The 144,179-nt window shown below is 38.6% G+C and overlaps 6 protein-coding genes across 13 annotated transcripts; 4 read left to right on the plus strand and 2 right to left on the minus strand.

Annotated features, from left to right (window-relative positions):
* The first annotated feature begins 13,305 nt into the window (after positions 1-13,305).
* LOC127365867 (C-X-C chemokine receptor type 4) lies at positions 13,306-15,452 on the plus strand. Its single transcript, XM_051404406.1, has 2 exons — positions 13,306-13,471; positions 13,783-15,452. The coding sequence occupies exons 1-2, from the start codon at positions 13,460-13,462 to the stop codon at positions 14,899-14,901; spliced, it is 1,131 nt and encodes a 376-aa protein (XP_051260366.1). The 5' UTR covers positions 13,306-13,459; the 3' UTR covers positions 14,902-15,452.
* A 2,938-nt stretch (positions 15,453-18,390) lies between these two features.
* On the plus strand, positions 18,391-46,468 carry dars1 (aspartyl-tRNA synthetase 1). 2 transcript variants are annotated; one of them, XM_051403878.1, is made up of 18 exons: positions 18,391-18,550; positions 21,681-21,783; positions 24,097-24,126; positions 24,465-24,522; positions 26,665-26,757; positions 27,980-28,082; positions 32,544-32,646; positions 33,380-33,460; positions 36,132-36,191; positions 38,879-38,990; positions 40,506-40,640; positions 42,129-42,276; positions 43,736-43,882; positions 44,221-44,263; positions 44,685-44,765; positions 45,263-45,374; positions 45,589-45,660; positions 45,859-46,468. In XM_051403878.1, the coding sequence occupies exons 1-18, from the start codon at positions 18,528-18,530 to the stop codon at positions 45,948-45,950; spliced, it is 1,596 nt and encodes a 531-aa protein (XP_051259838.1). In that variant the 5' UTR covers positions 18,391-18,527; the 3' UTR covers positions 45,951-46,468. The 2 variants fall into 2 exon arrangements, 1 of the variants encoding a protein (XP_051259838.1); XR_007885235.1 differs by lacking the exons at positions 45,263-45,374; positions 45,589-45,660; positions 45,859-46,468 and adding an exon at positions 44,448-44,589.
* Positions 45,546-51,958, minus strand: LOC127365614 (protein lifeguard 3-like). Of its 2 annotated transcripts, none has more exons than XM_051403880.1 (13): positions 51,020-51,958; positions 49,901-50,190; positions 49,721-49,788; positions 49,504-49,568; positions 49,335-49,388; positions 49,151-49,201; positions 48,975-49,014; positions 48,768-48,805; positions 48,562-48,649; positions 48,106-48,201; positions 47,910-47,963; positions 46,964-47,120; positions 45,546-45,686 (listed from the first exon to the last, which is right to left on the minus strand). In XM_051403880.1, exons 2-12 carry the CDS (start codon positions 50,172-50,174, stop codon positions 46,971-46,973), a joined length of 978 nt encoding a protein of 325 aa, XP_051259840.1. In that variant the 5' UTR covers positions 50,175-50,190; positions 51,020-51,958; the 3' UTR covers positions 45,546-45,686; positions 46,964-46,970. The 2 variants fall into 2 exon arrangements, with proteins under 2 accessions (XP_051259840.1, XP_051259839.1); XM_051403879.1 differs by having other exon boundaries at positions 49,871-50,190.
* A 252-nt stretch (positions 51,959-52,210) lies between these two features.
* On the plus strand, positions 52,211-59,067 carry pnkd (PNKD metallo-beta-lactamase domain containing). The gene is made up of 9 exons (XM_051404129.1): positions 52,211-52,377; positions 52,924-53,039; positions 53,193-53,305; positions 53,636-53,694; positions 53,993-54,085; positions 54,704-54,867; positions 56,099-56,185; positions 56,401-56,516; positions 57,406-59,067. Exons 1-9 carry the CDS (start codon positions 52,211-52,213, stop codon positions 57,577-57,579), a joined length of 1,089 nt encoding a protein of 362 aa, XP_051260089.1. The 3' UTR covers positions 57,580-59,067.
* Positions 59,068-61,620: 2,553 nt separating this feature from the next.
* Positions 61,621-69,245, plus strand: gmppaa (GDP-mannose pyrophosphorylase Aa). 2 transcript variants are annotated; one of them, XM_051404127.1, is made up of 13 exons: positions 61,621-61,757; positions 62,510-62,607; positions 62,802-62,905; positions 63,273-63,465; positions 63,608-63,667; positions 63,757-63,887; positions 64,086-64,100; positions 66,260-66,394; positions 66,722-66,819; positions 66,904-66,950; positions 67,100-67,192; positions 67,929-68,097; positions 68,688-69,245. In XM_051404127.1, exons 1-13 carry the CDS (start codon positions 61,652-61,654, stop codon positions 68,786-68,788), a joined length of 1,350 nt encoding a protein of 449 aa, XP_051260087.1. In that variant the 5' UTR covers positions 61,621-61,651; the 3' UTR covers positions 68,789-69,245. The 2 variants fall into 2 exon arrangements, with proteins under 2 accessions (XP_051260087.1, XP_051260088.1); XM_051404128.1 differs by lacking the exon at positions 64,086-64,100 and having other exon boundaries at positions 61,622-61,757.
* A 22,193-nt stretch (positions 69,246-91,438) lies between these two features.
* On the minus strand, positions 91,439-99,912 carry LOC127366072 (uncharacterized). 5 transcript variants are annotated; one of them, XM_051404779.1, is made up of 9 exons: positions 99,889-99,904; positions 99,322-99,425; positions 98,439-98,504; positions 98,269-98,317; positions 95,621-95,793; positions 94,154-95,173; positions 93,401-93,556; positions 93,133-93,225; positions 91,439-92,744 (listed from the first exon to the last, which is right to left on the minus strand). In XM_051404779.1, exons 6-9 carry the CDS (start codon positions 95,153-95,155, stop codon positions 92,424-92,426), a joined length of 1,572 nt encoding a protein of 523 aa, XP_051260739.1. In that variant the 5' UTR covers positions 95,156-95,173; positions 95,621-95,793; positions 98,269-98,317; positions 98,439-98,504; positions 99,322-99,425; positions 99,889-99,904; the 3' UTR covers positions 91,439-92,423. The 5 variants fall into 5 exon arrangements, with proteins under 5 accessions (XP_051260739.1, XP_051260738.1, XP_051260743.1 ...); XM_051404778.1 differs by lacking the exon at positions 95,621-95,793 and having other exon boundaries at positions 99,322-99,912; XM_051404783.1 differs by lacking the exons at positions 95,621-95,793; positions 98,269-98,317 and having other exon boundaries at positions 94,154-95,159; positions 99,322-99,912.
* Between the last annotated feature and the right edge of the window lie 44,267 nt (positions 99,913-144,179).

The following is a 144,179-nucleotide window of genomic DNA, read 5'->3' on the forward strand; positions in this document are numbered from 1 at the left end:
CCATTCTCACCTGTTTTGATAAGCAAAGAGGATGTTAAGATAATTATTGCGCAAATGACAAACACAGACACACACAATGAGAATTTATTGAGACATACACACAAAGCATACAATCATGAACACACAATATACACACAGACATGACACACCCAAGGACACACAAAGATACAGACACACAAAGACACACATAAATACTGACACACATACCCTCCCCCATTAGTGAGGGAGGGGCGACCATCTGCCCTCAGCAGCAGCAACACAATGACCAGATCAGAGGAATCCATTAATGAGCTAGACTTTTCTGCTGTTAAAAATTCATTTGCTGCCTCTGCAACCAACACACATTACATTCCACATTCTTGCTGAGGATGCTGCTGTGTTTGTCTCCTAAGCACTGGCTCAACTGCTGGTGGTGATGACTTAATCACCTGAGGTTTTTTTAAGCAACACATCATAGGTCAACTCAGTGCTGGATAAGACTTGAAAGAGTTCATTGCGTAAGACTCCATGACTAAACACTCTGTAGCCGTGTCGACAAAAAAAAGCTGGTGTTTTGACACAGTCTGACGCCAGCATGGCAGCAAGGAGAGACAAAAACAAGCCTCTCTGCAGCAGTCGATAGTTCATCTTTTCAAACCTCTCACGCAATCCGAGATGAGGGAAGTGCGACTCGGGCAAACGGCGGCTGTAGTGTCTCGTGATCCGTGGCAGAGTGGGGGTGTGGGTGTGGGAGGTTATTGATCTCACTGTGGACATCTGTGGCATCTATCAGGAGGGCTGTCAGTCATCAGCGTGGGGGAAGTGAGGGCAGAGTGAAGTGGTTTTATGTGCGTACGTGTGATGAACCTGGCAGACAACAAGAGCAAGACAAACAGGTTCACTAAAAGTTCACCCTGTACCAGTCCGACATAGGCAACTTGTTTTTGTTTCTCTCTCTGTCCTATATCTGTTTAATTTGCTTCCTCTCTCCCTCTCTCCACCACCCGGTCTCCATTCTGAACACCAAATCTCTCTGTGAGAGAGTTTAAGTGTTTACTTGCACACAAGAAGTTACCAAGCTGTGTTGTGTTGGAGTTGTATTAAAAAAGGCAGCAGTTAAAGAGATAGGCAGTTTATCTGCAGCTTTCATTTAATTATCAGTGGAAAATGGGCTAGCTTGGGCCAAAAATCATGGTTGCTGCCAACAAATGTTCACATTCTTGATGCAGAGATGCAGCCAAGCCGCTGGCTCCATATGTGCTTATTTGTAAAAAGACTTTGTCAGGACGTTCGCCTGAAGTTAAACAGATTATTTGATTATCTGAAAAGGAAAATGTTGTAACATCAATAAACAGTGATACTGACACTCACAGAATATGGATCCAATAATTCTCCTCTTTGCTGTGCACAAGTTTGGTTTAGGTTTAGAGATGTTTTGAGAGTTTAGAATGAAAGCATCTTATATGAAACCACATCACATTATTAAAGGACAGAATCGAGACAGTTTGGAGATGGATTGAAGCACTTGTCGGAGATATGCATTATAAAAACTTGATTTATGACATCTTGCTGCCTGAGTGTTACAAAGCCGGTGCGCTATCATTATCTATGTTGGAGAAATAGAAAAGCCTGCAGATAATTTAGAAACTTGATGATGGAAGAAACTATCTTTCTCAACCTATTATGATGGCAGCCAGCCGCTGGGCATTCATACACAGTAAATCTAATGAATCATGGGGGATGAGAAAAGGAGAGCCTATAAGTAAAAGTAGATGTGCATGATGCTGGGAAGAGAAAAAGGTAAAATGCAGTGGGTGTTGCATGAGTCATCATTACCGGAGCCCTGTCAGAAACTACAGACAATGCTAGGTGAGTAAGACTAATAATAGGTCTGAAACACAGAAAGGTGAGTGAGATCAGGTTACAGGTGCAGGGGAACGTCTGTTGCTTTAAGTTTACCTTTAAAATTCATGCCAGCAGTGCCTGTGAATACATGCATGAAGTAAGATCATGTTTAAGCTGAGCTGTTTACGTGATAACGCGTGATTACATTTCCATGTTAACACGAATGAAAGCTGTTAATATCCCTTTCTGCTGGCCCAGACATAACAAAGAAACCAACACCTTGTCTCGGTTAATAATAATGAGGTGAAAAAAACAGCGCTGTTTTCCTCATGGAATACGGTAGTTCAGTGTTATGGAGCTGGAGCCAGGAAGCAATTAGCTTAGCATAAAGACTGAATTCAAGGAGAAACAGCTACACTGGCTCTGCTCACGTTTAAAAAAAAAAAGCCAGCCTCACAGTACCTTGTATTTCCCAAAACTATTCCTTTAAGGATTAAAACCTGCATTAAAGGTCCTGTGTGTAACATTCAGGAGGAACTACTGGCAGGAATAGAATATAATATTCAGAGGTGTGTTTTTATTAGTGTATAATCACCTAAAAATAGGAATTGTTGTGTTTTCGTTGCCTTAGAATGATGTTTATATCTATTAGGAGCAGGTCCTCTTCCATGGAGTCCGCCATGTTGAACCGCCATGTTACTACAGTAGCCTCGAACAGATAAAACAAACACTGGCTGTCGATAGGGCCTTTTGCAGTTTGCCAAGTCTCATAGCCACCATAGTTTTTTAAATGAGTAGTTTACTTCACAGCCCAGGTAGTGTGAAGTGGGTTTTCAGAGCTGACTCCTATCATATTGTCAATTTATTTATTTTTAGTATAAAATATTTTCTTATAGCTGCTTTAAGTATCTAAATAGAAATATACAAACATATAGGGGAAGCAAAAGTGTTTTCTGATTGAATGTTTCTCAACTGAGCGAGCTGTCATGAAGAAATGCCAAAGAAAGGAGCTTCAGGGCTTCCTTTTCTATCTCCTTTAGCCCAGGACACATAAAACCCTCCTTTATGATTAGGGAAAGGAGGTTTTGCCAGAATGATTTGCTTCACCAACAAACCCCATAAAGTATGTGTTCGTGACTGATTGATTTATTCTGTGAATTTGGGTTTTGACAATAATACAGTATGTGTTATTCGTGTGTGAAACATTGGATGGAATTCCCCACATTTATTAAAAGTAAACACATAACTTAACTCTATGTTCTTATAAACCCTGAGCATAGTGATTTAATGGGATTTCACTTTGTTATATTGTTTTACAAAATAACTTTGTTCATAGTTTTCTTGGGTTCTATTTTTGTGTTCAGTAGATTTATGGCTAAAGGCAGTATATTTATGATTCTGTGTAAAACTGATATATTTTATATGCCTTGATATATAAATATATATATGTTTGAATAAATAAAAAAATCTAACTGATGTCACATGTCATCTTATCTTATGACATTTTCTATTGAAGACATGGAAAAGTGGTTTAAAAAGGAAACAGGAACTAATGTTTTTTGTTTATTTGGATGAAATGTTTCACAGTTGGGTGTGACCGAATTGCCATGTCTACAGTTTTTCCAGTAGCCACAAATGGCAGCAGAAGACCCAAAGTCACAGGACACAAGGGGTGTTCCAAAAACGGCATTATCATCTCTAATGTTCAGCTAAGAAGTGACTTCTCTCAGTGCTCAAGACAATTCTCTAGACATTTATTTCTTTTAAGATTATTGGAATATTAAAAGCAGCCTCATCCCCAGACCATCCTGTCTCAACATCTGCTAATATATATGTCAAAGTCTCCTAATTTTGTCAGATAACATATAAAACCAGATGGAAAGCTCCCAAGGGGAACAGGGGCGCTCTTTAATTCTATTATTCTGTGTGCACACACACACACACACACTCACACACACACAAACACACACAGATCAGTCCAAGACATATGCAGCAAGTGGATACCACAGAGAGTAGTTCTTCCAGATTCAAAGCTGCCCTGAAGGCAAGAGGCCCATGATGGATCAGACATTGATTTGATTTGAAGTGAGTGTGAAAGCCACCGTCCGTGCCCTCTGCCAGAGAGGTGAACCGTGATTGAGCAATGGCTGTCTGGAGGGTTCACTCAAGAAACTGTAAGTGGACAGGCCGGACCTGCTGCTAACAATCACCTTTTGTACAAATCGGCTGGAAATGAATTGTTGATTCACAGAGTGGAGACAAAAATTGAGTCCCAGCTGCCAACTATTCCAACACACTATCTCTGAGCTGTTGATGTGGTGTGCACATATATATATATGTATATATATATATATATATATATATATATATATATACGTATATGCCATATAAACAATAGTTTCACTATTTCCGCATGGCAGTCATTAAAGCCATATTAAACAGGAGATTCATTTTTTAATAAACCATCTTTTTACAGCTGGTTCGCATGAGATTCTCCTGTTTACACATAATAAAATCCTAGGGTTGGCTGGGTCACTCGTCTGAAGTCTTCTCCACCTACACAAAGTGATGAATCACAACTTCAGAGTCAAATCCGAATCTGTCTTCTGAACAACAGTGAGCAAGAACTGTACTCATCACAGTGAAGCTGTTGCCTCATTTGCTGTGGTGGTATTATCAGCAAAAATTCTCTTAAAATATCAAAAGTTAAAGCACTGATGCCGAATGGCTTTGACTTTTAAGTTAGTTTAGTTGGTGGGATTTGAGCTAATTTGAACATCTTTACATACTGTAGGGTTGTTTAATCTACAAATGCTACATATTTCATAAGAAGATCTGATGTTTTATGTAAAAAATCTTGATCTGAAAAGTAACTGGTCAAAAATAATGTACCACATTTGCATTACCACATCTAACACATTTAGAGACTGGGTTGTGAGTCTTACTGGCAAGTAGCAGTAAAATGAAAATACTACAGAATCTAAAAGAAATTCTACCTAACTACATTAGTTGAGTAAATGTACATGGTTACATTCAACCACTGACTGTATATAGTTTACTGACATCATGTAACTCCCTTTATTGTGGGTTCACTTTCTGATTAGTCCAGTTGCTCTGAGTTAAGTACTCCTTTGTCTATAAATGAATCAGTTTCTTGTTTTTCTCAGTTGCCACAACAATGATTCAAACTAGAACCACTGCTTACAAAGGCATTTGCATTTTATGCTTGTATCACAGGGGTTTTCCTGAGGTACTTCAAATGAAGTTGTGTGTTTTGCACCTGCAATTTGTTTGAAATAAACAGATGAGAACAGAAACTAAAACTGAAGCTGCGTCAGAAGAAAATCCAAAGAAATATCCTGGCACTGCCCACGTGGTTTGACTGACAGGTGTTCTCTGGGACCGAGCAGAAACACAACAGCGGGGAGCACTTAGCAACAAAGAGACAAAACTAAAAACAAGTGAAGATTTCAAGGACTAGCACATGGAGGAAGTAGAGGATGGAGGTTACCAGTTGGTGTGCAATAAACACTTGAAAATACGCACGGTTTATCTAAGGTACATGACAAAAGTAAACAGTGAAACACGGCAGGGCATGGAGTTAACTGACACACAAACACTCTTCTCGCTGTCATACAGATGTTATTGATGATAACCCAGAAGCTTTGTTGACACTCCTGATAATGACACATTCTGCCAGCTGCCTCGGGGCTGTCCTCTCTGGCCACTACAGCTCAAAGCAAATATCCAAGTGTCTCGCTGCTTGACGGATAATCATCAGTCTAAACAATATGAGTTCATAGGAGCTTGCTCCCTCCTGAGGCCTGAGAAGACTCTGTCTGTACCCAGAAAGGCAACACTTTATCACATACTGCTCATCAAGCTCACAGTGCTGATAAGTCATGTGCACTTGCCGCTGATAATTAATTAATGGATATTTACTGTCTTATTGTTCATCAGAAGAGGGTGTGTTTTGACACAGCTGAGTAGAGACCCCGATATAATTTCCTGACGTATAATGAGAATAAACAGTGTACAGTTTGAGCTGAACGACTCAAAACAAACACAGAAACTAACAGCACCTGTCATCCTGATCAATAGCCTTCCTGTGGGAATACAGTGCTATCGGTATGCTGACAGAGTGACCAGCACCCGTCCTATTTCCTGTCACAAACAACTCTAAAGCATGGGCCTGCTAAATAATCAAAAAGTCAGAAGACCGGATGCTGGTCTAGGCACAGCAAATCCAGATGTATTATTTACTCCACATCTTTGTTTACACAAAAACACAATAATCCTCACAGATTTGGGGCAGTGGGGGGTAGGAAATGCAACACTCTGTATCAGCGGAGGGATCTACAGTCTTTGCAGTCAGAATTCAATTGTGCCGAGAAAATAAACCCAAAGGCAGTCGAGTACAAAGGGCCGCGAGTCCCTAGCGAACGCCTTTAGGATTCGACTGAAGAGTTGGCTCGAGCAGGAAACTCTATCATAGGGCTGAGGGAGCACAGAGGGTTGGTTTGTTTAGCAATAGATTTGGGGGTTTTTTATTCACAAGGGGCAATCCCTGTCTGCCTCGATACAAACATGAGAAGAAACAATCCAAGACGGCTTTCATTGGCAATATGTCATTCTTCTTTTTGAAATAATACACAATTTAAACTAAGAATTTCCTTTGTTTCTACGTTCTCAATATGAATTGAAAACCGCCAACATCATTGGTAATCGAGAAAACATTCAGCAAAACAATGAGTGTACCTGCATCACTCCAGGTAAACTAGAAAGTTGGCACATCATTTGAATTGTTTCACAATAGGCTCCAGATTGATGAGCAGACCATGATTAATTCATGTGACTCATCAAGTGCAAACAAGCAAAAAAAACAATTTTTTTTAGCATTAATAGACGGTGACTGTTTTTACAACCTGGTCTTTCCTGTAGGAAGAGGAAAATAAAACAACTATTTGTTTTCTGTTAGCTTCAGGCAGTCAATGTAGACGGTGTCATCTTTCAGACAACGAGGCACCACAGGGGCAGTGAAGCGTCCCTCTGGCCAGGACTGATAGATGTTCCTTTACTGGTGCTTTGTCCTGGTCTGGTGCTGGACACTTGCCCGCCTCACTCCAGACCAGAGCCTTATGTCACTCGTCACAGGAAGCTCTGTCCATCGACAAGGATGCTCGTATACAAAAATCCAGCTCGTCGCTTTTCCATCGCAGTGTTTGAATAATGAACGAGGCCTGTTTTCTTGTGCTGAGTGGTGCTATAAATCAGCACTAAAAGCAAAGGGCCAAAGGCGACACACAGAGCCCCTCTGGAAAAGTTAAAGTGTTTGGTTTGCTTGAATAATTTGACACTGAGAGGTAATACCTAAGTGTTGCTGTGTTTACTCTGATGCTTCTCAGAAAAGGATGCTGAGAGACTTTTTTTACTCTGCCAAAGTATCCAATGAAACAGTCTCTGATATTATCCACTAATCGCAAAATATATCCAAAATAAAACTAAACACACCCCAGACACATATCTAAATGTATACTTTGCAGAATATGCAGATGCAATTATACATGTGCCTGATTTAAAATAATGTTTATGATGACCAATAAAAGTGTGAGCTAAAAAAAAAACTGGTGCTGGCCAGTGTTTGTGAGTTAAACTGCTGCTGACGTGTAATTTAAAAAGATTCTCCTGCCAGACTCTTGGCGGTAGCAGTAATGAGGTGGTCCGGTCTGGCAGCAGGTTTATTCCTTCAGTCCCTCCTCCGGTCACTCGACTCTTGAAAAGCTTATCTGCTGTCATCTGGTCTATTGTCCTCTTTATCTGAGGTGATCAGGGCTGAACTGAGCCTCTGTTTCGCATTTGAGTCGCCTCCACTGTCCACGCAGGCCAGATGGAGGACCTCCACCTGCAGAGAGCCTGAAAGAACACTCGCTGTGATCTTCTGTCGTACACAAATGCAGCAGAGGGGTCTCCCAAGCAGTGTCTGGAGAAAATAGTAACTGGAGGACCTAATTCAGAAGCAGATTTAAATTCTTATTACTCCAGGTCTCTGATCTGCTGAGGCGGTGACAGTTATATAATCCTGTTCTGTGACTTCTTCACAGAGAACCTGAAAACAACAGGTTCTTAATTCAATATCAAAACTCTTATGCAAATAAATACATTCAAATAGTCTAATCGTGACAGTTTGCATTGCATTTGTATGTCATCATTTATATTCATGACAGATAAACCTCCATGAGGTTCTGCAGGCCGTTTTATATCAGTGTTTAATACTGTTGCAAGGCAAAACCACAATGGAGACGTTGGTGAAAAAGGAAAGGGAACCCCGGTTGCATTTATAACACCCTTCCTATGCAACAACAAGCCATATTTCTCAACTGGTCTGGTGACTGGATCTGTGCCACATGTGGATATATATTTCTCCTCTAACTGCTTGAGGGCAGTGTCACCCATTTCAGTTTTTATTGGTTCATGGCTTGTTGTCTAATTCTGCAGGGACTCCGTGTCAGGACAGGCAGCAACAGGAGTCAGGCTAATCGGCGTGAAAATGTTCTTGAGTAAAAAAAATTGACTCCTTCCAGTTGCCGCCCACCAACGTTGTCAGACTAGTGACTGAGAAGAAAGCATGCTAGTATCCCAGTAAGAAGAAAAAATAAATGTTTGCTGTCCTGCTGTGACCCCAAACTAACTTAAGCACCACCGTAAGTCAGAATGATGAATATATTTTAACCTGAACCCTCAGAAACATATATTTCCCCCAATTTTTACCAATCCATTAACATTACCTAGGTTTATGTGTCATTCCTTAGTAGACACAACAATTGAAAAGACTTTGTTCAATGTAGCAAGGCAGGTTATGACTCAGGAAGAAATCACTGAAAAGGTGCAAAAGGTGATTATTGCTTCAGACTATAATGTAATGTAATTTCAGTTGAACACAAAGTATGTTCCTGCATTTCATACTAAATTCACTGGGGTTTTGTGACCTTGATTTAGGTCAAGGAAAGGGTTTTTAAAAGGGCCAACAGCACATGCAGCACCACAGCCAAGTAGGAAGTTTAAGAGGGTGCCTTCCAAAGATAAGGGGCAAGCTTTGTCCTTAAAGTGGGTCTATTGTTCAAATTCAACCTCTCTCTTCAAACACAAACATTTAAGCAAGCTGGATGCTTTTACAAATATTTTATTTTTTTCTGTGTGCAAATATAATCATTAATATTTGTCTGGGCCAACTTGTTGAAAAAAAAGTTTCCACTTGCACTGTCACTCAAATCAAACAAAGACTCTTTGTGACATTATGGTCACTTCTTCAAAACAGCTTTCTCAATTTGAGTCTTGTGATAAATTACGTATTAGAGCAAAATTTCTCCTGTGTCATGTTTAACTCACAGAGGCTTGATGCATCTCGTCTCGAAAGAAGACGAAACCCAAACAAAGGAACAGAGAGAATGAAGGATGAATCCCCCCACCGACCTTCTTCCCTGAACAGACTTCACACACCAACCATGGAGAGATGGAAAAACAAAAAAACACCCTGATGGAGCCTTGACTGCTTGATAGATAAAGAAGTTATGCATTCCAGTGTGAATAATGAACATAACTCTATGCACAAACATGCAGGGACATTCAGATCATCTCAAGTAATTTAAAAACAACAAAATCCACACTTCAGCCCCCCCCCCCAACATCGCAGAGGTCATTAAGAAGCAAAAATTCACAATATATGCAACAAGATAAATTCAATACTTACTACAGATTCTTCATATTACTCTGACTCTGTGTGAATAATAGTGTATGGATTGCAATATGAGATGGAACAGTACTTTAATAAGTAGAGGATGTTTTTGGTGCACTAAATCAAACTGCCAGTATAAAGGAGCACTACAAATATTGCAAACAACACAAAAAAACCTCTTCTCTCACTGTTACACTCCCACAAATATGTGAGTCTACATGCATTGGCAAGCATGCACAGTTCTTCTGTGCATGTGTTGAGCTGAAATACCCTAACCACTTTTCAGAGCTCAGACAAGAGATTAAAGGTATTTGAGTTACCCAAAAACCTTTTGTGCATTTCTGGGCGACACCCAAAGTCAGCTTCAACAACAAAGGCTGGATGTTACTTTTTATGTGGTGATTTAAAAAAAAAAGTGAAGGTGATATTTGAACACAGGTATCATTATGAAAAATGGTCCCGTGCCAACTTGCTGAGGGGGCCGGGATGAGTTGGAACTGGAGGGCTGGTGTTGACTGAACAGCGCTGCTCATTCTTCTCTTTATCTCACTGGCATTCTTCTGCCTCATTTCAATAGCCATTCTTCACTGAAGTGCCCCCTTCGCTGCCGTTCACACTTCTTGTGATTTGTATTCTAAGTAGCTCACAGATCTTTTGTATTCCTGGCCGATAACAATCTGAATCCTCATGCTGACAGTGGAGGCTGCAGATATCCTGCTGAAGCCCCGAAAAAAAAGGTATCATTTATTATGAGGAGTGAAATCTCTTTTGTTGAAATCTTACAAAACGATAAGCTCCATGTACACATAGACTCCACTGATGACGAAAGGTACATTGCAAAAACAGATTGATTGCAACGCACTCATTATAAGCTACAAGACAAGGCACGAATGTTGCACAGAACGTTTTGGGGGGGAAATTGTGCTCTTTTTTGCTCTTTTTTAAATGTATGAAATTAAGTACTAACTACTACTACTAACTATCAGAAATCACCTACATGTGCATCAAAGTTATAGTATTTTGATGAACCTGGGCTTTATGTTGAAATTCCACTTAAATGCATCCTCACTACAGCATTTCAGCATTTTCCTAAAATCTTCAAACATTTACTGAGATTGGATTAATGTAATCATATATCATATGAATAGGAATGTACAACTCTGAAGTGATAGTAATATTTTCTTCTTTAAGAACAAATGAATCGTTGTTTCGTGGTAATTCTGTTAAGTTGCGTTGGATTCTGTTGTAAATATGTGAAGCAATTTGCTCACAGAATGTGTGGACTAATACCATGCAAACAGATCCTTTCAAAGACACATAACAATTTAAAATCAGCCTTGGGAAATTCAAGCAAAACTTGTGGAAAACATATGAACGCTTCAGAAGAAATACATCAAAAAAACAACTTCAAAAAGTGAGTCAGTGGAACTTCCCTCTGTAGTGAAAGTGGGGATGTAAAATAAAATGAAGTACTGTATGTAATCTGGCATGTAGATGAACTCCAGGATTTCTGCTTGCTGACAGTTGAAGGAGCAACTGTCTGCGTCTGAATGACGTTGATAAGAGCATCATACCAATACAGTGGCCTTTCTCTGAGCTGCAGATTCCCCCTGTTCCTCTCCTCAGGAGTCCAACCACAGGCAACCACTCTATAACCACTGTAATAATCCCCAACACATGCGTATTACTTCCATTTAAATCCAGTGACTTGATTCTAATAAGTCTTTGAATGTAGAATTATTGCTGATTATTAGATTATTAATTCATTAATGTTTTGTTATCCTATTTTAGCAATGATCACTGAGCTCCTAATTGTTTTTTGTCTGCACTTTGCCTTATAGCTGGGGTGTTTCAGCACTGCATTTTCAACAGATTACTTAAGTCAAACTGTGTGTTTCCTTAGTTTTCCGCTGATGTTTCACATGCTAACTATTCTAAAATAAACTGGAAAACACATAGTTTCCTTCACATCAGGGGATTTTAGTCATACCAAAATCCATCATGAAGTGGCTACAGATTGAATCACTTTTGTCAATATGATGGAGAACTCTTTCACAATTTTCAGCTCAGTGTCAAAAACATTGTAATCATTTCAAACTGTTCTGTGTTGCGGATAATATTCTGATAGAACATAATAAGTCAGTTTCAGTGCTGCTCAGGAAGTTAGTACAGACACAACACAAAGGGTATTCTCATTTCATCTTCTTTTAACCGCTTTTATGATTCAGCCATTAATCCAGTATTTTTCTAAACTTCCTCATTCTGACAAGCCCTCTGTTGTATAGATTGTCATTACAGTTCACGTGTGCTGTTTGGAAACTAACCAGCAGAGAGTTTTGGGGGTTTTCAGGCTATGAAATGAACTGTTGGCGGTTGCTAAACCATAGGCATACTTTAAATAACCTTTCATATTGTATGAACTGAGAAATGTTTTCAGTCCTGAGATTCAGGATATACATGTTCTGATAAATCCAAGAACAAAAGTATTCTCTCAAATCATGATTGTTAATGCAAAATAACTGCACTTTAAAGAAGAGAAATAACAGTGTTTTTGTTCTGATGCTGATGTCCTGATGCTTATATGGTCATGCAGCCATAAGAATCTTTCTTTAACACAAGGAGGAGACATCAATGGACTCAATGATGCAGATTGACTCATTGAATTGATCGCTGTTCTCATATATCAAAGACGTGAAGTAGTATTTGCATGCCACATGGAGGATTTTCAGTTTCAGACAACCGTCGGCTGCGTCTGAGAGGAGGGTGGGGAGTTTCGTGTGGCACTGCCCTGTCATCACTTGGTTAAGCTGCGAGGGAATAAATGTTGTACACACTGAGGTTCGAAAGCCGTTTGATAGAAATCCTACATTATAGGGCGTGTGGTTCTTTTAAAATCTACTGGGGGTCATTTAGCACTTCAGGAGTACAGACATAACAGCACTTGAGAAGTGACAGGCTGTCTATAAAGGTGAGGACAGATTCAGACCTCAGCTGATGAAAACTGTCATCAGACGCAGTTATAAACTAATTTGTAGGGAGAAATATGAATCACTTTCCTGGATGAACCTATGTCGGACTTAACAATTACGATATCAGAATCAGAATCAGAATCAGAAATACTTTATTAATCCCAGGGGGAAATTATTTTCGCTACAAACTCCAGATATACAAACAACATTAAGAACATATATATAAATATATATAAATATATATATATAATGACCTTACTGAACTTTACACCAGCTAGGGAGTCTTCAGTGGACTATTTCATGAATTCTATATCTTGCTGTAATCCAATAACAATCCTGTTTAAATGTTCTTTTTTAGGGGTTTTCATTGGTAACACTGTAAAATTCATTAATGGAGTGATCCTGGGATGGTGTGTTTTACGCCTCTGTAATACTCCTGACGGTTGTATATCAGGAAATTCTAAATAAATTAAATAAACATTTTAATAAAAATAAAAAAATATGTAATTTAGGCCTAATGTAATCAAATAATTGTCACAGTGGCAAAATAATAATGACTGACTCAAAAATCCACTTTCAGGATTCAAGATGACTTTTATTGTAATTCGGATGACACACAGGACAAGTGCACAGGGGAACTTTGTCCTCAGACACTTGGTTTAAAATGTTCTCTTTTTTTAAGGCAACGTTTTTTAACAGACGCTGGTTTGTGGACAAAACGTTTCACAGACCGACGCCCTCACCACAGGCACACTTGTCTTATAGTCAGACCGTTTTGGAGTACAGGGGCATCCTGCTACTCCTCCTCCTTGGGGGAGGGGTTAAGGAGCACCCGCGTATTTAAAGAAACTGTGATCTCCGTGCCTCACTTACTAACGCCTCACTTACAAACACACACTGATCCTGACGGTTACATTAACAACGAGTGATAAACATGGAGTCGGAGGTGAGTTTGTTTATTAGTGTTTTTCTGTTTTTGTTAAAGGCTGTTTATTGGCAACTAATGGAGATCTATTTTATCATGTTGCACCCATTGCTATAATTCACTACACTAACTTATTGCCTAATTTTGGATAAATACATTCAATGTAACAAAAATAAAATTTAACATGGAATAGTACAACTTTTAGACAAACTCCAACTTTAAAATCAAGTTAGCATTTATGTATGCCTTTTTTAAAATAGAGTAATAATTTAAGTAAATAAGTGACTTAGATCTCAACTGTTTTCTAACTTTTCAATTCTTTTTTCTTTCAGTATGAAATACCATTTGACTACTCTGAAAACAGCACTGACAACACCTCAGAGGAGTCTGGAGACTTTGGCCTGGACTACCAGGAGCCATGTGGCACAGCTCTCAGCAACGACTTCAACAAGATCTTCCTACCGACAGTTTACGGAATAATATTTATTCTGGGAATCATCGGCAATGGATTAGTCGTTGTTGTCATGGGCTACCAGAAAAAGGTCAAAACGATGACGGACAAGTACCGGCTCCATCTCTCCGTGGCTGATCTCCTGTTCGTCCTCACGTTGCCCTTCTGGGCCGTGGATGCTGCCAGCAGCTGGTACTTTGGAGGTTTCCTCTGTGTGTCTGTGCACATGATCTACACAGTCAACCTGTACAGCAGCGTGTTGATCTTGGCCTTCATCAGTCTAGACAGATACTTGGCAGTTGTCCGGGCTACCAACAGCCAAGCCACGAGGAAACTGCTTGCGAGCAGAGTGATCTATTTGGGTGTGTGGCTGCCTGCGGCTGTGCTGACTGTACCAGACCTTGTGTTTGCCAGGGTGCAAAGCACAGGGTCTTCAAACTACCTTTTCAAAGATGAAAGCACGACTGAAGACTCCAGGACCATCTGCCAGCGCATCTACCCGCAAGATACCAGTCTCATATGGACAGTCGTTTTCCGCTTCCAGCACATCCTGGTGGGCTTCATACTGCCCGGTCTGGTCATCCTCATCTGCTACTGCATCATCATCGTCAAGCTGTCGCAAGGCACCAAGGGCCAGGCGCTGAAAAAGAAAGCGCTGAAGACTACAGTCATCCTCATCCTGTGTTTTTTCTGCTGCTGGCTGCCCTACTGTGTTGGCATCTTTTTGGACACCCTGATAATGCTGAACGTGATTCCCTCCTCTTGTGAACTGCAGCAAGCCGTGGAGAAGTGGATTTCTATCACTGAAGCGTTGGCCTATTTTCACTGCTGCCTGAACCCCATCCTCTATGCTTTCCTGGGAGTTAAGTTCAAAAAATCAGCCAGGAGTGCACTGACCACCAGCAGGTCAAGTCAGAAAGTGACTCTCATGACAAAAAAGCGAGGGCCAATTTCATCCGTTTCAACTGAGTCCGAGTCTTCAAGTGTTTTGTCAAGTTAACAAACAGTCAACCTCAGAGTCTGTGACTTGAAACTCTCAGGAGAGAAGACAATTAAGCTTTAATTTCAAAGAACTTACTACATTTTGTACAGATGTAAAAAAAAAAAAAAAAAAAGTTATACATTTTGATTTGTTTGCCTTGTTTGCTGCAATTGTGTGTCTTGTAAGGGTTTTTTATTGCAATTTTCTATGCAAGTTTTATGTTCCTCAGAGCTGTGTCCTCAGGCAGCGCCTCATTTCCATTCATTCAGCTTTACAATCAAGACCCATTTTCCCTGCTTTCATCTTTACAATTTGTGTTGCTGTATCAAAGCTCAGGCATACAATGCCCTTTTCTACTTTCAGGGATGGTCGCTGCTCTTGGAAACCTGTACATAGTTTGTAGCATTTGTGTGTTCGCACTTAAGTTGTGTGATTATCTGAAAGCTATTATTTATTGTCGTCATTCACACTGGAAGTTTTGTAAAAGAAAGAAACCGCATGCTGCTTTTTTACCTTTAGAAATTTGTTTTTGTTGTATTTTGTAAAAATAAAAAAGTTCAATGCTTCTCTTCGTGACTGTGTGGTGTACATTTTGACCTAACACCAGCTCCTCCTCCCCTCAGGGGGTGGGGGATGAGGTGAGTGTGTGTGTGTTGGGGGGGGTCTAGGAACACAAATGTCTCCACCTGATCTGTCCAAAAAGCAGAAGGAGGACTCAGCAGACTGGCCCTGTAATTGCAAGAACATCTGTGCACTTTTACATCTTAAGCAGCCATGACACAAAAGCTAAAATCTTTGGTTATAATTAGCACCCATATGGCTCCTTAACAAAGAAAATAGCATGTTAAGTTCTCCTTTGACTTATTTTCTTTCTTTTCCGTTTGCAAGATATACTGCCTCCTTTGTCTTTGACTTGTAAACAAGTGTTATCCTCTTTCACTTGGGTCAGTCGGTCAGTGGGTCAACTTAGCTATTTCCCATCTCACAAAACCAAAAATAATATTATTCAGAACAAGGGTTGTATATTCTAAAAATGCTAATATGGAGACATAGTCTTTGTTGAGCACTCATGTAATACATCATTGGCAATAAATCTGCTGGAATTATATAGTGACAAGACATGACATAAAAATGACAACTTTTCCGCACACACACTCACATCTATCTTTTTTCGTGGGCTCTTCTATATGCAATACATACAAGAGATTTAATCTGGGTGCGCTGGTGACAGAGTGATGTTCAAGTTGGAGACCAAAGGAAGCTGGGAACAATAGATGTCAAGGGGAATAAAGTCGTCAGATGGCCGCTGTGCAATATAGTGCTGGCATCCATTCAACACTGCAATGGAGATACATTTCCATTTCTTTACATGTAAAAAAAAAGGTGTGAAGTGCCCCCATCAAGGCACCAGGTTAATGGATATTTTGGGGCTCTAGTCTCTTGCAGTGCAGCAGGATAAAACAAAAGGAGCTTTTTCAGTTGGAAATGTTCCCAGAAGATTCAGAATTAGCATAAGAGCTGTGCCACTTCAGCCTGTGCCGGGATACATCTGCTATTAACACTTCACTGTGTTCAGATGGATCTTCTTCATCTGCTTCTTTCACTGTCATCAGGAAATGTTGTAGGACTAGAGGCTCTGGGATCCTGCCAACAACTATATACACAGAACTGTGCTAGATGTGCACATTTTAGGGTCACACAGTAAACTGACATAGGGATAATGTTTACCTAAATCACATGTCAGATCTCCTAAATGCACGTTTTAATCTAGAAAATAGTTCAAATGCATAAATAGAAATTAAGAAAATTAAAAACAGAACAGGTGGTGTAACTAAGACCCCTGGAAGTATAAATATGCTTTTAATACCATGTGACATCTCCTGAGAGTTCATACACCAAATACTTTTTTATGTCATTTGTTTCATGAATTGGAAGTGTTTTATACCCTTTTATAAATACCTTATTGCCACAACATTGTCATAAATGGAAAGCTTTTATCCAAATTGTGCAACTGTGCACTTGAGTGCTCAAAAGGTACTCATGGCCCCCTTGGGAATTAACCTTAAGGTCCAAGAAGGGGCCCTTTCATTCATAATTAAAGCCTTTGTTCTCTTTGTGTTATGAGAAAATATTCACCAGTGCACAACCTACAGCTCTATATCCATATACTGCCACTTTGGTAATATCAACATAGAGACATGTTTATTTTCAGGAGGCTAGGCCTTTTTAACATGATAATAATCTCATGATGGTGTAATCATAATTCCTTGCAAAACATCAATATCATCTTCCGGTGCAGGGTTGCAACCTTTCTGACATCTCATATATCAGGTAAAACAAACTCATGTGTGTACGTTGAAGTAGGGATGAGATTATTGTTTGCTTTATGGGTTAAAGGCCAAAGCTGTTGAAATGGACAGGAAATAGTTTCTACTGGTGAGTCATTACCAGTGTGCATGCAGGTTTGAAACCATTGTCCAGACTGTAAGGGGGCCTCATTTAGGTTTGCTGTTGAGATGTATTAAACATATGAGTGACAATATAAGTACCAGTAAGTGCAGATATGAATTTAAGTGCAAACTGAGGATGAAAGGAACAAAAATACCACAGGTTCCTTTTTGGCACTGACCACTAATGGTTACATTGTTTTTGTTGGAAAGTGAGCAGTAGGAAGGCTGTTTCCTGCAGCAGGAGGAGCTCCTGTGGCCAACAGCCTGAGAAAAGCTTTGATGACCCCCCACTGTATTCAAACCAACATCACTCACTGTGCATGGCCATTCCTCTAAAGGTCACTGGATACCTGGATGCACTCGGGGCACTCGACCAAAGGCGTGAAAGTAATTTCATGGATTGTCACTTTTATATGGATGCGTAAAAAAAAGCCCACACATGGTGGTTAAGTTATAATACCAGTGTTATTGTCATGTGTTTGTGTGCATGTTATTAGGTTTACTTCAAATATTATATCTTGTATACACCCGGTAACATTGTCATCTGTGTATCATAGAGTTTTAAGGTTTTTCAACATTAAGGGAGCATCAAATTTAAGATGCTTTACACCACAGACTCCAATTTGTACATGGTGGTTGTGTACAAATAACCCTTCCTAATAGTTTTGGTATGTATCTGAATTGCTGTTAGAGAAACCCACAAAATGCACAAAAAGACTGTACCTCCCTATACTCTGCCATAGGTCTATAAAATATCTATCATTATTGTCATGCATTGCAGGTTTAGACACATTTAGAATCTAGACACATATGATTTGCCCTTTCAGAAAGCTGTGTCCATTCCTCATGTTGTTCAGAAACCTCACTTTCAAAGCAGCCTAAAATAATTCGTAGCAATATGTATAACTAGAACAAGTTAACCTTGAATTAAAGTAATTTCCCATCCTAGCTTTTTTTTTTTTTTTTTTTTTTTTTGTGTCTAGACCATGTGCGGGACAAAACAAAGTGAGACGGAACTCCATTTCAGCCGCTCGTTTCTAGCCGGAAACCCAAAGCATCCGATATTGTGTGCTCCGTCAAAACAGGTCCTTCCTTCCGACGCCCGTCCATGCAGTGAACAGCTGATGTGGTGCTTCTCTCTGTCAGACAGCCGTGAAACGTTTCATCCTCATTTCTCCCAGAATATAGCTCGACATGACTAAAGAGGAAGGGAAGGGGTAAGGATGTGTGTGTGTGTGTGTGTGTGTGCCATAACTCACGTCTCCCAGCAACATGCGAACACACGACTTCCTACCTTAGCATGTGCTAGCGGTGGTAGCATTGCTCAGACAGGCTGCAGATTGCATCATCTGACAGTCAAAGTAAAGCCATGTGGAGAAAAGGTTTAAAGTTGCAGCATTATAAAGGCGAAGGCAGAGTGTTAGCCCGTGTGTTTGCGGGATTTGTGCTCTTAGAACAACACATGTCGTTAAAGAGTGGCTCAGTTTATGTTGGTCTTGTTTATTATGAGGGTTGCACTTGTGTTTTTCTTTGTTTTTTTTTCTGTTGAATTTGGAGTATTTTTATTTACATACAGAGTCCACTTCCTCCCTGGTATCAGACTTCAAGGAATTAAAGCCAAATGTTTCAAAGTCTGGCTCCTTGTTATCTGACATCTTGAGTCGTGTTCCTCCACACATGTAATATATTATATACAACCCAATATTGAAGGTTCAGTTTGAATTTGAAGGAAACTAGTTTGCAGATCCCAACCTGTCGGGCTAATACACATTCCTCTGTCAGTTTGCCCTCTGGTTGTTTTCAGTTTTTAAAGTTGGAGGGCACAGACATGAAGGAATGTTTGGGGTCACATAAGTTAATCTACTTTAAGTTGCTTTAACTTAATGTGGAAGTGGTCTCAAAAACACACACCCTGTGTGATGTAATGCCATTATAGTTGCCCTGCAGTAAATGCATTACTGTATTTCTCTGTTTAAGTTGTTGTTGCTGTGCATGGTTTCAGTTGAGAGGTGGTTAAGTGTGTGTTAACTCTGTTTTATGGTACTGGTACTTTATAATAAAGGCTCAGTCAGACAACTCACGTTTGAAATGTTTATTACAGCGGTAGGCTCCGACCTCATCACTCCCCGCAGATGTGTGTACATAGAGATATTGGGGAGTGACGAGCAAACGCCTTAAACCCCCCGTAGCTGGAGCCTGCAGGTGGATGCGGGGGCTTACAGAACGACAGGCAGCTTTACTGATGCAGGCCCGCAGCATTGACAGAGCAGAGGGAGAGCTGGGAAATGATGTGACTTAAATAGGCCGGCAGTTTGGAAGGGTGTGCTTGAGTTGAGTGAGGTATGTCGCGTGGGTGTGTGTGTGTGTCTAGCGATGCAGCTTGAGTTGACGGCCTGGGACTAGCTCGCAGGGGTTGCTCCATTTGTCCACCACATTTACCAATGGCAAGGAGAAAAACTATTGGAAACACCTTTTACAGTTTCATGCAAATCAATACAACAACACAAATGGATTGGATTTTAATGTGAAGAGCTTTCAATTGTCCCGTTGTGCTTCGGATGACTAAGCCTCCTCCTACCAGGACTGATAACAACTGTTCCATTTATTGTCCTTTTAATGAATAAACCTGTTGGACATTTTTCCTTCTGACATCTGGTTTACTGATAAGCTTTTTTTGTGTGTGTTTAACTCTGCAAATACAATAATTGGTCTGTGAGGAATTAAATGTGCAGCGTGTAAAGAAGAGACAACCCCAAAGTTTGTTTGTGTACTGATTTGACGGCAGATTATAGGCGTATGGACAGCTGCGGCAGACTGATCTTACTTGCCTGAGGGTAAAAAAAAAGTTTGCTTATCCAGTTGCGCAAAGTCAACTGGTTGGTGCAGCAATAAACCTGCCCAAGTACATCTTTATTGATCTACTTCACACTCTGTATCAGTGGAATTTAGGTTCTTAAAATAAGAGGGCTATAACACAAGGTAGCAATAGACTACTCGTATGTATTTTATTTATTTATTCATTTCATAGAACCATCCTGTATTGGGACGAGAATTAAGATTCCTGTTCTTTTCACACACTCACAATATGTCATTTAGACTTTAAGTCAATGTCCAAATCCAATCAAGATTTCTCTGCACGTCGTTGGAACAGTGTTGGCTTTAAATTTGGTTGTAGAGGAAGAAGGTCTGAAGTCCTCCCTTGGAAGACAAGGACATTATTTGTTGTGATTTCTGCTTCTTGTTTAGACTTTATTGCTATTTTAAAGTTGGCCTTTGGTCCTTGTTATTTCCTGTGACTAAATAGGCACAGCTCCCATGTTGCTCATGGGCTTCCTTCAGGTCTAGACACCTGGCCATTGGGTAAACCAAACAGCACTCACTCATTCACCTGCAGTCTTGGCGCACTTTTATAACTTTTTATGACTGCAAGTCTGATTTGGATAAGTGCAAAGTTCAGAGCTTTTTTATAATATTAAGTCTATGGTCACCTGGTTTATTGCGGGTATATCTTTTACAGCCTTTTAGCCTGTGACCTAAAATACTGGCATATTACTTCCTCAGTAAGCCACAGATACTGGTATAATGTGTCACTGGTGTAGGCCAGCATAAATAGCTTGCTCTTTTTTCTTGTGCTGTAGTGTCAAACCACCTGTCTGGGACAGTTATTTAAGTTTTGCATTAGTTATAACTTCTTACATGTGTATTGTGGCTTTATTGTTGCATTTAGATAAGAGTGTAGTGTATTTAGTCTACTGTCCTGTTGCTTCAAAACAAACTTCACTTTATAGGCAAATGTCAAATGCTTATCAGCGCTGACGTTGCGTTGTGCTGTGTAGTGTGGCAGTAGCATTTAGCAAATACAGACACCTTTTCTTCCAGATGAGACTAAATGTTATCATAATCTGTATTCTTCACAAATTCTTTAATGGGTTTGATAGTGCTGCCGAGACTACTTCATCATCACCATCACTGTTTACATTTCTGATGTCTTATTTATTCTCCTGTACAGCACTTTGGTCAACTTTGGTTGTTTTTAAAGTGCTTAACAAATAAAGTTGGATTGGACTCTTAAAGCCGTAGTGTTTATCTAGCTAATCTTACATCTTACAATCTGACATCTCTGCTTTGAGCCACTCTCCAAACTCCCATCTCTCCATTCACACAGGCTACCGGGGTTGTGTTTGAAATAACAATGGCACTGAAGTTAGTGCGGACTTAAAAGCTGGAGACGGCGATGGCTGAGAATTAATTTTCCCAGGAGGTCAATAACTTCCTCATGGGATGCAGGAGAAATAGAAGGTGGAAGTTGACTTAAATGTTTATGTTGTGTACCTCTTCCTGTTTCAGGCCAACCGAGGAGGAGCAGCAGGCTCAGTCAAAGAAAGGGCTGAAGAAACAGCAGAAGGAAGCAGAGAAAGCAGCAAAGAAGGCTGAGAAACAGGCCAAGCTGGTCAGTGGTGTTTTTGTTTAGTTTTTTTCTGGTTTGTTGTTTCACATCCGCCGCCCCCTCCTCTTACAGCTGTTATGGCTGTGACGTGCGGTTCTGCTGGGCATTGTGGGTCCAGGAGAGTTGCTTAGCTGCAGGGGGGGGCAAGAGTATCCATTGTTTAAGTATTCCTGTCATTTTGGCTTTGTTTATGTTCACCCAAACAAAGTGCTATTGTCTTCAACAGAGTGCACGACATGTTATTCAGCATGTTAAGAGGGACGTTAAACATTTTACATATTGAGGGTCACACTCATCATGACGTTCTTGCACTTGAGAAAGTCTTGTGGACGGCTTTGTTGAACACTTGTACTCTCAGATCCTCAGACCTTTTACTGGGTTTTACCCATTTACTTATTAAAGATCCGGTGTGTAACATTTAGAAGGATCCTTTGGCAAAAATGGGATAACTATATTTTCAACTTTTAAACTGTAAATCACAGAAAGTTGAGGCGGAGCTGCTTGAGGACACGAGAGGGAACATTTTCTCCATAAAATATGATCCAGGTTTAGCAAAATCAGGTACATATTTGGTGGTGTGTGTGTGACTAATGCCCAAAGTTGTTGCACAAACCGCTGCTTTAACGGATTCGACAAAGTTAACCACATCAGCATTGTTTGCAAACTAAGTACAATGTTTCTTCATATCCAACAAAGAATGTGGATGAGTGCCAAAGTACTTCTACACTTTAACAGTGCAAAAAATGAGTGCCACATTTTTTTTGTGTCCCACAAACATATCTGAAGTTACAGCATTGCTTGGTTTTGGATATTTAAGAGCTTTTATAAACTTTGGGGAGTTTTTCTGTCCAGATACTGATGCCCATACCCAAAATCAGGGTATTCTATGATACTGTGTACAAATCTGATACCAGTGCATTCTTTTCCCTGATTGTGAAGTCTGTGCAACACTCCCCCGCTCCATGAAACTCACTAAAACAATGCGTATGGAACTGTAAAACAAAACATCTGAACATGTGTCCACAGGACAGTGTCAGCTCAAACGTACGATTCCACAGCTCAACTAACCACTGTCTTTTTTTTCTGCTCACAAACTAAAAGTCGCCATCTAACCTAACATTAATTAGTGCTTTCACAGTGTTTCTTTTACTCCAGTTGCTAAATGTTCGTTATTCAAGATTAACTGGCCTACCATGGTTCTCACATTAAATATATTAATATATGATGATGATTGACAGAAATTAGCTTTAAGTATCAAGATTAGCTCGCGTTATCTCAGTGTTTAATGTGGATTGGTAACATTAGCCTGATACCTAATTCGCTTGAGTCTGCAATGTGTAAATCCCTTAAAGCAAAAAGTGTAGAATAATAATCTGAGAATATAAACGAGGAAGTCTGTATCCATTGTTAGAAAATGTGTCATCTAGCTCGACACTAGCTTATCCAAGACTGAATCGACACCCTGGGCATCAGTGGGTCATGTTTCCATTGGCTTTTATATAGGCCAAAGTTCTTCCGGCTAATTTCATCCAGTCAGCATGCTTCATGGAAGAAGCTGGTGTGTCACTCTTTAATACCCTGGCTATTGCAGCCTGTATCATAGTGGCGTTGTAAGCAGTGCCCAGGAGAAGACCCGGAAGCTGAGCTGAATGTTTATTGAGTGAGTGTTAGCTGTGTTATTTGCCGTTTTTGCGCCGACACTTGTCACCTCAGTGGCTCCGGTATAAGTCTGTTGCTTCGTGGCTATAGCAGGTCTATATTCAGTTGATCATAGGCTGGAATATCATCCATCATGTGACTGGATTATCATATCAAGGATGGGTGATTCCAATTCACTCTGGTGCCACCAGTCATTTCCATACACCAATATCAATTTGCATAGAAAATGAAATTGTAACTTTGCCCAGACTCGATCTCATCGCACTCTGGAAGTCATTTGCCTAGCAGTCAGCGCAGAGATAAAGAATCTGTCCACTTACGCTGTTTCTATTACAAAGCAATATCTCCTACTGCCATTACTCATTGTCTATGATGTGTTAGAGCAATGTGTTAGAAGAGCTGTGTATTCTAGGGATCTGAGGCTTAGCTCCAGGACTGAGCTATGATTTATTAATTTTATTCAAATCCCTGATAGCACAAGATGAAAACACAATTTACATGACTTGTAGTAAAACGTTTTAAGTTGCTCCATTTTGAAGTTGAATGTTTTTTTTGAACATTTTTTTATGTTTGAATTTAATAGATAGTCCTCGTGTTGTTATTTCCTGGCTATTTGCAATGCCCTTTTAAAACCCCCGTCGTCTCTCTGTGTTTCAGGCTGCCGAACAACAAAGCACAGAAGAAGATGTAAGTATCCCCTAGAGATCATAGCACACATCCTTCAGTCCCCTGCCTTCTTGTCTGACTTTGAGTCTGCCTCTGCTTTCACACTTTTGCAACGGTTTATGTGCAAATACCTGACAATTTCTTCCTAAGATCGTGATAAGCCTCATTATCTGTGGTGTCTGTCTGCAATCTCAGATGTAGTAGACAGACTGACGCTTATGAAATCAGAACGGTAGAGTTACTTTTGAGAACAATAGAGAGTTGATGTGCATACGCTAAAAGCAGTGTGATGTTTTATTTAGCTGTTTTATGAAATGACTGATGTCGATTGCTAAGATGCCATGCTGTTATTCTTTCAGGACTTTGCCAAGGACCGATACGGTGTGTCGGCTATGGTCCAGTCCCAACAGAAACTGGGTTAGTATGAAAGCTACCTCTTTGATTTATCAGCCAACCAATCACCCTCTCATTGCTGAAAACAGATAAAAGATCAGCAATGGAACAAATTACAAAGGGACAACACCTTTGCTTTGATGTTTGGGCTTTTGCGATAACCACAATAATGAAGTGCCACGCTATTGACAAGCCAACGGCAGAGCTGGCGCTGTCACAACTGCACGTGAAGTCTCATCACATCATGTTCAGTATTTTTTAGGACAGAACAGCGTCCCAGAGTGGCTAGTCTGAAGAGACTCAACACAGCTATTCACTAAGTCACAGCCCAGGATTACATCACCACACAGAAGAAAGTCACCTAGCCGCCACCTCACTCCCTCTGGAAAAACTCCGGTAGAAAACGCCGACCGGTTCGCTAATTATCCCAATTTGCCATAGCTGTGCAGCTCGCCAGTGTTTCATTTTAATGAGTGACCCTGTTAACTGGCGACTTTCAGGCAAATATGTTATTAACTAACTGTTAACAGGGTCACAGACACAGGAGGCAGGAGGAAGGAGAGTGCAGGTGATTAGTACAAGCAGACACTGAGATGAAAAATTATCCCGTTGTACCTCTCACAGAGTAATTTGCGAGAAACAGAAAAATGGCGTATACTGCAATAATACTGCATACCACACTGTTGATCCACCCTAAATGACCACAGGGAAAATTCCTTCACTCTGACAGCTTTACCTTGATGTTACCATGATTGTAATGACCATATAGACCAATTTCTCTGTCACATGTGGTGATATTTGGTGTTTTAAGAGTAGCTGATTATAGTGTCATTTGGTATAATTAACATGTTTGTTTGCCTGTGTCTTTTCCTTAATGAATACACTAGAAGATTTTGTTTCTGTGCCTGCTGTCAATGTTGCCGCTCTTTTTCAAACATGTCTGCACAATGTCAGCATAGTCTTTTAAGGATATGCACTTCAGTAGTGTGAAAAACAAATTCAAAGAATAAAAAGACACGACTTCCTTTCGTATGAACAAACTTTTTGTTCTTATATTATTTCCAGGTACCAGTGTTGAGTCTTTTTATCTTTTTTTCTCGTCTATGCGCTGCATTTTTCTCAATTTCCTGTCAGTTACCAGAAGTGGAAGTTTCCCCTCCGAAAATCATGTTTTTCTTATTTTAATTTGTTTGCCTCTCTTAGCTAGGATATTAGTTCATTTGAAGTCCAGATCAGCATCAGATGTTTGACCTTGCACTTATTGATCAAACCATGGGTCAGTCCCATATTGGTTAAGTATGCATGTTTGGGTACAAAGGGTTAAACTGCACATTTCTCCTTAACCTCCATTCTTGTAGTGAGGAAATTAACACAATGAAAAAAACATCTGCCATCCTGAAATGGAGAACGTGCAGCAACTCTCAAATAATATGTTTTGATACAAGATGACATCCTGATCCAGAACTTCTCAGGTTACATTAGTCTGGCTGTCGAAAGTTACAGATGGCACGGTTGCAAATGATAACGATCACAAAAAATGTTTTTGGTTTCTTCTCTCGTCACGATCGCAGCAGTGATAATTGCAGTAACTAATAGTGTGCGATAACTCGTGGAGGAACGAGACAGCAGGCAGACCTGTCGAGGTCGTCCATCTGTCTGGATGCTCTTTCAGCTCCAGTGGTAGCAAACAAAGTGGGGCCTCCCTCACCTGCATGCCAAACCAAGCTATTGGGACGGGATGGGAGGGGGGGACGGGGTGTGAGAGCTTTCATGTGGGTTGATGCCGAGTTCTCAGCCAAAAGGGCGGCTCTGTTTTCTCTGGTGTAGCCTCAGTGTCTGCTTCTTCTGCTCGCTGATAATGAGGAGAAAGCATGCCTCTGAGTGACACAGGTGAAACTAGAGTCAATTTGTCATATAGCCCACAGAGAATGGGTGAGTTGGACAGCTTTTCAGCAGGCCTCCTAGTGTGTCTTATTTATTAGGCACGTCTGTAATTTGAGCGTTTTATTGTGCTTATACCTACACATGCACAAGCAAGCTTATTCACTTTTCTTTCTGCCCTTGGGAGTTTGTGGGGGGGTGGGGGTGGAGTAGGGGAGAGGTGGTGAAAGAGAGACATAAAAAGTCCTTTGAAATAATACATTTGTTTGTGTGTGTGTGAGCCAGACAGGGCGTTGGTGCGCGTCCAAGACCTGAATCCTGAGAAAGCTGACCAGCTGATTTGGCTGCGTGCCCGAGTCCACACCAGCAGAGCCAAAGGTGAGATCACCCCCACATTATTTTTCACCTTTTTCAGCTCGGAGCGACTTTTCTTTTGTGCGAAAGACAAAAACAGCCGAGATTAGATGACCTCTGTGCTAATCCCTGGTGTACTATAGTGAAACATCCAAAACTTGTGCCCTTGGGCCAGTTCTCCACCTCACTCCCTTCTCTTCAACTAAACCAAACTGATACCAGATGCATTTGACTTGCTTTTAAATTTCCCATGACCTAGATGACTGACATCATTCTCTTCAGTCTGATCAACACTGAAGTCCAGAAACTGAAAAAGATCAGCTGTACCACCATATAGACAGGCTTTCTCTCATTTTCTATATCATATTCCTCTGTGGGATTGTGCAGACACTTGCAAAGCAGTTTTTTTTCCTTCTTTTTTTTTTTTTTTATCATTCCTTCCATGTTAAGGAGAGTTTGATAACCTGAGGGTGTTTTTTTCATATCATTGTCAGACTAGCATGTCGCTGCCAACTGGAAGCTCAGATAACCTCTATTAGTTGGATTCCAGCTACAGGCAGTCATGAAGTTGCCCTATTAGAATACAATGAACCTACTCAGCTTTGGCAGGTTATTACATCTCTGTATAAAACAACAGACCTTTTTGCTGCTGTGCTGAACTTTAATTACAAATAAACTCACGATGATTATCTTTTTTAGACATTTCCTTTCAAGATAACTTCCAGAGTCAAGAGTTACTTCCACCCCACTCATGTCTTCATTCTCTCTGCTCGCTGTAAGGATGTCCGTGTGAGCAGAATAACATCCTGATTTGCTCTGGGATGAGGTGCATCTGTTGGTGGGATTCTGGCGTTGCTATTATCCCCAACCACCCCCTCACCCCCCTTCACACAGGCAACAAACATCAAAGTAGCTGGGTGGTCCGACTGTCTACTGTCCTGGGTTTTAGTCAGCTAACTTGTTTACACTCTTCCTAGGTGTGTGTGTTTGTTAGGAAGGTAGCAATCACCCTTTCTCCACACAAGTGCTCTTCAAAGAGAAGGCTCCGTTCACAAATGTTTGGCACTTTACCTGTAGATGACAAGTAAGATCCTTACAGCTGAGTCACACGTAGACTTCTGACTGAACCAAAGGACATTGCGCCAGAGAGAGTGGCAAAAACCATTTAACGTCACACGCATGTTAACCGTGCATAAACAAGATCTTTACAGCACGGCTCTATCTATTGTTTTTGTTTTGTTTTCAGGGAAGCAATGCTTCTTGGTTCTGCGTCAACAGCAGTTCAACGTGCAGGCACTGGTCGCCGTGGGAGATCGTGCCAGCAAGCAGATGGTCAAGTTTGCCGCAAAGTGAGTACTGAGACTGCTCTTCCTGTCAGAGAGGGCTCAAACAATGGTGGGAAAATCCTGGGCCCAGTCCACCGAACCATTTTCACACATTCTGAGTGAGGTGGAGGGTATCAATCATTTTTCACTTGACAACAAAAGCTGACTATTAACATTGTGGGATACAGCAGTGCTTTAATGGAGCAGTTCCTGTCGAGATGGCAGATACAGCAACTTGAATCAGAGGAGAAAGAAATACTTAAGAGCCAAGCATCATTAGTCATGTTAGCAGCCAAACAGTAGCCCGCTGCTGGTAGGCGATGAATGAACACGACTATCTGCGGATATGCGCTTTATTAAAAGGGCTTAACGGGGGAGGGCTCATAATGATGCCAATTTAGGCTTACATTTGATGTTCACAAGGAGGGTCTTATGTGAAATAATTCAAAATTTGGGCTTTAAATCCACATAAAAAACATGTATGACATAATTCATGTAATTTACTAAAACCTACAGTGCATTCATCCAGTGTTGGGAACATTGTTTTCCAATAGTAAAACTGTTTAATTTAATATATTTGTATATGGGGAAGACCTGAATTATCATGAATTACTCAAATGGAAACTCCTTTAGATATTGCTAAATTAGTCAAAGGGCAACACCCACAACTGTAATCCGCCAGACCAAAATGGCAGTTATGACATTGTATAATAAACTTAAGCAATGCAGAGATTGCAGCTGCATTTAAAAAAAAAAAAAAAAAAAAAAAAAGCACCTCCTGTTAAGTAGCACCTATCATCGCTTTAAAGCTTCACAGAAAGCTGCGGTTAAGACTGAGTAACAAGTGAAGGCTGTTTCATCCTCCCAGAGAATGTTACCAAAAAAGTTGAAAGAGATTATTTTGATTAAAACATCTGTGTGTGACACTGCTTTGTCTGTGTCAAACATCAGTGCAGTGTATGTTAGGCCCTTTATTGTTCCAGACAAAGTAATAGTTGCAAAGCAGTCTGTACAGAATTTAAAAAATGGATATATTTGATAGCATCTACAACAAACAACAAAATAAATATTTCTATAATTCATGTAATACTTTGAGAAAACATTAGCATACATTCAGTACATCCAGACTTAATGAAGTAAATAATGAATGATGAGGTTTATGTACACACCTGCCTGAGTTATATGTAAACAAGTCGGAGCTACTAAATGTTTGATGAACACCCAAATGTGCATAAATTACCATTTTACACCCATTCATTATACTCATGTTTCATAAATGAGACCGTAGGAGCCTCTAGGTGGTTTGTTGCAGTATGTTGAGTTGTTTACAAGGAACTAAATCCAAACAAACAAGTACATTTTTCTAATGAGGACGAGGTCACTTCTGCTTAGACCCGAGTTTTGACCTTTGCTGAGCACCCTGACCCCAACTTTGTTGGAAGTGTCAGAATGCACTGACCGTGCCTCAGATCCTCTCAGTCACTCAGCTGAGCTGCTCCCAGCCATCATTTAAATTCAGCTTTAGTTTCTGTTCTCCTGCAGTGCTTTGTAGCTTCAGAAAGGGCATTAAACACGGGCGTAGAAAGGAACAGTGATTTCAAACAGCATGCTGTGTAATGTTGTATTGTAGAAAGGTTTTCTGTATGGATCTTGTGTTTAGGACATCACTTACATTTCACTACATTTTTGAAACTGTCAGATGATTTATTTTATGTGCAGCCGTTTCTCAACGTGATGCTGAAATGTTGTGGTCTGGCAGTTAGATGGTTGTGCAATACATTGGCACCTAAGAGCAGTGCAAGTGACAGTGATGACACACGGTTGCTAAGACAACATGATCTGACATCAAAACTCAAAAATACTCCATGCAGCGTAGCGATTTACCAAGTGAGTTTGTGAGCATTGCTGCTTGGATCAAAATGTTACATGCTTTTTGTATTTAAATCTTTAAGAACAGGTGGCACTATCAGTTCCTGTGGCTTCCTGGCCCACATCTAGTTTCACACACTTTAGTGCGATGATTGACAAGCTGAGTAAGACCCTGGATTACAACTTAATCCTCATAATCACGCCAAGGGCACTGATGACATTGCTGGGGAAGTCTCCTTTGACATATTGTATGTCCATGTTATCCTCCTCTCACTCACACTATTTAATTAAGTGATTTTCAGGCTCTGCAGCTTTTACTCAAATCAAGTACCCTTAGGATTGCCCAGTGTAAAGCAGAGGAGAACTCTGGCAACTGGAATAACAATAATCACGTCTGATTGTTGTGTACTGTGACGTTTGTTGGTTAATTTCAACACTGTATCACCTGATTCAGTCAGGGTGTCTTAAAAAGAATCGCTGATTTGGATAGCACATTTAAAATAATCATAGCATCCCGTGTGATTTGTGTGAGACTCTCACTTGTCAGTAAGAGTGACAGCAATGCCACGGCATAAAATATCAGCTGTAAGTAGTTTTAAAAGGGTTGATTTGCCCATGTTTCTCACTTATATCTATTCCTATCTGGTATGTAGCCAGAGGGATTCAGATTCATTTTTATGTGGAGATTTTGACTCCACTCCACAAAAATGCAGATCAATGAAATTCCATAACAGCTGCTCAATTTATTTAGAAATTACAGTTACAAAACTCAACTGCACTGTCTTTTTTTGGAAATAGTGTCTCCCTTTACACTGGCTGTAATAGGGACATTACACTTTAGCAGGTGTCCTTCATGAGACGCTGAGGAAATCATGTTGGTCTCAAGGATAATGTCTTGCAAGATCGTATGAGTTTGAGTGAAATCTCAGGTTTGGAGGGTATTATTTGGCACTGGTACTTGGTTTTGGCTTCAAGAACTGAAAGCATCAGGATTGGTGAAAACATCATCTATATGTAAGATCACCTTTTTTGAAATTGGGAAACTTTGTCTTTTCAGCGTATATAGTGATGTGTTAGCAACTGAAGTAATGGCCATATGTGTCTTTCATGGCCGGAGTACAAGTAAATTTTGGCTTCATCTCTGTCTCACAAATAACAGTCTAGTATCTCATAGTGGTAGCCATTCCAGTGGTATTGCACCCATGTTGAGCACCGATTGTGGGCAGGGTCACAGAACCCAGTCAATGTGTTGACCCATAAATGCCAAGAGCAAAACTTTGCTTTCACACTGATTCAACGCCCCAGGAACACAAGAGTCGTATTTTTCATCTCCATGTGATATTGTCAACTCTGAGTCTTGAGTTAATCAGTCGGTTTCCCTCAGTGTGGGCTGTCTGTGTTGCCGCCAGCCTCTGGGCCATGCAGCGGAAATTATTAATGCTGGGATTTATTTATCTAACTGATTTCCTACTAGAAGGGAAGGACTATGGTGGCAGCTGTCGAGGGGCTGAAGGGACCGCAGTACCCCAGTGTTCAGTCCCTCATTACTGCTTTTTAATGAGGAGGAGTGAAGGATTACAGCAGGTTTCGCATCTGCCCATGACAATCTGTGTTTTTCCTCATATCTCTGATGCTCTGGGTTTCACTGGGGAATCTGTAGGAAGACGGTGAATTGTTTTGAAAACCCATAGTGACAAAATTAAAACTGGGTTCCCCTCACATGCTGTAATTTACTTTCACTTTAGTGTATAATAGGGGAATTCTTACCCCCTGTTTCTGTTGTAGCCGTAGATCTGGGTACTTCCCACAAGCTCACAAAATGATATAAGCTGCAAACCCCTTTTGTTGAAACTCTACAATCAACAATCAATCATCCCTCTCTAACTCGCCTGCTTCTATTTATTTGCTTCCCCTCCTTTGTGAGTGTTATAAAACGATTAAGGGAATTTGAACTATGTGATTATGCACATTACTGTAATTTATCATTTCATCTGCCTTGAAATGAGCTAGTGCTGATTTAATACAGCAATCCCCCATTTGATAGACAGTTGGGTAGAGTAGAGCCTTTATACTTCTCAAAATCACAGTGTGATACCATAATGTGGTGATACAAATAATTTTAGGGTCTCAAGTGGGTAAAATTATGCTGTAATGGTGTGTTTTAGCTATTTCATAACAGACAGCCAAATTTGTCTAAAGGAAGATGTGTGGAAACATTTTCTACCCTGCTGCAACGTGTTGATTTGAGCCCTAATGAAAGTAGACAGAGGACAGAGAAAGGACAGTTTTGTTATGAAAGCCACAAAACCTTGTGGTCTCTGCACTTGGCCTTTTTCTCACACGTTAGCTCATAGTTGTATTTTAAGGATGTGTTCATTTAAATTAATTTGAAAGTGAAAAAAAAACCTTCTTGTTGTCACCCAACTCACAATCACCCACCCATAAACCACAATACCCCCCCTCCACATCACACTACGAAAAATAAAAACGCGTCTCTCCAGCATCAGTCACAGTTTGATGGAAATATTGTTCTCAGGCAGTTAGCCTCCCACACAGACAAGTTTGTTTTCTAAGCGTTATCGTTTTACACTCTCCCTCCCTACCGTTTTTCACCAGCATCACCAAGGAGAGCATCGTAGACGTGGAGGCGTTGGTGAGGAAAGTGGAGCAGAAGATCGAGAGCTGTTCCCAGCAGGACGTTGAGCTCCATATCGAGAGGGTGGGCAAACTTTTCACCAGCGCTCACACACAAGAGTTCTTCAAACACAGGAATGCAAACACATCGAATACGATGCTGCAGCTCCTTTTCATGCACATATCTAAATAAAAACACTCAAATTAACATTTGGCCGGTATGCACATATATGCACGTACCCAGACAATGGATCGTTCATGATTCATATTGTTCAAGCAGGTGAGCACACATCTCCTCACACAGGAACTACACGGGTGTCATGCAAGTATGTAAACACCCACACATCGTAAATGCACTCGGCATTCCAACTCTTCACTCAACACGGAACATGATCATTAGTTTGCTTATATGGTATAGTGTAGTAGTTGCACTTGATGTAGCAAATATATAACATTTGAGGGGTGAATAATAACAGGCTCACACAGTATAATGCAACCCAGTGCAACAGCACAAAGTATCTCTGAAAAAAAGGAGAGGAAACTCAACAACGTCAATGTGATACGAGATGTACAGCATTGTATTGTTCCCACCACCTGTACATGATTTGTTAGCAGCACAATAACACACTTACTTTTAACACTTAGTCACTCACAGACAGATGAAGTTCTAACAGATGAGGCTGTCACTGTCTTTCACTTTGACTTGTGAGGTCTCTGTGTGATCTGCAGGTACTTTCTACTGCCTGAACATCTAATGAAAACGTTGGTGGTTTGTCACCCTCAGAATTTTAATGCCCTTTGTTTCTATCGCCTCTCAGATTTTTGTCATCAGCCAGGCAGAACCTCGTCTCCCCCTGCAGTTGGAGGATGCTGTCAGGCCTGATGGAGAAGGGGAAGAGGTGAGGATGAATGTAGGGATGGATGAGAGGGCATGAGAAGGCATACTTCACCCAAGATCCTTCAATGCTATTTCCTCCTGTTAATGTGAAGTATTGGCTGACACCCAAGGCTGATCTTATTCAGTCTTGTCAATGAAGGAGAGCCCGACCGATATGGGATTTTTTTGAGACTGGTACCAATTTTAGAGGGGAAAAATGAATCAGTTTCTCATATGGCAGCTGATGGAGTGAAGATTTTAGCTGGAATGAAAACAGACAATTTCTATATGGATTGTGCAGCATTTCATCGATATGACTACGCAGCTGTACTCAGAAGGCTGCTTTATTTATCAAATAACTTGAATAATATTTTAACTAAATATTCTTTTACATGTTAAATAATAATATACCAGAAACAAACAGCTGCATATTGGATAGCACCGATATGATATGATACCGATATGTCTGCAATAGGCCAATATCTGCAGATAAATCGGTCAGACTCCAGGATGAAGCCTTCTTAAGGATCTACTATGTGTTATGTAAGAAAATCCAACCACCAACAATTTAGGGGACTTGGAATAACATGAACCTCCAATTGTCTTAAGGTGATACTTCTTACTGTCTGGTGAAAAGAGTCGGCGTGTAATGCCAATGTGACGGCTCAGGCTCAACTAGTAGACTCTGCTCCAGACTTTGCTTTTATTTGAAAAATTCTGACAACAACTTTTCAGTATGAGAAACACAAACTGACTGCGTGTGTGTTTGTGAGTGTGTGAATCCACTCTCTAAGGCTTATAACGTACATGGAAAGTTTTGCTCCGACTATACAACAGCATAAAAAAATATAAGCCTGGATTTATCAGTACTCTTGATGAAAACCAAAATTGTAGCATATCCATGCGTGAACTAACTTCGTCCTTCACAGAGCGAGGATGTTGGCAGTAAGGAGAATAGAAAATTGTGTTTTTTGGCAGACTCGAGGATTGGGTAATTAAACCAGGTTGAATTAAACAAGATCAAGAGCAGAATAGCTCGCACTGATAAACATCACATTCAGTGACTCGGCCCTCTCCATGCAAACTGGGATTTCATCACACAGTGTTTATAAGAGCCAGCAGCCAGGGTTTAGGGAGCCTTTTGGATTCCAATTAAGGAGATTTGTGTTTCGATGCTGAATCATTTGAGTGAATCGTGATTCATTTAAGAAGTGATTATTTTTCCCACCCACAGTTTAGGTGGTTATTACTGTTTATTAAATTTTGTAGCTTCTGTTTTTTGGGTTGTGAATCGCTGAACAGCAAGTCAGTTCAATACATGTGAGACTGGTTGGTGATTCAATTCAAAGCAAGAAATATTGTTTTATCTTTTGAATTCAGCTTTCTAAATTTGGAACCAGTATGTCATATTGAAAATTGTTTAACTTTTAAATAATAATAGATCTGTGAAAACAACTACTGTAGTGTTTTGCCAGACAAGTTGACAACACTAACACAAGTGGTTTGGAGAACCAGCTGCAGTTGCCGGTGGAAATGCTAGGTTGGATGTTTTTAGTGGTGTTCCTGCAGCACTTCAGTACAACTTTATGAAGTTTACAATAATGTTGCAAACTTTTCTATTAAGAGAGTACAGCAATTGCATCAACATAATTTGTAATGGATGAATGAATTGCCACATCTCGGCAACTACTATATGTCTGTAGCTGCGGACCCACCATATATTTGTAATGTTTTTATTGTATTTATTTGTTCTTATTCATTCCATTGTTTTATTACTTCAATGCTCTGTTCCTTATTGTCATTTTATCTGCCTTGCTTGGTTTTTATTTTTTTCCTTTGCGGCATTGTTATGAAAAGTGATATATAAAGTTATTTATATATATAAAGTTTTTTATTATTATTATTATTATAATATCCAATGTAAAATGTTACATTAACATATTATTTCATATATGTATCAATGAGAAAATTAATAATGTGGGCCCCACCATACCGGGGACAGCTGAGAGTCCGTCCGTGTTTATCCAGTAAGCCAATCTCTGCAGCTGCAGCAGAAGCATCCCAGGTGTATTCTGCAGGGATTTAACATGTCAGTCACACACTTGTAGCAGCACCTGCCCTCCCGAGAGACACGGGCCTTAACAGCCCTGTCTATCTGACTGTCTGCCCGTCTAACCTTTTGTCCCTCTGCATGGGGCTGTTTGGAGCAGGATGTGGCTACGCAGACTATTAGCTCAAACCCCAGTGGGTTCTCTGAGGAAGCCTGACATCCCTGACCCTGGAAGCAGTGGTTCCTCCTGTGATGAAACATTTATTCTTCCATTTGTTTTTTATTTCTTTCTTTTCTTTTTTAGGGCCCTGTTATACCACACTGCAGATGTCTTTTGTTGCAGTTGACCCTTTAATAGTTGCTACAAGGAACAAAGCATATGTATTTTTGTGTGTATGTGTGTGGTACTGATAGCATGGTCTTAGTTTTTTGAGCTGCCAGTAGCTAATATGTGAACTGGGATTGTTATATAACAAATAACTAGTATTCCATCTTTCCTTATATTTTCTTCCTTGCGAGGTTCAAAAAGCCACTGGCCTTGCCACAAACACTCCTGTGAAAAGAACACAGCAGGCTACATTGTTGAATATTTCATAGTCGGAGGCTTTTGGGTGATGTGATAATGTTTTTTGTTTGCCCTCAGGAAGGCAGAGCCACAGTCAACCAGGACACCAAGCTGGACAACAGGGTGATTGATCTCAGGGTAAGTTGCAACCAGAGCTGAGGAAAAACAAGTGAAAAAACACTGTGTACGTGTCAAAGCCCAAAGTATTTGTCTTGATGTATATAAATTCACATGTTCACATTTAAGGCTTGTGTGGTTGTCTGGTACTATTTAAAAAAAAAAAAAAAAAAGGTGTGTTAGTTTAGAAATCTGAGGCCACACCAGTTTAAATTTACCATTTCCGGGCTAGTTGGCCACCGTTAATCGTTAGTTTTATAAAGCCCTTTTACATTTACAAATTCCAACAATAAAGTGAATCTAATCTCTTACATTTTATATATTAATATATGAAACTTTAAAAGTTAAAACGATGGAGGAGAAATGTGAAGCAGCTTGTCACATTTCAGGGAAAGCGGACAGCGTTGAAGCCACTGAGTATTTTGAAATGCAAAGCAAACCTATGCACTTTTTCAAAGTGAAAAAAAGACAGTCTGTGATTTAATGCTGCGAATCCTTTGCTGTGTAGGAGATGTGCTAAACCTATGCGAGCAGCAGTGGAGGCTGAGGCGCATAGTGTCTCATTGTTTTGATCTGTGCCTCCCACGTGTATGCAACAGGCAGGAAGGCACTAACACCACAGCACAGAGACACATAGCTCACAAGCCTCACAACAACACCTGTTTCTGTAACACCGTGCACTTTGAGCTCATGGGCGAGGGTCTGTCATCAGTTTTGCACTTTAGAGCCCAGTGAAGCTATAAAGTGGTTCCCACACGGACTAACAGACGCTCCAAAAGGGAACCATAAACCACCTCTAATAATAATTTAGTTCCTATGGAACTCCCCTTGTAACTTGACCATCCTCAAACATGAGGCGCTTCACACTAAAACACAATGGAAAAGTTTAGTTGTATTCGTTCTAATGTAGTTTGCATAAGACAGCAGTACTCACAGTTCAGTCATCCTGACTATTTAATTGGTGTCGAATGGAGTCGAAACAAATCCCCGTCTAAGACGCTGTACATGAGAGTCCGTCCTCAGGTGTACCAGATGTTCATTATAGGACTGTAACTAACGATAATTTTTATTACTGAATAACCTGTCAGTTATATTCCTAATCATTTTGTAGCTTGGTCTATAAAACACAAGAGAATTGTAAGAAATGCCCATCACAGGTCTGTAAAGCCCAAGCTTCCAGTTGCTGATTTTCTTAGAGTAACAGTAACATTTGCTACCACATAAGACAAAGAGAAACAATAAATCCTCACTTTTTGGGAGCTGGAACAAGTGGCTTTTTGGCATTTTGCCAGAAAGTAATTGATTTTTAAAATGGTTTCTTATTAATTTTCTGTCAGTCATTTAGTCAATTAATTGTTTCAGCTCTAGTGCATTTTGCTGTGCTTGATTTATTCTTGTATGAGGAGAATTTTCATACTGTTGTTAAGTCCTATAACACCTACATATTACCCCTGTAACTGACTTAGTAGATTGGAAAAAATCAAAGAAGCTTCACACATAACACTCAAATTTCAGTACACAAACTTTAAAGGAAAAATAATAAATTTCTTCAATGTTATTTAAAGAAATATCAACTGGCTGATTAACAAATATGTAAATTTGGGGCTTTCAAACCTGCCTGCGGTGGACCGCAGGCAGGTTTTCATGCCAGTACTGTGCCACTGAGAGGTACATGAAGTTTTTATGAGGCCCCCCACAGGACCCCACCACCAGGAAGTGCCAGTTTGAGAAAGCACTAAGTGTTACCAACCCGCCCACCTTTACACCTACTCACTACGTGAGTGATGTACTGTAAACAAGAAGTGTGTTCTAATTTTTGAATGCGTTCTGCACACGGACTGGTTTTGAGTTTGAGTTCCCAGGTGTAACATGGGGCACAGCTCAATGTGTAATACATGACACAAATGAGTCATAGGAGTTTTGTGGTTAGCATGGTTAATTTGGTACACTGCTTTTTTAAGATTATGGTTGAAGTGTTTAAGAGCAGGAAACGTTCAAATTTTTATCCACTTCTTCTTTTTGCAAGCTATTCAGATTTGAACTGATGGAAAAGTTTCATCCAGACAGCCCTGAAGCATTGTCTGCGGATTAATGAGCTTGCCCGTATTTAGGCATTATCACCTTTCCATTCTGCCAAATGTGAGTCAGACAAGGCTTATTCAGGACTGGACAGGCACTAGAGATGGGGGAAAAAAAGCAGGAAATGAAACATTTTAATTAACACAGACCTGTGTGTCGTGTATTGAAAGGACCAGGGGTCTGCCTTCATGAAGATGTTAATAAATGGAGCTGAAAGCCAGTAAAGCTCAATTGTAGAAATCTGTGGTCATTTGAGATGAGTCAGGCGACAGAGCATGTCAAAGCCCAAGAGAACACTCCCTTAAATCAACTAACTGTTGCAGTTTTGGGGGGTTTTGGGGCTTGTTACAGTAATCTCCTGTTTTAGGTTGAGCAGTTTGTCTCCCCGCCTTGGTTTCAGCATTTACATTCATAATGATAGGTTTAAAGTTCCTGGGTTTGAATGCATGTCTTTTCCTTGCAAATAAATGTTTTACCCTTCATGTCTAGAGGAGTTGCATGAACAGAAATAGGCGGTCTTGTTTTCACACATCTGGTATGATTGTGTAATAAATCCAGTGAATCATGAAGTGTGGTAAAGCCTCTCTGTGCGCTGCTGTGTGTTTGTTTGTGCATGTACCCTCCCACAGACGACCACCAGCCAGGCCATCTTTCGCCTGCAGTCAGGAGTGTGCCAGCTCTTCAGAGATACCCTCACCAAAAAGGGCTTTGTGGAGATCCAGACCCCTAAAATCATATCCGGTACAAACAACACTCTTTGTCACGTTGATCCTGCCCCATGGGAAAAACTAAGACTAACTTACACTGAACCATTTTTCATTAGATGTTTCAGTAGCACCACATGTTTCCATGGCACAACCCACAGGTGTCCTGTGACTCATCGGGTGACAGTTGTGAGGACTTCCTGTATTCGCTGTCCTGTTTGGTTTTTTTTTTTCAAATCAAGAACCAAACTTAAAGTTCAGTTAAAGCCCTCAAAACAGTTCCAGTGAGTAACAGAGTTTCTGAACCCAAACAGTGCTGCTACAGTATGTCCAAGCAGACAACAGACATAGAGGTGTTAAGTCTAAAACAATAAACCTCTTTCTATCAGGATTTAAATCCAGCCCAATGGGAATTTTGATGCATCGACCAACTTCACATCAGCTCCTCTGCTCTCACATTTCCACACAATGCCCTTGTAATTTGACAGCGGAGGCCTCTCTTAAGCTTGGTCCCCAAAGACCTTATCTTACTTTTCTGAAAAATTTAAGATTCAAACTGAAATCTTCTCACAGGCATTCAGAAGATGGTTATTTCCAGCTTGTCTCTCTTCTCCTGTTATCTTTCTCAACATCAGGTGTGAGAGATGACTTGTTATTCTACATGTATACAATTTAAATTGTGAAAAGCCTTTCCACTCTGTATGAAAGCTGTATGTAAGTGAATAGGAGCAGGATTTGATATAAAATCATCAATTAACAGTAATTTTGAGAATTTTGAGAGAAGAACTTGTTTTTTCTCACAAGTACATAGTGTTGTACACAGATCTCCAGTTCCCAGCCTCCCACGTGCTTCTCAGATTTGAACTGTGGCGAAACATGCAACACTCACTTCCTCATTTCTTCAAGAGCCAATGATATCGATTTATCGAAATTCAAAACTGCCGCTCTTATATTTTGGCGGCACATGTAAATCAACACGGTGTGCTCTTTTTCTTTTTTTTTTGCTGAAAAACCGCATCTTCCTGCCAACACCCATAGCACATTCACTGAACAGTTTGTGCTGTGTGAACCCCCACCCTGCTATTGACGCCATGACAGTGTCAGATAATGCCCTCTGACGTCTGTCTCAAAAAAGGAACCGCAGATGTGTTATATAAGTCACATCTGCATAAGTCTGGCCTGTCTCATATTGTTTTGAGGCTTGTTTATGTTTGTGTGTCAGTCTAGGCAACTGTATGTAGATTTTAATTGGGCAAATGTTTAAAAAAAAGCAGGCAAAAAGTATGCACAGTTTCTGTTAGCCCGAAAGCTGTCATAGAAATATTTTTATTGTCAAAAAAGGAACTATTATAGTAAGTTTGACATTTAGAGTTCCAGCTGAAACATCAACTGAACAGGTTGTTTTGATCATCATTAGATTGGGGGGGGGGGATATCTGAGTTTAAAAGAAACCTCAGTTTCCTACACAGTTGAAGCTGAGTCAGGTGCATTTGTCAAAAACTATATCAACCTTTGCCAACCAAATCTAAAAGTTGTCTTTTTCCACTTGTAGCTGCCAGTGAAGGTGGAGCAAATGTCTTCACGGTGTCTTACTTTAAAACCAGCGCCTACCTGGCCCAGTCTCCCCAGCTCTACAAGCAGATGTGCATCTGTGCTGACTTTGACAAGGTCTTCTGTGTGGGTCCAGGTAAGACTGCCTCCCATCTGTCCCATCACACATTCATTCGCTTATGGGAAGCGAGTGAAATGAGCAGCAAGAGTGTCATGAAAACTGTAGACCCTATTAATGGAGATGACAGTTTTAAAATGGCTCCAAATGCATTTAGATTGTTAATCTTTAACAGACCTCCCTCTGTTGCTATCACCGTGGTCAGAGCTGCTGCAGAACTTTGTGTGTTAGTGACACAGTGGGACTTGTAAAAGACTTAATGGTGCTGTACTGGGTTTAAGAGACCCCACAGCTCTTTAGGTAAGCAAACACTGCCACCATCTGATTGAATACATACAACATGTAACAATACAAAATGCAGAAATACAAAACAACCTGTTGACAACCGTCCTTTTTAATTTGCTATATGCATCTGATCTTAATATGACACACCGTTCTCCACCAAGACGAAATGAAACATTTGGGAGAAGGATGCACATTCAGTATTCTACTGACCGTACTGAGGTCTGTGTTTGCTCCTCTCTAACTCCACCAGAGAAATCAAAGGGCTTAAGGTCATCGTTGCTTCTAAAGCTACAATTTACTCACCACTGTTGCCTTAGTTACGGTCGCACCAATTCAGCAAGTAAGGAGAATCAACTCTCCTCGAAATCCCAGTAGCCAGAAGGGCTGTGTTTAAACGTTGCTTCCACAGCTATGTTGCCACCATCTGAAATCGGCTAAAGTGGTCCACCAGGGAAGAAAGCGATGTAAACACAAGGCTGGTGTTAATTACAGAGGAGCAAATATCATGCTAGTTAGGTTTGGAGTCTGTTGTTTCAGTAAGTGCATGCAGGGGTCAGATGCATAAACCTGCAGATCAAGACTAAAACTCGTGCATTTATAAAGCCATGCATATGCATGGTTGTGTTCTATAAATCTCAGTCATTGTGAAATGATGTGCATGTGCATGATTTCCGCTTCATTCAGCTATATATGGGTCTAGACACACCTTTGATCAGCTGTTTGCATGCATACAGACGTCTCCACCTGTCTGAAGACCCGTCAATTCAAAACAACAGGAAGAAAGAATTTCACATTAGTAAGGCTCAGAGCAGTCATTCGTATGTGCAACCATAAGAACCATATATGTAGAGCTCATAATGTCATTTTCATCATACAACTAACTGCAAACAGTCAATGCTAGTGATATCAGTGATGATTTAGTTTATCACACACACTTGGCAAAGTGCTTCACAATATAAGATACAATGAAACGAAAGATTAAAATCTCCCAAAAACACCATCACTAGTAAAAGTACTTACATACTTACTTACATATTAACACATTGTCCTGATTTTGTTAGATTTCATGTGATAAAGCTCCATCTGTGGCCATATTGTTAACTTGGTTTTAATGTACTTCTGGCTTGTGACAGATGACAGTGAATAAAAGGGCAATTTCTTTAGAACGTGTTTAAACTTGCCATTTGTTCAGACATTAATATGAAGTCGTCATCATTTCAGTTTTCAGGGCAGAGGACTCCAACACCCACCGTCACTTGACTGAGTTTGTGGGTCTGGATATAGAGATGGCCTTCAACTACCATTACCATGAAGTGATTGACTCCATCACTGACACCATGGTGCAGATCTTCAAGGGCTTGAGAGACAAGTAAGATTAGGAATTACACTGTGGAGCTCAGACTTCTCGTCGTATTTAGTTATACTCAAACTTTCTGTGAGTTAAAGTGACGATTGCACCAAAAATGAATTAAAATGACATGTCATAGAGGCTCAAGTTGTATTCTCAACAGGAAGTACATTTCGACAGGATGAGTTTCCTGGGATGGAAATTAATCACAGGGCAAAAAGTCAAAATATTGTATTTCTTAGTAAAACTATTTCAGCTGTTGAATCCATAATAAGTATCATCAGCCACGTCTGTCAACTCTACTGAAAGTCTTTCCACTCACTCTGTCGACAAAAAATATTATGATGTGGCTTTATTGCCTCCTAGTGGTGGAAATCGGTGCAACATGTGTAGAGAAAGCAGAATGATTTCTTGTTCATGATGAATGTAGGACTGAAAACAACAGTCGGTAAAGCTCTTTTCATCAATGGAACCCCTCAGTATTTCCCGCTTCAAGTATCCTCAAGTGTGCTTCAATCCAGGTACTTTTTGGCATTCAACACTTTAATATGCCTCTAGTTTTTCTGGCCATGGTGGCAGCACTGCTGAAGGACAGGATTGACTGGAAATTACACCAATCAGGTGTGCTGGGGATTCTGTAGCATTGTTGGAGTTTTATCCTGTAAGTCATTTGCAGAAGATTGTAAAAATGCAATAACATTTATGAAGAAAAGTATAAGGGGCTTTACACTGGACAGACAAGGTTATGACGTAATTTCTTTGCTACCTTTTGTTTGTTAAAATAGCTATGTGCGTGTGGGAGGGCTGTTCCACTGATGGGTCAGATGCCAAATTAGCTGCAATTTTTCCCCTTGTACTTCAAATGTCAAGTCACTGTTAGTTTCAGCTTGTGACCGCTTGTTCCTCTTTCTCAGGGCTGTCTGACTGTTAGGCTTTTGTTCTCACGACTTTCCAGACTGTTCCTCCTTGACGTAATAAATCATTTTGCATGTGCGTTTGACTGATGTTGCACTTCAGTCAAACATGACCTGGCCTCTGTGGAGCTCGGTTAGTTTCTGTCTCATGTTGCCTTGGAAAACTATTAGAACACTTATTGTTCTTCTGCTCTTTGTTCAGCCCAGTATCAGCCACATTGTAGTAGTGTTTCTATTTGTGATCTAGCATTATCCCTTATCTGTTACCACTATCTCTGTTTTGCTCTGTTTATAGTAAGACAGCATGTTTGAAATTTAAATTCCGTCCAAAGAAATTGTTAGAATAGTAAAATAATATCAGTGTGTGGGCTGTGACCCTTATCAGGTTAACTACCAAAGGCAAGATTTTCTGGTATTCATCTCAGTGTGTGGGTAGGAATTCTGAACCCTGGTTAGTGGGTTTTAATGTGTGTGTGTGTGTGTGTGTGTGTGCTGTGTGTGTCTGTGTGTGTCTGTGTGTGTCTGTGTGTGTCTGTCTGTGCGCAATGCTTGTCTGTCTTTATCAGCTTCCAGACCGAGATCCAGACGGTGAACAAGCAGTTCCCCAGTGAGCCTTTCAAATTCCTGGAGCCCACTCTGCGGCTGGAGTACACCGAGGCCCTGGCCATGCTGCACGAGGCCGGGGTGGAGATGGGTGATGAGGATGACCTCAGGTCAGAATACATCACACGTTCTGTGTCCCACATCCCACTCTTTTTGACGGATTTCTTTAATTTAATGAAAGCAGAAATACACTTTGACTTGAGTTTTCAGAGAGGAAGTGAAACATCAGACCAATAACAGCCTTTTTAAGATTCAAGTCACTGTTGTGATCTGTGCTGTTTTATTTAACGATTCACAACACAGTTTAAAAATGTATAGAGATTTTTTGTCATGCTGTGGGTATAAACCACAAGAGCAGAATTCTAAACTTACATAATATACACTTGCTGGAAAGTTTCAAGATGCAGTTACCAGTTCTAAAGTGAATGCATTTTTTTTTGCCCTGTAGTACGCCCAATGAAAAGCTGCTTGGCCGTCTCGTCAAGGAAAAGGTATGTTCAACTGTGTTTCATTCATTTTATGTCAGAGTGTAAAAATGGGAATATTGCTTGACTGGATAGTGGCTATAGAAAAGTGTAAGCAGGTTAGAAAAGTCTGTGTATTTAAAGTATTAAGCCATTAAATGATGGGTTGCAGCATTAAAATCTGCACTTATCAGCTGCCTGCCTTCATCAGAGTGCTCCAACAAAACCAAGGTCATCTAATTATGAAGTCATAACACCTGAACCCACAGTGAGCAGAAAGAAGCATCATTAATCTGTATGCATCCCATAATAGTGAGGATAGCGAGCTCTAGTTTCAACCAAGCACCATAACAGTAAGGTTTATTTCAAGTAGTTCATTATGCAATCATTACACAGGTCCACAGGTATCTGATTACTACTGACCGTAAGCATCACTTTCTTTTCTCAGTATGATACTGACTTCTATGTGCTGGATAAATACCCACTGGCTGTTCGACCCTTCTACACGATGCCTGATCCAAGCAACCCTGTAAGTATCTCACATACTCATACACATAAACAGCGTGCACAGTCATTAGTTACATCGTCAGAAATGTGCAGTAACAAATGTTACGTAAATGTTTGCCGCTGAATTTTGTAGTTGACCTGTGGTTAAACTTGCATTGAGGCCAGAGAGCAGATAGTTGAGTCAGAGACTCTTCAGCCCTGTGTCCTTTCGCTGGATATACTGGCTTATAAACCGCAGTAAAGCTTTCTCCAGAGTGATCATGAAGAATTTAACTGAAGTACTAATATTATTATAGCATCATGACAGATATGTTAGCAGGGTCACAGAAAATCCACCACACTGCTAGTTTGTTGGGGGTTTTCGTTGAGTATCTCTGGAATGTATATGTGAACACAACTTGGCTTCTGCTGTATCTTAAGTTGTGTACTCCCTTGTTGACTTGCAGTCCTTCTTTTAACTTGTTGAACTTGTTTAACCTGTTGAATTCTTGATCTCACTTCCTTTTATTTATTATCCAGAAATACTCCAACTCATATGACATGTTCATGAGGGGAGAGGAGATCCTGTCTGGAGCTCAGAGAGTCCATGATGCCCAGCTGCTGACTGAAAGGGCCATGCATCACCAGATTGGTAAGAGTAGGGGGGTGAAGAGATGTCTCTGTTAAAGGCTTATTAAGTGATCTACATATGAATTTTGTCTCCCTCTATTGGGGACCAGTTTGAATTACAACAAGAGAGAATGTGTTGGATTGATGGTTTGTAAATGTTTGTGAAAGCAAGCAATAAAAGTGAAGCTATTACAAGTTTTTCACAACTGAATTCATTTATTTTTCTGATACTACAGATCTGGAGAAGATCAAGGCGTACATCGACTCCTTCCGGTATGGAGCTCCCCCACATGGCGGTGGAGGCATTGGTAAGGAATATCTATTTTTGGGGAACCTACAGGAGACAGAACATGTTCTGTTTTACTGACGGATGGATTAAAAGCTTACATTTTAAAAACCTTTTTTTTTTATTATGAGAATATGCTGTAAGTGAATATAGCTCCAGGTGTCTTGTGGGTTTTTTTAATAGCAACAGATTTATTGAGTTGAAATGTCATCCCTCACAGGCCTGGAGAGAGTCTGCATGCTGTACCTGGGTCTCCACAACGTGCGTCAGACCTCCATGTTCCCACGTGACCCTAAGCGCCTGACCCCTTGAACCCTGAACCTTCACGGACAAACCCAGTCATCACTGGACTTAACACACAGACTTTGGTGATGGGAAACAGTACTAATCCACAATCCAGAAAAGGGAGTATGGTAAAGGAGCTAGTGCCACCCTATGACTCTAACGTGCCACTATGATTAACCATTAAGATGAAAATGAAGCAGTTGCAGCAGTAGTCGTACTTTATTGATTGGTGTACATAGTTGTCTTAAAACAACCAATAACAGAGGCATAAAAGAGAAAGAGGTGTTGGCCAGTGATTTAAGGAAGCTGCTGTAAAGCTGCACACACATAATTCATCTTTTAATCAGTAGTAGTAGAGTCAGTATTTGTCTCAGTTCTTTTCTATGGAGATGTTAAACAACTACCTTAATACAGATCTGAGTCCCTCCTAATACCAGCAAAGACTAAGGACTAATGATTGTGGTCTTCAACTGTAACTCCAGGTGTTTTGTATGTTATTAGAGGACTAAAGACAAATAATTAAAAAAAACCTCTAAAACCATCAATTATTTGTGTTACTGTGTTGTGTATGTTTACTGCTTCTGAATTCATTAATGATAATGTTTGATACAGTAGTTCACATAATAATAGATTGTTTAAACGTGCACATTTTATGTCCCTCCCTTTATATGCTCAATGTAATCTCTCATGGCTACATGAAGCATATATGACCTACTAAATTACCATTGCTAAATCAAAAAGATGCAACAAAATATTAAATAATTATAATAATTATATAGAAGGCAAGGCTTTAGTTTCTCTCCTTATTCACAGTTGGGTAAGTCAGAAGGCTTTCATTCACTGCCCTGATTCAAACAGTGCAAGAATAAATCAAAGTGCTCAAGTGTAACTGACATAAAAAAATACATGTTGTTAAATTCATAGGATGCTTCATTAACGGCTATCAATGTTGAAGCTCACACGTACACGTAGCATTATGTTTCATGAAACACAAACACGATATCCTGTAAGTCCAAATGTGTAACAAGATGTGCTCTGACCGTGCGCTTATTCAGTAGCGGATCCACTGATTTGAAGGATGAAGAGGAAGATTTGAACAATATCAATGTAGAGAGAGAGAGCTCCGTAGATGTACTCCTCTGGGCTGATGGCCAGCTCCCGATTTCCAATAAGAAGCTGGGTGTTGTATACTAAAAACTAACAAAGACAGAGAAGATGGGACAAAGTTCAGTCATCAAAAAAAGATGAAACATAGGTTTGTCTATCTGTTGTCTTTGTCGAGTGCTGTATGGGGATCTAAATCTGACAGAACTGTCATTAACCATTAAATAGTAGTAGTAGTCGTAGCACACTTAATATTTGCTTACACTAAACGCAAAGTACAGCTGAGACCGATGGGAATGTCATTAGTTTTAAAGGTATAAAAAATAAATAAACCAAAGTATTGGACAAACTTTGGCCCTAAAAAAAACCCACCAGGGTCATTTAGATACATCCCGTGGGAACCGTCATTGTCTGTAAATGTTGGTGAAAACTTTGATCAACTAGTGGTCCTAGAGGAAAAGTCAGGGGATCATCAAAGTCGATAGGGGTACGTTTTCCCGGATGTGTGTGCAAAATCCAGCCATAAAGTATCTGTTGAGATATTCCATGCTGGTGGACAGAGCAACATTCCCTCGAGCATGGCTAAAAATATCTAAATATAATAGGAAAAATTCATGAAATTTACTGATCATATTCAATATCACCAGAGGCTGAACCCTTTACATTTTGGATGAATCTAAAGGGTGAATTAATTTATTTAAGTTTCCTGAGGACCTTCATGATAAATTGTTGCACCAACATCAAGACAGCCTGTTGTTAGCTCTGTCGAACATCGGGTATTTCCATGTGTAAGCACCATTATGCCTCTTTTTTTTTTATTCAACAATAACCTTGTTACCAAGCTCAAAAGCCCTCCTTGAATTCATGCGAGTGTAGACTCACCAGAGTGTAAATGATGGCTCCAATTGCAGCGTAGAGCATATGCAGCCAAGGGACCTGTCGAGTGACATAAGAAAAGGCCTCTCAATGTGAAATCAGTCATACATTTACACTCTACTGAGCCGCTACTCCTCACACTGAGAAACAGAGTGAGAGCAGAGAGAGAATAAATTAAAGAATTTGACCAAAGAGTCCTCACGTATTGGAAGGAGAGGACGACGGCTGTAACAATCCCAATGATCATGAGCAAAACGGCAGCAATGCAGAGAAATCCCCCGCAGGAGGTGAAGTCCACCTGTAATGAGAAACAAGTCATTAAGAGGATGAAAGCGAAGTTGATATGCTTCAAGCCACATGAAAGAGCAGTCGAGATAATTTGACAGAGGATCAGAATTGGGTAAAAAAAAAAGAAATAAAGAATGTTTAGGGTGGATGTGTCAGGTACCAGCCAAAAAATGTAACCGATTCATCTCGAGTTGCATCAGACAGAGAAGTTGGATTCACATCTTATCCCAAAATGTTATAAATATTTAAAGGAACTCAGTGCCCCATTGTAATGTGAGACAAAGGCGTTCTTTTACACTGACAACAAAGACATCCTCTGACAAGCCACGGGCTACTGAGCTACAGAGACACAGTTTACATCTCCATCTACCTTGGTTTGGAAGCAGAAGATTGTGACAGCTATACAAACTACTGCTGTTATTCCCATGGCGAGAAACACTGCTTTTGTTTCATAATAGCTGTAAAAGATAGATATAGTGATTAAAAACGTAAAATATCAAGGGGGGGAGGGGGGGGTAACACATCAAAATGGACTGTATTCGCAGTGTATTGCCTGATTTGGAGACGTAAACAAACCTCGAAATTGTTCCAGACATGTAAGACAAGGCGAGAGTCTGCAAGATAAAACATGAGAACCATGTGTAATATTTTCAGGGGGTTTTTTTTGTTGTCTTCAACTCACATATTATATCCCTCACAATATGTTATAAATTTTGACACATGGATCTGGTGGACCACAGACACTGTTGGCTTCTGTCTCGTTCTCCAACACACAATACTTACAAATACTCCCAGCAGCACAAGATTCCATGGGAAACGCCTCCTAAACACAAATTGTGATGAATATTTTAAAATCTATACAAACAGAAGTATCATAACCGGTTATGAATATTTAAATATGGCATAACATTATTAAAACTATTGTCTAACTTAGTCGCACGGGCCAGGACCACGCTTACCTCGGCTCTTTGCAGCAGAGGAGGATGCAGTACACCACAAAATAAACCACTCTATGGAGAGACAAATCACTAAAATTGTTACTGTATATGACACAGCTATTATTTTCATGACATGATGATTCTGGGGAGTTGCTCTTTTCTTTTTTGTTAATTTAGTTGCACTGACAGCTAGAGTGTAACTCACAAAGATGCCCAGTAGATGCCAGGGTATCTGATGACAAACAGCCTCACTGGGTCACTATGAAAGCAAACACATAAGGGATCACTCAGGAGCAGACCGTCCTTCACCCTCCCGTCAGATACATTACGCAAGTGAGATGAAATATTAGACTGGGATGAGCAGGGACACTTACACAAATGTAAAGACAGCAACAACTGAAAAGGTGACGGCAAGCTGTGCTGCTAAAATTAAGTAAACCTGCCCACAAACACAAAACCAAACAGTTCTGTTGAGCATACAAGAAGACATTTCAGTGGCTGTATAGATGACATAAACAGGCACTGTAAACAACAGAAAAACACACAGTAAAAAGCCTCTGTGTGAGACAATGAATGGTGAAAAATGCTTACCTTTCTAATGAAGGCATGCCGAATAGATGTGCTTTCCCATTGGGTTGTTAGAAAATCCTCCATGTCCCCTGCAGATTTGAGAATAATAAAGTGGTGATTTATACTGGTTGCACTTGGGAGCTAATCTAAATATAAAGCAGCATGATTTACTGTAAAGTCCTGTATCATTCCCCTCGTAACCTGGGTTGGATGGATTCACTCCGGCAGACAGAGTTGGTATTGTGGTGGGCACCGCAGATGGAGAGAAGCCAGGGGCTGCCCACATCCCGGCTTGCGGGTAGACACCCTCCTGGCCCCAGTAGCCAGGCGGGCCGGAGTAAATGCCAGGACTGGGGCTGTAAGATGGAGGTGGTGGAAGAGGGGAGCCATGTTGTGGCTGGTGGGGGAAGTTTACATACTTAGGATGGTGTAGCGCGTCCTCATAGGGTGGAGGATTATCAATTTTAGCCGTCATGATCTTGCTGGAGCGCCTTGAAGAGAAGGTAGACAGTGATAAGCTACATTTGACTTCTACTGTGAATGTAACGTAGTGGTGGTATGACACATATAAAGGGTAAACACATCCAACTACTCATGTCTGGTTAGTGTGTTATTTAATTATGTACCTATTTCTTTCATAGTTACAATTACTTAATAAAAACAGGTTATTATATTGATTATGCAAAACCTACAACACAGTTAAAAAATACTTTGTAACAAATGTAATAGTCCAAAGTTAGAGTTAAAGTTCTGTATTTATCATCTGCTGGAAAAGGCTATTTTCTTCTTTTTTTCTTTTTTCTTTGTTACCAAATTTTGATTGGTTTTCCCTTTTGCATCCATTAATGGGGGGGAGACATCACCCATAACAATCTAGTACTGTTGACACTGCAGGACACGTCTATTCACTGAGGTAATCACATATGTATTATAAATGTACATACATTTACATTCACAGAGTGATGTGGGATGAAATACACAAATAAATGGTGTGTATATTTCAGAAAAAGAAATGTATACTCAGGAGAACCCAAAGATAAAACACGATGCTGTGCCCTATAGCCAAAACTTTCAAACACAATTCAATCGGAATTTATAATAAAATACATTTTTTTAAAACCTCCATATAAACCTCATATGATCCTAATTATAACCACAAGCTATTTTTGCGTACTTGTAATAAATAAATACACCATATAAAAAAACCGAGCCAATGAGACTCTGAATGCGCATTACAGTCTAATCTGAATGAATGCTTTCGATGTAAACAAAAAAAAAAAAAAGGGGGGGGAAAGAAATAAAGATGTTTTTGGTACTCACCTGGTGGGTTCAGCCTTAGATGGGAGCACTGCGCCCTTCAGTCTTCTCTCTCCTTGGAGCTTTGCACAGTTGCACCACAGGAGGATGGCATCTTTGTAACAGGATCCGTTCACTGAAACTCACACTGTCCCCGTCTCAGAAAGCATGGAGACTCCTGTTGCTCCTGTTCAAAATAATGACAAATATAACAACAACACAAACACAGCGACTGTTCGGTGTACACACTTTTTGTTACTACTCCCAACATTTAGTTTTTATTTTTTATTTTTAAGTCATTCTGATATTTTTTTTTTTTCCCATAGGCCTATTATATTTTTCTTCTAAATTGACCCAGATGTTGGAGCCCACTGTGTGCTGTCCCAGTTTGAGCTGTAGTCTAATGTTGATCTGTGTCCCACCAGGAACGTTAGGCGGCGCTAAATTATTTAGAGGTCGACTCGATTCCATATTGACGCCATACATGCTCATATTTTGTATAAATTAATGTGGAATACATGTGTGCATGCCAAAAAGATATTAGTAGGCTGAAGGCTGGGGTAAAGACTTAATTTCCCCTTAATGGGAGTAAGAAAAAGCTTAAAATAATAGGCTTTAAACCTAAAATGAAGTCACAATAATAGAAAAGAGAAGATTTACGTTAATGTTTCTGTAAAAAGTACTTAGGTCATGTTTTACACGTTAGTTTTTTTGTTTTTGTGTATATAAATATACTGTTATTGCTGAAAATGAATGGTTCCACACATAATCTAATATAATTACATGTTTTGCAATCTTTGTAATATATATGTATATATTCCAAACACCGACAACAGTAACTTAAAAGACGTTTCTGGAAGCAACATCGCATCGGACTTGAATGTGATAGAGATAAAATATGTATTTAAAATGTTTTACAATGAACGCTTTTCAATTTACACACGTTTAGAGTTTAACATTAAGTATTTTATGATTATCTAATTTAAAAATAAAAATAAAAAAAACCAGCTGATCATATGTATGAGTCAGATCAATAAACGTACAACAGACACAATTTCAGGAGCCGATCTTTATACACACACAGCTTCTAAAACAGCAGCTTAAATAAACAAATAATAAATAAATACATAAATAAATAAATAATAAATATATATATCTCCTCCCTTCCTGGATCGGCGTGTCGCTTGACACGTCATTACGTTACGCTCGGAGGCTATGGCGCTTCCTGGATGGACCTCCGTGGACTGGACGCTGGTCGCCACCGCATCTTTCCTCTGTTTCTTATGTTTATGTGTTCGCTACAGACGCACAGGACAAGTGTTTTGGAGGAAATTGTTGAGCAAAGCCATGGCCCGCACGGAGAGGCCGTTGTTCCGAATCGCGTGAGTACAATACGGCCTCCGTTGATGACACAAAATGTTTTTGTCATCGTAGTAATTCTCATTAGCGTAGCTTAGCAACATCTAGCCGTTCTTATTGGGAGAGGCCCTCCCACCAAACTGGATTCAAATATGTATTAATTTAATATTGCTTTGCCATTAAACCACAAGTACAACCCCCGAAGTTGTGGTCTTCAACCTTACTGTTCACTGCTTTATTCGGCGTATATATGCGAGCCAAAAACTTACATTTTGATGAGCACCTAGTCTTTTTGTTTTTTTGTCAAACAACTTGTACTTGTAGATGGTGAAACTGTCTCATAGTTAATGCTGCATCCTGGAGCACAATTTCACCAAATAGAGAAAGAAAAGTAGTATTTTAAATGAATTAATGTAGCTATATCTTGGTAGAACTTTGGCCACGCTAGGTTTATTACATATTTCACTTGAAGTAGGCTTGTCTTTTGACAACATAGTGGGGTTAGCATTATCAGTCCCTTTGCCGCCAGACACAGTGTTTCCTATACCCTTTTTTGAACTGTTTCCCAGGTACACGCTCTACACAAGGACCAGGCTTGGCTACATGTACTACAAGAGGCAAATGAGGAAAGCCCGAGAACATTACCCCGCTGGACACTCCACAGCTCAGCCCATGGAGTTGGATGGTATGCTGGATTTTACTGTTTACTATCGTCATACACTGGTGCTTATATGCTGGTTATTGTGGGGAGATGCCATGGTTGGGGTCAAAGCTAGTGCACGGCGTTGTATGTTGTGCATACCTTTTTTTTATTTGTAATATCTTTGTCTGCCCACAGGTATCAAAATAATTCCCATCTCGGTACTGTCTGACAACTACAGCTACCTCGTGATTGACACAGCCTCCAGTGTTGCAGTAGTCGTAGACCCTGCAGACCCTCAGACAGTTCAGGTGAATGCCTCTACCATCAGTTGAGTGCATGATGTCTAGATACCACTTAAAGGGGGCTTTCAGATCTATGTTACCATGCAGAAAATTACCCTTTCTGTTCACTACGGCTATAGCTATTGATTGTCAATAGCTGTGATTGCAGTGAATGAGCTTGTTGTGTAAGTGCATTCTCAGCAGCATCCATTACAAGCACAAGTAAATTCAAGTAAGTTCCATACTGTGTCAACAGTCTGCAGGTATTTTGCAGCTCGATGGGCTTTTGAATAAAATGCTGCTCAAGAGTTGTTTTATGTGGCGATAAAGGTTTTAACAGCGCTTGTAATTTCTTAGGCAGTCCTTGAGGAAGAGGGAGTGACGTTAGAAGCAATACTCTGTACACACAAGCATTGGTGAGTTATATAGTTTTTATACATACATATTACTTTAATGTGTGGTTTGTTTTTAAGGTTTTATATATTAAAAAAACACGAGAGGATAAGGATAAATATGCCAAGTGTGACAGATTACAAAATCGAAATATCTAATCTGAGGGAAACACCCACAGTAATTTTAAAAATGACATGTATCTGAATATATCATACATTCTCTCATGTTTTAAAAGGCTCAATGTAGATTAAAGGCCAAAACAAATACACCGTTTCTAAATGCGTCCACAATACCGGCCTCTGCTTTCTGTTCCATGTGCAGGGACCACAGTGGGGGGAACAAAGGGCTGAAAAGGCTTCACAGCTCCTGCAGAGTTTATGGAAATGCAGCTGATAACATTCCTGGCCTCACACAGTAAGTCCCTGCTTACACACTATAGCACACTGCTTTCCAACAGAATCAGTATGACTGTACTGAGCCCGTCTTGTTCCCTCTATCAGCACTTGTAGCAGCTGACTTCACAGTAAATTATCATGGTATGATAAACTGTTCCGTTATGTCTGGGGGAGGGGCTTGTGGCCCAAGAGTGGAGGTCACCTTAAGCTCGACAACATCCAAAACACTGGACTAAAGTGTATTTTACAAAATGACAGTGAGTGATTTGACCAGATAAACCAGAAAACTAGCTGTTTACCATTTGATAAGAAGTGCATTTTAACACCAAAGCGATTTCAAAGAAGGGCTAGAGAACCTGTACATACTGCATATTTACACTTTGTTTATAATAAATCAGTTGGCTCTGCTTGCCAATGACCCTTCCTGCCTATTAGGGAACTGGCTGTTCTGGGTGTAGTTTGTGTGGTAATGCCCCACTGCTCTGATTGTCCAACGGTTTGGTAGGAGAGTTACGTCAGAGCTGCTGCATTGTCCATACATTTTCACGTTTCCTTTGATTTGATTGTGTAACACATTAAATCCAAAACACTACACATTCTCCTTGCAGTACTTTTATTTTTTGTCTGTCTTTTACAGCCCTCTCTCCGACAAGGACTCAGTGACAGTTGGCTGTATGCACTTTAAGGCCCTCTTCACCCCTGGACACACAGTGGGCCACATGATCTACCTCCTCGATGGCCGGACGGTCGGCACCCCCTCGAGCCTCTTCTCTGGTGACCTGGTGTTCCTCTCAGGATGTGGTGAGTTACAAGAGAAAGAGACCCATAGAAATAGTCAGAGAACTGACAAGGAAAGCAGAACATAGAGAACAGAAACTTTTGTGGTTTCTGTTTGATGTGGGGTTATTCTACACATAATGTGAGTCTTTGTACCCCCTAATGGGCCATGGAGTCACTGCAAGGAGAATGAACTGGCTGTTTGCTGATGCTAAGCTATATTGGCAATATAATGTTTTTAATACAGTCAGTGAAAAGAGAAACATTAAAGGATCTATTGGCAGAAATGGAATATAATAGTCTTAAGTAGGTTTTCATTAGTGTATAATCACCTGAAAATAAGAATAGAGAGAGCGGGTCTTCTTGTTTGTGGTCCCCAGTGTTGGACCGCTATGTTTCTATAATGACCCAGAACGGCCACCGTAGTTTCTGCTACAGAAAATCAGGGGGCAGTGAACGCAACGGTAGAGAGCCTATTACCTATCTGTACTATCTGTTATTTTTATGAGAGAATCATATCTTTTCAGATACCTGGTGGCTTACCTAAACCTTAGACTTCCAGACAAACTCTTCTCTACAACTCATATCTGTTAAGAATTTTGGCTCATATGCCTACCTGTTTTTTTTTTTTACCTGTGCACTCAGACCGCCTGGCCCCTCCACATGCACTCAGGTTAAGCATGTTTAGTAGTCAAGTCGTTTCTATTGAAAACTTCTCCTAGGTGTAGATCGCAGCTTTTTCATATCATCCTAGCATGCAAATTATGTAATGTATGTGTAAGTGTTTGTTCTTAAAAATTTGCAAGGTGCTGTTTATATCCTTATTGCATGGCTAATATTGAATACGTACTTTTTTTGTTTGTTTTTTAATCTAATTGTTACTTAAATGGGTATTGATTCTACTACCCTGTTGCCTGGAGGCTATAAGGAATTTAATTACGGAAATTGTGCAGTAGAGGCACTATAAAAAGTACAAAATTATTCAAATGAATTAGTGTACTGCAGAGTAAGTGGTACAGTAGCATACAACCAGCTTCAATAAACACATGCATTTCCTGTTATGCCTTTCCTTTTACTTACCATTTACAGTATGGAGTAATAACCTCCATGACCTTTAATCAATAAGAAATTAGTTGTGTTACACAGTTGATCAGTGTAAAACAGGAAGTCTGGCCTTCTAAATGCAGATACAATGCTTTGTGAAACCTGTTTTCAGCTCATTGATTTGAGTCAAACCAGTTTTTGATGTTTTCAGGGAGGATGTTCGAAGGCAATTCAACAATAATGCTCTCATCTCTGGACACAGTTGCCTCCTTAAGTGACGATACTCTGTTATGGCCTGGTAGGAAAATCTTCTCAGTTGTGACACTGTGTTTGTCAGTGTTTGTGTGATGTGGACTTTGTGGTTTTGAATGCGTTGTGACTTGAATCCAGCACTTTAACACACATACTGTAGCTCCAGTGCACTCATATACAGTCCAAGTCTTGAAAAGGGTTGTGTGGTGCTGCGTGTGGGCATGATTATTTTATTTTTGTGTCGACTTGGCTATCCCTCAGGTCATGAGTATGCAGAGGACAACCTGCTGTTCGCTGCTGAGGTTGAGCCACGCAACGCTGCCAGGGAAAACAAATATCAGTGGGTGCTGCAGCAGCGAGGCCAGAAGCTGTGCACAGTAAGAATGATACATCACCATTGTTATGCCTCTCTAGCATGCCATCCCAGAAAGGATTCATGATTCCCAGCACCTGGGAAGAAGGGCTTATCACCTGCCCACAGTGTGTGTGTGTGTGTGTGTGTGTGTGTGTGTGTGTGTGTGTGTGTGTGTGTGTGTGTGTGTGTGTGTGTGTGTGTGTGTGTGTGTGTGTGTGTGTGTGTGTGTGTGTGTGTGTGTGGTGCCCAAGTGCTCGCGCTCCTCTTGCTTCCTCCTCTTCAGGCTCTGGGAATCGACTCTCATGACTGATAGAGTCTGCAGTGGAGCAAAGGTTCACTGTTGAGAGAAATACCTATCCAAAACTTTTAGGAGGTTTTATCTGCCATCTGTACAGCATGGCACTAGAGGCAGTTTCACACATTTGCACCGCCCTGAACTTTCTAACGTACAACTCTTTCAATGATTGACTATATTGTTTTTTCTGTATTGTGTGCGTGCTTGATACATGAAATGTGGCTGGTCTGATTCCTTTAGAAATAGTTTGACAGATTTTGAGCTCTTGGGTTGTTTTTGAATTGGCAGATCAGGGGTAGAGTAGAAAAAAACATGCATACAAACAACAAAGAAAGTTTTGCTTTTAGCAGTGCTATCTAAAAGATTAACTATTGGAAGAAAGTTGTGTAAACTGATGCACCGAACTCCTAAAATACTGTAGTTCAGTTTGATCTAATGGTATAGCCAGGAAAAAAGAAGTGACATTAGGTTTAATTTGGCAGGAAACATCACTTGTTCTCCACAACTGTCTTCTGCAAATGAAAGAATGTCATGTAATTCATTGTGGCCGCTGGAGAGAGACTTAGGCACATGAAATTTGAAGAGGGCTCCTTTTTGACATGCTCTGCATTTTCAGAGTCCCTCCACTATCGGAGAAGAGAGGAAGTACAATCCTTTCCTGCGCAGCCACACTGCGGAGCTCCATCTGGCCCTGGGCATCCAGCAGTTCCAGGATGAAGACTGGACCCAGTTTAGGGCCAGGGTGCTGGAGGAGCTACGGAAACGCAAAGACCTCTACAACAGGAGATAGTACTGGGAACACTAAGAAGAGACATGAGCTAAACAAGTACGAAAAAGTAGCAATCTGCAGCTGTAAGTTAACGATGAGTGGAGCTCTGAGGTACTGTGTAAAAGACTCAATCTGTTCAAAGAAACTGGAAATTTTAAGGGGCATTAAGTAATTTTTTTTTCTTTATTAACCTGTGCCAGAGACCACTAGGAACATAGTCTCAATGTCATTATTACTACTACTACTACTACTACTACTAATCAGTTACCTCTGCACATACTGTACGTTATGTTAATTTTGTGTTTTTAGACATGATAAGGCTCATTTATTGCATCTTTAACATAGAGACATAAGCAGTATTGTAGATTTGCATGAGTAGCTTTGTGTTACAAGTAGGTACAACCAACTGTTTGATTCTTGTGTACGAAACACAAGGTGATACAACTTGAGTTAATTTAGTATATTAGGTACTGTGTGTCTTTTTTTTTTTTTTTTTTTAGTACACAGCCCAGTTGATTTTAAGGCAAGTAATACATTGTTTTAAAATCCTTTAATACTGGCTGTAATTGGTATGCTGGTTTCACATTTACAGTGTTGTTGAAGAGTAACACTTCTCCCTGGAATTTGTGATTTTTGGACTTGAGTATTTGAGTATGAATGTTTATTTTGATAGATTATTTTAAGCAATAACGGTACTACTACTTTAACGAATAACAAACACTCTTTGCTGTTGGTACTTTGTGTTAAAGGCAGACCAATATTTTGGGGCACAAAGTCTTTACACTAGTCTTTTATGTGAATCTTTGTTTGCTGAACCAATTTTGTTTTTAATTTAAAAGAGATTCATGTGATTGGGTTACTACTTTTATTTTATAATTCACTCATGAAACAGCAAGAATTCATCTGAAAGTGGGCCCTAGGTATTGGAGATGGAACACATATTTTCTAGTACAGCCCTTATTTGTGCCTCTCAGCATATGATTTTTTTGCTGAGCTAATAATTGTTCAACATTTAGAATTGTATTTTTCAAGTGTCAGTACTTGGAAGGGGAACAGCAGCATTTGTGAAAGATTTTACTACAGGTAGTGCATTGTAATGTATGAAACACGACTGAAATGCTGTTGATGGGGTGATTTTTTTTTTTTGTTAGCCTGTAGAATTACTTAAAACTGCCAACAGTAATAATGAAGATTAAACCTACAGGGTGAGGTTGAATCAAGCAATCTGGAGCCATACACTAAGTTCTTCGATCCCTTTAGACATCCGTTTAAAATGTGTAATATTTAAGAGTAAGATGCTGATTTCATTTTCTGTAATATGAGAATACAGTGTGATATTGACTGTCGATCTCACTTTCAGATTTCAGAAGTAAGGTTTTTATAGCCAATTTGAAAACTTTGAAAGCGAAATTGTACATATTTTTTTAATATATTGGAGGATTTATTATATTGTGACAATAGAATGGATGAAAATGATTTCAGTATAATAAACACTGTCTTCTTCCCATACACATTTGAATATTTGTCTCTTTTTTTGCACATGTTTTTATAAAGGAAGTGCAACACAGCTTCTGTTTAGGTGGAGATGGGCGAGAATGCAAAGGAATAAAACCTTTAAACTTTTGGAGGAGACATGAACGCGCCTCAGATTCCTCTGTTGCTCCTGCAGAAGGACTCGTACCAAAGCACCTTGTCCCCTGGTGATTGTTGACTAAAATGTTATTCTGTTTGTTTGATGCAGATTTGCTTCTTATTTGCATATGTTTGAGTTATGAATACCTCCACATGGGAGAGTGTTTTACTTCAGGTTACGTTTTAATGAGGAAATATGAAAGCAAACTGCTTCATTAGAGCTGTGTATGTTATTTGTTGTCTTTAAGAGTGTTCATAACTGACAGCGGAGTTATTTTTCCTACTGCTATAAGTTCCCTCAACTCAAATAAAACCATAACCTACTTTATGCGCATGCAATAAAACACAAGCTGTAGGATTACAAAACAATGTGTTTTGCGTCTAGAGTCCCCCCCAGGCGATACTTTTTAAGGCTTCTCTGTAAATCACAGGGACAGTGATGATAGTAGAATCAGTAATTTATCTGACATATAAAGAAATAAAGGAGAAATAAATGATACTGTTAATACTGATTTGAAAAGCAGAAGTGTGCTTGCATTAGCTCCTCTAACTCAAAGGCTCGCAATACTTTCGAAATGAATAACATTTAAAACAAGCAGAAACGGCTGCCTTGACTATCATAAACTCAATGTTGCAATGTTCAATCCAGGTATAATGTCTTTCAGGTCAACGGGTATTACTACTCCCATTTTATTTTATTTCTTTTCCTTCAGTTAGGTTGTTTCTAACCTGGGGCATTTTTGACATGTCACGGTTGTAAAAGCACAGGTGTAAGTATTAAAATTAATGATGGCTGAATTCCATTTTGCTGCTTTGGTTTGGAGCAATCGTTAATGTTATTGTTAACACTTGCGCTTTCCCCAGCATAACAAGTCGAAATTATTATTTTTTTTCTTAAACATAACACAGGCAGAATTATATAAAAAGTTCCCTAAACAGGAAATAATCTGCTTTCATCCAAATGACAAATAACACAAACGTCTTGCGGTTACTGAGTTCACTATTTGGGTTCATTGTACAGTAACGAATATAATATGAAATATCTATAAAATATGTCACTAAATCAGGGGTTGTCAATTTAATAAATTATAGAAGAAGGGGTCCCTTATGGAAAAAGGTTGGGAACCAGCTGGTCTACACTGTGTATGGATGGGTAGATGGTTGGCTGTTGCATGTGTTTGCTTGATATTGCAAAGGTGTTAATATTGTTCATCCAATGAGCCACCATTATATCTTTTTTTTTTTATTCCAGAAAGCTTCAACTTAAAGGTCTGAAATCTCTGATGTCTCATAAAATGAAGCTCCACTGTCCCTGTAAACGTGAATGTCTTGAAGAACACGAGAGAGATCTACAAATGCAATTTTGCATGTAAGCATTTTTCTGTAGGCAGTCTGGAGGAATATGATTATTTGCAAAATACAATAACTGTAAGATAGAACAATCAGAAAACTGTCATTTTCTGATTGATATGTTTCAAAATAGAGAGACTAACAATTAATTTGCCTTTTATATTCATAGGTTCAGCAATTTATTCAGCTCTTTATTCTGTATTAGGCTTTAATTCTCCTAGATCGCCTACTTGTTTTGTCTGATGGGTTCTCTGTCCCTATTAAACTATTAATTTTGTTGCTATAACATTTTTGTTTGGGATGCTTTTACCACTCTTTTATTGATTACTGAATGCAGATAGATACTGCATATCACCTTAATAACACCTAATGCAATGAATGCTCCCCGTTAAGCCAACATATCTTGTCAGAGGTCTTTATTATTATTATCCAGTTGCTGAATTTCTTAAAAAAAAAAAAAAAAAAAGGTTTAATTTGAAACAGACCCTTGTACCTTTTGTAATATGGCAGCTGAAACTGTTTTCTCATGTCCTGTGTCCAAAAGATTTGGTCAGACATAAAGAATTGGTTAATGACATTTCTCATATTTTTTTTACGTGGACAATTTAGATGAATCTATCTCTGGTCATTCTTATAGGTAAATGTCATATTCACTGTTGTAAATGGAGAAACAGCAAGCCTTCCTTTGAGTGTGCTTTTAAATGACTTTTTTTTTTCTTCTTTATTTTTCTTAAAAAAATAACATAGATTTATTATTTTGTCACCCATGTTTGTTTATTATTTCTTGCTCATCATGAGTTCATTTTGTTTCCTTATGCCTGAAGATTTAATTACTACCTAGTTTTTTTAGGTTTCCACATGTTATCATTCTTATAAATCCCCCTATTTTTTGTTTTATGTTGTATTTTATGTATTATGTATTCCTGTATGTGTGGTATTGCGACTTTAATATATATATATACACACATATATAAACAATAAATAGCAGAGGACACCTGACACACAAAGATCTGTATGAATATAAAGGTCTTTATTAAATCCTCCGCTCCGTTTCAGTCTCTGACTCCGCCCCGTGGTTTCACTCTGATCTCGGCGACGTCACAAGCAGGAAATGGATGCGGAAGTGTTCCCAAACAGCCACCGCAGGTTGTGTTCAGACAGCACTCACCAAATCACGATGCTGAAGGCGGTTATCTTAATTGGAGGGCCCCAGAAAGGTAAGAAGAAATCCCATTCACGTCGTGTGTTTAAAGTAAACCGTGCTGGGTTAATGCGAAGCTAGGTTGCTAATGCTAACTCTGCTGCTTATATCACTGACGTGGCATAATGAGGGGACACACCACACAAACAAAGGAAAACAACAGCTTAAACACTTCATAACAATAACAATATAACAATAAATAACAACACTGTCTATGCAGGTAGCGGTAAAAGTGTGCTGTATGTGTACTCTGTCTATTATTATCGTTATTATTGGGCTAATATTATTGCCCTCTTGGACCCATTGTCACTCATAGCAACGTACTCCACTTGAAAAAAAGGTGTTTTAAGATTTTTTCTCACATTTACTACAACAATGAGTTAGATAATAAGTTTAATCGAGGTGTTAGGAGTCATTGTTCAGTTCGGCGCAAGTTCAGTAATCAGTCAACCGTGTTTAGTTTAAAAATATTAAAATTAGATTAGTAAACCAAGTGGAGATTTTATAGGGATTATGTGCTTCCTGGTGATCACCCCTAATGCAACGCTCCATAAGGACAAGGCAGCTTTATTTAGGCCTGTATGGCACATTTCAAACAAAGAGGGCAGTTTAAGGTGCCTTTACACAGGCAAAGAAAAGCATTAAAGTGTTTGTATGTCAGAGAGAACAGGGCATTGCATATAAAGTAATTAAGGGTTTGGTTTCATTTGAATTCACACTGAGGAAAAAGTCTGGTTTGCAAGTAATCACCTATACACTGCTTTTCAGGCACAAGGTTCAGGCCGCTGTCATTTGAAGTTCCCAAACCCTTGTTTCCAGTAGCTGGTGTGCCCATGCTGCAGCATCACATTGAAGCATGTGCCAAGGTGAGAGCCACTGCAATACCGAAGTCAGTGTGCAGTGGGGAATTAGCAAATGTAGTACACAATCTAGGGTGATTGTGGAAGAGTTTGTCGTCCCAGTTGCTGGTTGGTGTTAATACATTCTTTCCCCGTGCTTTGTGATGCAGATAATAGCATTTAATGATGATAATAATAATGAAGATCTTTTGTGTTACCAGGTACCAAATATGAAGGAGATTTTGCTCATCGGCTTTTATCAACCAAATGAAGAACTGAGCAGATTCCTGTTAAATGCACAGCAGGAGTTCAAAATTTCCATCAGGTAAACAACAGAGCTAGACAACGTACCTAATTACTTGAATACTGAACACTCGCAACATTTATTGTATGTACTGCTAAGGTGTTACGTTTCATAAATAAAGAATGTCTTCTTCTTCTTCTTCTTCTTAATGACACATAATTCAGTAAAGAAGAGACACCAGTTGTTAAAAACAATTCTCAGATGCTCTGAACTGTGGTTTAAAAAAAAATGTCTCTGTTGAATCCGGCATAAACAGAAATACTTGAATATTGCTTCTTTCTTTTTCTTCTTAAGTTCATGTTTTCTGTGGTGGTAGTTTTCCTGCTGTGGTGCGATACCGCTGCTGAGTAACTGCTGGTATGCTGTTCGTCCTGTCTCTGAACCCCAGGTATTTGCAGGAGTATGCAGCCCTGGGCACGGGAGGGGGCATCTATCACTTCAGAGATCAGATTGTTTCCGGTAGTCCAGAGGCTTTCTTTGTTCTGAATGCTGATGTTTGCTCAGCGTTTCCTCTCGCCGAGATGCTCAGCTTCCAGAAGGAACACGGAGAACCAAACAGCTTTGTTATCCTTGGGACAACGGTGAGATTTCATTTTTGACAGTTATTGTCTTTATTAGAAGTAAAACTCCTAAAAGTTTTTTTATTATTGTTATTATTTCTGTTGTTTTTTTTTTTTGGTTCTGTCAAAATTTGATGTATCCTAAATGTTTCTCTTTTATCAGTCAAACAGAAAGCAGTCCATGAACTACGGTTGTATTGTTGAAAACGAGGAAACGAACGAGGTATTTAACCCTTCCTATTCCTATTTCCCTAAATAGTCGCTCATCACTATTTTACCTTAAAATCGCGACTGCGCCTCTTTTTCATTCAGGTCTTGCATTACGTGGAAAAACCGAGCACGTTTGTGAGTGACATCATAAACTGCGGTATATACCTCTTTAACCCCGACATCTTCCAGCACATCGGCACCGTCTTTCAAAAGAATCAACAGGACATGTTGTTGTGAGTTGAAAGCTCTCTCTCTCTCTCTCTCTCTCTCTCTCTCTCTCTCTCTCTCTGAAGCTCTGGGGGGGGGATCTGTGTGCGGGGAACGCATGTGAATACCATTTTATTCCATTCCTTTGGTTCTCTTCATTTGTCTTTTTTTCCCCTTCCCTTATCTTCCCTGCCATGATTTCTGTTTCCTCACACAATCATCAGATATCCATACGATGGGTAAGTTGGTACATTTGGGCTGCACGGTGTAGTTATAGAGCACTTGTGTGCACAGTGTATGGTGTGAGCTGTAGAAAGATAACCCGTGATCAGGCTGAGATTGCATAGGGTGCTTTGTGAATGTTGCCTGCCCCCTTTTTTCCTACAAATTATTCACCTCCCATTTTGAGAGCAGCTTGATTATTAGTTATTTATTTATTTGTTTGTGGTGTGGTTGTTGTTGTTGTTTTTGGCCTATTTTGCCCTTGAAACAAGCACTGCTGGGGCACTCCAAGGTTTGACATTTTGGGAAATATGTTCAAAAACTGGAAATGTTGGGTAAATGCCTAGCTTCCCTCTGTCCAAAGGTAACAAAATCCACCTACCAGGACTTCTATAGCTCACTCATTAACACGCATTTGTTTAATCTGTACAAAAACCGAAACGTAAAAATGACACCTTGTTTTACAGATAGTCTGTTTCTTGGTTTTTCCGGCAACTAGTCAGAGCCAAGAAACTGTCCAGCACATAACCTGTTGTCGTTTTTTACACCTTTTTGTATGACGCATTTTTGCTTTAAGCCCTAGAGTAAAGACAGAATTCACTTGAGATATCGTATATGTAGGTATAAATATATATCTGTTGTCTGGCATTAGTAAATTTACCTTATTGTAGCTTTGTCTCCCAAGTGTCAAACACTGTGTCATGCAGTTTGCTATTGTCTGTTCATCGCCTTAAGGGCAAGCAGAACTTTACTGACTTCCTCATATCTATTTTTATTCGCTTGTCTGTTTACCCTGTTGTTTCTGTAGGTTAGCTAGAAAAGAACTGGTTAAACTTTGTGTTCCATAGTTGCCAGTGACAATTATATAGCTGCTACATTCCCAGCTGTGCTTTTCTTCTGAACATTAGAACAAGCTTCCTGTCTGATCACAGCCTACACGTGCATGTGGACGGATTGCACCCTGGTCACTCACAGCAGCCATATAACACACGGGATCAATACATGGAGTTTTTTTGGGGGAGATTTTACACTTTATGTCTTTTCAAATGTTCACTGTGGTGGAGAAGACCTAACATTTTGGCGCCCCAAGGACACTTGAAATATATTACAAAAGGTCAAACCATGCGCTGCATAATTCACCTGATAACATCAATAGCACTTAAATCAAGGAGAACACCGAATCAGCAAAATTACTGAACACATCAGAGATACTTGATAGAAATGAGAAGGGTTATACTGCGGAATCTCTCGGGGAGTACTTTGCCTCTAACCACATCCCCTCCTTTTTGGTGAAACTTCGATTATGGATGCTATCCTTTTAAAATATTCTTTTCATCAATATTTAACACTCTGTTTCATCTTGGGGCTCTCACAATACACTATGCCAGAGACCCTGATTAATATGGAACACATAGACTCTTCTACTTAAGTTTTGGATCACTACTAGGTAATCAGCTTTGGTTTCAATCCAGCACTGACACCATCAAAGTTAGTATCAGTGATGTATTTTAACTCACTGCTCTCATTTTAATCTAAGGGCTGGGTTGTAGGGCAATAAATATGTGTTTTTCTTTGGCTTTAAGAAAGACTGTGGAGGTAAAGTTGCCACTGGGTTGATCAGAGAGTATTTAATTACAATAGTGTAAAGAGAAAGCCATGTGAACTCATCTTCAATTCTTAAAGTATTGGTTTTCTTCTTAACTGGGGCAATTTCTAGTACAAAAACATAACAATGCAGCACATTCTGTGTATTTAAATGTTCATTAAGTAGTCAGGGAGAATGGTAAAGTTGGTCAGGAAAGAGTATTCAGGGCTGTAGAGGGAGAAATGTTGCCTGCAGTGACTCATCATCTGCTTAGTATTTAAGTTATCCTATAGTACATCCACTTTAAGGCCACATCCTTTGGGAAATCACCTACTTCTTTAATAATGTTCCACTCGATTCTTCTAAAAAATATGAAGACAGAAATTATTGACAGCCATACCCTGAAAGTGGCTGAGTTTAATTTTGATTTTGCAGTGAAAATTGAACTTCAGTTTATAGTATGTTTTTCAGTTTAAATCCCTGCTTTCATTTCATTCTAACCCATAACTTTGTTCACAAGACTTTAATGAACGAGGCCCCTGGCCCTAGTTTGTAACTCAGTGCCATAAACTGATGATCTGTCTCTTACAGAGAGGAGCCAACCAACGGCTGGCACCGAGCTGAGGCCATCAGGCTGGAGCAAGACATTTTCACTGCCCTGGCAGGACAGGGCAAACTCTACGTATATAAAACCCTCAGCTTCTGGAGCCAGATTAAATCTGCTGGGTAAGTGTGTATGTCATAAATGCTGTCACATTCATCGGGAATTAGTGTTTGCAACATGGACAACCCTTTAGCCTGAAATAAAGTTGGAGGAGAAGAGAGACATTGGACTGTCATACATACAGGCCTCCAACCTAGTTAAAAAAAAACGCCAAGTTAGACATTTATTCTTTTTGAAGCAGACCTCATTTAACATTTAAACATATAAAAAATTGTGCTTTGAACACCAAAACCATACATTACCATCCTGATCCAAAAGAAATGGAGTGATACTGATAGCACTGATTTTGATGCTATCAAAAATGCCTTTTGTTGTTTTTTTTTCCCCAGGTCTGCAATTTATGCCAGTCGGCTGTACCTCAACCAGTATCACACTACTCATCCGGAAAGACTGGCCTCAAATAAGGAGGGAGGGCCCAGAATAAGTGGTAAGGTTGATTCATCTTCTGTAATGTTTGTTCCTTTCTTATATTAGAAACAGATTTATTGATACTTCTCTTTCATTTCTCCAGGTAATGTCTATATTCATCCCACAGCCAACATTGACCCCACTGCTATGGTAAGCTTCCCTACTGTGTTGCGTTTAACACCATAAATATATAGAAATGAACAGGTGCCATTATCAGAACACCCTTTATTGAAAAATATGCAGCTCTTATTGGGTGGAAAAGTAAAATACAGGTGTATCTCTTTCCTCTCTCAATCCAGTTGGGTCCCAATGTGTCAATTGGCACCGGAGTCACTATTGGTGCTGGGGTCAGAGTTCGAGAATCCATCATCCTCCATGGTGCAACTCTACAGGTGAGCCTCTGTGAAACAATTTACTTTCACATCCCAAACAGGACCGGCCGGGGCTTGTTGCAACACAGGACACTAGAGCCTTTCCCTGACCCGCACTGGTTTGGTATTCTGGTTTCTTGCCATGTAGCGTAGTGCCAATGAGGTTCACTGTAGGCACTGTCTGACTTGAATTGATTATGCTATTTTTAACTGAATCAAAATGTGAACTAAGTCTTATGCTTAAGGAAGGTTTAAGGCTTTAGCTTCACTTGCAGTATAACCATCAAGTTTGGAATTAAACTGGAGCTCACACTAAGTGAGAAGGGAAATTTATCTGCCCATTTACTGCTGGTGACATCTTAACATTTTATTATCCACACTTCAACAGACTTCTGTAGAATTTATCTTTAAGCTCGTCTGTCACACCAGAAATATTGTTGCCTGAGCCTCTCACAAAGATGTCATTTTTAACGATTTGGAGGCTGACATAATTTAATCCCATGTCTGCAGTGATGACTGGATGTCTCCAAAATGAATTTAGACTGTGGCGACTTATAACATATTGCCTACAAGGACAATTTGTTGTATGAGCTATATTTCTGTTTTTAATCTAAAGTTATAAGTAGTTTGATTTGACCGTCCTCAATCATTATTCACATATAGGAACAATATCTAATACGGCGTATTTGGATACCTGAAACCCTTAGAGGTTTCAGTTTCAGTTTTCATGTTTTCTGTCATGTTGTTGTTCCTGTAGGACCACTGCTGTGTTTTGAACAGCATTGTGGGATGGGACAGCACCATTGGCAAGTGGGCAAGAGTAGAAGGAACACCAAGTGACCCAAACCCCAATGATCCCTATGCAAAGATTGACAGCGAGACCCTCTTCAGAGATGGAAAACTCACACCCTCAATTACCATTCTCGGTAAGCACGCTCTGACCTTGAGTGAAACTTGCATTCCTCAGATGAATTGTTAAATATTCATTATATTCCGCATCAAAATATGTATTTTTTCTCTTCAGCATTTTTAAAAATGTGTTCTCAGAAATGAAAAGTTAGCAGATTAATGAGGGAAAGGCCCATGCTGCGATCAGTCCCCGCAGTCGACTACACCATGTATCGGATAGTAATTTGACATATTTGCACATACATTTGTCTCAACATTTTCTAGCCAAAATGACTCATGATGCATTACTGAATTATACATCTGTCATTGTCTCCCTTTAGTGCTAAGTCCTCATTGTTTGAAGTTTTTGCACAGTACTTCCCAGATAACGTGTCAAAACAGCACATCCAGTACTAGAAGATCTTTGTCATTTGATTTTTTTTGTGAGCTGTATTCAGCCTGTTCACACACAACATTGCTTTTTAGGCTTTCTACCTTTACCAGAAATGTAAAATCCATCACCTCCTATATGCCAGGAGTGTGAGTTACAACTGAAATATAATGTATTGTGTCTACTACCCTGTACTTCACCGCACAGACTTAATACAACCTTGCTTTTTCTCCTCAGGTTGTAATGTGACCATCCCCTCCGAGGTGATTATACTCAACTCAATTGTCCTCCCACACAAAGACCTCAACCGCGGCTTCAAAAACCAAATTATTCTCTAGTTAATCTTCCTCACGCTTCTGTCCACTTACTGTCACTGATGAAGGATGCAGCTGGATGCCCCAGCCCGCACTGCCTCTGAGTTACTGTATATAAGATGTCAAAAATGAAGATATGGGACATTCATTAAATAGTTTTGAAAGATAGATTTTTATATATTTGTCCTCGAGCCTTTATGCATCATTGGGTGTCAGCAACATTACAGAGAGGCTAATCACGCATGTTGATTCACCTTGAAAAGTGCTGTCATGCCAGAGGTTTATATTGGTTTTTTATTAACTTTACCGAACTGTAAAATTAGTGCAGACAGCAGTGTAATATATTTGGTTGGATGTAATATGATGTATAAAAAAAAAGAAAAGTTTATAGACGACCCGTTTCTGAAGGGCATCCTTGACAAACTTAAGACTTGTTACTTCAGTGTGAGAAGAGGAATTATTAAAAAATAAATAAAAATCACTGGCTTCTGACTGGTTAATTTTTAGAGGTGATTATTTGTGTGGCGCTCTGATTAAAACCTTTTTAGCATCTTCATTGTTGGTCTCAAAAAATTGACTACCACCAAAATAAATCAGCGGGCTTGCGATTTACATTGCAATCAAGTAATGTTGCCTTTTAAAATGTGAACTTAGCAGGAGGGGGTGTTGAGACTCTGCCATAATAAACAGCAACAGCAGATACTTAAATTGTGCATTTGCAATCACTGGAGGAACTGTTCCAATTTATGGATACAGCACATTAACATTTACTTATTAAGCCCTCAAGCACTGATGATCACTTCAGCACTTTTGTTCCAATTATTGCAAAGAGAGTGTCTATTAAGCAGCGATGTAAATTGTGATACTGGAACTGCAGCATAATATATTTTAATCAAGTCTTTTCACAAACTACCCTCAGATGATAGGGGGAAAAAACTAGTTAATGTATATTTTTATTCATCGTGAGTTTATTTCAGGTTTTATATGTAAGTGCCTGTGCTGTTCGGTTCATTGTTGATTCAGGTGCCTTTCTGCTTCAGAAAAACTGCCTCATGCCAGTTAAGGGGCCCCTCATTACAGTGTTTTTATGCTCTTGGTGGGATGTTCATCCGTTGGGCTAAAACCTCTGTGCTCCTCACATGAAAGGCAATCCTAAAATTCATTAGATCAAATAGGCTTTCCACTCCCATAAGAGTTTTATGCAGAAAAATCCTCACAGTGGGGGTAGGGCTTATAGATAAATTCTAATATTATTTACTGAACTGTTCAGCCTCTGAGTGGGAAGCATAGACAGTGCTTAGCTCTGAGCCAGCCAGCAGAGGAAGAACTGGGTTTGGGGTATTTAAAAAAGAAAAATATACAGGACAGAGTGACAGGAAAAACATCAGAATGGGAAGGACAGTGAAGGTGACATGTGACAAAAGCCGGATTCGAATCCCTCCCATTCTGTCTACATGAAGGGCATTTTAGCTTGATGAGTCAGAAGATGTGTCAGCCGCAAGAAGTATACTTGCCTTTTTCAGTCTACATGCATTTTTAAAAGAGATTGGAGATTTTACTTATCTGCGTTAGCTTTTCTTGTCTGTGTTTCCTAGAAAGGTTGTTTTCATCAATTTCCTAATTGTAGGTTGCTGATAACATTTAGAGGTTCACTGATACCATTTTAATAATTTTAAATTAAAATATATGAATGAGTTTAGTAGTAGTAGTAGTAATCATACTGTGACATAATGCTCAGTGGTGCAAGGCCATGTCTTGACAAGCTCAAAGATCTGCTCCAGATATACATTAAAACATGTATGCAAATAATCTAATTGGTACAATCTTCACCTTCACTATAAAGTTCAATTCTCAGTGTATGTGCACTGGTGGCTTCACATTTCTACATCACACTTGTATAAGTTGCATACTCACCCAAGAATGGCTTCCCAACTATTTGTGGTGTAACAAATCATGCTTGTTTCAGCAGATTAATGTGAAAACATCCTTCTAGTGTCAAACTCTGCACCTACATCATCCTGCACAGTGAAGCTCAAACATCCAACTGTAGGAACAAGAAGAAAAACATATTTTTGAGTGTAGGGAAGCTTTAAATAAAAGATCCAAACAGGGAAGTAAAAAAGATTGCTCATGTAGGAGTAGGATCCACATTTTTTATAGAGTTGGTATTAATACAAAATAACAGCTTCGACAATGGTAACAATACTAGGGTTTGTAATCTGACCACATATAAAAAGTGAAAAATTCCATGTGTGCCGTTATAATCTAGATATTATTTCTACAGTAAATGTGTTTACGTAATGTGCTTGAAGCTAGTTGCTAAGTCTCTGCACAGGAAACACTGCTAGTTCTGTTCTGGGAAGGACAACATGTCATACTGAGGCTCAATCAACTCAGTGAAAATTGAAAAAACAAAATCACAAAACTGACTCAATCATCTCTTGCTTACAAACAGGTTTTTTGCACGCTGTACTCTCGGGTTAAATTGATCAACTGAATTTGTAGAGGACTTAGTCATCCTATGTGCATCTTAACTCCACAAGATTTGTATAAAAAGCTCCAACAAACGTAGTTGGATCCAACATTGTAGGTGTTGTATTCCCATGACATATTAACTACTCATCACAAGCTTTTACACTAACAGCTTCCATAATCGGACAAATCATCGTTCTGCCAGGGTTTGTGTTTAACACAGGGCAGTCAGCACAATATAGCAGGTCTTCTGTAAATGAAGCGTGAGGAAAGCAAAAGTGTCTCAATTAGCCTTTGGAAAGTCTCCAGTGGCAGGATGCATTCTGTTTCTAACAGGAATCTCTGGTGAGGACATATGTTGCAATAAGATGTGACAGTACAAGTAACTAGAAGGGGAAATGAGGGCACAAACTTAGCCACGGTTTTCACATCAGTGCCAATTTAGTAAACTCAAGCTGCAGATGTCAGGGTGTAGTCCCTGAACCATACTTATCTACATGGGATAAGGTCACTTCATGCACATACTAAATTCCCTCTCATTTGCACAAAATGACCTTGCCTGAGCTTTACATCCTATGTAGCTGCAGTGTGTAAGAAAAAAGTCGCAATTTAGATTGATGATTGATTGAGCTGCATCTATTATACAATTGTGATATTGTGAAAACGAAGTAATCTGCACTAAATGGATGCCATTAAGTAAATCAATTACCATCAACCGGGTGCTTGTGCGTCTGTTTCATGGCAAACATCTAAATATGCTCTTTAAGAAAATCAATGTTTGCAGCTAATGCGTTTCATAAAGTCTTCAAACTATTTACAACAGAGTTCCCACACATATGGATTTTGTGGAAGTCTTCTAATCAAAATCCTTTTAGCTGCCAGTGACCTGCCGTCTGCTGACATCCACATGTCAGGCCACACGGCCAGTTGCTGCGGGGTCATGGTCATTTGGGTCCAGCTTGTGCTTCGGATACAGAGAGATGCTGCCCACTGAGCTTTTTTCAGCAATGATTAATTTTCAGTGACCTTTAAAAAAGAGTAAGATTTGACAGCTGTATCCAAAAGAGGACTGGGTGTATGACTGTCATATTAAATCTTGGATGAGGGTGCAAATCCTGACACACAGGTCTCTCAAGCTTCATCATTCAGTTCTTCTAGTTACCACATGCTCGCCCTACCTGAGCTCCTTCACACTGTACGTTTTTTGCATTCAACCTTTTGAAAAGATTGTGGTCACTGGTAAACCTAAATTCTGGGCTTCAAAACGTTTCATCAGAAATATATGCATTGTATTTGCTCTTGATCAATGCTGAAAACACCTGAGGTTTCCATAAAAAGGCCGTGGGGTGAGAAGTCCACAGAAAACAAAAGTCCATTTTGATAAGCCTAAACAATACACGTTTCCTTCCCGATCATTTCACCTTGAAGTTTTTCCTCAAATGTGAAGGAAATGAGGCAAAGAGCAAGAACAGATGATCAAACACTAATAGTTCTCACACAAGGTAGGAACACACACTCCTACTGCTCTGGACAGTTCCAGTTTTATTCATGCATTAAACTATCAACAGAGGACCTGCAGAATGGGTCACCTTTGGCACTTCTCTCCACTATAAAAAATTTTAAAAGAATATTAACAACTGGAGATGATGACATGGTCATTATTGTTGTTATTGTTGTTGGTTATACCCATGTCTGGACTTTATTATCTCTTTTTTTTTTTTTAAAAAAAAAAATCCCAGTAAGTCAAAGTAGCTCAATTCCAGTTCATGATGAGACATTGTATTAATTCAATAGTAAACAAATGATCCTACTAAATTGCACTAAAAATAATCCAGCTCACCAATACAACAGCAATAGTTGGTTTAACATGTAACATACAATTAAAGGGGAACTACACATCAATGTCTGTTGGCAGGTCCCAGGGAGTACTAATGAAACTCAGCACAGTTTCGACCAGGAGCACTGTCTTTATGCCTCATTCATTCACAATTCTCTCTCTCTCTCTCTCTCTCTCTCTCTCTCTCTCTCTCTCTCTCTCTCTCTCTCTCTCTCTCTCTCTTTCTCTCTCTCTCTGTTCCTGCTTATTCTTAATCAAGGGTGTTTACTCCTTACTTACTCTTTCAGTTAAACCTGTGGTTCCCAACCTTTTTCCTTAAGGGACCCCTTTTCTATTATTGAATAATCATTTATATACATTTAATATTATATTCATTTTACAGTACAGTACAAAACAACTGAGAAACAACTGCACAATCAACACAACTAGTGTACGCAATAATATTAAATATTAAAATTCTAACATGTTTTTACAGGCATTTTTAACAATCATACATACTTAATAGGCTTCTTTATTGACACATTTTCTTCTCCTTGACGCTTGGCTATTGTTCTGTTAGCTCATTGGCTGTTTTAACTGTGTACCTTTTTAATGCAGGACAAGGATGTAACAATTTAATTTAGTTTTCTTCAGAAATGCATGAAATACAAAGATATAAACCAATTGTATATATTTTAAAGGAGTTGTCTCACACCTCTTAAAATCAAGAAGGCCTCGGACAGATTTAGCCACAGTCTCCATCAGCCAATCATGTTTTTGCTTTCAAACTTTAAATCTGTTCTCTGCTTTGCTTCTGTCAGCTGTCATTTCGGCCTCCTCCACCCCATTAACCTCCAGTTCCTCATATCCAGTGCCCAGGATAAGCACATTAGGAGTCCACTCTTCATCACATCCAGATCTTCAGCGTTCTGTTCATCCCTTCACCATCACCACCAGTTTCGGAGGGTTGGGGGTTTCCTGTGCTAATTACAGCTTCATCGAGCCCTTTAAATCAAATTTATTGTAGTAAATATAGTTGTACATTCAAAATGAAGTCTCTCCTGATTAAACTGTATTTGGGGAAAAACCTGCTGCACTGATTATGACGTGTCTATTGTGACACAATAGAAAGTATTTTTTAGACTTATGGTGTTATAAACAACCGAACAAACACTAACATGTCTTTCTTTTCTAGGTAGATTGATTGAAGAGATGTTGATGGTATATATTTCCAACTTTATAGATGATCGCACATGTGACCATGAACATACAGATTATAAAGTTTAGTTTGAAAAAGAAAGGACTAACCAATGTCAGCTCTTCTTAAAGAAATAAACCAAATAAATACAGCCTGAGTGGTCATTGTTTCCTCCCTACTGTGTGTGTGTGTGTGTGTGTGTGTGTGTGTGTGTGTGTGTGTGTGTGTGTGTGTGTGTGTGTGTGTGTGTGTGGTGGGTCTGGCAGTGACTGTGGGCGAAGGTCCAGGGATGTTTCCACCTGAGAGCACAGGTGGAGGGTTGGCGTGTCTGCACACTGGAAGGATGATGCCTACCAGAAGCCTAAAGCACAGACAAATGAGCTGTCAAATAGAAACTGACATTTCACACTGCTCAAATTCATACCGTAAAGAAAAATAGCATTTTGCTGTCATGCATCACCAGTGAATACTGATGTTTAACTAAACTGTGCTTTGAAACATCTAAGAGTGCCAGTTCCCCTAAGAGGTGTAAAGCTGGCGTTTTTGTTCCTCACTCAGCAGATGTGCTGTGTTCCACAAATGTAAAGTCAGACTTTTTGACTTCTGACTTTGATAAATGCGGTGTAATGCCCCTTGAGAAAGAAACGCCAACAAGACGACAAACTTGTCTCAACCCTGAGGATTTTATGTTGCATTTATGTCACAGACATAATAGCACATAACATCAACACTGTGCAGATTTTTAATTTTTTTTATATAATACTTAAAATACAAGGTTACTTTCACTATCGACTCTTCTGTCTGGAAGTGTTTGGGGTGAGAAGGGCATTACATTAGAGGGATAGCTTGCAATGGTCTTTCAATACTACTAGAAAATAAAACTAGCAAAAAGTGTAAAGTTACACAGAAAAAGTAAGTTAAATAAGTCTGAATTTGTTGAGTAATCATCTCATATTGTCTCATATTTAATTATTTACAAGATGATGCATTTTAGGAAAGGCTGTCCTTGAACCAGTCTGCATCAATAACTAAACACCATCTGCTCATTTCAGCCACTTCAGAGCACACAGAGTCAAGGTTTAACGAGATAAATACAGCACTGACACATTTCTGCTCAAATGTTGACAGTTTGACTAATATTGCTGTGATTCATACCTTCAGAGCACTAAATACCAGTTTATAAAAACGTCTGTGTGGTGTTAGAGATTACACTCTACCACTTGACTATTTTCATCTGACTTTGAATGTAGCATTAGTTACAGCTCTTAAAACATAATGTCATGAAGTTGCTGTGCAGTTTGATTAAAACCCAATGTTCATGTTTTGTACCAACATTTGTGTTGTTGTGCCTTTCACTGTATGCTTTGGCAAGTTTAATACTGAAGGGCTAAGCCAAGTCAGAATCCCCACATTGAAAACAGACTTAGTTCCACTTCTCAGCAGACTGAACTTTCATAAACTCAGTTGCTCTCTCTCTGGTCAAATACCTCTTAGCACAGGATTTAACTCAAACAATGTCTGAAAATAGGAGAATTCATTAAATGTGGAGCAGTTCAACTGCACGGATAGGAGACTTGTGTGCTGCATAAACTTGTGTATTGTAAGGCACAATGCACTGTAGTTTATCACCTCTGCTCCTTTTGAAACTGTTGCTGAGGGATCCTAGAAATGTCACACAGGGATTCATAAAAAAAAACAAATGAATCTAAAGTTTGATACTCCCCTCCACCAAAAGACGGTACAGTAACTTTAACCAGTGGTGAAAGAAGTATTTAGATTCTTTACTCAAGTAAAAGTAGCAATACAACACTGTGAAAATACTCCACTAAAAGAAAAAGTCTTGCCTTCATAACCTTACTGAAGTATGTAGGCAAGGCAGTTTATTTATAAAGCACCTTTTATACATAATGGTAGATTCAAGGCGCTGTACAATGTAGTTAAAAAAAAGACAGCTCCAAGGTAAAACAACATAATTCAGAGTTAAAATGACACACTTAATAATAATAAGAAGCATAAGAAAAAGTTACATTTAAGAAAAAGAATAAAATTATATAAATAAATAATTAGTAAAAGCACTATAACAATAAGACCTTGGGGTTTTCGCTTGAGAATAGCAGAGGATTTAGAAACTGTAATGGCTGCGGTAGTTGGTTCCAGTGCTATGCTGCGTAGTAAATAAAAGCTGCTTCTCCTTGCTTAGATTTGACCCTTGGCACCACTAATATCTAAGTATTTCCAGCAAAATGTGTTTAAAGTATCAAAAGTAAAAGTACTCATTTTGAAGTAAAATGGTCCCTATCAGTGTTTTACTATTATGTGTATATGATGTTTTTGGATCAATATTACTGGTGCATTCATGTGTCTAAGATATGTAGTCTACATATTATAGTTTAATATACATAAATATATATTATTCATTATATATAAAAGTCTTCATATGTTGAGATATATCACCACAAATCTTTTCATGAGCTCAGAAAAACATCTGTTTTCAGCTTTGTGACGATGCAATCTCCAGCTAATCCAAGAGTGTTTTTAATAGTTTATTTGGGTCAAGGAGTAGGAGAATTTTCTCAACCCATAGAGGAATATTTAATCCATCAGTTTATCAGAAAAATTCAAAATCATCAGATTTTGAGACACAAAAGAACAATACTTGAGCGATATTTAAAGGTAAATTACTGGTGATTAGATCACAAAGTTCAGGGGGAATTAATGTCTTTTAAAACTCCACTAAGTTTTATTTTTTGTATTCAAATTTAATCAAATATAGGACTGGAAATCAACACATCAGTGCAGTTTGTGCAAATTTCAGGCATGTAATTCCCATATAGTTGAGTCCCACCTTCCCCTTGTATAAAATCCCTGGTAGATGCTCCTGGAAACATGTTTGTATGAGGAGAGTCTACCCTCCCTGTATTTTTGAACAGTGGGGAACCAGAGCAAACCAGTGTCTGATGAAGAGAGTGAAACATTGAGGAGGCCATGTAGGAAACCTGGGCCTGGAGGTGGTGGATCAAAGAGCCAAAACAGCCGTTATACTTGGACTAATGTTTGATAGGTAGCTGGAGATACCACTAGAATGGGATGCTGTGTTGTTTTGTTTCTGTAAGTAAGTCCAAAAACACTTGAGAAGTCAGTATTACAGTATACACAAGCTGTTTCTGTGCATTTGATATTAACTCTCTCTGCCCGAAGCACTTCATGCAACTTAAAGAAGGAATTCTTCCTTTTGCCACAGTTTGTACACAGGTGTAGCCAATGGATTCCCTTTGCTGCAATATCATTTGTTCTGTACTTTTCTCCATTTCCCCCTATAGGATACATTTATTCTGAGTCTGTAAAGCCCACGGGGACAGTGTATGTGAAGTTGTAGACTCAAGGTGCCATCTGACATTTCTTCAGTGATTCAAATAGTGTATAGGCCTATTACATTATATATAGAATAATAACAATTCAGTCTTATTATTAATATTATTAAACTTGACAAATTAACTGGGATTCCTAATCCGCATTAAAATTATCTGTATAAAAATTCCACTTACAAGATGTCTTCATCCTGTCACAATAGTGCTTTAACATGCCAGCAGTATATAATGAGACAAATGCTGAATATTCACATTTTAACACATGGAACAATTAAATGTAAAATGCCATCTTACTCTACGATCTTCTCAATTATGCCATTATTCTACACCTGTTACTGTCTGTGCGGCATAATGCTGCTTATTTCCTATTCCCAGGCTCAGATGTGGGAGATTTAATCAAAGCTGTGTCCAGGTCCAATTTAAATATAAGTCAGGGGTGAAACTTTCCATGATTAAGTTTCATCTAGTTGATTCATCATGTCATGTCTTTCTTTCTTTCTATGGTATGTCTCAGTGCTCCAATTTAAATATATATTTTTTCCAGGAACATAAGCATGCTATGTCCTCATCTGTTTTCATCATAGTTAATATGGGAGTGTAAAAATAACACATAAATGACTGACAACCAGTGGAAAAATAAACATTTCAGTAATTAATCACAAAGGACATTTAATATTTGTTTTTTGGCAAGAGGGCAATGCATCTATTACAGTTTACTGCTCTTGTGCAGAGTGACATCAGCTCCCCTGTGGTCCAAATTAGCCAGTGGAGACTTCTGCCCATCATTCAGAAATGCAATGTACTTGCAGTCATGGACCAGAAACCACACATTAGCTGCATTTACAGTTGCTGGAAAACCCACAGGATGTCAAAGTCTGAGCCTGCCCTCAGGTTAAAAATACTCAAATCGCCCACTTGAACTTGAGTGATGCAAGTGTTCGACTAAGCACACATCAAGCAGCAATGCAGTGCAGAAATTATAAAATGACACAGCACTCCAGAAGATGACAGCTGAATACGCGGCTTATCCAGGTGAAAAAAAATCATTTTTTTTCAATATCTATGATTTTTATTTCATATCCTTCTCTTCTTTTAATAATAAATCAAATATTCAAGCTCTGCAGAAATGTAATTTGAAGGCATATGGGTGAAAACCACAGATTTTGCAGCTTTGCAATCTGACAGCCTCTCAATGATAAGCTAGCAGCCTCAGTTTTGAAGTACTTCTTAATATCCACACCTGGTTGTGGACAGGTTTCAGTCTCAACTCTGGAACGGCTTTGGCCATGACTGATTTCATCAGCAGCTCTTTGTGTTTCTTGAGCTCCAGCTCAGCATGGAGCTTTTAAGTTACCTCAGTGTCTTAAACCACTTCAGCTAACTGAGATACAGGGAAAAGTCAGTGAAAATCCATTATCTATCTAAGGTGTAGGAGTTGAGTTGTGCCAGGCCTTTTAGGTAAGGACTGTGGTGAGGTTTGCAGTCACAGTCGTTGTATTTGATAGCGTTATTGAATTTTAGGTGTTTCTAGTGTGTTTTTTTTCTGCCATGTTCTGCCTTCCATCATCTATAGTAGTAATTACTAATTTTAGAAAAAGTGAGTTTGTTTTTATTTTGAAAGATAAACAAGCTGACAACATAATTTCATCAATTCTGTGGTTATTTAATTGACCTGATCTTATCTTATTTGACTAGCAGTGCTCTTCCCTGTGTAAAGACCACTTGTAATATTTGTGTTTTCATTTTAATTGGATACTGTGTACTTGTGTAGACTTCAATGCTTATGGCATAAGGAAAGTTTTGTTTTTCATAAAGTGAGAGTTATAAATAGAAAACGACAACTAATAGTTTATTTGTACATGTAGCTTTTTACTTAAGCGTCCCTGAGCTTGTAAGCAAAGTGACTGAATGTATCTTGTTTAGGGCTTAACCTATTTTATATGTATTGCATCATGAAAGTTTATTTTATTTATTATTATCTTATTTCGCTTCAAATCAGCAATGAGGTAGAAAAACAATTATTTCAATTTGCATTTTATTGTGTTTAAAAAAATTAATAAAAAAATAAACCATATGTTATGAAAACCGTTCACAACTACCAGGAATTTGTTTGTTTAAAAAAAAAAAAAACTTTTAGTTTTGGTAAAGTTTGGTTAAAAATTATGAAACACACTTAACGCTTAACGGCGTCTGAATGTGACGTCCCGTTGCCCTAGCAACAACAACAACAACCTAGCAACAGTTAGTCTCATCATTTTCGCCATCGTTACATTTCCGACTTGTGCTCGGATGAGGGAGTAGTTTTCATCCCGTAATGTAAGTGTCATCAAACGATCTGTGGGTTGTTTGTCAGAGTTGGGCGTTGAGAAAAATCTCCGTGACTGCATATCATAATAATAATAATAATAATAATAATAATAATAATAATAATGAATGGAAATATCCCTAAACGTTGACTGCCACACACACATAGCTACACATACTGCCAGGAACAACGTTACAAAACACTGCTCACTGTAATTTAATGACAAATATTAGATGTAGGCAGGTATGTCACGTCGTAGTGAGCACAGGTGTTATTAATATTCTAACTAATGGGCTGCACAGGGTTGTCAGTATAGGGTTCATGGTATTCAGCATACCGGCTCACTGGGACAATGGAGCTAAACTAATATTAAAGCTGTTAGCTGCCATTAAAAAGGCCAATAAAAGATAGGTAATGTTAAATAATGTTGATATATATATATATATATATATATATATATATATATATATATGTGTGTGTGTGTCCTGCTAAATAATGACAGCTTTTAACCAGCTCATTGAAAGAAATGGTGTTTGGTGGAATCAAGGTTAATTAACAAAAGCACATATGAGTAGCTGTAGTTAAATAGCGAGCTTACACAATATGTGTGTGCTTTGCATCGTTGACCCTATGCTTGATGTATTTATCCAAAGTCTAGCACCGAGGAACATGTTTGACTCACATTTTAGTTGAGAATCAACAATGATAAATCAAAATATAAACAAATAACAGTTTTTAATTTGTACATATGTTTTTTGTCACTGCACAGGAATCCACTGGAGAGGGGCTAAACAGCATGCACGCTACAGTTTGCCTGCCCCTGGTCTCGCAGATGTACCTCGTTTGCTGCAGTTCGTCTTTATTCTGGTATGCCATAGCCTGGTGTGTTACAGGATTTGTCGCTGTTTATTTCATTATGTTGAATAGTCCAAACTGCATGCATGGTCAAGTGTATGAACTTGGGAGGACTTCCATACCATATATCCATAGCTATTCTACTCTAGCCATTAATTAACTCTTAAGTGGTTAATTTTAGGTAAATAAAACCTAAACAGACGACACATTGAACACAGTGACATAGACCCCAAATCACAGCCACATGGAGGCGTAGTCGCATAGATGCTTATGAGTAGCAACCGACAGTTGCTGGAGAGCAGAAGGGCAAAGCAGCCATGCAGCCAAGTGAAGCCATGATAATGTGGGGCTGGAAAGCTTCTTGATTTATGCAGTGGGGTAGATGGTCCAAATGTATCCTCCTGCAATATTTATTAGACATGCACACCATCACTCTGCATTCTGAATTCAATTGTGGTGGGTGGACAGAACACTATGCATTGCATTGCATAATGTGAGGCTGTCACATACACATAATGGAGGATGGCAGTGTGATTATTTGCATCATTTCCATAAGATCATAATTTTGCACTTTCTGTGCATCTTAGATTAAAGCATCTAAGGAACACCCTGTACTGGGGGGGCTGTTCACTTCTGCTGTGCTGGCAGCAACAGTCAGACAGCTCCTGCATTAAAATAGACTTATGTATATTGATGTCTTGTCAAAGTATAGTTATGTTCACTAACACATCAGCTTCCCTTCCTCTGAGTGAGCTGGTTACTTAACTAGAATGGACCACACACTGTGCAGTCAGAATATGTTCTGTGCTACCAGTAGCACTGTGTGTTATGTTCAAAATAAGTTTACAACAAACACAGAAACCCATAAATACCAGTGTTTCCAACTACTTGCCACGGTTGTTGTTGAATTATAAACTAATCTGTAACTAAACTTTACAGTGACTATAAAAATCATCCTTCAAACAGATTTATGGAATGGAAAGGAACGGGCAAACGAGAGTTGGTTTGCTCCAATCTAGGGCAGGCAAGTGTAACCACACTATCCGAATCCTGCCTTAACATTTAGCTCAGGCTGAAGTTAATTTCCTTCCATTGTGTGCAGTAACTGACTCACACAATTACATTAACTAGTAACAGGGATCCTGCCGCAGCTTTGTGTGTAGTCCACCATTACATCTCACATGACTGCATGCACAAACTGAGCTTTACTGATACTAAAACAATATTACAATATTTTTGATATAATGTCAATGCTGTTGAGATTACTATTTTAAAAATGTATACAATACATCAAATTGCCTTGTTATTAATGTTTTTTTCTTGGACTGTTCTTTTCCCAGATCTCCAGAGGTTCACCATCCAGTCAAGTTCTACACCAATGTCTCAGAGTGTGGCTCCGGCACAGGGCAGTGCAATTACAGGTAGGAACAAAATTTCATTTCTTATTGATGTACACACCTGTTTCCTAAACTGAGACCTCGGTTCAGCATTACTCTTGTCAAAGTTAAAGTTTAAAGGTGCACTTCTCTGTCTCCAGTAGAGGGCACTGTGGGTATTCATTAAGGCCAGATATGACTTCTGTGTCTCTGTGTGACCTCCCCCAAGTGATTACAGTGTTTGAGCAAAGCTGTTGTATTTGGTTGACTTTGTGGCACTCAGTAAATAAGCTACAGGGTAGCATTAAAGCCGTTCCCCCCCCCTTTACCTACTTTTAGCGTTCCCTCTGCACCTGTAAGGACAGCAAAACTTACTAAATTAAATTATCTTATTGATCTAACAAACCTTTCCTGCAGATTAGAAGGTTGGGATCCCACCGCTAGATGCAGATGCATGCTTAAGCCTAAAAGCAAGTGTTTGTTTAGTCTTTGATATATTCATGAGGACATTGAGTCCTATTACTGGGATGTTGATTCAGACATGTAAACATAAATATCTCATGACTCATGCTGTGTTTTCTGAGGATATGCAGGGGTATGGCATGCAAGCACAGACATAAAAAAAAATATTCAAATGTGCAAAAATCTGTTTGAACATTTTTATAAGATTTTTAAATGAACAGTATAACTCTACCTACTATGATGCAAATGAGAATTGATACATCAGAGAAGAAGAATTATTTGAAATCTTGCAGGTGAGTCTCCACTCCACTACCACTTTCATCATCCAGTCTCTATAATGCCGTCTGTCTGAATGAGAAACGGGCAGAGTTATATTAATGGATCCTTTGGATCCTTTGTGTAGAGTAATTTCTGATTTATCTTTTGCCTTTACCCACCTTTTTTTCTTTCTACCCACATACTACTCCTTCTCTTCTCCTACACACACACGCACACATTTTGTATTATTGGTGTCCCCTCCAGTCTCCTCATCTGTCTTTTCCTATGTATATAATCCTACTGTGATTATAGAACGAGTTTTGCGCTCTAAATTAAATGCTCTTGCCGAGGCTTGTTGATAAAAAAGTCATTGTGATGAGGACAGTCGTGTGGAATCTGTTATGTACAGAACATTGTTTATAAAACACTCAAAATTATCAGCAGGCAGTAATAAGACATTGGATTTACTTGGCATTTTAATGAAATTAGGTTTATGTAAGACGTTCTATGTGAGAAGTTATTTGTAGGTAAACTGACATTGCTGTTAATTGTCCTCTTTACTGCGTTTAAATCTTGAGAGAACAATATTTGCCTGAATAAGCTAGTTTACTCTATAGGGGACAGGCTGTGAACTGGATATCAGATAACTGACAGGAAAAGGTGACATTATGCTTGCTGTATTATCTTGCCTCATATTACTAAGATAACATTGACCCTTAGTTGTTAGTTTTTAGCAATATTAATTACTTACAGTGTGTTATACGGAAATGATTTAAAATAGTGCAAGTATGTGGATTCACTGGGTTTCATACGTTACAGTATTTGTCCTTTTATTAGTTTTTCACTGATCCAATGTATGCAAATGTTGCAGCTCCTTAATTGCGTAGATATTTGAGCCACTATAGGAAATTTCGAGTACCTTTTTATTAATTTGAAGTTGAAAATAATTCAGGAAGAAAAGTACTAGCTAGGCTTCAAATTTCTCTGGTGGCACAGTGATTTGACAGTGCTAGATATTTAAGAGATGTGCCTTCGCTTTTATGAGCCTTATTGAACTCTCAAAAGACAATTGCAACAACAAAAATTATTTTTTCTTTCTAACTGAAAAAGAAAGGAGTTTTACACCCTATCAGAAGCACAGCAGTATACATGGAGCAATTGTTATGGAGTGTAAAGAAAGGACATGGCAATATTCAACACTGTTAGTGGTCATGAAAAACAGATCAGTGATTATGACAAAATGCTGTTCAGCCTACCAGCCAGTCAGCTGTCAGGTGACTCATTCTTCCACCAGAAAACATTTTCTATAAATTCCTTGCCAACACATTGTTGGAGTTGACAGTTAATGGCAGCCTGCTCTTGTAGTGTTTGATATAATTTCACAAGACAAAAAGGCCTTTTGCTGTCTGCCTTTCAAGAACCACTGTGAATTCATTGATTCAGCTGCACTTTGATATATGGATGAAACAATAACCGATATAACTACCATGTACTGCTCAGAGTTCTTTATGTTTATCAATGATTTATCCAGTGTATCATTTTTAATATTTCAGCCGTAGCTTTACACATTAACACAATCTAACTGCAAAAAATGAAAACAACAGAGAAAGAAAACAACAGATTACCTACTGTGACATTGTTGTTTAAGTGATAGAACGACTGCCCGCAAATAGTGATAAATAAATAAATATGATGCAAGACACATTTCTGTGGTGCTTCAAATTCAGCCATGGTGGACCCCCGCTATGGAACGAATGCAGCATAATCACTTCACTTTGAGAATATGAGCAGCAGCTGTCTTTGTCTCCCGTAGTTGGCGTTTGTAAGATGCGCTGAAGTTTCTTAACTTGGACTAGAAAATTGAGTTGATTATTTGTGTTGAAAACTGGATGTACATCCAAACTGCAACTACAATGAGCACAACAAATCACCAACAAACAGCAGTTAAAACGGTCTAATTACAAATTTAGATGAACTTCTAACCTCGGGCTAATACCTAACCAACCTGTGCTAACCTAGTGCCTTTGACGTACTAATGGTAAACTAACCATCTGAAATCATACACTACACATACACTCATATTTCCTCACTCTAAAGTTAAATTGGCCAAAGATTTTACATGTTCAGCTGATCATTGTCGCTCAGTTGGCTGGGCTCATTTTCACCATGTAGTCTCACACCTTAAATACCTTTAATGGCTCAGAGTAAAAAAACACTCATCCAGCACAGTAAGAACCCTAGTTCCATATCTGGCTGCTGTGCTTCTAACTCTGGCAGATTTCTTTTCAAACACAGTGCTCACAGTGTTCTTTAAACAATGAAGAGGAAAAGAAACTAAACAAGTGAAGTTCCTAAAACATTGTTGTACCAGTGGAAAATGAGAGCTTGGTAACATTTAAGCTTGTTTGTTCCTTATAGGTACAAAATATTCCCCCTAGTTTGCTCCATTATTACTGTGAAAACTACAACATCTCTGCTGAATACATTTGGGTGGGTGCTTAAATTTGTTTTTTTGTTGTGTGAAATATGAGACATCAGTCTCAATGGAATAAAATAAACCTTTACAGTTAAAATACTGTTGTAGGTAGTTTGGATTTTTACTTAAGTGGGGTTGTATGAGGTACTTATCCAAAGTCAGTGTAAAGTAGACGTCAGCTCACCCCTAGTTTGGAGAAGCAGGCAGGAGTACCAGCACAAAAGCTATGCAATGTACTGCAGTGGACGAGGGCAGAAGCAAAACATATTACATACAAAAAGGCCAACCTACAGAAACAGTATCAGTTAAAGTGTACACTATATTTCGAATATTTTTAGAGAGATAGAGAAATGCTTGAACTAAAACTAACTAAAACTGTCACATGGTCTCCTCTGAGGAATGCAACTCATGAGTGTTTACAACTGGTTCTGCAATGGCATGATGACTCATATAACAGTCAAGTCTGGCCCCAAAGACTTTTTTGAATTCAACCATATTGTTCAACCATACCTTGTCCTATCTGCAACACATCTTTGAAATGTCTTCAGTCGGACAGCGAACGCTGTTAAAAACCCTGCACTTTGCCAAGAAACAGAAATTCACTTAGTAGAGTACTTTGCTAAACACTGCAAGCCCTTGAAACATTGATTTGTGTGTTTGTGTGTGTGTGTGTGTGTGCATGCGTGTTGAATTTGTTTGCACAGCCATTATGAAGGCAGTGTGTTATAAGCAGAGGAGGTGAAAGCGTGGCACTCCAGAATCCTCTGGGAGCCATTACTGGCATCGCTGATGCAGGAAATAGATTCAATGTAGAAAATAATACCCTTGAATAATTAATTAGATGAGTTTTAAATCAACAGCAAACACACTGACTGCACAAAGGGAACAGGTAGAAATCCAAGTGTTCTTTAAGAATGCTGTTAGATGCTTGTGAAATTTAAAGATAATCAATAATAAGCTGAGGGTATGTGGTTAATGAAACTCTTTTAAAGTCTATAATTCATGTTCCTACTGCATTTGTTTCACAGTAAAGGCCATGGCCATTTAAGCTCCATATGAATTTGGATCTGGATGAATTTTTAAGCAATGTTAAGTTTTAAGTTATAATAAATAAGCACTTTAAACATTGGTTAACATAGTATCTCTCTCTCTAAAAGAGATGTTTTAGTTTTCCTGACAACAAGAAAGGTTCAAGCTCCCGCTGCATAACAATCAAAATAATGTTTTCATTAACACGATAAGCAATGCTGAGGTTATTTTCTAGAGAACTGTAATCCACTGATGATAAAAGTAGAGTTTAAACAGGAGGGGAAAAAAACCTTTACAAGGTCATAAAAGAATATTGTTGTTTAAACATGGCCTCTCTTTGATGGGATGGACCGAGATGGCTGATAACCAAGTTTTTCAATTTAGGGGTGCTGTTTTAAATGAATAACCCATCACATGTACACTATCAGATGGACGAGAGGAGTGCATTTAAGAGAGAATAAGCTATACATTTAAAAACAAAATTTCTGTTGTTGCCGCAGCAAAAAAAATAATATGCTTCAGTGAGGTAAAGAATAAGTTCAAAGTTCTGAGATACACCTTGACTCAGTGTCAGAAAAGGCCTTTTTGACTTGTCATAGTAGGAAAAGCAAAGGTGTTAATTATATCATTTACACCTGTGCTTTTCTTACTGTGTCATGTCAAAATGTCTTCCGTAATGAAGGTGTATAAAATGTCAAATTAAGGTTTTTCTGTGGTGGGCTCTAGGGAGTTCAATTCAATGTCACATTAAAGAAATAACACAACATTAAAGACGTTTGGGCTTCAACTTGAGCGTATAATTGAGCAGTTGAATTCTCACTCACTCAAGAAGCGTCATCAGCTCTGTTAAGTAGAGAATAAAAAACTCAACATTCAGTTCTTTATAAAGCCTTGGTCATTGAGTGGCTACATACACCAACTGAGTTTGTTTGATATATATTTTTTATCTTACAGATAACTAAATATATGTAGACATATATACAGACCTGTTTGTTGGAAGACAGCAAGACTGTCATGGACTTTCAAGGTTAGACAGGATCAACCAGTCCCCTTTGGAGATTTTGACACATTATTACCTCCCTCTGTTCATCTGAGATGTTTCTCTTGAGAATAACTTTGAGATTTTTCTTAAATAAAAAAAGAAAAAAGTCATCCTTGCCATACCAGGTCACAGTGATCAGGGACAGTAAGGCCCAGTGGGGTTTGGGGTTGAATGAAGATAACAACTGGACTGAATGGCTGATTGTTTTCTAACCAGTAGCTTGAGAAACATTTGTAAGCTTTGTGAGATGTCTTTGTTGAATATTGAATCGGGAGAAAGTGTCGGTACGTATATTAATGACTTCTGAGAATAGTCTGACAGTATTGTGTGAGGCAGTCACATTTACCCTCACCGGTAGTATGCTCCAAAGTGTACCACGGCATCTCTAGGAAGGTACAAGTATAATATTTCCACACAAGTACAGTTCTTTAGTTATTATATTGTAGAGCTATTTGACTTTTTTCTGACTTTGGCTGAATGTTGGAGTGTTTAACTGTGTATATATTGACCCATTTTCAAATAATATAAGAAATGGAAATTCACAAGATATTGTTTGATCACAGAAAATGTCCACAAATTTAAATAAATTTAGTTTCAGTTATTTTTGCAGTTCTGTCACCCTCTTGTTCCTCTTGGATTATCAGTGTTACTCCCTTTTTTGCACTTCAGTTCCTTAAACTGAGTTTGCCAAAATTGCTTTACTTTAAAATAGATGTATCTCAAGAGGATAATATGCAAACAAATACCAATTTCAGCATGACCTGTATTGCAGTTGTAAGACCTGCCAACTCAATCCCTCCCTAAAACCCTCTTCTCTCGACTGTCTTGGTGGTGAGGATACCTGAGTTTCACAGCAATCATAGCATTTATTCTAAATAGACGAGCTCTTCATGCCGGTTTTCACTTTGTGTTGCTTTTATCTTTTAGAGTTGGTATTGTGAAGTGTGTGTGAATTGGGCACAATCTTTATGTGCATGGCACCTTCTTCAGATATAAATACTTTTGTGAAATGTGCATATAATTTCTATTTGGGAATCAAGAATCCGTACTGTGTGACTAGAACCATGGCAGAAATGAAAAGATGTTCATGTGTTGTTGCATTTTACCCAAAGGCAAGGTCTAAACTGTAGCAAACAACATTTTTTTTTGTTGACTGATTTCCATACATATCTAGATACATATCTCTAGCCCAATATGTATACCACAATATCCAGCCCTGTTACCGATAGTCATTTGCGACTGTTATTGCCATAGCATTTAAATGGCAATGGCGTACAGGAAATAGCATACTTTTCACATAGCATAGGAGACCTTAATTGATTTAAACTTTGAGGAAAATAAGTGCTGAAGGCAATTGGATATCTGATAAAATGCCTCTATGGCAGCTTGTGGTGGCATGGGACAGTTCAGAGGTCAAACATTAAATTAATATTTCTTAGTGAATCTGCTTTTGGAGAGTTTGGATGTGTCCAATGTACCAATCGGCCATTTCAGTCATAGTGGAGATTGTCCAGTTTTCTAGACAGCAAGTCAGTGATGCTGCATACACATGACGGTGCAGGTTTACTGACTGTGGGACCTTATATCATGCATATGAGTCCCCTCACAAAGCACAAGAAATTACTAAAGCTGTCAGCGTAGTTAAAGTTACAACCCCCTCATCTCACCATCTCGTTCCAAGCATGACGGAGAAACTACAGTGGCCGTGAAACTCACAGAAGGCCCCGTCTAGACCCAGTGTTTGATTTGTCTGTTCTGGGCTGCTGTTGAAACATAGCGGCCTCCAGGCCCGCTACCTCTGTAAATAAAAATGACTCATTCTAAGGTAACAAAAACGTTTCTTTTTTTTTTTAATTATACACTAATACAAACCTAACTATCAATATCCAGTTTCTGCCAATAGATCCTCCTAAATGGATATTCTGAATCTTTTTAAATGAAAACATATGAATAAAATGTAGAGGCAAAAAGGAATAAATAAACCGCAAAAGTCAATGGCTACTATATATATATATATATATATATATTTTTTTTTATGCATGAAGTTCATCAATACCAATTAACCCAGAGTTTTGCCATCCAAGATAAACCATAGATGTGGGGTGTAGGATATAGTAAGGTATGACACATTCTACTAATTAACAAGTTTGCTCAGTAATGAGACATAAATCTTCTAGGATCCTATAATATTTTCAGTTTTTCAGTTGGAGAAGGGTATATTTGGACATTGCATCACATTTTGCACTTCCAGTAATTCGTAGGTTTCCGTCTCTTTCCCAGGAAAGTATATGAAAAGCAAATTCATGAATTTTCAATTTGCCTCTCTTTGCATATATTTATAGTAATTTAAGCTGAGTCTTGCAGAGGGGCAGTGCAATTCATCAAATCCATCATTTTATTACTGTGGACAGACATGAAAATATTAATTAGCTGGGTGTTATAATTTTGTGAAACTAATTATATAGAAAGAACATGGTTTTTCAGTCTATTTGGGATGATAAGAGGTAAAACCCTGGCTGCCTCTGCTCAGCTAGTTCAGGGTAATTTTGGAGCATTGTGGAGAAATTCAAATCGAGTGAGATTAAAAAATCATTATCACTGTTTAATGAACATCCATTGTCATCCTGTGATTTTTATATTTATACATTGCAGCAGTAATAAACAAACACTAAGAAGATTACAGATTATTATTTTTCTCTATTTTGCTCCCTTGTCTTGTCAGACCATGTTATAGTGTATGCTCATGACCACTGATGGCTTGACATTATTGAATAAAATATACAGTGGAATGTAAAAATGTAGCTGCACATCATGTCTAAGCACAGATTTGCTGTTTTTGTGACTAACTTGCTTCAGATAACAAAAGAAAAAGTAATCATGTTGGTGAATGAGCTGATATCAGTAATGTCATGGAAATGTTGCAGCAGTCAAGCTACAAATACTATTAAGAAATAATGATAATTTAAAGTTTTAAGTTAAATTATTTATCATAGACTTTTAACATAAAACTCACTGATTTGTTCTAAGAGAAAGTGTATCCCTGAAACAGAACTGACATGTCATCTAGATGTTAGTTGACTGTTCAGTTGGTGTTACAAGAGAGTTAAATCCCTAATCTGTGATGACACCGAGAGATAGCCTGTGGCTTTATCGGTAACAATTATAGGGAGACTCAATTCTTTTAACTAAATTAACAACTCTGAAATGAGTGCAGCATAAAGTGTATTTTCAGAAATAGTTAACATACCAAGATAAATAGCTTGAACTGCCTGGAATTATGTATTTAAGAGGGCATTTTTCAGTTTTAATATTCCTTGCTTTGATGGAAACTGTAAAAGGTCATTATGAAGGGCTCTGGGGAATTTCAAAGTAATTTCAACAAAACAAGGTGCTCTGGACATTGAATTAATGGTGATTCTTTCAGCTCACTTCATTTCCTGTTGCAAATGTTATTTCAAATGTGCTTTATAGAGAGCTGTATAGCAATAAAACAAAGAGTTGTATTATGAAGATTTAGGAAAGACATAGAAAAGCAATCTTTATCCTGAAAATACTGTATTATGAGCAAACATTTTCTGTGTACACTCAAAAAAATAATTTGTTCAATGTACTTAATATAGTTATGTCAACAATTTCCACAAAACTGTGTTGTGTTCAAACTAATTTAATACTATAATTACAGAGAAAATAATGAACTTATGTGAAACCAACAAGACTGTATTAAGTAACTTCAATATTATCTGGTCAAGTTAGCCTTAATTGATCAGGCAGTGTTCAGCTAACTAAACAGGCATTCATTACACTGACCTAACTCACTAATTTATGTGTAACTCAGCTGCATTGACTAACACTAATTGAACAACCCCTTGTAGTTCCAACTAAACTGACTTGAATAATCAGTACTTACATAGTTTTCATTGTTATCAAGCTAGTGAATAATGTTGGACTTACTAAACCTAGTTATGTCAACAATTTCCACACAATGTAGTTAAGTAAATTCAAATTACAATACCTTAGTTCTGTGAAAAATATTATTTATTGCCAATGGAAAACTACAACAATCACAAACAAAACAAACAAACAAATTTTAAACCACAAACTTTGAATTTGCGTGAGTTATACCTTAAAATTGCTCCTGCATATCAAACAAACCATTTTTCAACATGTATAGCTTATTTTTATTTCCCCATTTCTAAATAAAAATGTTTATATTAAAATGTTTTTTATGCTATAAAATACTCAATTTTGTTTACAGTTAAATTTGTATAAAATGCCCAATGAAAACAAAAATCTCTTACAGGACCTACAAAACCAAACCAAAACTTAAAGCTATATTCTTTAAGAAGCAGGCAGAATGAACATGGCTTTTTTCCCCTCACAATTACTGAACACTGTACAATGAAACATTAGATACTGATTTTTTAAAGATCCATCCTATTCATGTAGAACCATCTACATGAATAGGGTGAACAAATGTCAAGTAAAAATACTTCAAAATTATCTTTTCCTCCCTGCCACTTCAGCATTGTAGGGGTAAAAAAAACAAACAAATCAGTGCAGTGTTTTCTAAAATTAAATCACAAAGGGAAAAAAAGGAAAAATAAAAAAAGTAGTCCAACGTACATTTTCAACAGACAGTACCAAATCTTATGAACAGGAACTTGGTCAACGTTTGATCACAGCACCATAAACACGATTTCGATTTGATTCTCTCATCCTCCTTGCTACAACTTTCAATATTCACCCATCACTCTCCATTTCACATTGTTGATCTCCACTTCTGCAGCTGACGTGAATTCAAACTTCTCATTTGTGTTTTTCAAGTTTGTTATTGTCTCTTTTTGTAAACATTTTCTCAACTCTGTTAAACATTTAGTGCATCTGATCCACTCTTCACAGTTCACAGTTCAACATGCAGATCCAAAAATCTGTTTTCTGCCAGATGGTTTGGGATGGAATTTGTCCTCCAAGTTTCCTCTGTGCTGCTCAGGAGCACTACACTCTAAAATGTTCCTTCAAATAGTTTGTTCTTTAGCACTTGAGCCTTTGTTGAAAGTTTGTTGCCATCTAGTTCCATCACAAGTTTTTGCAGAACCTCAAATGTGTACTTCAGGTTTGTTGGATAGCTCAGGTCCAGTGAGTACATGAGGCCAAACAAAATGGCGACTGCATTTGCAGTGTTATCAAGGTCATGGAGCACTTCCACACCTTCAATGATTATTCCAACATCTGCCAGGCCATCTGTAGACTCTGCACCTTCCATCTTTATGGCAAAGATTCCCAGGACTGTCTGGTCCATAGCCTCCTGGTTGTCTTCAACATCCTCAAAAACAGAACAAATACACCTTCAGTTACAATATACACACCATTTATTATCCATCCAGCCTCCAATAATACCTTAAGACAGTAGTTCACAAACTGCTTTTAATGTGATTTCAATGAGGGAATTTTACTATGGAAGCATGTCCCAAATCTTTCTGTCTGTTAGAATGTCAGGCAATCTGATGCATTTTTCTTGTTGTCCATAAATGTCATGTTTGGATCCAAGACACTAAGGAACTGCCTACTAAGAAGTTTTGTGTGTGTACCCTAAGCCTGCATGATATCTTATTCGTCTGTGTGATAGACTTGTCAAAAACTTCTAAAATAACAATCACATTTTCAGTTTCTGGAGAGAAAGTACAGTAGAAACCAAAGGCCAAAATACTTACCATGTACTCTCTTATGAGATTTTCAGGGTCTTCATTGAGGTAAACCATTAGTGCTTTCAGTACACAGGCTCTTCTTGTTTCAACAGCATCATTCTACAGCAGAGAACAAGGGAAGTGTGTAAGAGTAGTTATATTGGTATTGCATTGTGCAGCAATTACCACTACAGATCATCACTGCTCAGCCAAACTGGTAAGACTACTAATTTTCCGCCCTACAGTGGCCAGCTGGTTCGTCTTCATCATAAAAAATAAATTAAATAAAAAGTACCTTATCCAAGTCTGCCATGATAGTCCTTATTTTCCGCCCTGCTGCTCCTCCTTTTCTTTTGAAGATTGTAATCAGCCGTGTAGAATGATGATCCAGCTGTTGCATGAATTTCGATCTCAGTGGTACAGTGGTGATGCGAGTAAACTCTGCTTCTACCTACAGACATTTAACAAAGTATAAAAATATCAACACAATACAGCTCAAAGGCAATAATAATCAAATTACTGGACTAACGAAATGTTATTGTGACTTCCTAAGATGAAAATTTTGTCACATGATCAGGTATTGTGTGGATCATTAAATTAATGCAATATAGGACAACAACAAGGATATCCCTTAGTTATTTTTCCCAAAAGTTATAATTTTCACAGATATGATTCTGTTACCCAGTTCCAATGACCACCACATGCTTGCAGTCCAACAAATTTGACACAATGCTTTTCTGGAAAATTACATCACATGAATAAAGACAGTTCACCTTGCATTTAATAAATTCATAATTCTAATTTTCACCTTTGGGTGAAGATTAGAGCAGCAAATAATCTTGAGATTTTTTTACAGACAAAAAAAATGCCAAAATTGTCCAGTTTCCCTCTTACTCTGAGTGTCTGTGTTGTGAGTAAACAGACATTTGAAGACATAATTTTTATGATCAAATTGATGAAAATAATCTGTTGTTGCAGCCCTAGTGAAGATTCCTTTTAATGTCATCCCTTCACCCCCTAAAATGTAAAAAACTTAGTTATGACTGACCTCCTGCTCAGAGAAAAGAGCTGGCCACCTTCTTTTGAATTCAGCAATGAAAGGCTTTTCTTCAATCACTTCATGCCGCCTGTAAGCAAATGTCTTCTCCATTTTCTCCTTAACCACCTGTTGGTTGTTGCTCTTTCTTACTTCGGACAATAATGCCAGTCTCTCTTCCTCAAGGCTCTCTTGGGATTGTCCTGTTGGATAATCTGGACAGTAGTTCACTTCTGCTCTTCTAGCTTTCTTCACTTGATTTGGAGATGTGCGTGGATCACCTTGTTTACGCTTGAAGGAATTCACATTCAGCTCGGAACATCCGATATTGCGCAGTTTTGTGCGGTAGTTTGCCATTTTATATTTCAAGCTTATTTTCCACCCATAAAAGCCAGAAACAGAACCTTGCTCCTTTAAACATGGGTGTTTCTTCACGAGTGCTTCAGCTACTGCATCAAATTCAGCATTGCACGGATAAGCTTTATATTTGATTATCTGGGATGCCAAACTTTCAAGAATGTCTGACTTCATTCTTGGACTTGGACTGAAGAGGATACCATTATTTTGAAAGTCAGTATTAGCACGCTGGAGTTGGAGCTCGACATCATAGACGAACTCAGGCACAGGAAAGACATCTGGCCATGGCTCACATCTGAGGGACGATGATGATGAGCTAGAGGATGAGAGAATGTCAGTGTCCACAGATGAAATGGAAGCAGTCTCATCCAGACTGGGTTCCACTGAAGACAGGCAGGGGCTAGTTAGAGACGAAGCACTTGGGAGGTAAATCAGTTTGAGAGTAGCTTTGTTTTGAATGTCTGAGGTGGACTTCAGGTTTATGAACTCATCAAAGTCACTGTCCTTGTATTGCAGTCTGAAGTCTCCTGCCACCTCACATTGTCTCTTTATCTCACTTTTTAGTTCCTCAACAGAATCTGGTATTCCTGAAGGCAGGCTTATTTTGGAAGAGTCATTTTGTCCAAGGATGATGCGAAGCACTGCCGGTGTAGCCATATTGCTTGACAGGTTATTCTGAAGAAAAAGCAGAAAAAAATTATTAAAACCATATGTAATAGAAGTCTGAGCAGACAGCATTCATTCATCATCAGTATGACTATCATGGGGATTAAAAGCATAGGGATAGTGTAAAGAAGGTATCCCTCAGAATGACGCACAAAAGTCAGACACTTGCTTCTAAATTAGCTTACTGTTTATTGTGAATCTTGATTTTATATAAATTTACAAAGTCGTCGTCAACATTATTTTATGATAGTGCAGTGTAGTGTCATTGTAGTGTTCATTCTGGCTCAAATAACCTCCTCCTGAAGCCACAAAAAGCCTTTATCTACTTCTGACACATTAAGAGGCACTCATGTTCCTGTGTAAAAATAGCTGTCTTTGAAGAGTTATTTTGTGTATCATTTTAACCTGTATTCCCATAAAAACGGTCAACATCAAATAATAATCAAGAATAATTACCAGACACGTGTATGTATCTTTTAAGGGTTACCATTCGGCGGGTTCCACACTTGTAGTCAACCAGGGGATAGTCGTCAATCAGTTCACTTAATTCAGCCAACACAATCTCTGTTGCTGAGGATGCTTGTATCTCAAAAGCGCTGTAGTGCTCTCTGTACCATGATGCCAATTTTCTGCATATGAAGATCAATGTGTTTTCCAATATACACATTTGAAGTATCTCCACAAATTCAGGCAATCCACCAACTGATCCATGCACAATAATCATTCCATTTCTATATTGTATGCCATTGGTAGAGACACTCTGTGCTAGAGTAACTGTTGTGAGATCAGGGTATTTTTGACATAGATGAAGCGCCACATCCTCTTTCATGACATCTACAGGAATTGACGAGACATGTGTCACATCAAAGGCTGATCTTGCATAACTCCCTGTATATATGTGATGGCCAATCATCAGCTGGTGCTTATTTGCCAAAGACAGTGTGATGTTCTTGAAACACTTTGTGTGTCTGACAACCTGTTTGAAAAAACTGTGTTTGGCCTCAAAACGCATTGTCCAAAACATTACAATGGGGCCAAACAGCTTTATCATTTCTGGGTAATGCTCCAGAAAGTGATGTTTTGGTAGGAGTCTGTGACCTGGAAATACCTCCTGGTATCGCTGTCTGTGCTCTGAGATTTTATACTCTAAATATGCCACAGACTCATCACAGTGGAAAGGTGCAACCACCAGCTCGACAATATCTTTTAAGTCTAAAATCACTTTCCAGGCTGGCTCATCTTCAGGGATCAAATGACCAATCATAAATGGTAACAATCTTAACAAACACCAATTCTCGTGTGCATTACCACCAATTGTTTTGCGACATGCAAAATTATGTGGCAACAAGTGAGGGCGATTTTTTTTGTCACCCCACCTGTATTGAAAGTTTTTAATGTGATTATTAAGGTCAACAAGTGAAAATAACTTCTTGGAAATGAGAAGCCCCAAGCACTGTGCAAGCTCAACAGGGACTATGCCCTCAAAAAGATCATGGACAACATCAGGGGGATACCCTGATGTGACAGAGAAGTGGGAAAGTCTCTCTGTGAAAATACAAGCTTTCTTCACACCAAAAAAAGTACCTCCTTTTGCCTGTGCAGTCTTAACATGTAACTGTTGAAGTTCTTTGTTTCTGAGGGTAAATGCACCTGATTTTACTTCTTTGACTTGAGTTTCTTCCCGCTGAGCCGTGCAAAATCTACAAAAATACTGGCCAGAGAAACTTTCCACAAACCCAGCTATTCCATGTGCTGCAAGGTTGTCTGCTACCACACTCTGAAGTGTCCCCTTCACAAATGTACCCAGATGTGAGACAAAAACACCCTGTTGCTCTAGGGTAACAAGATCTTGGAGTAGTGGCTCAAATATTCTGTGATAGCCAAAGATCTTTACATCATCAGATTTACATAGGAGAGCCAGGTTTATTGAGGCCAAAGAGGAATGGCTGCCAGGGGGCAAATTTCCCAAAATCCAATAGACAGCACACAGTTTGTGTGTTTTCCGTGATGTACCGAGGGGGTTGCAAACTTCGAAATCATCTATGTATAAACAGAGAGAGATTCTTAGTTCCTCTCCTGACAGAAATACATTATTCTTAAAGTGCTGGCCATCTTCAAAGAATCTGTAATGCTGCTGGTCACTCACTCTCTGTTGGAGTCTTCTCTTTTCGATAACCTTGCTAAGCACATCCTTTTGATTAAGTAGCTGCTGTAAAACCTTTAGCAAAGGGACATACTGAAAACTTCTATTAGCCTTTGCATCAAGTATAAACTCAACTGGATCAACAATATTAAAATGATTTCTATAATATTGCTTCCGCTTAAATGCAGTGGCTAACGGCCCTTCCTTTCCTAAAGCTTTTGACAAAGGGTTAGATGAAGAAAGTGTGCACTTTAACTCTTTGATGAGTAATTGGTCAACCTGCAAATTACGGTTACTAAAGAAGTCAGCAAGAATGTTGTTAGCTACAGGCACCAGGGCAGAATTAACTAAATAATGCAACTCATTTAACAGCTCATCAACAGCTGAGGCTGGTACATGGAAACAATTCTCCAACTTTAATAAGACAGATGCCAATTTCTCTTCTATAACTTTTGGCACATCCTCAGGTTCTGGGATCAGTTCATTATCTTCAAGTTCAGCATTGTCAAGTGACTCATTACTATCTGTCAGACATGCTCCTCCAAAAGAACAATTTAATGAATCTGCTGTGGCATTTTTCACAATTCCAGCTTTTAAATCCTTCAGTGTATATGTCCTGTGTTTTCTGTTCTTGTGGGTTTGATATGTTCCGTAAATATTTGTTTGAAAGGAACAATTCTCAAAAATGCAACATATAGTTTCGTGTTTTTTTAGATGGCTATTAACATGAGTTAAAAATTCTTTCAATGAAGCAATGTGGCTATTTGAACAATGGTGGCAGTTGAATGTTGTGCAATCTACTGATATTTGAGAGGTCTGATCAAAATGTGATCTACACAGGTGACTTCGCAGTGCATTCCAAGTTTTAAATCTGCACAGGCAATTTGAATATGTGCATGGATAAGGGTGTTTGCGGCCAAAGTGGCCATGTTTTAACCTATAGTGCTTCAATAACTGATACCTTGTCGTTTCCTCTGCAGCACACTCTTTACACTTCCACATTCATAATGCTGGAAATGAAACACAACCAAAAAAAAAAAATAATTACTATCCCATATACAGTATTAGATTTGAACATCTGTGGATACTTAAAGGTTAAGTCTGGATGTATTACTTTGTAACTGTACTTACCACTACTGAAGAGCCACAAACAAATGCAGACTGTCCAGTCCTCAAGCTCACAAATGTATGGAAGACCTGTAAAATATAAATACAGTCTATTTAATATCAGTTAGACTTATGATAAGCAAACAGTTATAACTTGAACATATTGAGAGCAAACACATGTTTAGTTTTACAGTTGGGATAGCACTGAAACCTGAAAGTGATATATCATTCAACACATAACCAACTCTGGGTGTGGTAAAGAAAGCATTCTTTGTTTTATATATAATTGGCTATTCATTAGTAATATTATCAATATTTTCATGCATTTTCCAGGACTCTATCATCCACATTTAGTTATGTATTATTAATGATACAGAAGAGCCTTTTGTATTCATAAACATATACATGGAGAAATTAATGTTCTTCTAAAATATTTGGGAATATATTACATGAGTAATGTTTTTAAAACTCCTGCAGTACAATCATCTGACAGTCCGACGTGTGCTCCCTGCCTTGCTCATTCAAACAGCCTATCATATCCCTGAATGATATGAGAGACAGGCAAACAGCCAATCATTTAACAGCTATGTAGTTCAGTAGTGTCAAAACAGCTGTAGTGAGAACATAAGGCTAAAGAAGCAGAATGGTAACCAGTAGACCGTTATTGTGCGTCTGCCCCAATTCTGAAGCAGGCAGCAACAGTTACGTAGTGGTGGAAAACTAATCATACTAGTTTAAAATTTCCTTTGTATTATCATTCAGGCTAAGGCTAAACAACGGTCCAAAAGTCACTTTTCTGTCACAACATACAGCAACATCTGACGTATTTTTCAAACTCTGTTTTCCTCAAAGGCACTGTGACTGCATAGTTTATTTTATCACAAAATTTGGCCCATAATATACTTACACACAGAGCTATATTCCTTTGCAAATGCTGACTCAGTTCTGAGTGATCAGCGCAGTCTGTCCTGACGGAGCTCCCTCACTCTTGGTCGCCCACTCACTCACTCGCTAGCATAAAAAAAAAAAAGTCACTTAACTAGCTTACCATTAGCTGCTGGCCTGCAGCTTAAATACAAGCTAATGACACTGTTTTTAACTAAGCTGTTAAAAAAACTTATGGTCCCAAACTTGTAAACCACCAACACAATTTTTAAGGTCACCCTACCTTGCTACCAGGAGCTCTGCTGCCCATACAATGAATTGTTAACAAAAAAAAAAAAAAAATGCCATTAAAACTAAACCAATGTAACGTTGCATTTGGTGAGATGCTAAACTAGAATTCCAGAGTTAAATTGTTATTTTAATGTATTTCTGTCATATGGCATTTTGTTAATTGGCTAGCTTGTTAGCGAGCTAGCATGAGCTAAAATGTGCTCATATATGCTAGATTTTCGCAAGACAAGTAAAGTAGCACCACCAATATCACTCTCTAACCATCCACAAATGTTCCAACATCAAAAAATATACTTACTCAGACAGAGATAGATGTCATTTGATGAAAGCAGGGTAAGATCTTGACCGAGAACACATTCGCCCGCCAATTTGCACACAGCAACAGTGGAGTTTGTGGAATCAGCTTCTGAGCATGTGCAGAAAGCCATCTAGAGCATTCTTAGTTTGATTGTGCAATTCACTCAACAGTGTTATGTTGAATTTACTTAGCTGGTTTCTTTTGCTTTGAGAAGTTTTCATTTTAAGTTAAACTTATTAAAGTGGACTTGGTTTTAAAACCAAACACAGAAATGTTAATTAAATGTAATATAGGATCATTTATTTAATTCAACAACTCACAGAGTTCACTTTTTTGAGTGTAGACCATTCCAGCTTGAGCATAGTTTCTATTAAAATGCTTTTTGTATTCAACTTTTTTTGGCCTGTGCACCCACTGCAAAGACGAAAGCCTTGCTGAGAGAGAGACCTGGAAGTGAAATTTTGAAGTGTTAATTAAAGCCACTTAGACTTGTACTCAGCAGGTCAGTATATACAGTTAGTGAAGCTAATCAAATACAAAATGTCAAAAGATTACAAAAAGCCTCTTTAAAAAATAGTAATGGAGCTAGTTAGACCCTTTTTGTATTTTCTATGTGATATACAGAGGTATGGAAAATAATGCCGGATTAAGACTACACAATATTTTTGTCTGTTACGATGGTCAGTTTGTCAGATTAGGCAATTATAGAGTCACAAATTCTTGCCATAATTTGGCTGAGAGACATGACGGAGTATATGTTGGTCCTCGACCAATCATAGGGCCCAACTTCAAGGAACAAGAATGTAAACAAAGAATGGAAGCTGTATGGCTTGTCTTGAGTTCGGAAAAGCCTAAATAAGAAAGATTTCCACCAAGTAACGCCAACATCATTCCTCTTTGTTTCGCCATGTTTACATTTGTGTGCGGAAGAAGGTGTTGACAATATATACACCCAGATACTTTACGAGTATGAGTTGACCTGAGCTACACCTTGATTGTGGATCACCACTGGCTTGTGATCCAAAGTAGAATTAGAATTTTCTTTACATTCGACACAAATTGGTCAGCATCTCAGCAGATCTCTTGATCTCTCCATGAATGCCTCATCAATAGTTGTGTTGGTGGTTCCCTTAAGTAAAGCACTTTGCGGTGTAAACTGCGTGTTGACGTGTTGACATTTTGACATAGTATAGGAATGACGCAGGTGTAAATAATAAAACTAATGACAGCCAAATTACATTTTGTTGCTTCAGTTTCAGGCTCCTGATATTGGCCATGCTGGCTCACTGTCACACTGTCATGGCTTTCATGTAATATTAATCATCAAAACCTGTTAAATAAAATACCAACATAAACAAACATACATTTTATATTGACATTGCCTGCCAGTCCGAATAAAAAACACTAACAGTATTAGAGCTTGTGGTAACCACCCACTGTCTCAAAGCACTTTGACCTCTTTATGTCTCCCTGCCATCCCCCACAGCTCTTTCATGTTCATTTATTCATCTATTGATGTGTAATGCTTGTAACTTGGAGTGGAGGATGGAGTCTGTTCCGTATTGCAATAATAAACACACTGAACAGGTTGCCAGTCCATGCTGGAGACTAGGGTTTTTAACAATTAATTTTTATATTTAAGTCACAATTTGAGTGTGAGGCAGAAGTTAGTTTGAGCAGTGTTGACAACGCCATCAAGGGGAATTTCACCCCAAGGAAATTCTTAGAAAATGTAACCAAAAAGGTCACAAAGGCTCTAAAACACTGGACCCGATCCAAAAATATATTAATTTTATTAATAATCTCTTAAAATGACAGACATGTAGCCAAAAACTTTAAAATACAAAATAACACTGCAACAAGTTAGTGGGGAGTCAGATATTACACAATTCTCCATCGGCCCATTAGTTTGCTAATTAAAAGCAGAAGGACGCAAGGAGCAGGGCTGAGAGCTTACCATAGCAGAGAGGAATAGCTCTGGGGGAAGGGTTCTGATGCTAAAACACCTCACATGAACACTCCACACCATCTAAGTGACACCCTAAGTGCTCTACAGTAGAGGATCAGTGAAGGAACATCACCACCGCAGGATCAGCCTGCCACCCGCCTTGGCCCAAAAAGCAAGCGATGTTAAGCAGTTAACACAGAGGCCACTTATGTGTTGCCACTGCATCACCACACTGTACACCAGGCCAGATAAATTGCGCCACAATTGGTCAACTGTGACTAGAAAATAGACACATGCACGCACACACACACAACCAATTTCTAAAAGGGAAAACAAAAACAAATATAAACAAAACATGAAACCTACTTATAAATATAGGAACATATAATGAGGGAACTGTAAAAAGAAATAAATCTTCCAAATAAACAACCAAAACACTGAAAAGAAAGTTAATGCATCTGAACTGTAAATAGGGCCATATAAATTGATCCGCAAATTTAAATTAACTCCAAAAAAGAAATGAAAGTACACACCAGCTTATATTATTAATGGAAAAACAGTAGTGCTGTCCCAGACTAATGAATTTCCTAGTTGACTAGTAGTCGTTAGTAAGTATAAAGAATATCTGTGATGTGCCGTAGAAGATTATGATATGTACAGTAGATTTGTATGACTAGTAGCCTGTATTTCAATTTCAAACTTGGCTATGAAGTCCTGTTTTTCACTGGGTTTTCCACGTGTATACCACCTACATAAAATTCTACATTTTATTTTGAATGAAGTGTGTTTAAAGATGAGTTAACAAGGTCTTACTTTGAGAGAAACTTTAATTATGAACGTGTGTGGCTGTATTTTTCTGTTTAATGCAGAAAAAAGCTTTTCTTTTCTTTTCTTGACATTTGAACTCGCTGCTCACCTCCTAGCTGAAGCTACTGGGCGCGGTGGCTTATATTACCCCTCGGTTATGTCAGGAGATGTGGCATCACTTTCAATTGTTATGCTGATGACACACAACTTTATGTGGCCTTGTCTTCTGATGACACTTGGGACAATTGTTTCCCTTTTTAAAATGTATTTTGGATATGAATGTATAGATGGATTTTTGAGGAGAAAAAAATAAAATTTTAGTTTTAGGTTGTAAAGTTCAGAGAGAGAAATTGGTTACAAAATAATTTCCCTTGGACTTGGACCCCAAGCAAACAAATAAAAACCTTGGTGGGGTCTTCAAATTTGTCACTGAATCTGCTTTATACCAACTAAAAAATATTGCTAAATTGTGGCCATTTCTCTTTCTGAGTGATACAGAGAATTGAAAGCATGCTTTTATCTTGAGCAGGCTGGATTACTGTAATGCGCTCCTATCTGATTTACCCAAAAAAGTTATAAAAGTCATAAATCAGCTGCAGCTGATTCACAACTCTGAAGTGTACTGCAGCCCAGGTGCTTACCAGAACCACAGGGAGAAAATTACATTGGTTTTAAAGTCTTTACATTGGCTGCCTGTCATTTTGATTTGATTATTTTACTTGTTTTTAAAGCGCTTTATGGTCATCAACTGGTGTGACCCTTCAGATCCTCTGGCACGAGTTTATTAGTAGTTCCAAAGTACAGGATTAAAACCTTTAGCCTTTTCAATAATACTATTTATTGTTTTACCTATATATATTCTATTGTATTTAATTGTAATTTTTATTTTTGTATTGTAATGTATCTTATCTAATTTTTTTTTCTCTCTGTTATGGTTCACATATCACGTCAGTAATCTATAAAGCACTTTGAACTTCCCTAACCTGTTTGAAGTTTGAAGTTTGAATGACACATGCTATGAACGTGCAGGACAGGAAAACTAAGATTGCAGACCTTACAATCACTGGGAAACTCAATCGGTAGGAAAAGAGGTAGGAAACGTACATCCGAGTAGCAGTCTCCTGCCATATAGTGCTGAATGGTGCTGCCCCTCACTTAGGGTGCAGGTGAATCATTCCAACCTGATGACAATTAAGCAGGCAAGAAGAAAGGAAGTGCAATTTTCAAATCGCAGTCGTCGTGACTTTATTAAAGATGTCGTAACAAGCTGTATAAACGTACAGTTAAACTGAAAAAGTACAGTTGTGACTGTTGCTTCTGTAGGTTATAAAGACAGTGCAGGCCAGTTTTAAATCTCAATAGCAATATTGATTAGAAAAATCAGCCACAGGGCGCCTTGATAGCTCACCTGGTAGAGCTGGTGCCCCATTTACCACAGCTGAGTCCTTGCTGCAGCGACCATGGGCTCTGTGGCCCTTTGCTGCATTACATCCCCTCTCTTCTCCTTTCCTCTCAATCTTCAGCTGTCCAATCCAATAAAGGCAAAAATACCCAAAATAATATACTGTATATATATATATATATATATATATATATATATATTTATTTATTTATTTTTTATTTTTTCTTTGTGATGTACTGTATTTGTAATTAAATTTTCTTGTATTAGCTTTCCACTTCAGCATTGCAGTCTTTTGTTTTTTGTTTTGGTTTGAGTTCGTCCTGAATAAAAGGCTTTCTTTGAGAAATGGTTTAACTACAGTCTAAAATATACTGACCTAATTTGGGGACTGGGAAAGGAATGACACCTGCTCTCATGTGATGCTCTTATTCCCCTACAAGGTGCTGTAACACACAAATGCACACACACATACAGACACTGGTAGTTATTTGTTGATGCATTTTAGAACTCTACACTATTAAGCCAGTGTTATCCAACATATTTGTTTTTGCTGTAATGCTTTCAAGCTAAAACTACATTTTAAATCCTCTCAAATTTATCTCTGCTGTGGCAGAGAAATACAACTTAATTGTCGATCAGTGAACCTTTATCATGCCTCTTTATCAAGACCAGTGGGAACAAGTTTCATTAGAAATTCCTCACTCTCACTCAGACAAAAGGAAGCATTAATGGGTGCTTTCATTAACTTCCATTTTGCAATAACTTTGCTTTTATTTTTCATAATGGGCTACATAGATTTGAACTTGCTTCCTGTTTGTGTGAGATAGATAGTTGATGAAAAAGGTTTTGTTATGGATAGAGATAATGTGTTTGAATGGAAATGCCCTCCTTCTTTGTTTCCTGCCTCGCTCAATGTTTGCTATAAAAGCCCACAGATTCCATTTTAGTTTTGTTAGATCATTATGAGCGGCACAACAACACATTCACTTTTCGGGGCCTGGGGTGACACTGACCCAGTGTCACCCCCCTGCCCGAACCATTCCCACTCTAATCCAGAAGAAGGGAGTTTGCAGCAGTTTGCCAGAAAGCCCTCTCTACATGCTCTGGTGCATGTCGTCAGCAAGGGATCTTCTCAAGTCCAGCATTGCCTCTGGACCTTTGCTTTTACTGGGTTTCTTAGCTACTTCATCTACCACAGCATTAGCGGGATTGTGCACAGCTTTCTATTCTCTCATATCACCAAGCTCAAAGAAAAATTGGCGTCAGAGAAAACCTACCCTGCCATTACAATTTGTAATATATATCCTTTTAGAAAGTCTGCACTCACTGCCTGTGACATAGAACATCTGAGGGAGATCTGGTTTATACCTGCAGAGCATACAGAGAACATCACAAGTCCTACTTATGTGGTGAATAGGAAAAGTTTCAAATACCTCAATGGGACCAGAGCAGAGTTACCATGCTGCGGCCAGTTTGACTGGAAAAGGCTGTACGACCGTTCAGCTCACTGCCTGTGGGACATGGTGAAGTCTTGTCGCTTTAAGAAGGCCCTCTGCACGGCTGAAGACTTTGAGTCTGTGAGTAATTTTCTCGCTTGCCTTTGAACTTAATCCTTTCAGTAGAGGTTTTGGCCTTAAGGCTCTCACAGTTGTATGGGAGATATGAATAAACCAAGAAATATGCATATAAACCACAGTGTATTGAAGAATCAAAGACTTCCCCCCGATTTTTTTTTACCTGGTTTCATAGTGTGATTGGTTTCATAGGAGATGGACAATTGAGTTATATCTATAGTTCTTTTCTCCCTGTATAGAGGATGTGCACATTGCCTCATTTTGAACAAAATCACTGGGAACTATTTTATCTATGAAGACAGTAACCAGACATCAAAGCAAAAATCTCTTTCTGTTTGATGTCCGTGTCTTACTGTAGTTTTTCAGCATTAATTCATTGTATTTTTGGATAGCGGTCTCACACCTGACTTACATTTTATGTGTGATTTTAGTTTATTTTAGGGTATCATACTTTGTGTTCAAACTCAGCTTTTTGGTAAATTACTTTAAAAGACAAAAGACCAGACTCACAAAGCCTTGTTTTTCATGCACTCTGTGCTAAGAGATGCACATGATAGTTATCAAACAGGCACACAAGCCTGCGTATCTGTGGAACATCTTGCATGCATTCACTGAAATGCCTCTCTATTCCTAATGCATTTGGTGAGGGTTGATCATGTAGGGGGATATGATACGTGTGGTTAATCGTATATTCTGCTGGATACACCAAGGTTCATGCACTTTTCTACGGACAGTTCAGCATGCAAAATTAACCATGTTGGAAAAAAGTTGCAGATTTGTGTATTTGTATACAAAAGGAAAGATGTTGCAGGGAGGGGAAAATTCTATTCAACCCCAGAAAAAGTGTGAATACACCACACAAAAAAGTATGCAGGGGAGTTATTTTGTTTCTGTATATTCACTCATAGTTTATTTTTGCTGCTGCTCAACCCAGATAATTTTGTTATTTTCTTCATTACAGTGGCTAATTACCCCGCTATACATTTAAACTTGCATCAGTTCTGCTCAAGTACTTATCTCTTTTCTTCTTTTCGTCATCTCTTTTAGCGATTTGCGCTAATCCCACAGTTGTTTACACACTATTAATTTACACGATAAGGCACAAAACATACCACGAACATGAGGCATGCAACTAATAACGGAGCTACATAGTCACTTTTAACTACCTGTTTGCATAAACACGATGGCTGCCTTGTGTATCCTTCGTCTGTTTGGACCGTTGGTTGTGCGTGTCCTCAGAAACTAACATGACACGTTCACGTCACAGACACGTCACAGTGAGCAGCAAGTAGCTTAAGAGGGTGTACAGGGTTTCCCTAGTAAAACATGGCCATTTCCACCACTGACTGTAGCCTACTCTACATGTACTGTCAGATTCACAACTTAACTGCTCTCCTTTTGCTTTGCTCTGCTCACATTCTTTAAATTTTTTCCCTGTTAAAGGGGTATTTTCTTACCGGAATCGATGATCCAAGGAGGGTGTTGAATGTCGTACAGATTTCAAAGTCCCCTGAGGCAAATTGTGATTGTGGGCTATATAAATAAAATTTGACTTGACTTGACTCTCTGCTGCATTTTCACATTCACTACACACACATGTCCCATCCTGCAGGAGAGTATAGGAAATGCTTGGAATGAAAAGAGCATATTGCCTTCAGACTAAATGAGCCAATTCCAATGGAAGAAGCAGTGCCACTTTGTGGTGTGCTTCTATGTAAAACTTTGGCGTTCAGTTGCCTTCGTCTACCAGGAGAAGAATTTGATATTCCTTTGAGCAGCTTGACACATCAATCATAGATGAACATAAAGTAATAGTCTCACAGGGGTATTTACTACTGTGTGTTCAACTGGTCCCTAGTTTGTCAAAAATAAAGTCTTTTTCTGTGTGTAAACTCCGGAAGTCATCACTCCTTGCCACAAGAGTCGGGTGGATTATTCTGTGGTATTTACAATCTCCTTCTATTTGATTAGAGATCTAAGAGCATCAAGGCAGATTAACTCTGCTCCTATGGTGTAAATAACCCCACCAATCTCTTCACATCCATGGCAGCAACTCACAAGGCATTAAGTTGTGAAGACTTTATCGATAGCTCTTGTGTTTGGGGGTTTAATTAAAACCCTGCTCACTCAGAAGGCAGTGTCACTGCACTGAGATATCTTACACAAAAAAAAAAGATCAAGTTTTATCATCGTGTTTGTCACAACCTCGTGTTAATATTTGTTGAATTACAATGTTTGCAAATCATATTGATGACAGCCATATCTAAGAAATATTGCACTAAGAAAAAATGTTGTGCATCCAATATTCTGCCAGAGAGGAAACACTGAAGTCTTACTAAAATCTAGGGACTTTCTGGCTTACTTTCCCAAATCTAAGAATTTCTTTTTACAAGTTTTAACAAGACAGTACCAGTAGCAAATGGTCAAGACTACTTTAGCATTGACGGGCTGAGGTATCTCCCTTTAGGCTGCCCACTATAAGGTGGAAAACTTGAAATGATTGGTTTGCTCTAGAATTCACACCTATCTGTGGCCCCAAGGCTAGAGGGAGCATGCTGCTTGACACTTCCCATATTCCTATAGATGTGGTAATCTGCTTCTCTGACCTTGTGGGCCATGAAAGTGTAATTGACCTCTGGGTTGTTAATGTAAGTTACCGTTCTATTTATCAAGCTAATAATATGAACAATGAATGAAAATACTTGTTTTCCAATAAAAGTATGAGGTTACTTTCTTATCATCACATGACTAAGTAGGGTAATATATAGCAAAGAAGGCAACAGCATATTGAATATCTTAGACACTTCAAACCAATATTTGCAATGAATTGCATTTTGTTTTTCTTTTAAAGGATTTTTTGGGGCTTTATGATAGTGACAGCTGGAGATAGACAGGAAAGGGGGGCAGAGAGAGGGGATGACACGCAGCAAAGGGCCGCAGGTCAGATTCGAACCCTGGGCCGCTGCAGCTAGGACTCAGCCTCGGTACATGGGTCACCAGCTACCCACTGAGCTAACTGTACAGCATTAGCAGAAGTAAACAATAGACTTATATGGATATTACAGTTCCTGTGCTTTTATTTTGAAATGTTTACACTTCACTTCCGCTTCCTGACTGTCCTCCATTCGACTGTCTTTCCAAAATGAGAAATGAAAACGGCAAAAACCAAAATCGGATTTGGATTTCTAGTTTTTTGCTTGGAAACAAAAAACAAATAGACCACATGATTTTGCTTTTGGTTTTAAAATTAAGAAACCATGTGACTTCGGTTTTTGTTTTTTTAATAAAAAAAGGAATTATGATAAAAGGAATTGGTAAAAAAAACATAACAATGGCCCCTTTTTGATTGTTTTTTTTTTTCCCTTTTTAAATGACAAATGAATTGCAGATTATCCAATGACATGATCCCATTCCTATGTCTAGGCAGTTAACAAACAAGTTACTTTAAGGTGTGTTTTTATTGTTGCCATAGGGATTTTATTTTGGTTGAAGTCAGTCGTAGCTGGTGTGCTTACATTTTACTGCACTGAATATCTAGATCAATGTAAGGTCTTCTGCCTTTCCAACAATGTGGAGTACTCTAATAAGAGAAATCCCAGCTCACTATCATCGGATCTGGCCAGGTTTGTTCACATGCGTGCGATCTGCTGACATGTTACATGATATCTTGAAACAGCTCGCTAGTCACTTGGCTGTGAATTACCATACAATGACTTCAATTTGGAGTTCTGATTGTGTTACCGATTCAGTGAACACTGGGTCACTGATGAGTTACTGATAACCTGTGACACCATTTCAAGGTGTGGCAGAGCAAAGATGAGGAAGAATGAGATGAGTGACCAAATCCACTACCTGGGGGTTTTTCACCTCCAAGAAATATGAAACACTAGGAACTGTGATTTACTACGTTTTTAATTAATTGAGACAAGGCACCCGATTTTGCTACTGCAAGAAACTGAAAAGTGTCATTATTAACAAGACTAGGTCAAAACCTGGAATATGGCTGTCTATAGACTGTGTGTGCTCAGCAGTCGTGTCTATAATGTGAATTCCTAGATATTAAATTTTCATCTGCAATTTCCTGTAGTGGTGCCAGTAATATTTGTTCTGAAGGGTACTGAAGCAGATCAAATGACATGTTTAAGCTTTGTCAAAAATCGTTATATATGATCTGCTAGAACAATACTTTCCTCTCATATCTTATCTTATCTCATATTATAATCTAATTCTAATTGTCTATTAACTCCCCCTACTGTTTCATTCGTTTCTATCTGCGGAATTACTTCATTGTTGTAGAAGAAATGACATCCCACTTATCCATGAACATATAATTCATAAGGGTTTTTATAAAGATCAGCTGTATGTGTGATTAGAAAAGAGCAGGGAGTCTTGTTGAGCAGCACGGAAAAATGGGCTTCTGATATGAACCGCCAGGCTCATTTGCGCCCATTCTTTATGAAAGAGTAACGGCCGATCAGGAAACTCCAAAACTTGACGGGACCAATGGTGTAACTTCATCACTCACTCTCAGTAAGTCACAGACCTTTCTCATTTTTAGGGCTGCCGACTTGTTGCTGTCCAGGCAAAAACTGAGACAGGAGAACCCGGAAGTGCTGCTATCGGAAAAAAGACGGATTAGTGACGTTGAGGTGCTTATCTGTAGTATTACATTGAAAATCTCATCTTTTACAGTGTTTAAAATTAACTTCCAGTATTCAAGCAAAAAAATACACAACAACCTATTGTGAGGTCACCCACTGGTTTGTGCAGTACCGTTTTGAGGCCTCAAATTTGGCGTTATGTTCATCACCATGACAGTGCACTCTGGGAATTTTCCATCAAGCTGAACAACTATTGTACTGGAACAGTTTTGGCACTAGGAAAATCTCAGACACCCTTGGGCACGTACTGAGGAGTGGATTGAGACATGCACTTGATTTTAGAGCTGTTGAATAAGCAATTACCTCCTGTTTTTATTTGGAGGTACAAACATGAATAAGTGGCAAGTTCAATCTCAAAGACAGCTTGAGTCATCAGGGTTTTTTTGCTTTTAGGTTGTGGCTTTGTTGATAGTAATATTTTATTACCCACAGTGACCAAACGCAGAACTCAAGTCCAGGACACTGAACTCCTGATAAAGTATCACCACTTGTTAAAGCTGGCAGTTATCAATTACCATATCATGAGTTCCATAAAAACTTGAATTGGTATTTTAAGAATATTAATTTTTTTTTGTTTCTTATATAGCAGATGCCTCAGTATAAATCACACAGTTTCATTTACCCTGCAAGTAAGAGGTGCATGTCTCTCTATGTGATTTTATACAACAGCACATAGTATACTGTGAACGTTATATTGTGCAATCCAACCAGTTTCTCTTTTTGACTATTAAGGAGAAATCCATGTGTCCAACTTTACCCACAGGTAAACAGACAATAGTAATGAACACATTTAAGATGTTGTCATGTAGGGTAAGCATCACCATTTCCTGCTCAGCAAGTATCCATGGCAACTCTAATTCTGCAGGTGGGGCCAGATCACTGGTGGTAATTGCTTCAAACCGATGCATACTTTTACCAAATTGACCTTTATCAAAACCTTGAGCCATATTAATCATCTGTTTAGTCTCCATTTAGGCTGTGTTCTGACTTTGTGGAGTCATATTGATTTATGAAGCCGTCTGCAGAGAGGCACCAGACAACAGCTTTTCAAATAGGGCTGAATGGCGCCATTTCATCCTGCATGTCAGGGTGAATAGATAAATAAATAAATTAGTAGCATCATAACAGACTTTACTATAAAGGCTGTGCTGAATCCATGGACTTCAAATGGTGGCCATTCGGGTTCACTTTTCATCCTTTTTTCTGAGACATCGTCAGCTCAGACGAAGGTTGAGTCATCTGGGATATTAGGGGAGAGTTAGAAACATAATGTGTTTGGCAATTTATATTCTTGTAGACATATATAATAATACTGGTTTTACAGAATTAAATCATTGATCTTGTTTTGGAAATGCAAAGACTGGAAGACCATTACAGTGAGAAAAGTATTTTCTTTTGCCTGAATTTAATGTCCTTTTATGAGTTCCTTCACAGCTTCACAGTTTGAAAGGACTTAATCTTCCGGTTATGGACAAGTCCACCTTCTCCCTGTCTCTGACTCACTTATTCACACTGCTAATGCTCTAGAAGTAGACTGCTTGACAATTTAACTTTTTTCTCATCCATGTATTCATCTAGTTTGTGTGCTCTCAGACACATTCAACACTTAACATTAACTCTGCAATTGGCCTGTAACTATATTGTTTAATTGCTTAACATGAATCACTGTTTTGCTTTACACAGCTCATTGGATGTTCTAATTTAGTAATTTGGGTTTTTTTGCAAACTCGGGAGATGCATGTTCTCAAAAGCATCAAACAGACCATCCTAACATCCACTGCTCTACTCTGTGTATAATTAGATTCAAATCCTGTTCTCTGATCGTTGACAACACATTATCCTCTATGTCAGTCCCACAAGCACCATTAGGGTGAGTGGCCCTGCTTCATTTGCCTGTCTTTTTTTTTCTTAGTCTTTAGATGTGACCCCAAAGCTGTTTGCTAAGCAGAGAAATCGAGAAAGGATTCACTTAGATGAAATGACAGGCTAATAGCGTTTAATGAGCTGTTTTGGCATGATGTCGTCCCCTATCTGACACTGCCCATCTGAAACCTCCAACTGTGTGTATGTCTATCTCTAGCATGCCTCTGTAGCTTTGTGTGTATGTGTGTGCATGTCTCTATATTTATGTGTAGGCCTATGTGTGTTGTGATCAGAGAATCACAGCAAGAAGGACAGGCTGACACAACTAATGGAGAGAGATGTACAGTGGGCAGACCTGGCAGCGCTCAAGAGGCTTTCAGCTCCTTAGCCTTGATTCAGAGATTCAGGAAGAGTGATGGTCTGGGAAGACCCCAGCTATACTAAAATCAGTGGCAGGATAAGAGGTCTAGATGTGTTTCTAAGAGGGAAAGCATGATTTGAGTGAGATAGTTATTAACCAAGATGAGAAGCAGACCTCCCACACATGTCCCAGCAAAAGCCCAGCAAGAGCCCAGAGGTCTTGAAACTTAGATATGCATATTTGTACATCTGAAAGATCCACTTCTTAGCTTACAGGGAAAATCAGACACTTTTCACAAAGGCAGAAATACTGTACAGGTTAATTTGCATTTTCACACCAGCCATTTAGATGACAAATCAGCAACTTGTTTGTCAACTGGTCAGGATAGAATCAATCAGTTGAGGATGTAGTTTCCTTGTCCTGCAGACTGCTCTTGGATACCTTGATGGGAGAAATGCCTATGTCAGATTTCAGTTCATTGATTTTAGCTCTGCCTTTAACAAAACTGTTGGCACAACGGTATTAGTTTAAAACTGCACTCCATCTGTGCATGATCATATGATTTTTTTTTAACCGCAAGAGTCAGAACAGTAAGGTTGGAACAAAATCATTCATCCACTATCAACCTTACAGGTCCAGTGTGTAACATTTAGGAAGAACTATTTGCAGAAATTTAATATAATAGTCATAGGTATATTTTGACTAGTGTATAATCACCTGAAAATAAGAGTAGCTGTGTTGTAGTTACCTGAGAATGAGTCGTTTTTATCTACTGAGGGAGTGGGTCCTCTTCCATGGAGAGACTGCCATGTTTCTACAGTAGCCCAGAATGGACAGACCAAACACTTGCTCTATAGATTTCTTTCACACAGCCACCTTATTTTCTCCTACACGCTTTGAAGGCTGAGCTGTACTACAGTGGTTAGAATTTTTTGGCTTCACCTCTAGCTGCCAGTAGGCATGTCACAATACCAGAAATGTAGTAGTCGATACCAATGCCAATAAAATTTTTACAATTCTCAAAATCAATTTGATAACAAAACAAACAAAACAATAAATCCCATATAGGCCTACACTCCTTTTATTTAAACATTTGAGCATTAGAAAAAAACAACAGCAGTGGCCATTTTTCTAATAGAGGTTTTCTAATTTACTTATTTCACTACTCAACTAACAGTACTATTTTAATTTGCTCACCTTGCTTTTCCCTTCAGTACTCTTTTCCACACACACACACACACACACACACACACACACACACACACACACACACACACACACACACACCTACTCTGGTCTGTGTGTCTCTCTCTCACACATATACACACACAAACACGCCTCTCTCTGTTTCTCTCTCTGTGTGTGTCTCTTTTGAGACCGTTTTAACAACAGCAGGTGAGACGCTCATGGACTGGGCTCGTTGTTAATGACGTAGCCTATCAAAACGAACGAAAACAACGTGGTATGGAATGACGTCCACACCAGCTGTTGTGCTCACTGCTGTTCACTCTTGCTTTACCTGGTCCGTGCTGGTAAAATAAACACCATATCTGCGCCATAGACCGTCTGTTTCTCTGCAGAGTATGTGCGACAGTCATTAGACTGTAGAGGAGGGACTCTGTCAGGTTGGGAAGAACCGATTTCTGGCACCTACGGTACCGTAAGAAAAACCGTAGAAAAAAGAATACGTCACGTTTTAAAAAGATTGGCATTGTCCTTTACTCTATAGTATGTTTATTGTGTCACTAAAAATCTTAAATAGCCAAATTGTCAATGTTATGATACAATAGAGTTTGACAATAATGTGAAGGGCAGAGGTGAGAGAACTTTCGCTACGGAGCAGAGATAACAATTTGTCCTTTGGTGTAGACAAAACAAAAATGGATTTTATTGATTTAAGAGAGCACAATGTGAACCACTCACCAGCACCTATTGAGGCTACAGCTGTTGAGACTGTGACTTATTTTAAATTCCTGCAAATACAGACCTCCAACTGTCTTGGTCAGAGTCCTGTTTACAAAGCTCGACAAAGGCTTTACTTGCCCTGATGTCTTATAAAGTTTGGTATATCTGCAAAGGCCGTAGTTTGCTTTTTCAAATGTTTTGATAAAACTAGAAAATTTGAAGAGTTATGATAACAGGCTCTCTTACCATATACTATCCTGATACAGCTTAAATGAAACAGAAAAACCACTGTGTAATAATTGCTGATTATACTGATTACTAAAGAAATGTTGTTGGAGAATGTTAAGTCAGAGGCTGCAGTAAAGATGGGCAGATAAACTCTTCATTTGACATTGAAGAGTATGTATTACATTCCTTTTTTGTAAGTGAGATTCTGCAGTTAACAAAAGTTTAGCGGTGAGATGATGAGCCACAGGACTGTCTGCACACTGGTAAAAGTCTTAGCCAGCCAAGACACCAGTAACAATAACAAACAGGAAACATTCAAGCTTATTAAACATTCAGTCCTGGAGAAGACAAAATTGTTACAGTAAATATGCATCATAGTTATGGACTGAATATGAATGAATTTCTCATCTTCAGTAAATTCGCTGATAAAGCTTGAGGTGCTTTGGACCTAACGGAGTGAACAACACTTAACAGCCACCCTCTGTGTTACAGTAAAAAAAAATGATAATAATGTAGTGTTGGTATTTTATATTAGCTTATCTGCTGGGGTAATTCTGTTTGTCATGCAATTAAGGATGTCTTGCATACCTAAATGTTACAGAAAGGTATGCTCCCTGCTTGAAATTAATTTTCAAGACCACAGTGAACTTTGAATTTAATAAGCTATTATCACATAATCTGTATTATAGTTAAATGCAATAACTACCACAGACACACACTCACAAAAGGAAAGCCTAATGAGGTTTGCACGACTTATTGTCTGTCTTGCAGTCAGCTTCATTTATAGCGATGCTAAATTGATTTGGAAAATATTATTAAACCTACTGAACCGTCCTTTCTCTAATTACTACAGAGCAACCTCAACATTTATATTACTATATATATACACACAGTGAAGCTGTTTCATTCTGCAACCCAAACTAAACCTTTCAAGCCCCTCTCTCTCATCTCTGTGCAGCTGCATGCCCAGAATGTTAAACTGCTAAAGAATACAGCCTATTTCTAAGGCTTCCTCCCTCTTCCTCTGTGTTTAAACTGGAAAATCACTATACACCCACCTTTGGTAGATGTTTAAGTGTGTGTTGAGCAGCTGAAGGGATAAAGTCCTAACAGCTTAAGCATCCAGAGCCATTATGATATTTTTCCAGGCTGTTCTCCTTTTGCAAGACTGTTATATGACCCCCAGAAGAAAGAATCATGACAATCTGATGCATGTGCTTATTTACTTGCAATGTGTTGACATTCTGTCACATAGCTTCTTGATCTTCATATTTAATTTGGTAATCGTGAGGAAGCACATTACATGTGCTCAGTGTAAAGACACACAACTATGTTGAAGTACACAATATTCATAATATAATACGACAACACTGTACTGCTTTGTCAGTACAAACCTCCATATCCAAAAGTCATAATCAGCAGTTACTGGAAAGTACTTTGTGATAATTGCCCCACTACTGTTCCAGAGGTGGTGTAGAGAGGTTGGTAACTTGGTATCAGATTACACTCCTGATCAGATGATAAACCCATTGTATTCTCTTGTTTTAGTTGAACCAGAGTTTGCGTTCATGGTGTGTTGATAATGGCAGATAAGGCACAGGTTGACTCAGTAATTCATGGGGATGGACGCTAATTTACACTGAAAGACACTAGCTGTGATTTGTTTCTCTTATCTATATGGATGGCCGTCTGCATGGTGTGCACTATAACTGGCTCTGCTGCCATCATTACCGCTGCTATGGAGACAGGAGGGCGGACAAGGTCTCATCCAAATCCATCAGTGAGTCTGAGTTATTCAGCCCTGCCCTGCTCTGGACAGGCTCATACGTAGAGTTCATACCAAGGGAGGGGCGTGGGGGCTGCTAAATCATTCTACATCAGACGGCAGCTTTAGAAAATCAATGCTTCTTCGCTTTTTTCCCGCAGACAGAAGTGCATGGGGTGAGAAGAGGAGGATGCAGAGTGGAAACGGAATAGTGTCTGTTTGTGTGTAAAGGGTGGATATTGTCTTAATGTTAATGAAGATGAAGGAGCTGTAGAGGCAGCGGCGGTAAGCAGGGGCCAAGTACAGATAGCCAAGGCCTCATCAGCAGGGGCTACCATGTAGAAATGGTGCACACTGGCATCACATCAAGCCACATGCTTCATAAAGCAGTGCAGTCACAGTTACACAAGTGGGGTCACAATGAGCCGAGCCTGAACTATGACCTTGGAGCCAGCGGAAAAAGCAATACAGCCTGTTGTGGGGCTTAAAACACCCATCAGTCCACATCTACCGACCAGCTAAAAGGATGAAATGGAAACCTATGACCACAGGACTAATTCAGATATGTTTCCTTATTTTCTCTCTTGAATTTGTCCATAAACTTAAATAGCAGGAAAATAAGAGAACTTCCTGAAACATGAGCTGAGTACACAGTGTTGGTAAATCACTAAATTAGATATACATTCCGAGCAATGTTTCTCTAAATGGAAAATTAATCCTGTACAAAGGCAACATTCCCCAGATTAATTAAACATTAGAATATAAAACTAACACAATAGAAGTGCATTAATGGCAACAACTGTGCACACTGACAGAGCCAGTCACCATTGTAATATCAGCACAAAACTATGTGTGGAAGTTTAAAAGATGTAGTTTGATTTTAAACAAGAAACCATAACACATCTGTCAGCTGTCAGGGATGGAGGGACCATGGCAGGGCACAGGCATTTCCCAAACAAGTGAAATGGAGGAGCACATTGGGTCTGTAATTGGAGAGACTGGACTTTTGGCTATGCAGTCTCAAGTGTCACATGACAGTGAACTGTAAGCACAGGAGAAAATCCCTCTGAGGCCACACATTCAGGCCAGTATGTTGTAGGAATCCATATTATTTCTAGCTCTTGGTGTGAAGTATTTATTGTAAGGTTTTCTTTAACACTTTGCGCAATATAATGTCAAGTAAATTTGGTATGATTTGGATAATAGGTAATTGCGCTTGTTAAGCTATGTGACAAACATTCTTAAATACAATTCTTAAAATCAGTAACACTATTGGTAATTTTATTATTTGTATTTCCCAAACTCAGTTATGTATTATTTACTATTCCATGGCCAACAACTCGCTACAAAACCTGAATGTAAAACATTTCAGTAAAGGAGTAATAACCCAACTCCACGCATTGAATTGTATTGCCAGTATTTTCAAAACATCTTAGTTTGTTTCTTAGTAAAGATTCAATCCGAGCATGCGAGTGTTTCGTAAATAAGACCTTATGAGCATGAAAAAACATGATCCCAAGGAAGGTAATTGGATCATCACATTATCTTAAAAACTACAATGAAAACATTGTGCATGTGTTTAAAAGTTTTGCTTTCCATTCCACAGTTAACAGTAAAAGTTCCTAGAACAGAGCAATTTTGTGCTAGGTTTATGTCTTTTAAAAACAGGAGATAAGACTGATGAAGCCCAACTGTTGGGAAAAACTTTCCACCATTACCTGTTCTCTCTGTCCTCTGTGTTATTAGTATCACATCGCTCACCTCGTCTGCCACAGCTCAGCAGTAGATTTATATCCTTGGTTTGGTGCTCAGGCCTTCTCAGGTGACTGAAGGTAGAGTCTATACTCTTAGTAGTAGAAGCAGTATGAAAGAGAAATAATGGACTGGAAATGGTTTTCTGCATCAGATCATGACTGATGGCACTCATTCTCTGGAGAGACAGGCCCCTACAGTGGCTTTCATACTAATTGATTTTGTTGTTTAGTTGAAATCTTGAAAAGAAAAGTTGTAGACTAAAACAACAAAGCCATCATTTTAAATGTTCTGTGTGATCCAGTGCAGTGTCTAAGTGCATACTACTTCACTCTTCTACAGATATTTTGATCGAGAAGCTACAGGGATATATTTAACTGTTTTTTTGTCAATTGACTGGAGAGTTTTATTGAGCTCATCTGATATATCTGAGCTCAGGGACGCTGGAAGTCAGTCACAGTTTGAAGTGCTGAGGGAAGGTCAGCCTATATCAGTCTAGGTCAGTTTATCTATAATGACATTCTAATTGATGCATAATATTGATATTTTTAATACCAATTTGAATAGCCAGGGTAACTTATATCTAATCCAATTTACAACAATTTGAGAATGTTTTACACTACAGCAGACAGCAGACTTGAACACCAAGACAGAACTAATGCATGAGAACTGCAAGGAGTTGGAGAGGGAGAGACAGTGCCTGGATGCGGTTGACAGATGTTACCCATGACCAGTTTCATAGTTTATAATAATGCAGAGTGAGAATACAGATGTTTGATGTAAAAGGCGAGTGTATATAACATGGATCTATCTGTCTGTCACTTTTAACAGACTCTGCTCTGCAGTGTTGTTCATACATTTCTCTGATAAACCACAGAATTTTAGAGTAATGACCAAAGAAAGTTTTTATACCATGTCGACACTTCTGTCCATATTTGCTCCCTCTCTCACCGTCTCTCTCTCTCTCTGCTGCAAGTCTGCATCATACTTTTTTATTATTAAATTATTTTTATAATGGCTTATTTTAGGAGGCGCTGTAGCTCCCTCAGTACCCCTACTTCCCCATCCATGTCTGAGCTGTGTTGCAAGTTATGCATTTTATGGATTTTTTGTATATTTTGTAATTGTATAATAATTGTATATATCTAGTGCCAATAGATTCTGTTATTAATAATGTGAATAATGCAACATTTGCATTGACTTTTGAAATAACTATAATAGTGACGGGGGTTGGGTTAGTTATTGTTATAAGTATATACCTGCAAAACGCTGTATCTGAAGTGTTATTAAGCATGCTGATCCCGTTTTTCATTCTACCACATAGAATCAAAAGAAGTAATTTCACAGCTAATTTGCATTAGAAAGCATGCTTGCATACGAGTCTTGACATCAGGGGCCTTCTGAACCCGAAGGGCTTGCATATACAGTGATCACTTCATAGTAGTCATGTTAATGCATGTTACAAAGCCCTGCTCTGGTGACCTTATCACCTCACTCAGATTTCTAAGCTTTTCTGTAAACACCCCTGAACAGTAATGTGTAATTATCTAAGCAAGTCTTATCGTCATTAGGTGTTTTATACAGCAGCAGAATGACTGGGAGGTAATGCAAACTTAATAGGTTATAATTTTACTGATAGTACACAGAATGCTGCATGCAGCTGCTTCTATTTTCTCTTGTAAGAAACATTCTTATCTTTAACTCCCCAATATTGTTTTACCATACAATAATAAATACATATATCCAAATTTTCACCCAGGTGTGGAAATTTTGGGGCACCAATGAACACTTTAATAAGTGGCCAGTTCATGTTTTATAACACAGACATTACTGAGGGTGGAGAACTTGCTGAAGCTTCCTCTCCTTCCTAGAGCATGTAGAGAAACTATAGTGACTATGAAACTAGCAAAAACGCAACATGTCCTATTTGGAGCCACTTTGGTTTGTGCATTCTGGGCTACTGTAGAAAAATGGCAGTCCAACATGTCCACTCCCTCTGTAGATAAAATTGCTCTGTCTAAGGTAACAGGAACACAATGTTTCTTCTTTTCAGATGATAATACACTAATGAAAACATACCTATGAATATTATATTTCATTTGTGCCAATAGATCCTCCTAAATGTTACACACTGGACCTTTTAAGGAGGCTAACAAGGTCTGCCATATTGAACCGCCATGTTTCTACAATGACTCAGAATGGACAAACCAACCACTGGCTCTAGACATGGCCTTTCACGTTTTTTGTTTCACGGCCACCGTAGTTTCTCTTACGCCTCTGGAAGGGAAGTGTTATTCAGTTGGTTGCAATTTGCAACTTGACCGCTAGATGCCATCCTACACACTGGTCTTTTAAATAACCAGCCTCATATCAGCCTTTCTTGAAACCTTACAAATCAACTTATAAATTGGTCACTTATAGAACAGTTAACTTTCAAAATACTGACTTATGCTTCAGTTGTTTCCGCATATAGAATTTATCATGATGGTCTGCCACTTTTAGAAATGTTCTGTCATGGCAAAAGTAGATTCAAAATGATCTCATCGTGGCACAATTATTGGCACTTAGAGGCTTACGTGCCTCAGCTGTGTGGAAGCTACTATACAGGCCTGTCTTTGATTCTCACAGATTAGACTGCTATCCATCAAATAAACAGGAAAGGGGGAGGTAATTTGTCACTGATTAACTGTGATCAAAGTTAACTAAAAAAACAGTCAATGATGATCTGATAGCGGGGTGGACTGGCCATCTGGAGTAGCAGGATTTCCTCTGTGGGCTGCTCGACCTGTGGGTTGACAGTGAATCTGGCAACACTGATACAAACAGAAAACTGTCACATAATGTTTTTTAGTCCTGCATCAGACTGGTGAGTGGGCATATACTTTTATATTTCTTGTCTCTCTAATTTGTTTCTGATTCTTCTTTTTATATTAATATCTAAAGACAAACTCATTGTGATTAAGTTGCAACTTTATCGACAAGTACATGTTGTCTCTGTAGCAAAACACAGCACGTCTGGGAAACAACAGGAGCAACTGCAGTCATGTGTCTATGTCTACTGGATCCATTCAGCCGTAGTACTGCTGTGCACTCTGAAGCTCTCCCAGCCCAATACACAGGGAATGTAGTTACACACATACAGCTAGTCTGTTCTGACATGCTACAGAATCTATATTGTATACATGGAGTTGAAGGAAATAACGATCATTGATCTCTTGCCACCTTTTAGTTTAGTCTCTCCTTCCAAGGCTTCCAATTTCAAAGAATAATGTCAGTAAAGCAACATCATCACGGGCCGTTACATATGTCACACTACTCTGTGCCATAAAGTTAAACGCATTTGATTTGAACAAAACAGTTACAGTTAAATATTAACTAATCTGACATCAGTTGTGGTGATTGATGTGTAAATGTCAACTATGAGCATAAAACACACATACAGGAATGCAATGCTGTGAAATTCTAAACCCAAAACAAAGCCAAAAAAAAGAAAAAGAAAGTGGGAGTTTCATATCAGAGAACCGTTATATAACACTGGGTGTCAACATACACCTCTGAGAAGGAAAGAAAAAGGACAGGAGCCGTCTGCATTAGAGCTATTCCAGTACAATTTTTCCTTCCCGAAACCAAACTCGTTGTCAGAGTCAGAGTAGGGCAGGTCTTGACTTTGCCATCCTGGGTAAAAAATGGCATTTCAGGGCTAATAAATTACGTTTAAATTACGTCGTGCTCAGACACATACACTCGCCAATATCTAATACCACAGTATGAGCATCGGAACAACTATAGTTTTCATGATACAAGACTAGATTGAGTTTTAGATCATAAAATAATGTGAATAATACCACAGGTCAATACCAGACTAAATGTGATCCATACAAATATTTTACCCTACTGTACAGCATTTTACCAGGTTCTAACATATGTCAAAAGCAGCCAGCATAGGCTCACTTCCCATTAGCAAGACCTCCAGTCGACAGACGATAAGAGCATGAATCACTCATGTAATAACACTGTCAAAAAGTTAAAAGGGTTACATAATAAAACTGAGAAAGAGAAGAAAAAAAAACATCCCAAAGAATATATACAGAGACAGCAATATGTTTTAAGATAACAAAATATATAGGCAAATTAGGGTTAAGGAATTTCTGCAGTTATGCTCATAAAGGGCAAGCCATTACAGCTGTATTGGAGCTAAATCCATATCAGACAGACATGAAAATGCAGCTGAAACCCATTCAATAGGTGTTAATTTGTAGTTGTGTCAGTGTGTTAGTACAGTATTACTTTGTTTTCATTTGTGAGTGAGCATTTAAAGGTTATATAGAGGAAATTAATTTGGCACTAGATGTTGCACATAAGCAAAAGCAATGGACGCTACGGCTGACCAGACTTCACTAATAATACCAGTAATTTTATCTGACAGATAATCGTAAAACACACTTCAAAATGGACAGAAACAAAATAAAACTCACCTAAAGAGTCTTTCTTATTCTTTCGACAGTCTTTACAACAACTCTGGTTTGATCAAAATAAAGCCTTAATTTACAGAGTTGGATTAGAAAATAATACACAATCAGAAGAGAGAGAGAGGGAGGGAGAGAAACTGGGTTTTAATAGAAAATGCCGGTAGCTTTGTCTTTCACACAAAGTAGCTCTAGGCAGAACCCCGGACCACTAGAGGAGCAAGAAGTGACTGCACTAATGTAAATGTAAAATAAAATTGGTTCACCACTGAAATCCATTTTACCCATCATGAGTAAACAGCAGGTTGTGTCCTCCATGAAAGAGCAAGCAACGGCATGGATCGTACTATAGTTAGTATTCAGCAAATTCAATTTATTATTTATTAAACTTAACATACTGTATGCCTGGAGATGTGCAACATACTGCATCTGTCTTAATTCCCTCCAGAGCTGCTGGGTTGGGGGGATGATGTGTTGTTAGGACATTATTGGTCCCAGCTTTGCACCAATCCTTGACCTCTGACCTCTGTAAACCCTTTGACACATGTTTACATAAGTCAAATGTGAGGGAGTAAAGTGGGCCAGAAACCCTGCCTGTCACCACACACCTCCCATGATCACAGCCTTATTTATAGTCATCTCCCACAGCCCTTGATTGATGGCAGCCATCTCATTAACGCCACAGCAGTCCAAGGCCTCCTAACATGTCCGATCGGCAAGTCCTCCCTCACTCAGGCTGTTGCACTACAATTAAAAGTCCCCTGGAAACTAACTGTACTCCAGAGAAAGAAATGGACAATACTATAGCTTCTACTACTTTGCAGCTTTGATGTTGTTTCAGAAAGCAGGAGAGAAAATGTAAAGAGGCAAGTGGGGAATGGGGCATAGGAGAGAGGTTAGAAAGAAGGGGTGTTGGTATGATGTGAATGATTTATTAGTGTAGCTGGACACTTAATAATTACTTAACACACACACACATAGATCACCTTTACAGTATTTCTGTCAGGCGACGGCGCAAGAATGGAAATGATATGTGATTGATACCAGGAAGCATAGGCACGGCTCAGGGGGAAAGCAGTGCAAGGTCTTACTTATAAAAACATCAATCAGGGAGCATGGTCTGTGAAGCCATGGGTTGTGAAACACCAGAGGTCCCCCACCCCCACTCTTCACACTGTGAACAAGACTTGCCTCAGAGGGAAGTAGGGTTCCTTCGCTCGGTTAATGAAGACACTGACATCATTGCATGGCTGCTACATACAGAAGAAATGTATCACAGGACTGTCAGCATGCAAAGAAAAGTACAACCTAGACTGTTTACCAGAGCTGCAAACAAACATGCCCACACCATGGAGTCGGCCACACACAGCCACAATCAACAGAAACAACAATATTAAAGTGAACATCAATGCTACCATGTGCAACCTGAAATAAAGTAATAATGAAAAATAAGTGATTATTGTTTTTTAGATTAGTCTTCCTACTGTTGTAATGCTTTCTGTGGCTGCACCAAAACACATTTTATCTTGGTTGTAGGAGGCGAGACAGTTCATTAGGCCTATTTCAAATGGGATTGGATTGCAATAAATAAACTTGGAATGAACCTAGACTCCACCGCAGTACTAAAATCACGTTATTCAGATTAAGCATACATACTGTACAAGAGGTACTCCCACAAGCTAATTACTTTTAAAAAACATGAGATACCCTACCACATGAAACATGGGCATCACTTTGTTTTAAAATAAGACAGTTCATGGTTCTAAAACTTATCGTGGGATTATCTGGGTTTTCCGAGTTGAGCTGTGAGACATTTTCTGTACTTTGAATTTTGACAGATGAAAGTAATAGCCTGTGTTGCGTCACTGTTACTGTTGTATAAAGGCCTTATAGCAAATCTGTTTTGCATATGTGTGACTTTGTGAGGCTTTGCTGTTCTTCAAGGATCATTTCAATTATCTCTCGCCACTTCACAGATATATAAATGTTTCAGTTTTGAAGTCCTAACAAAGCTATACTTGAAATATTAACTTACAAATGCTTTCTGTTACTTTAGAAATTTTTGGATTCTGTGCCGACTCTGATGAGAAACAAAAACAGCCCAGAAATTATGAATTGCAGTGACCTCGTATCATGGCTTGTCATTCGAGAGCAGAACTAACATGAGTGCTGCCTGAAGTCATGGAACCTTTTGTGTTTCTCAGTACAACTGTTTACCAGGCACCATTCTGCTCATTATTTTTACCCTCAGAAAGGTCATTTGTCAAGCCTCTTTTAATTGGGTTATTTTTCATTGGACTAACACAGCCCTCTGGAGAGTATTTCATTTAAAATGTTGATAAGCACCTGATTGTTCCTGCCTGTCATCTGCATGATGTTATAACATGGGGCCAGTGTTGAACTAGGGCTTTGGAAATATGCTAATTAGAATTGTTATGCTCTAATGCAGATGGAATTGACATGTTTCTTCAGCAGAGAAAAAGAAACTCATATTAGGGCCACATCAACAAGTTTATTATGAACACATAATTCAGACTTTTTTTTGCCATCTGTGAGGACATTTGTGTTATAAGTTGTGTTATTTTTAATTGTTTGTTTTCTCTTTTTCTTTTCTGGCCATTTCATTGGAGACTTCCTTGAAGGAAATGTGAAAGCACTTCAGTTTCCCCCTGCTACCCATTTGCATTGCATTATGGTGCAGGTGGGAAGGGTCTGGAACCATGCTAATGAACAACCTTGTTTTAATTAACTTCAAGTTAAAATGCCGTGAAATTGAAAATGATTATTGCCAAAGTAAACATGCCTAATTAGGATATAAGGGGTGTAAGTAAATTATTTGATAACTATTGTTTATTTGGAGCTGTGCATCACCTGGTTTGAGTTAGGAATTAATCTCCACGGCACAAACTGAATGCATGGTGGCAGACAGTCAAATTTTCTGTGAGTGGTAAAGAAATGATCGGTATGACTGTTCAGTAATTCAAAGCTCTTTTACAGTTTATCTTACTAATACATATTTTGCTCCTAATGATTGGTTGTTGAAAGGTTGTTGAAGACAAGAACCCAGGAATGAGGAGAGCAGGATTGGACTGTGCTCCATCTGTCCATATAAATGAGATAAGATAATCAATAATATAAGTCAATTAAATAGCATTGTGCATGAATTCTGTTTTGTTCCCTTGTCAGTGCCTCGACAGTCACAGACTAACAGATAAAAGAACCCAAAGCCACTTGTGTAATTGTGTATGTCTTCGGCTTTTACGATCCTAACCGAAATATCAAATGTGAAGTTTTAATCTGAGCTTGTTGAAACACCTGCACTAAACAATACTTTCATATTTCAATCAGTGCAGCTCACCAGAACAGGTTGAGAGGCTGGCACTGACAGGAAGGAATCTGCCATTGGGTGATGAATGAGCCTGTCAGATTATGGACAATTTGATCATGTCTGTTGACTCCAAGTTTAATTTCACTGATCACATCATGAGCAATGATGCATGTACAGACATATGCTCACTTATACAACTTGGACTGGCATGTCTCTCCCTTCTTCTTCATGATTTCCATTCTGAGCTGTAATTTCTATTGATATGATGGCAGTTGTGTATATTTTCAAAGTACTGTACTTAAGTATAATTTTGATATACTTGAGTATTTTCATTTTAAGCTACTTTATACTTCTACTCCACTCCATTTATCTGACAGCTTTAGTCACTAGTTATTTTTTCAGATCAAATGTTTACAAGGAAAACCTATAATGAATTTCTAATATTATATATTGCTAAGGGTTGATCTAATTTAAAACAAATTTGTGTGAGTGTGATATTGCTATTTTTGCTTCAGTAAAAAATGTAAATACTTCCTCCATAACTGCATGGCAATAATGCTAATTAGATGCTTTTAGATTCAAGAGGCATTTAGATTGGACTTATTTCTCTTAGTGACATCTGGTCATTTTAATATTGCATGTAGTGTCAGTGATTTTAATCCTATTCAGAAAAACAACTGCAGAATCCATCCACTTATTGACTTATACAATATATAATATATAATAATTGTAAAAATATATGTCCTGTCAATTGAATTAATAAAACCTTGTGAAAATGTGCCTCTGATTGGATCATCTACCATGCTGGATTTAAATGTGCTGCAGACCCTTTTTTAAATATCTCAACAAACAAATGAATGAAAAATAATGGAACTGAGAAAAGCTATGTAATGAGTATGGTTAGCTGAAAAGAATTACACATATATCCAGATACACTTTTATGCGACTTTGGCTGCATAAAACCTTCAGGGAGTTTGTAATCCAATAAACAGTAAACTGAAAGAAGTCAAATTAAATTGCATAAGATATGTAAAAATTAAAATTAAAAGAAAGAAGTGGCACCATTAAATTGTGATCCCTAACAGCAGCAGTTGTTTCAGCTTGGCAGTTAGTCAAGTGGTCACTTACTGCTACTGGACTCTCACAGCTTAAAACTCCTCTGAGTAGTTCTAGCTTATTGTGGTTGGCACACTTTGGCATTCAAGCATTCTGAACAAGCTCTTCACCTACAGAACATAGTACACTACACCATTTCATTTATTATGCAGCCTGTTAATAACTAAAGCAGTAAAATAAAGTGTTAGATTCTGTAATCTCATAATTGAGGCTGTGCTGTGAACATTCTGTTGCACTAATGTGCCGCAGCTACATACGCATGCATTCATTTGCTGGAACAAGAAGAAGTAGAGGGAGTGAGATAATGCCTAGACTCGGGCAAGGGAGGTGGCCCAGGGCCCACATTATCATAGTTTATGAAAATGCAATGCTGTAAGGATACAGCCATTTCATAGACGAGATTTCTATAATTGATGATCTATGTTCATATATCAGCTGGCACTCTCCAGCTGGCACTGTGCTAAAACAAAGTGTGGCATTGGGTCTACCTGTGTGAGTCTAGTCTCTAGTACAGAATCCACTCTGCAGTGTAGTACTTACACTTAACTGATAACACACTGTAGAGTAACATTGGGCTTAGAAAGTTGTTGTATCTACACACATCCATCCATAGACATGCTTCCTCCTCTCTTTCATCCACATCACTAACTCTCTCCCTCTCTCTCCCTCCTCCCCTCCCTACTTTGAAACATTATTAAATTGATACTCTTCCAAACTTCCATATTTCAGAGCAAGCTCTAGTTGCCGGATCTATTTTTATTTAAAAAAAAGGCTATAACCAAATCACATATCCTATTGTACAGATTTCCCACAAGTGTCAATGTACAGCAGCAGTAATAACATTTAGGCTACCTTATGAACCCTTTCCAGGAGTCTGTCTGACCCTGATGTCTGTTACTTGGTTGGATTCAGTGGGACAAACTTCCTCTAAAACACCTCAGTGTTTTTGTGTCATAAGAAATCTAACAATGGAATAATACATATGATCATAAACAGATAAAAGACAAAGCAAATCCTCTTTCCCACCACAGATACTTGGGTACAACACACAATATAGACTGTAAAAACACTATAGTTATAACAAAAGTTTAAATCTACTGGTGGTTTCTATAATGGTTTTAGGAAGTACTGCAACCTTCCCTAAAAAGTCAAGGAAATTGCATTTCTACAGAAGCTCTATTAGAGCTCTTTATGTGTGTAGCCTACATAGTTGTTTCTGAATGCAGTTGCACATTTGGCTTCTGTTTCTGATTTTTTTTGTTTTTTCTAGGCCCAGTCGTATTTAGAGGACAGTTTAAATGTTAACTTTTCATAACAATTTTTTTTTTACAGATTTGTATGCATTTTAAATGGATATCTCATAGATGATGTTTTATTTAGATCAAGGAGTTTTCCTTTCATTTCCTGCATGAATGTAAATGTAAAATATAGGCTAAAGTTTTGCTAATCATATCAGGTTTGAATTATGTAGTAAGCATACATAATGCACCGCAAAGCAGTTATGCTTAGGGCACCCAAATGGCGAGCCCTGTGTGTGTACCCATCCTTGATTCAGTGACTAATAGTTTAGATCCTTACACTCGGGCTAACAACAATTTGCCTAATTGTATCTTCTTCACTGTAATTAAAGATAAGATGATCAATAAAAAGCAATACAACTGCACTTGCCCCTTTGCCACTCTTTCACCAAATTCCAGTGGTACTGGCAGGCCAGCCAGAGGCCATGCTTCTTAGTCGAGCATTTTAAAGAATGGTGCAGACAGTCATTCCTGCACTTTGGTTCACCAACCAATTGAAAGTGCACAGAAAATGTCATGTATGCTACACTGCAGCACAATGGCAGTCAGCTCAGAAAGAGAGTGTTATAACATTGGACCATGCCTTTTTTGTATCTGTTGTTTTCCTGTGTTAACATGGGTTACCTTTGTAAGCTCTACTTTCTTTCTTATGCATGTTTAGGAAAAAGTATTAGAAGGATTTTATACCTTGTTTCTTTTTTTGACACTGATTCAATTTATTTTTGTTTTACCTTTTATTTTACCAGGAAGTCCCATTTAGATCAAAAATCTCTTTTACAAGAGAGACCTGGCCAAGGTAGCAGCGGTACAGAATCACAACATATTAAGATACAACATATACAGTATATATATACCGCAGACTTTCTAATGGGTGAGTACAGGTGTTTAAATTACCTCTCAAATGATAGAAAATGCGCACCTACTGTAATCTGTGTCTCTGATAACATTTGGCCACTGTGCCATTGATGACGAATGATGATTAATGAACTGTTTATTAATTGTGTGATCCGATGCCATCATCCATTCATTCATAAAGTGTAGGTCTATAATGAGTTGCTGTGCTAAGCTACTTTGTGTTGATTTGTTACTGTAGGCTGGCTAAAGCTATTTTGGTTGTTTGATAGTCGGAGACACAGCAGGGTGTAGTGGTTTGAGTCCAGGGCAGGCTGTTACGGTTGCATTGATAGATTTGGCACTTCGTCTGCTGTCCGTGGTGCTGATCAAAGGCTGCAGGTTAGCACTTGTGTGAAGCCATTGTCTGTCTATTCGTCAGTGTGTACACAAGCGTGCTTTTTGGGGCGGCACAAGAAAAATATTTGCACTGGTGCCAATCACAAATATGTTACGCTGCTGGCTCCAGGGACTTGTAATCAGCATTTGTCATATGTTTAGGGTTTTGTAAACCAATTAATATACAAATAACCTATGAATTAATTAGAAGTATAAATCTTAGTTGCATCCCTAGTTTGGATTTTATTACTCGTTGTGCTTAAAGTTTCAACATTCACATTTTTCATCAGTGCCTTTTTTGATAACTTGTTGGGTGAGAAAACAGTACAGTTTCTATCCACAAACAATATCTAGAACTGTCAAGAATTTTGAAGGTAATGAATCACTTCAAATAGGCAGTAAATAACCATATTAATATTTTGTAGATGCAAAATAAAAGTGAAAATAACACAAAGTTGAGAAGTGAGGCAAAGTGGTGGCTTTTGCAGGGTCTGCTAACCCAGGCTTTTTCTGTAAAGATGTTGAGAGGGCTGATCATTGTTTAGATAACCAAATGGTTCTTGGTTATTGATTGATTTCATTAAATCCTTATCAGCACTAACAACTGTGACTGGAGCGTCCTTGCTCATCGACAAAAAGAGAGAAAAAAGTAAGAATAAACTTCAAGACTCTAACATCACTGTGAGGTGTGATTACAGAGCAAACTTCTGACCTCACCCAACAGTGAGGCTGATCTGAGGTGCAGACTTTGCCAGAAACTCAGAAGACGTTTCTTGATATCCTTGCAGTTTCTGTTTACCTCCCATTTGTTTGTATGTCCTCTTATGGTTGTCCATATTTCCACTGCCTTACAAAGGATTTGCAAAACATGGCTATCTCCATGTGCTAATGAACACAAATTTAAAGTCTGACCTGCCAATCACTATAAATGACACCATACACAAACATTATTGTAAATGTATTTAATAGAACATTCAATTATATGTTCACAATAAAACACTGACTATTAAATTACTTTTACATGTTCTCCAAAACTGCACAAGGTTATAGGACCTTCCCTCATTCTCACTCACACAAAATAAGTTTTTTGTACAAATAAAAATCCAACAAAAAATAATTGCAGGATATCACACTTAAGTTTTATTTCCCAAAAGACAACAGGTGCAGCAGATCTATATAACAACACACCAGATGGCATTTATTTACATTAAATCAATCAAATAAACCTTTTTTCTTTACCAACGTCCAACTTAAAATAAAGTGCAGTATTTGTACTTTTCCAAATGAAAACAGACGAATATATCAAGGCACCTTTTAGGTTGTTCTCAGGCCTCATCCCCTTGAACATTAAGGGCAAGTGTTTCTTTAGGAAGAGAAGCATCTCTACCTTGTCACCAGATAGTCGGTTTCTTCTCTCATCTACCACATGTCCAGCCAAGCTAAACAAGTGCTCACTCTCAATGCTTGTAAACAGGACAGAGAGGTAGGCTTGTGCAAGTGGAGAAAATGCAGGGAAACAATCTGTATTGATCCTCCAGTAGGTCAATGTTTTTTCCCTTCTGCTGATGGGCAACCTGGACATGTAACTCTGTACCTGTACAAATGAACGGTTGACCAGCAGTTGCTCCACATCAGTATTTTGTTATATAGTGAAAGCAGCAGACTACATGTCTTTTTGCATTTCTGGTTTCCCCCTACAACATAATCACAGGCCCCTGCTTCACCTGATGTTTTCCTCAATTCTTGTACTTAACTGACAAAGACAAGAAGGATTGGTCAAAGGATAGTGTTTCAGCTATAGCCAGGCAAGGGCTAGTAATAGGCTGATGATAATAATGATAGTTAGTAGCAGTAGGCTCATTTGTTAGGAATCACGAACACTAGACACAGTGCCCACTGGCTACTTTTGTGGGTTTTTTACTCAGCTGTGCCTGGATGACATGAAGTCACAAATGGGCAAACTGTGAGAATTTAAAACAATCTTCCTTCCAGTTGCCACTGCATTAATAATGCTTTGTTGGGACAGCATGCCCTCATTCACCGCCAACTGCAGTGTGTGTGCCAGTGCTTCCAGTCTTGCAACCAGGGTACACAATTGGCACCAGACAAATGCTGCAAGTGGCTGTTAGATTTGCTCAAATCGCCAGCCAAAAAACAATGGTAATCTATTGAGTGTCTGGTACATTCACTAGCCATTTGACTAGTTGACAAAAAAAGGTCATTTTGCACCCTGCTTGCAATGGTGGCACATAGAGAAGACCAGGGTTCAGGTCTTCTCTATGTGCCACCATTGCAACGCAGTGTCAAATGTGGCTGTTACATTGGCAGTGTAACTGTGCAGAAGGACTTGGTGTTGCTAGAATTTTTCGTCCACCGCCAGAGCAGTCAGGCTCAACATTGATATCAAGCTTACGTTATATGTCAGTTGTAAAATAAATTACTGCTTTAGAATGAGCTTGTAGCAGGCATGACACAAGGCATCGGCGAAGAATCCCCGACTTGGTATTGTGTATTTCAGGCTCAGGTAATGCATCAAATTTCTGACACCTCTATCCTCGAGTACGGAACATGGCTGATCATCCAATGCCATGATATCCATGATATTCCTCTTAATGGATTTGGGCTTTTCATTGATGACACCAATGAAAGACAGCAGAGGCTCCTGGCTTGTGGCTGGCTCTGCATTCTCGCTAGCTTTAGTTTTAGTGACTTTACCTGTGGTAGCTTCTTGAATGTGGGCACATTCAGCAGGTGTTATAAGTGTCTGATTAGGTTTTGTGGTTGTTCCTTCATGGTTTATTTTGGCCTTACAGGTATCACAAATTGTGAACTTCTTCACTAATGGTTATGAACTTCCATGCCACACGTTTTAATGTGTGAGTGCATGGCTACGACAATAGTCAGATACAGTGTGTGTGCGACTTAAAGCGGTGCATATGTGTAAATTTGACTGCCAGAGAATCAGCTGAGAATGGCCAATCGGTGCATCTCTAATATAATTGTTTTGAAATACTTTTTCTTCAGAGACTGTGATCTGTATTTGGAAGGAACTGTTTGACAGATGGAAGGCCAAATACATATTTATATATCAGCACTCAAGTATTTTAGTGTAATTTCCTTGCATCAGGATGCATTAGTACTCCCTTAAAACTTTGACCATGTGAATAGCATGAAAATAGGCTTTTACCATAGAGAAATGAGTAAGCTGTAAAATAGACAGCACTTTAAAGACAACAGAAAGGAAATATGTTGATAGATAAAAAGCTGAATTAGACTCGTATTTGTATGAACAATTTTACCAGAAATTTGCATTGCAGAAAATATCTGTTGTGCTTGTGTTCTCTGTTCAGTTGTTGACCTGACAGCTTGCCTGAATTATAGTTAAAAAAAATGCTTTTTGCAGATCCTTTGATGTGTTTTGTCAACTCAAGATGCATGTCCTTTTTTTTGTTCATTGCAATTAGTGACTTCCTTAGTGACAACAGTAGGTTGTTGTTGACTGTTCATATACTCCCCAGGATTCGTGTGCATCTGGTCTTCACAAAATAAGCACATTACAATCCCCAGCTCCTGGGAAATGCAGCAATCACAGCCAAGTTGATGGAAACATGCCACTGGGAGCAGCCCAAAGAAAAACATATACTGTGCCCTCAAATTCAGAATAGCCGTGTATGATTTCAGAAAATACAGCTCAGGGACAGTCATATTCTATTAGTATCATGCAAAGCAGTTATTTCTGTCTGGAGTGGCTGTCTGTAGCAATGTTTTATGATGAAATACTATGAAGTTTTTTCTATCTGTTTACTTGGCATTTGTCACAGTTCCAAACAGGACACACAATAAAAATGAATTTAGAGACCTATGGTAACCAATCAACCCAAATAAAACCATACTCTACATTTTCTCCCAAACTTCACCAAACTGCACAACTCAACATATGAGGCCTAAATCAAAAGCTCGCTGTTAGTTACCTGGGTTGGAAAGCATGGGATATTTGTGAATTTTAGAGTATTGGCTTACAGAAAATAAATTAAAGCATGATGTTTGATTGTTTATTAGACAATAACAGTGTGCAGACAATATCTCTCTATTTACCAGTGGGCATACTTTTACTATATTCATTTAGAGGTCCAGTGTGTAGGATTCACTTGCATCTTGCGATGAGGTTGCCGACTGTAACGAACTGAATACCCCTTGCATGTCCATCCCATTCTAAATGTGTAGGAGAAACTACAGTGGCTGCTAAACTCGCAAAAAATGCGAAAGGCCCCAGTGTTTTGTTTTGTCTGTCCTGGGCTACTGTAGAAACACAGCGGTTCAACATGACGGACTCAATGGAGGTGGACCCACGTCCTCTGTAGATAGAAGCAGGTCATTCTAGGGTAACAAAAACACAACAATTCACATTTTCAGGTGATTATATGCCAATGAAAACGTACCTATGAATATTATATTTAATTTCTTCCTTATTCTTCCAATATAGCCCCATAAATCTTACTCACTGGACCTTTTAATCCCAGTGAGTCTAAAAAGATTTAATATTCACAGTCCTCATGTTATCTTCAGTTGCTGTGATGGCAAAGAGTGTAAAAGCTTTCATTGAAGTAATAGCTAATCAGCAATCCTGTCGGCAAAACAACTTTCATTCATTCTGAACACGATCAACTTTCTTCTTGAAGGTAGAACTCTCCATGTTGGACAAATGGTTGTACTACACATGTTTTGTAAGCCACTAATTATGAGCTAGTACACTATTATCTGTTTCTGTTCACCAACAAAATTATCTGTTTCCGTACTCAAAATAAGCCTTTAACAGGACGTGGGCGGGACTAACCGGAAGTTGTTAATATTAGCTTGAAAATAATATGAATTGATCAGAACTGTTTATATGTTTTAGAAAACAACTCAGAAAAGAATTGAGCTTAAGAGCAGTGTTTCTTTTTTTTATAAACATACTCATTTCAACCCTCATCGTTATATAATTATACTCACCCGAATAGAAGAAAAAACCCAAGTAATTAGGGTATACTAAGTCTAACTGCTTGCACAATCCACTTTCTTCAGGGGCCACAATCTCTAGCTCAAGAAGTTCAGTCCCTGTCAGCTCACATCACTATACTGTTTCATCTCCTTATCTTGTGCTTAAAATGTGTACATTCAACTCCGTCCTAAATATTATTGTTGTGGCTTCTAAATAAAACAAAAGAAATATGCATCCCCTCAATACTTGAGCTGTAAATGGATGAAACATTCTCTAGGCAATTAAGCACTGAGTGATGGGCTCACATGTGAGACTGCAGGGTTTCAGGAGGCTAACCTGGGAGAAGTCAGTTCAGTTTTCGCACTGCAATGCTGTTTGATAATCAGCGGATGTTTTCAGAGCTCAACTCCATGAAGGGCAGATCTCTGTGGAAAATGCTCCAATTTAAACGAAAAGTACAAAGTACTGGCAAAAGCAGGAAGAAAAGCTCCTCAAGTGTGCAATAAATTGTGACAGAAGGAGACTTCTAATGTTTAGTTTATTTTCAGTGTCACGGAAGGCACTCTTTAAATTTAAGAATTGATCATCAAAAAAGTGAGCTTCATATTACATGGCACACTTGCTTTCAAGTATGTGAAAGTTCCTTTGTTTTAATGTGTGTGTGTGTGTGTGTGTGTGTGTGTGTGTGTGCGCGCTGTGTGGCTCTATTTACCCTATACAGCCTGTACCTCCTGACATACGGTATAATGTGGCATTCTTAAATAGCAAACAATAAACGTAATAATAGTAGTAACATAGTAATAGAAGTCTCTTGTAAAAAGTCAAAAAATAAAATCACAGCATAACTGGAAATTAGCTACTGTCTAAGTTAGCAAGAGAACTATTAACTAACTCCTAGTGTTACTACCATCCAGATATCAACACATCCAGTCATGTTTATACAGATTAAGTCAGTATTACATAAAGTAACAATAAGGATAACATTAAACAGATAATAATAAGAATAATAATAAATAAAAAGAAATGATAGTTTTCCTGATTTGCCATTTCTCAAATGATTCCTGGACTCTCCAAAGATATACCTTTTTAGCATGCCTGCTAGTGCTCATGCCTCCCCTGTTGCTCCAAGAAAAATAAGATGATAATCTTATAATAAAAACACAATGTGTTTTAGACAAAGAGTTAGGAAACATTACAAATATTTTTCTTTATGTGGAATGAATGTCATTCATGGCAATAAAAATATACCTTTGACCAAGGAAGGGAAACATGTGCACATGTGGAAAAATCAATAGCTTGTTATGAGGATTGAGACAAAGCAGTGCATTTAGTCCCAAAAATAAATGGCTGCATTCATTCAAAGGGCTTTCAAGGTTTATTACCACTTATTCACGTATTCACGGGCACACTTGCACACCAATAGTAACAAGCTACCATGAAGGATGATGGCCTTGCCCAAGGACACTTCAGCATGTGGACGGAAGCAGGTGGGGTTTAAACCGCCAACGCTGTGATGAGTAGGTGACCCGCTGTATCTCCTGAGCCTCAGCTGCTCAGTTGAAATATGACAACATACTGAGCATACAGATCTTATGGTTTAAGACATTTCTATTGCTGATTTAATAGTCTTTACTGCCATGAAGGAAACTGAACTTGAGTTGACTGCAAAGATATCGACAAATGTTTTATAACCACCTGTCAAGCCTACAGGCCTGTTATTACAGCTCTACTATATACGGCAAACTAAATGTTAGCTACGGCAAGCTCACAGCCAAACTATCAGTCACTATCATAATGTTTAGATGTATTACAGTACTTATTACAGGATGAGTGCGCTTAAAAGACAGATTTTTGTTGTGGTTGGGTTGAGTACCACTTTAAACTGTACGCTTCAGTATCAATAAATGATTGCAGTCCATTGCAGCATCAACTGATCAAACTGTCCCTGTAATGTCCCTATGTATAATATCCCCATGTGAATTGATAGTGTTCCTTGAGTAGTCAACAGTTAGCCTTGTCTATATTGCGAAATGAGTCTCGGTCTTAATATTATGGTAGTGATTAATAGTTTGGCTAAATGTGTAGTCAGCATTTAGTTTGCAGTATACAGTGGATATCTAATAACCGCTTCTGGGGTGACACAAAAAAAAGAAAAGAAAAAGAGAGTTTTAGTTTAGTTTGTGAACTGGTCTGAACAAATGCTATCCATTATATTTTTGGGGCATGGAACTGTTTTTATTTTTAAATTTAGGTAATTGTATTATTTGCATTTTCACTAAAATCTGTAGGAAATCTACAAATGGTTATACTTAAGAATACACATTTTCTCACACTGTATTCTTATATGAATGCACATAACACAAATACAATGTTATATAATACAAAAATACAAAACATACTCACACAAGTTTCTCTTTATTGCAACAAAACAAAGTTTTCTAAGTCAAAGTCACACCATAGTTTTTGTGCTTATGACATTTATTCCATGATAAAGAAATAATAACATCCATGAATGAATGAATTTCCTTCTCTAAGGCGTTCTGTTTTTGAAAAAAGAAATAAGTAAATGTGCTGGCTCCATCATTTTATAACATTGTTCAAACTGTGGATCTCCTCAGTGTCATACACGCACAACACAGCTTGTCTTTCTCCATTTTTTCTCTCCCCCCCCCCCAAACCGATTAGCACCGTACAATAGCAGCTGCTGATGTGTTCAGATCAATGATTCCAGAAACACAGTGAGGAAACAAATCAATTATTGTTTAAACACAAGGCTCTGATGTCCAGGAATCAATAGATGAGATGTATTACATTGCAGACAGTCTTTAGAGCTCTGAGACTTATTTTTATTTATTTTCCTGTGGACAGCAAAATCACAGCTCTTTGTCATTTGTGTCCCAGTTAGAATCACTGCCATAAAACATGGACTTCAGAAATCAAAACAATATTGAGTGGAAAAGAAATTCTAACAATGCTATGCATTGTAATATCACCAGTGTGACTACAAGTCCCTGCTGAATAAGTACATTTTTTTTTCTGTTTTCATTCTACTGACAGCTGACAGAAACATATATGTCTGATTAGTATTGTTTCATAATGCACTGTGATATTGTGCACTTATCATTGTGTCAGTGATCAATAATATCTGTCAAGAATTGTGTGTACGATATCTTTATGGCTTTGTTACTCCATTTAGCTTATGAGCTTTCATCTGTCAGCAAACCTAAAGACATTACTTATGCTGTCTAGCATAACTACATACGCATCCATACATTATTTATGCAATAGTAAGTGCCGTTGAATGCAGATATTTTAATACTTTCAGCAGTTTATGTATGGACTGTTATTCCCCTGATTTAATTTGAAAACATATTTTCCAGTTTTTTATGTGCATTTTGCATTTAAGCAGTTTTGGGGCAAAATATTTAATTGTAGTTAGTCAACTGTAAATTGCATGTTGTCATGCATTATTGTGTCTCAGAGGAAAATGGACTGAAAGATACACATTACAGGTATCATTTGGATAAAAACCCAACTTTTGAACCAACTTAAAGAGTATTAGATGAGTCAGAAGGTTGATTCAGGACCAGTTTAACAAGAGATAGTCTGTGTGATTGTGGATTAAAGAAGAAAAGGGTATTGCTTGTTACAGCAGAATAAATAGACTTCCACACTGACCGTCTGATTTCACCTACGCTTTTTTGTTTCCATTGCTGATATGTTAAAGCTTTGCAGGAGTTTGTGCACAGACTGGAAAAAGAATGTGAGGTATTCACTTAAAAAGAAAAACACCTTTGCCTGCTTTTCATAAATTTGTATGTCATAATTGGTATGCTTGGTGTGTGGAGGAAGTGCTGCTACAACTTTGATGTCAGACAATAATTACAGGTTTCTAAAAAATAACTGGTTTCACAATACATGTTTCATATGTTAAAGTACTGAAAAATACAGAATACTGAGATGAAAAAAAATACATATATGGAATATCTTTAGCCATTTTTCCAAACATATTACTAAACTGTAATTCACAGACAATTATATGGAAAATGCCATTGATGTCAGAGACATACAGCACATCCTGTATCTCCAGCTCTGACACCAAGGTCATAGGAGGAACCCAAACATGTACAGCGACAACCCTTTGGTCTTACCTGAGCTTCACTCAGCAAGATGTTATATGCAAGGTATGAAGTTTGTGAGAGTGGACAAACGCTTAGACAAGACATATATTGTTTTTTGTTTCGTTTTTTTTCCTTTCACTTATTAAAACTGAATAACATTGTTTTTTAATACTCTGAAGCAAATGGACTTCAAAAATAGCATCACCAAAGTCCTCTTGGATTGTCAGTACATGCAACCTCCTTAAAGTTATTGGAAAATCTAAAATATTTCTTATCAAACAGGTGAGGAAAACTCAAATACAACCGACTGCCACTTTCTGGATACCTGGATTGTATCTTTAATTTGGAATATGAAGTGACGACATGATGAGCTGCTCTTTCGCAGTCATTACTCACCGTCATGCTGTCACTCAAATAAATTGTAGCAGAATTATCCATGATTGCATTTGAAATGCAAAACAAGTAAAGCATTTTAAGGCAGGAGGGAGTTCGCTAGGTAACGCAAACTGCATCACAAAGCTCTTATTAGATATTCCTGAATGTACATCTGTATTATCAAATGACAGCACACAACAGGCAGCCATCTCCTGTATCCGGCTCCTCCTATTAGGACACATCCAGTAATCTCATTAATTACGTCTCTAAATCACAAGGTTGATGTAGGGGGTCTGGGATTCATATTTGATGAATGAAATGAAGGAAGACACTCTGGTGATTTCTGCCTTCAGTTCAAGTCATTTCTTGCTGTGGTTTTCTTTACTTCAGCCAGGAAGCGCATGGTGTTATTTATCAGAAGTCTGCTACCTGTGATGTCTAGTTCCAAGCAGAACAGCAGGTGATGCAGTTGACACCCTGGAAACTCAGTTGAATCATGCAATGGAGCAGCTGCCCTTCAGCAATTACAGTTATGAAGTCATAAATCAGAGCTTAATAGGAGAGAGTGCGGAGTGAAGCTAAAAGACGTGTTACCTCAGTGGAATTGTCCGCTCATGTATATTGCCAGTTGATTTATTAAAAAGAATTTATCAGACCTATATCTTCAATGTGCATTTTAATTTGACCAGTATTTTTTTTATTTTTTTTTACTGTTTTTGTCAGTAGACTTTGATTCTCAACCAATATACGTGTCAGATTAGCTCTAAATTATGGTAACTTTTAATGGTTTAATCGACATACATTCATCGTGCAAAGTATGAAATTGTAGGTTTGTATATTTGTAACGCATGAAATATGAATGGATTTTAGTGGTGGTCTTCTCCTGGTTGCAGCACACAATTAAATGAGCAAATATGTGGTGGAATTAGAGTAATGATTTACTGTTTTATAGCCTCAATACTATGGCTCTATACTGCGTGTGCTTTCCTATAGGGAGAATTTATTGCAGTTCTTTGTACATTATGGTCTATAACATTACTGAAATAATGTGACTGAATCTGACTGTACTGTTAAAATACCACATCTCTAGTTTTAGATTATGAGACATGCCTCCCCCCCCCTTCAACTCCTCCAACAGAAGTAAGAGACCTCCAGACTGGATTCGAGCTGGTGTCCATTTGTGTTCTTTTTGCCTCTCCATGTAGTCTTTTGTATGTCTTGTATTGTGGTCATTTTGCATTTCTTCATGGCTTTTTTTGCATCGTGGTTGTCATAGTCTTTTTGTGTCTCTTTGTAGTCGCTATCTCTTTCTACTAGCTCCAGTTGTTTGTCTCTTTGTGATTGATTTGTATCTCTTTGTAGTGATTTGGTGCCTCTTTGCAGTCGTTTTGTGTGTCTTTGTGGTAGTTTTGTGGTCAATTTGCATTTCTTTTTAGTAATTTAATCGACTTCCCAATGAGAAATGTTGACAATTTACAGAAATTAAATTATTTTATTGCACATGCAAAAAATAATAGCATCTTACATAGTATAGTATGTAATAATAATAATAATGAGACTTGTAATAGTAATACTGAATCACATCTACAAAACATCTCAAGGAGAGGATGTGAGGTGGGTGGAGGCCTGAGGAGGGGGATGCTGGTTCTCCAAGTGCTCTGAGGGATCTGGATAGCTGTGGAGAGTGGAGGTAGGGATAAACAAAGGTTAATCCTCTCAGACAGACAGAGGAGAACAGCTCTGGTGTGACACGTCTCCTGTTCATTCACCAATGCCTGTGCTACCTGGAGGCAAAATCCTCCCTGTCTCTCCATAAAAGCTATTTGCTTAAACATGGATAGACACTCGCTATCCGTGATTGAACGGAAGTGCAGTGTGGAATTTCGCTCTGGAATGCAGACATTTTCATCTTTATCATTTCCTCACCTTAAATACTTGTCTGTTAAGGTATATAAAGCACATTTAAACTGAAAAATGCTTACAACAGCCTAACTTAACTGTTAACATTAAAGGGAGAATATTTTCGAGGAAAGAAAACATCTTTATGTTTGGAATGCCATTCATTTAAAAGACTAACTACATTTTAAATAGTTTTTTTTTTCTGGTAATACTGATGCATGGATATCCTGTTGCTACTATGCACGATTGTTGTCACCAGTAATTACATTTGGAAGGGTCTATGGTTAATCTGTCTGTATTTGTCAATCTGTCATGTATAATATGTTGGATCCTACCAATTGTATTTCCACAAAACTACACAAAATGATATGCCCTTTGTGGCATTTTAAAAATTGCACCAACTATCGGTCGACTGGTCTGTATAGCACAGAAAGTGTTGTTTCTTATCTCATTGCTTAATATATAATTTACAATATAATACCTGTTATTAACATGCAGTCTTAATATGCAATCTGCAGAATGACATCTGATCACTGGACTGCATTTACATCTGGTATTACTACAGATTCTTGGTGGTAGACTTTACATCAACATGAGTTTTTCCCTGTTCAGACAGCATACAGTATATCTTGTGTTAATACAGGAGTAAACAGGGTCTATAATATATACCTGACTTTGGTGAATGGGATTTGATAAATGTAGATACAAGTGCATCATTGCTCTATTTTGCATGTCCAGAGTTGGACTGTAAAGCATCAGGGGACTTTGAATGGGTTTTGTTCAACAGTTTTTTAGTCAGGACTTCCGAATATATATTTGCTGTGGGTTTCATTTCAAAAGTTGGGGGGAAACACAATGAAATGTTCTTCAACAGCAGCAATAAGTACAAGTGAAATAAATATATATGATGTAGCAGATATTGAATTATGATCAATCAGCTTTCCATTAATGTTTGCATACCAAAAAGAAAACACAAAAATGGCTGCATTGTAATGCACTTTGTTAGAGAACTGGGACTAAATATTATGTTATAAAAGAGTGACAAAATATACAAAATATTCAAAGTAACCTTTTAAAAGACCAATGTTAAGGATTCAGTGATGTCTAGCTGTGATGTTACAGATTTGAATACAGCTCAGACTTCCTAGCATGTTGGAGAAACTACAGTAGATGACTCTGTATGTAAAAACAACTTATTATAAGGTAAGGATTTTTATTTTCGGGTGATTATACAATAATGAAATCATACCTATGAATAATATTTTCCATTTCTGCCGTTATATCCTCCTGAATGTTACACACAGGACCTTTAAACTCAATAAATAATCATTGATTTTTTATATTTACTACAGAGAGCACTATCTTTTACTGCATCTTTGATTGATGGCTGTGTCCTTTTAGGAGAATTATCTGCAAATAAAAAGAGCTAAATTAATTTTTACCTAGAGGAGCTCCAGTGTTTTAGGACAGAGTAGTGTCAGCAGCCTTACTCGCTAGCTGCATACAGCCCCAACAATGTCCCCCAAAAGGTAGGACAGCTTTCTGTGTTGCCTGAAAGTCAAATCTTGGTGCAAAATCACTTGCTACTGCTTGCCAAGCTTAAATGCTGTAAGTGCACGGTAATAACTGAAGGCGACTGAGATGAGCATTTAAATAATTTGATCAACTCAGAGCGTCTCTCATCGGGATTATGGTGGTAAGAGGACATAGTTTAGTGGTCTTTTAGTGAATTAATCAAATGAAAAACCATAAAAGGGGGACAAAAAGGAGATTTTGAAAAGCAGAAATTATACCCTTGTTGCTCAATGCTTACTTTGCACTATACCCACAAACGTTTGGCCAGTATATTTGGTGTTATGATCACTCACCCACAGCTGAACACCTACTGTCCTCTCCAATCTAATGTGGTGATCACCCATCCATTTTGTTCTACTTGGCTGCCACCAGTAAAGATTTTTAGAAGCGATGATTATCAAAATATATTCCTGTGGCAAATTGGTTATGGACATCAGAGAAAATGTTATCTAGCCCTTTCATCAAAATGTTAGTTAAATTCTTAAAAGGAGCGTATGGGGACATGTGGGGAATAGGGATGCTCCGCTCCCTCACCCCTCCAGGGTGGCAGGGGCAGGTCAAGGGCTCTGATTGTCAGTGTTTATTAATGGGCCCTGCAGAGGGGAGTGACAGCAGGGTGATCTCTGTGATGATGATGTCTTATTGCTTTCCATGAGCGCCTCAGGTACATACATATTTATGATGCGCTGCCACCTTGACGCCAGCTAGAAATATCTGTTTAACACCCGGCCCAGTCGGATGCTTACCAAAGCAGATCCGGAACAAAACGACCCTTTAACACTAATAGTGCCTGTGCCACATTAACCTTAACAAACCACAGAATGACTTTCCAATATAGTTTACATTTAGGTTGGCACAAAATTGTGAAAAATGGTTTGACGTTGTGCGCAGTTTGGGAAGAAAAATGAAAATGCCATCATGTTACACAAGGGAAGCCACGGTGACAACATCAACCGCGCTATAAATCTCCTCAGTACCGATGTCAGCACTTCATGTTAATCAGATGGCTTTTTGACCACCAATTGAATTAATTCTAACTAATTTGTATGACAGATTGATTTGTGACACTACACGTGTATGTATTAAATATTAACAGCCACCACTTCCCCAGGGACAGCTGGGATTTTAAAGGGCAACTCATACGCAGTCATTTAGTTGATTAATATGGGCCACTCATTTTGAGCAGACAGATTTGTTTTACTTACTTATTCATGTCTTCAAAGAATACAGCTCTCCTCAATCTTATCCCCTTTTTTTTTTTCCTCTGCAACTTGGCTTTGTAGTCACCAGGATTCGTTCAATGAAACAGGCTGGTGTCACACTGAAGTTCAGTTCTGTTTACTGCCCAGACTGTGACATTCATTTTGTCATAAAGCAGTAGCATATTAATGCAATCAAAGTACTTCATACAAGACAGACACAACAAAGAGGCAAAAAAAGCAAGACAGCAGTGACTTTAACTGTAGCTTCAACATTTGAAAGAAACACATATTTGTGAGCACATTGTCTGCGTTTTGCTGAATGATAATTGAATTTGAAAGGATCCTTCTTATTTAGGCTATTTGCAATATGGGGAAAATAGTGTTTTCCCTTTTGTATTTACTTTTAAATATGATTATAACTGAAACAATTAGTC

The sequence above is a fragment of the Dicentrarchus labrax genome, unplaced genomic scaffold, assembly GCF_905237075.1.
Source record: "Dicentrarchus labrax unplaced genomic scaffold, dlabrax2021, whole genome shotgun sequence".
Classification (NCBI taxonomy): Eukaryota; Metazoa; Chordata; class Actinopteri; family Moronidae; genus Dicentrarchus; species Dicentrarchus labrax.

Bases quoted from the DNA above. Each gene is read 5' to 3' on its own strand.
- LOC127366072 (XM_051404783.1), bottom strand. From the start codon at position 95,155: ATGGCTACACCGGCAGTGCTTCGCATCATCCTTGGACAAAATGACTCT. The intron at 93,557-94,153 runs GTCAGTCATAAC...AAATGTCTGTAG, and splicing joins CTCTTTTCTCTGAGCAGGAG to GTAGAAGCAGAGTTTACTCG. The intron at 92,745-93,132 runs GTAAGTATTTTG...TCTGTTTTTGAG, and splicing joins ATCTCATAAGAGAGTACATG to GATGTTGAAGACAACCAGGA.
- gmppaa (XM_051404127.1), top strand. From the start codon at position 61,652: ATGGATGCGGAAGTGTTCCCAAACAGCCACCGCAGGTTGTGTTCAGAC. The intron at 66,395-66,721 runs GTAAGTGTGTAT...TTTTTTCCCCAG, and splicing joins AGCCAGATTAAATCTGCTGG to GTCTGCAATTTATGCCAGTC. The intron at 66,820-66,903 runs GTAAGGTTGATT...TCATTTCTCCAG, and splicing joins GGGAGGGCCCAGAATAAGTG to GTAATGTCTATATTCATCCC.
- dars1 (XM_051403878.1), top strand. From the start codon at position 18,528: ATGACTAAAGAGGAAGGGAAGGG. The intron at 45,375-45,588 runs GTAAGAGTAGGG...CTGATACTACAG, and splicing joins GGCCATGCATCACCAGATTG to ATCTGGAGAAGATCAAGGCG. The intron at 45,661-45,858 runs GTAAGGAATATC...CATCCCTCACAG, and splicing joins ACATGGCGGTGGAGGCATTG to GCCTGGAGAGAGTCTGCATG.
- LOC127365614 (XM_051403879.1), bottom strand. From the start codon at position 50,174: ATGACGGCTAAAATTGATAATCCTCCACCCTATGAGGACGCGCTACAC. The intron at 47,964-48,105 runs GTGAGGACTCTT...GTCACTCGACAG, and splicing joins TCGTCCTCTCCTTCCAATAC to GTCCCTTGGCTGCATATGCT. The intron at 47,121-47,909 runs GTGAGTCTACAC...TGTCTTTGTTAG, and splicing joins GAGCCATCATTTACACTCTG to TTTTTAGTATACAACACCCA.
- pnkd (XM_051404129.1), top strand. From the start codon at position 52,211: ATGGCGCTTCCTGGATGGACCTCCGTGGACTGGACGCTGGTCGCCACC. The intron at 53,306-53,635 runs GTGAATGCCTCT...GTAATTTCTTAG, and splicing joins CAGACCCTCAGACAGTTCAG to GCAGTCCTTGAGGAAGAGGG. The intron at 56,186-56,400 runs GTAGGAAAATCT...GCTATCCCTCAG, and splicing joins CGATACTCTGTTATGGCCTG to GTCATGAGTATGCAGAGGAC.